Below are 122,415 nucleotides of genomic sequence, written 5' to 3' on the forward strand. Positions count from 1 at the left end.
GTTATTTATAAGCTTTAAAACCAATTGTCTCAAATGGAACATTAAGCCTATGTTTCTTCACAGTAGATTTTCTCCCTACGTTTACTTGTTTGAACTCTTATAGAAAAGCTGGGTTAGAGTCCTCGCCTTGACTGCACAGCTCAGTGTCCTCCAGTATGCCACCTGAATTCTCTGGACCCCTGTCTTGTCCGTTGAATGAGGGCTGGACCACGTGATCACCAAGATCTTTCTAACAGTCAGCTCTTACAATCTCTCTACTTTCTGGATGCAGTCTCTGAGCCTAGCTCGCTTATTCACTTTCCTAAATATAATGCCCTCAATTTGGGGCAAATATATGTATATTTTTATTACTGGTAATATACCACTCACCTCTAATGTGAGCTGACTGCTGTAGGTAATCATTTATTGCATTTCCTGTATACCAGGAAATATACTAAGTGCTCCATTTGGATGATCACAACAGCTCTATAGGGTGGATTTTAAAGTTCCCGTTTTATAGGGGGGAGGAAGGTTTTGACTTATCCAAGGTCAAACTAGAGAGTGGTGGAGTGAGAATTCCAGCACTTGTGTGTTTTGACAACAAAGCCCTTATATGTTAATGGAACATTAACGAAACTATGTATTTTCTATTTCTGCTTTAGGCTTAAAGATCATGGACATTGTCTTTTCAACCAGTTTTTTTCTTTTTATAAGGTATTGTTAGCTTCTGTCTGTGATTTTACAATCTGCTCACTTTCTGCCCGCTTTACCAACCACGGGGAGAAGGAGACTGGGAAGGAGGTTACTCTTTTTGTGCTAAACGCCTCTTTCGAAGTCTACGTTTGCAACGAAGAGCAATAAAGCGAACGGAACCCCTGGCTTTGTGCCTCTGCGGCGAACCGTCCATCTCCTTCCGTGTCCTGAGAATTCGCCTTCTTCCGCTGAACTACGTTTCCCAGCGGCCAGCGCAGCCGAGAGCGCGGGCTCGACCCGCCCTTCCTTCCTCCTCGCCTATCACCCGGTCGCAGCGTGATGATGCAAACTCGTCGGGCGCTGACAAGTGACGACCTTCTGGCTCACGACTGCAGCGGCTTTAGCAGCGTCAATAGACGCAACAGCGGCGACTGCAGGGGCGACGACAACGGCTGGGCGGGCGCTGTGCGCAAAGGGGAGGGGTAGGCGGGCGGCGCCGGCGGCTTCAACTGCGGCAGCTACGGCTAGGGCGACGGAAGAAGAATCCCCAGCAGCCGGCGGTTGAGTTAGGCCTAAGCAGCGCCCGGAGCCGCTCGCACTGTCCTCTGCGGGGGAACCTCCACAGAGACGGTGACATACACAGAGGCGGGGGTCCGCGGGAGCCTGCCGGACCGGAGCCAGCTCCTCGGCCTCTGTCGCCGCCACCCCCTTCCCTGCCGCCAGCGCGCGTTCTCTCTCCGCTCCTGCTCGCAGCCCCGCGATTCCCGGTGTGCCTGTGCCCCGCTGTGTGGGCAGCGCGTGCGTACTTCTGGGCTGGGGCCGGGCGGGGGGGGGCTCTAAGGCAGTCTCTGCCTCTCCCGCCCCGGAGGGGGAAGCCGCGGAGGCTCACGCCATGGCCTCGGGAGCTGGAGGCATAGGAGGGGGCGGTGGCGGCAAGATCCGGACTCGGCGTTGCCACCAGGGGCCAATTAAACCTTACCAGCAGGGGCGACAACAGCACCAGGTACGGGACCCCGGCGCCGTGGGGGCCTAGCGGGTCGGGAACTGGGCGGGAGTGGACGGGCGGCGAGGGGCCCCGGCGCCCCACGTGGAGCGGACGGGAGGGCCTGAGCGGAGGCCCGAGCGAGGCGGCGGGAGCTCTGGCCGCTGGGGCGGCGACGGGAAGTGGGCTGAGACGGGCCAATCCTGCGGCGCACACGTGTGGTTCGGCCGCCTCTCCCCAGCCCTCTCCGCCTGGGGCTTTCCCCCGACCGGCGCAGGGCGGGAACAGAAATCCTAGGCCACGCTGGGCCTAGAATTCTTCCGTTTTTTGGCGGGGATTGGGGGTTTGGGGGTATTACTCACGTCCTCTCGAGGGAGAAGGAAAAAGGTGTGACTGGAGGCCCCTACGCCTGCTGTTTGCTGGTCTCCCGCGTCTTAGCGTGTGTGAGGAGGGGGCTGCCCGGAGGAATCTGCCTCCGGGGCACCCGGGGGTTGTCGGGGCCGCTGTTAGGGCGGAAAGTGGAATAACTTACAACGCGATTAATTAATTCTCCATCTCCCGGTGTCCCTCCCCGATCTGAGAGCAGTGGCTTCGATTTTGTTTTGTTTGTTTGTTTGTTTGTTTCTTAACCGGCTTATAGTTAGTGGCACTGGGGCATTTTGAAAGTCCCTCTCCACACTTACGTCTCTTTTCCGTCGCGAGACTCTTTCCTCCCCACTTTTGTCCAATCCCCCCCCGCCACCCCACCCCCCCGCCTTTTATTTTGGAAGCTGGAATTGGCCATTCTGCACAGCTGACCGGGACTCCAGTTCTGATCTCACGCACAAACTATTTTAATGTTACGGGGCGTATTCTAGAAGTTTAGGTGCTTTTGACACTCCAGGAATGTTGGTGGTCTTATAATCTAAGCACCCTGTGCATTCGTGGGTGTTTGAAATTATGAAAAGGAGTTTATCCTAATTGTAACTAAGACATTTGATTCTGAGACAACTCCGTTTTTAAAATTTTACTTGTTATGGGGATTGAGTAGGAATATGTTAATATTCTAATAAACGTCACTTACAACACTTTTCAGGGATACTAAGGTAGAAGTAAGTGTGGGTCTTAAACCTATAAAAAACACAAAGGTATAGCAAAAGGGTCTGATAACTTGTCGCTTACTGTTAAGGGTAGACTTCCTAGATTGCCTTATTCTGGATGATGAATATTGAACACTTCAACATGTTTGGTGCTGGTGTTAAATTGTATTATTAAAAACAATTTTAAAAGATTTCAGAGAAATTTCTTAATAGTAAAAATTGTGGTTTATAATATTAGGTAGCTTTCTACTTACGGTTACAGGTCTTGGCCTTACTTTTACCTCCCACCGGTTTTCCCCCAGATATACACCAAAAGAGCTTGTTTTTCAGATTCCTTTGTGAGGAGCAGGGGTACTTGCAGGCAGATTTAAGATTAGAATTCAGGTCACAAGCCTGGCCATTTAACCTAATCCTTTGGTTGAGTGGAAGTTAAACACACATGCTTTCTGTTTTTCCTAAGAATAAATGTCTTTGAGTGCTTTCGTAGATCTCCTCAAAAGAAAGTTACTACATAAAGAAATTTGTAAATACAGATCACTGGATGGTCTGGACAGAGTTTAGAAAGGAGCTCATATATTCTGAGTGGCAAAAGCCAAAAATCACACCTTATTTTTATTTTTTTTAATTTTTTTTTTATTTTTGCGGTACGCGGGCCTCTCACTGTTGTGGCCTCTCCCGTTGCGGAGCACAGGCTCCGGACGCGCAGGCCCAGCGGCCATGGCTTACGGGCCCAGCCGCTCTGCGGCATGTGGGGTCCTCCCGGACCGGGGCACGAACCCGTGTCCCCTGCATCGGCAGGCGGACTCCCAACCACTGTACCACCAGGGAAGCCCCACACCTTATTTTAAAATGTACTTAGATAAAAATCTAATTTGGGTGAGATGATGCCTTAACAACGTAACACCTATGATCCAAATGGTCTTAGAGCTGGTATGATTTCAGACTGTGTGGTTTTGTTTTAAAGCCTGATAGTTTATCATTTCCCCCTATCTAAAGTACTTTCAGCTTTTTGCCCCACCCATTTAATTGAAAAAGAAAGTACATTTTTAGCTTTTGAATTGGATCAAAGGTGTTTGGGGGTTTCTTGATCAACACTGCAGGTATTAATATTGGCAGATACTACCAAAGAAAAGTATCCAGGAATATACAAAATAATACTTTAAGGATTTTTTTTAAAAAATCTTAAAATAAGGACTTTCTTTAATCCTTACTGGAACTTTTGTGCACTTGTAGACTACCTGGTTGCTGTCAACTATCCTAGGCTGTCACCTCTCTGTTTTGCAGCAACTGCTGAGTCATCATGAATAGCAAGGAGCTTCATGACATGGCATGTTTTGTACTAATGTATTTTGATTAAATGTCCAGTGGTTTCTGGGCAAAAATGAAGTTTTTGGGTTGTGTAGTAGAGGCTTGAAAGAAGAATGAGCGATCTGGCACTGTTAGTTAATGGATGTTTGCCATTGCTTGTCAGGCCAACTGACTTGTGCAGTCACGCAGTACCTGCGACTTTCGCATGTGTTCAACTGACTTGTAATTTCCTGTTTTGACTTATTCTGGTTTAGCTCTGCTGAGGTATATCTAAAGTTCACATTTTTTTTCCTATTAACTTCTGATCTTTAAAATGGCATCTTGCTTCAAGTTGTGGAGACAAAAATCCATTGTCTTATTCAACTAACTGAAGGGTAGTAACTTAAGAATTGTAGAAGCAAAAATGAAGAACAGCACCAAATGATTAAGTTGATCATTTTCACTTGCCTTCTTTCCTACCCGCTAACTCTTAGCCCAGATGCATTTAGGAAATGGTATCATTTTTCTAGTGGGAGTGAACAGGTCAGTAAAGAGAATGTGCTTAGTTCTTGTCACCTGTTCAGTCTCCTTTCCCCTTTCCTTTTTGTGCAGATTGTCAGGCCCAGAAAGTCAGCTCTGGAGAGGTCAAGCTGCTTTTCTTAATAGCCACCACAAAAAACTTGAGCCCATGGGCAAACCAGAACATTGCCTCTGGAAGAATCTACTGCCACCTCCTGGTGAGAAGGGAACTACTTATTTTTGCCCTTTTTTGGGGGGTGTCCTTCAGAGGTTTTGTCTTCTGGTTTGGAGCTAAGGGAATCCACTCATTTTATCTTCCTAGATGCAGTTTGTCTTACAAGTCAGTTTCTGCATTTAGCTATTTTTTTAAAAAGGGGGGAGGAAACCCCTTTATCTATTCAGTAGCTTAAATCAGGAGTCTGCAAACGTTTTCTGTAAAGGACCATAGCGTAAATATTTTAGGTTTTGTTGCTGCAGGTTCTTTGTTTTGTTTTTATAACCCTTTAAAAAATGTAAAAATCATTCTTAGCTTGCCGCCTGTATGAAAACAGGCTGAGGGCTGAATTTGGCCCACAGACCGTGGTTTGCCTAATCTTGGTTTATATGATAGTGTAGCTTTTTTTGTTGTTTTGGTAGCTTCTGTATGATACTTTGTCCCAAATAACTATGTCCTGCTTGGATTCTGATGGCAAAAGAGTGTTCTCAGTTTTGAAAAGGAGGGATATTTAATGGCTGAATAATTAACTCATTCCAGAAGTCGCTGAGTAGTTTTGACTTTTATCTTTATTTGCTTTATCCTAGATGTTTAATTAATACTGTTAGTGAAAATAGAAATGGAAATAGTTGATAGGAAAAAGATGTGCTGTAATACAGTCAGAGCCTCTGAATTTGAATCCCTATTCTGCCAGAACTTGGACAAGTTCTCTCAGCTTAATTTACTCATCTGTAAAGTGGAAATTGTTGGGAGGGGTTAAATGAGATAATATAAGGAAAGCTCTTAGAACAGAGCCTGGCATATAGAGTAAGGACTCATTTGAAATTGTTGTGATTAAGTAGAACCTTTTTTTTTTTTTTTTTTTTTTTTTTTTGCGGTACGCGGGCCTCTCACTGTTGTGGCCTCTCCCGTTGCGGAGCACAGGCTCCGGACGCGCAGGCTCAGCGGCCATGGCTCACGGGCCCAGCTGCTCCGCGGCATGTGGGATCTTCCCGGACCAGGGCACGAACCCGCGTCCCCTGCATCAGCAGGCGGACTCTCAACCACTGCGCCACCAGGGAAGCCCAGAACCTTTTGATTTAAATGTTTTATTGTCTCTGAATTTTGCTGCCTCTTAGTAGAGGTATTTTTCTTTTATGTACCAAAGTTCAATCTTTTATAGGATTGTACTATATTTAAAAACTTGTTTTCTTCTTTTCCTTTAAACTACCTTAAGCTACATAAAAATACATTATTTTTAACATGTTCCTCATAGAAATGCCAGTCATTTAAGTGTATAGGAAAATAAATCCAAGTGTTAAATTACTTAATGCATAGTAGGTTTTTTTGTTTGTGATGAGAGGCCCTTGTGTGTGATAGTTTATCAATTTACTCACCAGTTTTTCAGATAATGACAAAAGAGCCCAGGTGTCTCCATTTCCTGGAAAGTCCTTTGATGAGGCAATTACCTATTACTTAAGTAGAATGGTCTGATGTCACTAATTAAAACCATTTCATTAGGCACAGAATATTATTGGAAAGATGTGATGACCTTGTATTTTCAAAAATGTTTTATTTGTAGCTACTTGGCTAATGGTCATGGTTGTTTTATATATATATACACACACACGTATTTCTCTTTTAGATACCTGTTTTTGGTTTTTTTTAAGATCTTTACTGGACTATAATTGCTTTACAATGTTGTGTTAGTTTCTGCTGTATAACAGGGTGAATCAGCTATATGTATACATATATCCCCATATCCCCTCCCTCTCGCATCTCCCTCCTACCCTCCCTATCCCACCCCTCTAGGTGGTCACAAAGCACTGAACTGATTTCCCTGTGCTATGTGGCTGCTTCCCACTAGCTGTCTATTTTACGTTTGGTAGTGTATATATGTCCATGCCACTCTCTCACTTCGTTGCAGCTTACCCTTCCCCCTCCCTGTGTCCTCAAGTCCATTCTCTACGTCTGCGTCTTTATTCCTGTCCTGCCCCTAGGTTCATCAGAACCTTTTTTTTTTTTTTTTTTTTTTTAGATTCCATGTATATATGTTAGCATACGGTATTTGTTTTTCTCTTTCTGACTTACTTCACTCTGTAAGACAGACTCTAGGTCCATCCACCTCACTACAAATAACTCAATTTCATTTCTTTTTATGGCTTAGTAATATTCCATTGTATATATGTGCCACATCTTCTTTATCCATTCATCTGTCGATGGACAATTAGGTTGCTTCCATGTCCTGGCTATTGTAAATAGTGCTGCAGTGAACATTGTGGTACATGTCTCTTTTTGAATTATGGTTTTCTCAGGGTATGTGCCCAGTAGTGGGATTGCAGGGTCATATGGTAGCTCTACTTTTAGTTTTTTAAGGTACCTCCATACTGTTCTCCACAGTGGCTGTATCAATTTACATTCCCACCAACAGTGCAAGAGGATTCCCTTTTCTCCACACCCTCTCTAGCATTTATTGTTTGTAGATTTTTTGATGATGGACATTCTGACTGGTGTGAGGTGATACCTCATTGTAGTTTTGATTTGCATTTCTCTAATGATTAGTGATGTTGAGCATCTTTTCATGTGTTTGTTTACAATCTATATCTTCTTTGGAGAAATGTCTGTTTAGGTCTTCTGCCCATTTTTGGATTGGGTTGTTTGTTTTTTTGATATTGAGCTGCATGAGCTGCTTGTATATTTTGGAGATGAGTCCTTTGTCAGTTGCTTCATTTGCAAATATTTTCTCCCATTCTGAGGGCTGTCTTCATCTTGTTTATGGTTTCCTTTGCTGTGCAAAAGCTTTTAAGTTTCATTAGGTCCCATTTGTTGATTTTTGTTTTTATTTCCATTTCTCTAAGAGGTGGGTCAAAAAGGATCTTGCTGTGATTTATGTCATAGAATGTTCTGCCTATGTTTTCCTTTAACAGTTTTATAGTGTCTGGCCTTACATTTAGGTCTTTAATCCATTTTCAGTTTATTTTTGTGTATGGTGTTAGGAAATGTTCTAATCTCATACTTTTACATGTCCCTGTCCAGTTTTCCCAGCACCACTTATTGAAGAGGCTGTTTTTTCTCCATTGTGTACTCTTGTCTCCTTTATCAAAGATAAGGTGACCATATGTGCATCGGTTTATCTCTGGGCTTTCTATCCTGTTCCATCGATCTATATTTCTGTTTTTGTGCCAGTACAAGACTATCTTGATTACTGTAGCTTTGTAGTATAGTCTGAAGTCTGGGAGCCTGATTCCTCCAGCTCCGTTCTTCTTTCTCAAGATTGCTTTGGCTATTCGGGGTCTTTTGTGTTTCCATACAAATTTTGAAATTTTTTGTTCTAGTTCTGTGAAAAATAGCAGTGGTAATTTGATAGGGATTGCATTGAATCTGTAGTTTGCTTTGGGTAGTATAGTCATTTTCACAATGTTGATTCTTCCAATCCAGTAACATGGTATATCTCTCCATCTGTTTGTATCATCTTTAATTTCTTTCATCAGTGTCTTATAATTTTCTGCATATAGGTTTTTATCTCCCTAGGTAGGTTTATTCCTAGGTATTTTATTCTTTTTGTTGCAGTGGTAAATGGGAGTGTTTCCTTTTCAGATTTTTCAACATTAGTGTATAGGAATGCAAGAGATTCTGTGCATTAATTTTTTAAAATTAATTTATTTATATTTTTGGCTGTGTTAGGTCTTCGTTGCTGCACGCGGGATTTCTCTAGTTGCGGTGAGTGGATGCTACTTTTCATTGTGGTGCGCGGGCTTCTCATTGCGGTGGCTTCTCTTGTTGGAGAGCATGGGCTCTAGAGCACAGGCTCAGTAGTTGTGACACAGAGGCTTAGTTGGTCTGCAGCATGTGGGATCTTCCCGGACCGTGGCTTGAACCCGTGTCCCCTGCATTGGCAGGCAGGTTCTTAACCACTCTGCCACCAGGGAAGCCCCTGTGCTTTAATTTTGTATCCTGCCACTCTACCGTATTCATTGATTAACTCTAGTAGTTTACTGGTAGCATCTTTAGGATTCTCTATGTATAGTGTCATGTCATCTGCAAACAGTGACAGTTTTACTTCTTTTCCGATTTGGATTTCTTTTATTTCTTTTTCGTCTCTGATTGCTGTGGCTAAAACTTACAAAACTATGTTGAATAAGAGTGGTGAGAGTGGGCAACCTTGTCTTGTTCCTGATCTTAGAGGAAATGATTTCAGTGTTTCACCCTTGAGAACAATGTTGGCTGTGGGTTTGTCATATATGGCCTTCATTATGTTGACGTAGGTTCCCTCTGCCTACTTTCTGGAGAGTTTTTATCATAAATGGGTGTTGAATTTTGTCAAAAGCTTTTTCTGCATTTATTGAGATGATCATATGGTTTTTATCCTTCAGTTTGTTAATATGGTGTATCACATTGATTGACTTGTGTATACTCAAGAATCCTTGGATTCCTGGGATAAACCCCACTTGATCATGGTGTATGATCCTTTTAATGCGCTGCTGGATTCTGTTTGCTAGTATTTTGTTGATGATTTTTGCATCTGTGTTCATCAGAGATATTGGCCTGTAGTTTTCTTTCTTTGTGACATTTGTCTGGTTTTGGTATCAGGGTGATGGTGGCCTCGTAGAATGAGTTTGGGAGTGTTCCTCCCTCTGCTATATTATGGAAGAGTTTGAGAAGGATAGGTCTTAGCTCTTCTCTAAATGTTTGATAGAATTTGCCTGTGAAGCCATCTGGTCCTGGGCTGTTGTTTGTTGGAAGATTTTTAATCACAGTTCCAATTTCAGTGCTTGTGATTGGTTTGTTTATATTTTCTATTTCTGGTTCAGTTTCGGAAGGTTGTGCTTTTCTAAGAATTCCAGGTTGTCCATATTATTGGCAGATGTAGTTGCTTGTAGTAATCTCTCTTGATCCTTTGTATTTCTGCAGTGTCAGTTTTTACTTCCCCTTTTTCATTTCTAATTTTATTGATTTGAGTCTTCTCCCTTTTTTTCTTGATGAGTCTGGCTAATGGTTTATCAATTTTGTTTATCTTCTCAAAGAACCAGCTTTTGGTTTTATTCATCTTTGCTATTGTTTCCTTCATTTCTTTTTCAGTTATTTCTGATCTGATCTTTATGATTTCTTTCCTTCTGCTAACTTTGGGGTGTTTTTGTTCTTCTTTCTCTAATTGCTTTAGGTTAGGTTGTTTGAGATTTTTCTTGTTTCTTGAGGTAGGATTGTATTGCTATAAACTTCCCTCTTAGAACTGCTTTTGCTGCTTCCCGTAGGTTTTGGGTCATCATGTTTTCCTTGTCATTTGCTTCCTAGGTATTTTTTGATTTCCTCTTTGATCTCTTCAGTGATCTCTTGGTTATTTAATAATGTATTGTTTAGCCTCCATGTGTTTGTGTTTTTTACGTTTTTTTCCTTTTATTGATAACTAGTCTCATAGCATTGTGGTCAGAAGAGAAACTTGATACAATTTCAGTTTTCTTAAATTTACCAAGGCTTGCTTTGTGACCCAAGATATGATCTATCCTGGAGAATGTTCCATGAGCACTTGAGAAGAAAGTGTATTCTGTTATTTTTAGATGGAATGTCCTATAAATATCAATTAAGTCCATCTTGGTTAATGTATCATTTAAAGCCTGTGTTTTCTTATTTTCATTTTGGTTGATCTATCCATTGGTGAAAGTGGGGTGTTAAAGTCCCCTACTGTTATTGTGTTACTGTCGATTTCCCCTTTTATGGCTGTTAGCATTTGCCTTATGTATTGAAGTGCTCCTATGTTGGGTACATAAATATTTGCAGTTGTTATACCTTCTTCTTGGATTGATCCCTTGATCATTATGTCATATCCTTCTTTGTGTTTTGTAATGGTCTTTATTTTAAAGTCTATTTTGTCTGATATGAGAATTGCTACTCCAGCTTTCTTTTGATTTCCATTTGCATGGAATATCTTTTTCCATCCCCTCACTTTCAGTCTCTATGTGTCCCTAGATTTGAAGTGGGTCTCTTGTAGACAGCATATGTATGGGTCTTGTTTTTGTATCCATTCAGCCAGTCTGTGTCTTTGGTTGGAGCATTTAATCCATTTACATTTAAGGTAATTATCAATATGTATGTTCCTATTACCATTTGCTTAATGTTTTGGGTTTGTTTTTTAAGTCTTTTCCTTCTCTTGTGATTCCTGCCTAGAGAGGTTCCTTTAGCATTTGTTGTAGAGCTGGTTTGGTGGTGGTGAATTCTCTTAACTTTTGCTAATCTGTAAAGGTTTTAATTTCTCCATCAAATCTGAATGAGATCCTTGCTGGGTAGAGTAATCTTGGTTGTAGGTTCTTCCCTTTCATCACTTTAAATATGTCCTGCCACTCCCTTCTGGCTTGCAGAGTTTCTGCTGAAAGATCAGCTGTTCACCTTATGGGGATTCCCTTGTATGTTATTTGTTGCTTTTCCCTTGCTGCTCTTAATATTTTTTCTTTGTATTTAATTTTTGATAGTTTGATTAATATGTGTCTTGGCATGCTTCTTCTTGGATTTATCCTGTATGGGACTCTGCACTTCCTGGACTTGATTGACTATTTCCTTTCCCATGTTAGGGAAGTTTTCAATTATAATCTCTTCAAATATTTTCTCAGACCCTTTCTTTTCTTCTTCTGGGATCCCTGTAGTTTGAATGTTGGTTCGTTTAGTGTTGTCCCAGAGGCTTCTGAGACTGTCCTCAATTTTTTTCATTTTTTTTTTTATTCTGCACTGCGGTAGTTATTTCTGCTCTTTTATCTTCCAGGTCACTTATCTGTTCTTCTGCCTCAGTTATTCTGCTATTGGTTCCTTCTAGAGAATTTTTAATTTGATTTATTGCGTTGTTCATCTCTCTTTGCTCTTTAGTTCTTCTAGACCCTTGTTAAGTGTGTCTTGTATTTTCTCCATTCTGTTTCCAATATTTTGGATCATCTTTACTGTCATTACTCTGAATTTTTTTTGGGTAGTTGCCTATTTTGTGTTCATTTATTTGGTCTTGTAGGTTTTTACCTTGCTCCTTAGTCTGTAATACATTTTTTAGTCGTTCCTTTCTTTTTTTTTGGGGGGGGGGGGTTGCTGTATTCCTGTCCTGCTGGTTGTTTGGCCTGAGACATCTAGCGCTTGAGTTTGCAGGCAGTTGGATAGAGCCAGTTCTTGATGCTGAGATGAGGACTTCCGGGAGACCTCACTCCGATTGATATTCCCTGGTGTCTGAGGTTCTCTGTTAGTCCAGTGGTTTGGACTCAGAGCTCCCACCACAGGAGCTCAGCCCTAACCTCCGGCCTGGGAACCAGGATCCTGCAAGCTTTGTGGCATGGTAAAAAAAAAAAAAAAGGACAAAAGAAAGAGAAAAGGAGCAGTACAGTATCAAAGAATAAAAAAGAAAATAAAATTAGAAAGATAAAAAATATATTAGGAAAAATAAAACTGTAGTTGAAACAACTGCAACAAAGTAAAATAAAACTACAACAGATAAAAGAAAAACAAGAGGGGGGGCGGACAAGCCAAAAGGAGAGAACAATGACAAGGTATAAAGAATAAAATAAAATTAGAAAAATAAAAGATTTATTAGGGAAAATAAAAATATAAAAGAATTGGAACAATGAATCAACAAGGTAAAACAGAATCTCAATCTAAAAGAGGAAAAAAGAAAATAAAAAAGCCTTGGCTATGGGAGTCAAAAAAAGCTTGGTGAAGTTTAGGTGTGGGTGGAACTGAGTCAGGAGCGAGGTTTAGCGTTGGGTGGGGCCTAGGCAGGGTGACTGTTCAAGCGTGGGGCGGGGCCTCTGCTCAGGACCTGCTTGGAAGGGGTGAGGCAGCACCTCCAAAGGAGGGCCTGCAGAGTGTGGAGTTCCTGGGGCCCTGGTTATGGGTGTGTGGGAGGGGTGTAAGCCCAGTGCGTTGGAAGGGGTCTCAGAGGGGATCTCTGAGGGTGGAGATGGGGCCCTGGGTGGGGGGGCAGGGGTGGGGCTTGGGCTCTGCGCAGCAGGAGTGGGGCTCCGAGGGCAGAGGATTAGGCCCGGGAGACCAGCAGGCGTCCTGGTGCCCAAGCGGACAGGGAGAGCACGCCCCGTTCCCTTCCGTTCCTTTGTGCCCCTCCCCCACCGTCTCCCCCAGTGTCTCTCCCGTAGCCTCTGGACCCCTAGCCGGGGTGGGTCCCGCTGCTGTAGGACCCCCTCCCTTCCCCTAGCCACACCTCAGGGGTGTCGGTCCCAGAGGTCCGGCCTTTACTTTTGCTCCCCCTTCCCTCCCTCCCACTCCCTCAGGACCCATGCAGCTGGAGGGGCCCTTGGGGCCCTCAGCAGGCTCCCGGGGACCCACGTGGGCAGGGGAAACCTGGCCGTGCTCCCTTTTGATCCTCTGCCCCCCAGTGGTTCCCCAGTTTCCCCCTTCGGGCGTGGGATCCCTTCCCCTCCCCCAGCCGCCCCTTAGGGGCACCAGTCCCGTCCCGCCTCCACTTCTCCTCCCCCTTCACTCCCCCCACGTCCCCCGTCCTACCTAGTTGCTGGGGGTTCTTCCCGTGTCTGTGGTCCCCCACTGGTGCCTGGTAGGTGCCCTAGTGGTGAGGAGACGCAAATTCAGCGTCCTCCTAGTCCGCCATCTTAACTCCGCCCTCTCTGTAATATATTTTGAAAGGATTTCTTCTGTGTTGCTAAGCCCAGTTGAAAGTCTTGCCACCAGATACAATTTACTCTGTTTACTATTGGAAAAAGGATGGTAGAATGCCTCTTCTGTCTAAAGATATTTCAGTTTCCCTGCCCCTTTGCTTGTGACTTAAAGAATAAACTTTTACACCCAGTTTTCAAACAGATTGTGAAAGGAAAGTGACAATATCTTGTAGAAAACTTTTAGTGGATTAAATTGCTTTAGGCTTTTATTGTGTCTCCTATTGCTAGTTTGAAAGGTCTTTTAGGGACTCCTTTTCTTGTCCTTGTTGTTTGATTACTGTTAATTATCTATTAATACCACCTGTATAATGTAGATCTCTAAAAATAAGAGACTAAGCCAGGTCATGTTTCTCCTTCCTGAATTAGTGTTAGAGTCTTAAAGGACGTTGAAAATTGTGGCCAGTTGTAATTTAAAATTTTCTTAGCTACAATTACTATTATGCTCATTTAAAAAAAATTAATTAAGTTTATTTTTGGCTGCATTGGGTCTTTGTTGCAGCGAGCACGGGCTACTCTTCATTTCAGTGGCTTCTCTTTGTTGCAGAGCGCGGGCTCAGTACTTGTGCCGGCAGAGAGATATGGGAGAGCAAGGTGTATGGGTTTGGTACTACTGGGTGGAGAGGAATTATGGCCTCATTGATTAGTCGGAGGTCCTGGACCAGGCGATAATCCCCAGAGGCCTTGCGGACAGGCAGGATGGGGGTGTTGCAGGGAGAGTCAGTGGGGATAAGGAGTCCCTGGTTTAGGAGTCTGGTGATAATAGGTTGTAGGCCCCTAAGGTGAGTCTCAGAGATGGGAAATTGGGGCCTTGATGGAAATTTGGAGGGGTCCTTTAGGCGGATGAGGACGGGGGAATGGTGTGTTGCTATTATGGGCTTAGAAGTATCCCAGACTTGGGGATTGATTGGGTTCGGTGTGATTGGAAGAGGGGGATAGGAGGGGGAGGGTTCTAGAGACAGGCCGAGAAGAGGAAGCAGGAGTTGGGAGGAGGGGACCTTAGGGTCAAGTCTGACCAGCTGTAGGGAGGCCCCTAAGTGGAAAAGGACATCTCAGCCTAGCAAGGGAACTGGGCAGGTTGGTATGACTAAGGAATGAGTAAAAGGGAGGCCTTCGATATGACATGGGAGTGGACCGGTCTGGAGTGCGAAGGATGGTTTGCCATCAGTACCCATGACCGAGATCTGGGAAGGAGAAACTGGCCCGGAATAAGTAGGCAGGACCGAATAGGCAGCCCCCGTGTCCACCAGAAATGAGACGGACTTACCCGCTACCTGTAGCGTTACCCTGGGCTCGGCGAGGGTGATGGGGGTCTGCGAGTCCGGGCGCCGTCAGTCGTCAGCCAATCCCAGCAGTTCGAGTGGTCATGCCGTGGGGTCGGCCTGCCCCCCGCGTGGAGACGCCGAGGGAGGGCCAGTCGTAGGGCAGTCGCTCTTCCAGTGGCCCGTTAGCCCGCAGCTGGGACAGGGCTTAGTAGGAGGTCGGGGATCGGGACATTGGCGAGCCCAGTGGCCTTCTTTTCCGCATTTGAAGCAGGCCCCCGGCGGGGTTGCCTTTTGCGGACCCCGTGGATGCTGTGATCCATGGGAGATGGCCGGCCTTAGGGCGGCTACAAGAGCTTGGGTTTGGAGGGCCACCTTCTGGTGCATCCGAGCCTGTCGGCTGGCTTCTGCCAAATCCTCACGGCCATTGTAGACTTTAAAGGCCATCTTTAACAGATCTCGAATAGGGGTTTGAGGGCCGTCTTCTGCCCGTTTTAATTTCTTTCAGATGTCCGGGGCTGATTGGGTGATAAAATGGGTGGCTAGGACCGCTGCCCCTGCTGGGGTGTCGGGATCCAGCCGGGTGTAGAGAGTCAAGGCCTCTGTAAGGCGATTGAGAAAGATAGCTGGATTTTCGTTAGGTTCTTGGGTTATCTTTTAGTTTTTCAAAATTGACTACCTTATGAGCGGCAGCCTGCATGCCAGCCAGGAGGCATTGGATCATGAGGTCGCGTTTACGACGGCCATTTTGGCCATCCTGATAAGTCCAGCCTGGATCGGTGCCAGGTACGGCAGTCGCTCCGACAGGCATGGAGTTGTCGGTAAGGTGAACCTGATCTGCATGGCTTCGGGCAGCAGTTTGAATTCTTTCCCTCTCGTTAGGGGTCAGAGTAGAAGATAGGATCACAAAGATATCGTGCCAGGTTAGATCGTAAGCTTGAGAGAGGTAGCGAAATTCTTTGATGTAGCGGGAAGAGTCGGCAGAAAAGGAGCGTAATCGCTTTTCTATTTGAGAGAGATCTTGGAGGGGAAAGGGAACATGAACTCTAACTACTCCTTCCGCTCCTGCCACCTCCCTCAGAGGGCAGAGGAGATTTGGATCTTGGAAGTCGTGAGAGCGTGTATGTGCACTAATTGGAGAGACAAGGGGCGTGGGAGGAGAAACCGTTGAGGGAGGCGGGGAGCGGTTGGATGGACTGTTGAGGGAGGCGGGGAGCGGTTGGATGGACTGTTGAGGGAGGCGGGGGAGCGGTTGGATGGGCCGGAGCATTTGGAGCGGAGCTCTGGAGCCGGGGAGGGGGGGGGGGGGGCGGGGAGGAGAGGCGAGAGGTTCGGGTGGGTCCGCTAGTGGAGAGGCGTCATCGTGGAGAGGCGTCATCGTCAAAGGAAATGAGGGGCTTGGATGTAGGAGATGTCTGGCAAGAAGGATCTGGGAAGTGGAGCAATCGACGCGGGGGGGGGGGCGGGAGCGTAAATACCAGAAGGCCTGAACGTAGGGGACCTCGGGCCATTTGCCCGTCCTGCGGCAGTAATTATCTAGATCACGGAGGATGTTAAAATCGAAAGTCCCTTCAGGAGGCCATTTTGGATTGATTGTCTAGAGGATATTGTGGCCAGGCCACAGTGGAATAGAAAATAAGCCGTCGGCGACGGAGATCTTGGGAGAAACCGAGGGCTGTAAAATTGGCTAGGAGACACCCCAGGGGCGTCTTAGAATCTGGTTTCGATTGTGAGGTTCCCATGACCCCCAGTCTGTCCCTGAGTGAATGGAGAGGGAGAGGCGTCCCTGGTCTCAGTCTCCAATTCACGGCAGGTCGGAGGGCGGTCAGGCAATTGGGACGTCTCCACAGTTGCCCGAGGCCCGGAGAGAGGACGGAGGAGTCCCTGACGCGGCCGCGATTAGGGACAGGGAGTCCGGTGGGTAGGGACTCTGGGGTTCGGAGGGAACAAGGGAGCGGGACTTACTCCGTTTTCTGCCGGATCGGGTGGATGAGTAGAGGTTCCCTGGTTGTCTCCTGGGGGAGGGGAGGAGCGGCCCGCGCCGTAACCCGCGGGGCTTGGTACCCCTCCCGGGTTTCGGCACCAAATGTAAGGTTGGATCTTAACAAACGGCACCGCGAAACAGAGGAAAGCTTCAAGTGAGCTTTATTAGGGGGCGCTCCCGGGCGAGGTTCACTGGTCCGAGAGAAAGGGGCCAGAGAAGTCGCACCCGGGCGAGGGTTGGGCAAGATTTTATAGGGGAAGAAGGGAAAGGGGTGTGGTGAATCTGGGAGGGCGCAGGGTATTCCTTATTTGGTGGTCTCTTCGGGTATCGTGGCGATATCTGGTGCCGGTTACATCAGTCTTGGGACCGTTAGTCCCGCCCCTCGAAAGGCGGGAAGGCTGGGCTGGGTGGAAGGTCCCCAGGTCAGTTCCTGGAACTGGGTTGTCCGGAAAGTCTCCAGGTCAGTTTCTGGACCTGGGTGGTCCGGAGAGTTTCCGTCTGATGCAACCTGTGAATCTGATTGCGTTCCCCTGCCTCGGGCCAGTTGGCCTTACAATATATAGGATTTTTTTTCCATTACAAATGAGTTGAGTTAGGATTGTAGAAGAGCCTTGTCCCACCTCAGCCTCTTTCATTAACCCTTGAACTCAGGTTAAATGAAATTTGAAAAGCTAATATATTCACAGTACCTTACAAATTGGATGTGCTTGATATATGTATAGTATTGAATTGAATTTACTTCTGGCCCCCAAATTGAGTATTTATTCTAGATCTCAGTGACATTTTGATAGTGTTGTTGTTGTGAGGTTTTTTGTTTTTGTTTTGTTTTTGCCATGTTTGCCAAATGAAGAACGCTTAGTTCTTGAGGAGAAAAAAAATCCAATCATTTTAACCAGTCCAGGTTTAAAGATTGACTCCTGTAATCCTTGACTTTAACTTCATGACTTAGGATCATCTGGTGTAGACTTTGCTTTGGCTACGAGGAGTATTTTAAAGATTTTAATGCCCTGTTTGTTTTGTTGCTTTTTCTAATAAGCCCTTCATTAATTTTTCTTTCTTTGACTACTTTTCTGCTTCTCTTCATTTAGTTGGCTTTGTTTTATTTATCATTCCAGAGGATGGTTCAGTTTTCCCATGCTCTTGACTAACTTCACAAGTTGTTTTTTGGAGGAAGGACTATTAGTGTGGCAACAAAAATAATATTTGTTTAAGCTGAAGCTATTATACCAAGCAAATGTATTATTTATTTTTTTGAATTCTAGGATTATTGATGTCCTTTTTTGAAACTTGCCACAGCATATTCGTATGTGGGAATAAAAAGCTGGTTGACTAGTGCAGCTGTAGAAAATTAAAATCATGCGCCAGCTAATCTGTGCACTGTACAGACCTGTTGCCTACCTTCACAGAGCTGATCCTCCAGGGGAGGTGATAGACTGTGATTACCATCCCATATGACAGATTGCCTGTAGGAAGTACAGGGTGCTGTTGGTGCATGTAAGTGAGTGACTGTCCTAGACTTGGAGGATCAGAGAAGATTTTCTGTAGGAAAACTTAAACATCAAGTTATAATGATGGCAGTTATGCTTACCACTGAAGCCTGTGGAAGTGGAGAGAAAGCTATTCTGGTAAAGTAGGACTTGAGTATTCACTCCTTAGTAGACCTTTACTCAGTGTACCTCTTTCCCCCTCAAGGTTGGTTGGTTTGTTTGCTTGTTTATTTTTAATATCACAGAACATTCTTTCTTCAAGTCCATATAGGAAGCTGATTTTCCCCATTCCTGTAAAGACCTGAAGTATATTATCTCAATAACTCCTGAAAAGGTAGACCTTCTTTGGTGATTGTAAAAGGAACCTTTTCTTCCATAAGAAAACTATTTTTCCCCTTTTCTAACTTCCTTCACTTTTTCTCAGTTTTCCATTAGTGGCTGAAGTACTTCGAAACTCATAAAAATTGTCCGCCAGGGAAGTACTTCTCCAAATCTATATGATAGACAGGGTCCCTTACATCTTCAGTCTACCCTATTCTGTGCATAATCAGGAGATTTCTTTTCCCTAACAGTTTTTTAAACTTCTAACATCTGGTAGTTGGTTATTTACTATAAATAATCATGTTAAGTCTTTAACTGGAAATAAAAGATTCAAAGGTAGCCTTTTATGTTTTACTTCTGTTTACTTCTATATTTGATTTTCAGAATTCATATTATAAAGTAGGTATTTATGAAAGTTGGTATAATGGTATGACATCTTTGATGAGATAATCTTGGAAACAGTTTATTTTGTAGTTAAGTTTATACTCAGGGTTATGTTTATCATGGCCTTAATTGGGAAACTTGTCAGAGTTTTTAGATGATTTTAGTACAGTGTTTCTCAAACTTTATAATTTGCGTAAGAATCGCCATAAGAGCTTGTTAAAACAAATTTACATTTCTAACATGCCCTTAGGTGACACCAAACCAAGGCTGCTGGTCTGAAGATTCCAATTTGAGAACCACTTTTTTAGGCTTTTTTATAGTCACTAGATGAGCCACAGAACAAAAGGTTACATGTACATTCTCACACGTACACGTACGTGCACACACACATGATTAAAGGGGAATTTTGAAGGATCGAAATAGTTATTTCAGGTCTATCAGATTTTGCATTTATTAACAACGTTATGAGAAGCTTGGATGGCATGTGCCAAGGACATTCCTACATTTGTCTTTGCACCTTTTGCTTCCTCAGCCTATAATACTTCTCTGCTAGAAACGTATATGGCTCATTTCTCACTTTTTCAGGTCTTTGCATATATAAAATGACTATCCCCATTTTGCTTCCCTGCTTTATTGTTGCCCATAGCACTGAATCACCATATCATGTGTTACATGTTATACGTATTTGTCTCCCTAACTTAGAATCTAAGCTCCAAGAGGGCAGGAACCTGTTCCCTGTTTTTTATCCCTAGTGTTCTTGCCTGACATGTAGTATGTGATCAACAAGTATAGATTAAATGAAGAAAAGCAATGTTTGCCTTTTACCTCTGTGATCTAGATAAGATTTTAAAATATTCATCAGGGTAAGCCTCTTTCCTGGTCCGTTTATGTACTGTTTTACAGAGAAAACAGTTGGATATAACTTTTGGATAGTAAGTGCTTCCCCGAGTGTGGTATATGTGTTCCATTGTTGCTAAAGAAGATGAATCTAACTGATACGTGGACTGACTTTTTATTTTTCATGTTAATTAGAAAACAAATTTAACAAGTACACTAAGGACCCAACAGGAAACAGTTCTCCAGATGGTTCAGCTGAAATATCTTTAAGAAAGAGTCTACTCAAAGATATGGTGGTGATTAAAGGAATACATGCGGGATAGCAGGATACCCAGAGACTAGCAACAGTGGGAAGCTGCTACCATCCCTAGGACTGGATGGATAAAGGGAAGAAATTGTGTAACTGGAGTGGAGGAAGGGCTACCTGGCTGGAGCTGTAGTTTTGGAGAAGGGGCGCTTGAGCAGAGGGAGCACAGGAAGAAAGACTTCTCTTTCCTTCCATCCTCTAATATCTAATATCCTCCAGAATCTCTCATGAGCCAATCCAGAAGCCAGTTTGTTGAGACAGCCAGTCAGGAATGGTGTCAGGGCAGCGCAAGTGAAGACCAGTACAGCATCAGATTTGTGATTTGGTAGATTTTATTGTGTAGGAAAAACTGTTTATTAAGAGAAATAAAATAAATAGAAAACCATTAAATAACAGTACAGGTAAAAATCATGGCTAAAGTTTGGGAAACACTGGGGAAATAGTTATTAATCCTCATTGTATTCAGCACAGTCCACAATAAGATTTGTTTTCCTGATTCATTAAATAGCATTTTAATATTATGATATATTTTAATTATTGTCTGACTAGTACTCCACATGTATGTTTTCCAGATAACTGAATATTAAGATTTAAGTATACATAATTTTATTCTCCTCTTGTAGAGGGATTTCTTCCCTGAAATGTATTGTGATTTCCTGAAATGTATCTAATGTCCTAATCTCTTTAATTAGATTGGTGGTTCTCAAACTGTAGCATACATCAGATTCATTTGGGAAGGTTTGTGAAAACAGGTGGGCCCTATCTCCTGAATTTAGTAGGGCTGGGATTGGGCCTTAGGTAATGCAGATATAAATGGTGAGGGGACCACATCTTGGGAACCACTAGTACTAGGGTATACTGAGCTTAATTTAACTTTTCTTGATGACTTAGGGTCATTTACCCTATAGAGGCATATTGAAGTAAGGGGATATTTCCTTTTAATTACGGTTCCAGGTCAGTTTTAGCATCTGTATTTGATTTTGTTGTCAAGTGCATCATGCTGACATTCATTGTGCCACTAGTAATTCCTCTCTCTCACTGTAATTTTTTTTTAATTTGTTTATTTTATTTATTTATTTTGGGCTGCATTGGGTCTTCGTTGCTGCGTGCGGGCTTTCTCTAGTTGAGGCAAGCGGGGGCTACCCTTCGCTGTGGCGTGGGGACTTCTCATTGTGGTGGCTTCTCGTTGCGGAGCACAGGCTCCAGGTGCACGGGCTTCAGTAGTTGTGGCCCATGGGCTCAGTACTTGTGGTGCACGGGCCCAGCCGCTCCACGGCATGTGGGATCTTCCCAGACCAGGGCTCGAACCCGTGTCCCCTGCACTGGCAGGCGGATTCTTACCCACTGTGCCACCAGGGAAGCCCTCTCACTGTAATTTTGTACTGAGCTGCTCTGGGCTGAGACTAAATAAATTGGTTACATTTTAGTTGAGAAAAGAGGAGGTCTCCAAGCAAAATTCATGAGTTTCAACGAAGGAGCTTTTTTTTTTTTTTTTTAATCCATTTTGCCTGTTCAATTTTTTTTTTTTATTTTTATTTATTTTTTTTTTTTTGCGGTACGCGGGCCTCCCACCGTTGTGGCCTCTCCCGTTGCGGAGCACAGGCTCCCGACTCGCAGGCCCAGCGGCCATGGCTCACGGGCCCAGCCGCTCCGCGGCACGTGGGATCCTCCCGGACTAGGGCACGAACCCGTGTCCCCTGCATCGGCAGGCGGTCTCTCAACCACTGCGCCACCAGGGAAGCCCCCTGCCTGTTCAATTTTTACTGATTATTCTCCACAATACCTAATGCTGCCACATAAGTGACCTTTGGTTAAGTACGGTGCTAATTTTAAGTTGTTCTGTACTTGCCTCCTTCAGTGAGTAGAGATCACAGGAATCTCTGATACTTTTAGTAGCTAAACACCTTAGAGGAAGTCTACAAAAGATTTATTTTACACTAAATTCTTGCTATAGTGCCTTAACGTCACTTTGTATCAAGTGTGTCTTTTTTTTTTCTTATTTAAACTGTGTTATGTATTGAAAGCACTTTCAAGTCTTTTGGAACATGGGGAGGGGGTAAATAAATATTTAAATATAAATAATTAACAAAATAATAAACATGAATGTTTTTATAAATATTAAATCTTGGAATAGGTATAGAATCTTTCTTTCCAAAGAAACTAATACTGTGTAACATTGGCATAGAAAAGGGGAACAGTGTGGGCTTCCCTGGTGGCGCAGTGGTTGAGAGTCTGCCTGCCGATGCAGGGGACACAGGTTCGTGCCCTGGTCCGGCGGGGATCCCGCATGCAGCGGAGCGGCTGGGCCCGTGGGCCGTGGTCACTGGGCCTGCGCGTCCGGAGCCTGTGCTCTGCAACGGGAGAGGCCACAACAGTGAGAGGCCCGCGTACAGCCGGAAAAAAAAAAGGGGGGGGAACAGTGAATTTGTGTTTTTCAGTAGTGAGTATTCTAGGGCTGCTGGCTTCATGTGTTGTTAGAGATCTTACACACTGTAGATCTGTTCAAAGTTTCTGTTTGGAGGAAATGTAATTACTTTTTTCCCAGTTGTTACCTACAGCTTTTCAGATAATCAGGAAAATACTATTCAAGTGCTTATATCAGAGGTGTCTTCCATCTTTCCTATTGACAGAATTTTCAAGGCCTCTTTGTCTTGGGTTTGCTTTCAAGGTTTATGTGTTCTGCCTTAACTTTACTGTTTTTTTTTTTGTACCTGGTGATTCATTCTTTCCCTTCCGTGACTTTCTCTCTGAAATCCTATTCTGTGAAGGGAATTGTTGCCTAAAACTGATTACCTCACCCCAGCTTGTTTCTGCTAATTTTTTTTCTCATTAGTAATAAAATTATCAGTGTATGTTTCTGTTAATATTTAGTAAATTGTGAAGTGCTTTCACATTACTTCATTTGATCTTCCTTATAATTCCTATCAGGTAATAATAGGAGAGAGTGTTATTCTTATTTTACATAGAGTAAATCGTAGTACAGCCTACCAACCCCGAAGTCGATGCTTTTACTCTATCCTAGATATACCACAGCAGTTGTATTTGTACCTGGGCAAGTTACTTAACTTCACTGTCTCTCTTCATCTGTAAAGTGGCACAGTTAAAACCAATTTCATAAAATTATTGTGAGGATTAAATTGAATAATATGTTTAAACTGCTGAGAACAGTGTCTGTTCTATGATGAATGTTAATAATGCTGGTAGTTTTTATACCACATCTTTTTCTCTCTTTAAAAGTTACTGTAATAAAATTCTTGGTTTTCAGGCAACATTTGATATAACAAAATTTTACCATCAAAAAAAAATCTTAGATTATTTCTTGAGTTTATGTTGGATTAGTTGTCTTATTGCCTTTTAAAAAAATTCTAATTTTTATTTGTCTAAATTTTTGTTCTTAAAGAATGTGCAATAAAATATTTGAGGAAGCTGTTGAAGGTATTTATTGCTTCTTTTAATATGCTGGGATCAAGATGGATGCCTTTTGTCTGGGATTATAACATTTTAGTGCATATCTTACTACTAAATCTAAAATTTATATTGCTTAGTTGAAGACCTGTGGGAGCTTTTTAAAGATTAGAATAATATGGCCATTTGGGACAATTATTGGCTCATGGACATATGCATATGAAAGAAAGAAAAAGTAGGAATTTCATAAAGTATAGAATTTGTAAAATACATTACGTCAACATTAACTCACGTAACTGAATTTTAGGAAACTTTGTTGGAAACAGTTGTGTTTTGCTTGGTTTGGCTTTCTGTAAATAGGTACTTATTTAAAAGATAAATTTCTAAAACTGCCTTACATGTTTTCCCGCCAACAGGGCATTCTCAGCAGGGTTACAGAATCCGTTAAGAATATTGTGCCAGGATGGCTACAAAGATACTTCCACAAGAGTGAAGATGTATGTAGCTGCTCAGCAGACACAAGAGAGATGGCACAGTGGCCGGAAAATAGGGAAGATGACCGTATAATATATGCTGATGAGGAGAACCCTAACATGCATGATGGGAAAATCACTCCTGAGCCAACAGTCAGTAATACAGAAGGTAAATAGAATGTGGATATTTTGTTGTGAATGATAGGTTTTCATGCCTTAATTTAAAATATGTTACCTGGCTATGGTAAATCTAATTGTGTAGTACAGAAACGATGTTGGAGGAGGGTGATGATCACTTTCAAATTAGAAATCTTTTTTATTTATCATCTTTGTTGTTTATTAAGGGAGGCTGAAATACTGTATCAGTTGAGAGTGCAAGCTCTGCTGTTAGACTTTGGGTTTGAATTTTCATACCACCAATTGTTAGTCATGTGGCTTTGGTCAAGATAATCTTTGTTCTCCTCTGTACCCTCAGAAATGGTTTTGAAAAAAGTAAAGGTGAAGCCCTTTGAGTAGGTCGTGGCACTGAAGGAGCAGCATGGCAGTGCTTCCCACAGCACACGGACTTGGGTATGGTGTCACTGCAGTTGTCTCCAGTCCTCTGCAGCTAGCGCAGCTGGGCCACTTCATTAATCTTACCACTGAGTGACCCTGCATTTTAAATGCTTTTTTGGATCCATTTACGGCGTTTTTGTGGGGTTTACAAGTATTAAATAGCTTCAGCGTAACCCATGAATGTGACATATTTGGGAATATTACTCTCTCATTTCACTTTATTTTTTACAGCTTTAGTGAGATGTACTTCACATAACAATAGGACTCACCCATTTAAATTGTATAGTTCAGTGGTTTTTAGTATATACAGAGTTGTTCAGTCACCACAGTCAATTTTAGAACATTTTAATCACCATCCTTCCCTCCCCATCACCTCAAAATCCTATACCCATTAGTAGTCACTCCCCATCCCTACCCCTCCAGCCCTAGGCAACCAGCAATCTGTATACTGGACATTTCATATAAATGGAATCATAAAATATGTGGTCTTTTGTAACTGGCTTCTTTCACTTAGCATAATGTCTTCAGGGTTCATCCATGTCATAGCATGTATCAGAACTTCCTTTTTATTGCCAGGTAATAGCTCGTGGAATGGAGAAACTATATTTTATTTATCCATTCATCCGTTGATGGACATTTGTGTTGTTTCTACTTTTTGGGTATTATGAACAGTGCCAGTTTGAGTTGAATTGAAAGAGGTCTTCACATATTCTGGATATAAGCCCTTACCTGTATATGATTTGCAAGTATTTTCTCCTATTCTGGCTTCTTGATGGTGCCCTTTGAAGCACAAAATTTTAAATTTTGATGAAGTCCACTTTATCCCTCAAGTATATGTTTCTTTCAGTTTATATATTTTTTCTTTCACTACATGTTTTACTTATAATTATAAAAAAATTTTTGAACTCTGAAATCTTGTCTTGCCTAAATAATTGATGTGGATGTGCCTATTAATTTTGGTATACTTAGTAACTTATTTTCCTGCCTGGTTTGCTTATAAGGGAGAACTAGTGAGGGTGAAATGGGCTGAAAGAGTGATTCTTGTTTGGGAGAAATGGCAAACCTAAGTTTTCTTAGCGATATTCAGTTTGGCTTAGTCTTCAAATCCTTGCTTATTTTCATTAGAGTAACTTAGGGAGTTTTAATATCTGTGCTCTTCAAGATTTCTTTCTAATATATTACCACCAACCATCTTGAGGTTTTATTTGTTAGATCTCTAAGGTGACTGCTTCTATATTGTTCTCTTTTCTGGACATCAAATGGGACCACAGCTTCCTTCTTTCTTTTGACTGGAGACTTTTAGTGTGCAGCAGCGTGTATCTACAGTGACTGAAACCTTCTTTTGCACCCTAATGAGTATGCTTGTGGGGATTAACTAACTTGAAGAATTTAATTCAGGTGTGAGATTAATGGCGTTTCTCATTTTACATCTGTAAAGTTCTTTTCTGTTTGTATTTTCATTGAAATTATGGAATTAATTCAGTGGTCTGCCAAGGTTAATTCCAACTTGGATTTTATTCATTATATTATTAGGTTTGTAAGGTAGCTTTTCTGTTACGTGTATATTACACACACCTTTGTGAATAACTTCTAAATTTAAATTATTGTGGAAATTTGCAGACTACAAAAGTAAGGAGGGTAGTACAATGAACCTCCATGTACCTGTTACCCAGCTTCAAAGACAACCAGCTTATGGCTGACTTTGTTTTCTTTATTCCCACATCTATTCACCTACCTTCTCAGTCTAACTCCCCTGATTATTTAGAAGCAAATTGTGAACAACTTTCTGATATTAACTTCAAAAACTTGATGGCATTTTCCCTCTGTCTTGTCTAAGAGCTGACTCCTGCTCCTATCTTAAAATCTGTAAGTTCCAGGCAGTTCTCTTCACACAGTCTGCCTCCATCTTTCTCAAAGTATCTATTCAATAGTTGCAGTCACATAATGTGTGACTACAGTACTGTTGATAACTCCCCAGTATGATGACTATAGATCTTACTAGATGTAGCAAATCAGTTTATGTTTACTCTGTGAAACATTGCTCTTAAATTTGACAATGCATTCTCAAAACAACTTAGAGGGCTTCCCTGGTGGCGCAGTGGTTCAGAGTCTGCCTGCTGATTCAGGGGACACAGGTTCGTGTCCCGGTCCGGGAAGATCCCACATGCTGCGGAGCGGCTGGGCCCATGAGCCATGGCCGCTGAGCCTGTGCGTCCGGAGCCTGTGCTCCGCAACGGGAGAGGCCACAACAGTGAGAGGCCCGCGTACCGCAAAAAAAAAACCCAAAAAAACCCCCCAGAAAAACAACTTAAGATATACTTGTTCTTAAAGTAGTGTAAAATTATCAAAAGCTTAAAATAATTTAGATGTAACAGTCCTGAGGGTTGTTTACTAAATAGTAATTTTACCACTGTAACTTTTGTATTAATAGTAACTGAAGCTGGAGAGTATAGGACATTCTTCAAATAGCACAGTGCAGTATGACAGTTATAGAATCTGTGGCCCCTCTCAGATCTGTTGTCTGCAGCTGTCTGCTTATATGTACCTCTTTGTATTGACTGTCTTAATGATGGTGAGCCATTAGGTGTCTAGATTTCTTCTGCTAGGGTAATGAAATGGATCAGTGAGGAGAACCTCAAATAATGTACCTGTTAGATTTTTATTGATTCAGTAAGAGTTCAGGCCTCTTGAGAGCCCCACGATGGCATATCTAATATGCTAGTCAGCAGTAGATTGAAGTTGTAGACCGCATTGGCTGATTGATACTATGTGATCATAGGTGTACTCTTAGAAACTGGGCATTTATGGCTGATGTGAATCTGTAGATGATGTGGCCTTATTTAGTCTTATTATCCCAAAATGCGTCCTTCATTGGGCCTGATTTGGAGGTTAAGGAAGCTCTGTAAGTATAAAAAACTGGCATTGCTATTAGCAGCATACTTTCCAGTAGAAGTATATCATACTAGATTTCTTTTTTCTCTATAGCTTCTGTATATACTAGATTACTAAATGTCTGCCAATATCTAGAAAGTTGTCCTATCACTTTTATCCTATAGGATAAACTGCTGTAGGGATGAGAGAATGGGTAAGTGAAAAGCACTTTTAGGATATAACATACTACAAAATTAGAATACTTAATACTCTAAGAAACAATTCAGCCTGTATGTATATGAATCCTGACTGCAGAGAAATTGAAATATGATAATCTTTAGATGCCAATAGGTTTAAATGCCAATACCAGTAGATTTCGAAGCTCCAGCCAGTTTCTGTCTTAACTTGAGCAAGCTTGATAAGAAATTATTACATATACATTAAATTCTAATTCCCCATTCCCCCTCCCCGCAAGCCCCTGGCAAACACCATTGTAGTTTCTCTGTGACTTTGACTACGTACCTCATATGAGTAGAATCATACAGTAATCTTTTGTGACTGACTTATTTCACTTAGCAGAATGTCTTCAAAGCTCATTCACATTATTGTAGCATATATCAGAATTTATTTCCTTTTTAAGGCTGAAGAATATTCACTGTATGTATTTACCACATTTATTTATTCATCTGTTGATGGACACTTAACGTTACTTCCACCTTTGGCTCTTGTGAATAATGCTGTTAGGAACATGGTTGTACACATCTCTCTGAGACTCTGCTTTCAGTTCTTTTGGATATATACCCAGAATTGGAATTGCTGGGTCATACGGTAATTCTATTTTTAATTTTTTGAGGAACCACCATACTGTTTTCCACAGTGGCCGCATCCATTTTACATTTCCTCTCAACAGTGCACAAGGTTTCTAGCTTCTCCACATCCATGCCAACATTACTTTCTTTTTTTCTGATAGTAGCTGTCCTTATGAGTGTGAAGTGGTATCTCATTGTGGTTTTGATTTGCATTTTTCTGATGATTAGTGATGCTGAGCATCTTTTCATATGCTTTTGGTTGTTTGTATATCATCTTTGGAGAAATGTCTGTTCAAGTCCTTTGCCCAGTTTTTAATCAGGTTATTTGATTTGTTGTTGTTGTTGTTGTTGAGTTGTAGGAGTTCTTTGTGTGTTCTAGATATTAACCCCTTATCATATATATGATTTTCAAACATTTTCTACCATTCTGTAAGTTGCCTTTTTACTCTTGATTGTGTCTTAGTGCACAAAAGTTTTTAAGTTTTATATAGTCCCACATGTCTTTTTTCTTTTGTTGCCTGTCATATCTAAGAAATCACTGCCAAGACTAATGTCTTGAAGCTTTTCTCTGTTTTTTTTCCTATCAGTTTTATAGTTTTGGGTCTTACGTTAGGTCTTTAAAACAGTTTGGGTTTATTTTTGTATATAGTGTAAGATAAGGGTCCAGTTTCCTTCTTTTGCCTGTGGGTATCCAGTTTTCCCAAAATTATTTGTGGAAGAGACTGTCCTTTCCCCATTCATTGGCTGGTCTTGGCACTGTATCAAGGATCATTTGACCATGTATGCAAGGGTTTATTTCTGGGTTCTCTATTCTTTTCCGTTGGTCTACCTGTCTGTCTGTATGCCAGCAGCATACTTTTGATTACTGTTTTGTAATAAGTTTTTGAAATCAGGAAGTGTGAGATCTCCAGTGTTCTTCTTCTTCAAGATTATCTTGGTTATAAGTGGTCCCTTGAGATTCCATAGGAACTTTAGAATGGATTTTTCTATTTTGTCCAAAAAAAGTCTTTGGTTTTTTTTAAAGGAATTGCATTGAATCTGCAGATCACTTTGGGTAGTATTTACATTTTAACAACATTAGGTCTTCCAACCTAAGAACATGGGATGTCTTTCCATTTATTTACATCTTCTTAAATTTCTTTCAGCGATGTTTTATAGTTTTCATCATGCAAATCTTTCACTTCCTTCCTTAGTTAATTCCTAAGTGTTTTATTCTTTTTGAAGCTATTAATAATGGAGTCATTTTCTTTATTTACTTTTTAGATCGTTCATTGTTAGTGTATAGAAACAAAACTGATTTTTGTATGTTGATTTTGTATTCTACTTTGCCGAATTTGTTTATTCTAGCACTTTTTTTTTGGTGGAATATTTAGGGATTTCTGCATATAAGATATATCATTTGAAAACATAATTTTACTTCTTCCCTTCCAATTTGGATGAATTTAGTTTCTTTTTCTTGCCTTATTACTCTAGCTAGAGTTTCCAATCCTGTGTTAAATAGAAGTGGGGAACGCAGGCATTCTTATCTTATTCCTGGTCTTGGAGGAAAATCAGTCCTTCACCATTAGGTATGATGTTAGCTGTTAGTTTTTCATATATATGGCTTTTGTTATGTTGATGTTTCCTTCTAGTCTTATTTGAGTGTTTTTGTCTGCACTTTTTTTTTTTAATATAATAGCACTTGGAAACTAAATAATCCAGAATTGTTTTGCATTGCTTAAGCTGGTAAATATTTTTGAAGACAAACTTTTAGAAAGATAGTATTGATACATAGAAGAAGATTACAGAGTAATTTCCAGTAGCAAATACAGTCAAGCACCACAGTAAAGAATAGCAGACTCTTCTTACTCATTGGGGACAGTTAATGTAGGGATGCAAGGAATCATTAATCATTAGGGAATTATTAATATAGTGTAGCATGTTAATAGGTGAAATGAGGTTGTGAATTGTTTCTTTCAGGTAGATACTAAATAGGCATTTGTTAAAACTTAAAAATCTATTGTTCTTTATTTCTACTTGTAATATGGAAACCACTGCTTAATATGTCAGTCATCCACAGACCAGAAATCATGTGTCATAGTGAAACAATAGAAGCATTTTTTAAAATGTGATTTTTCAAGTGATTTTTGACTAAATTATTTTGTAGAATATGGGTGGAGATTCTGGGTTCTGTTGTCTTCCTCTGAGAAGTATTGATTCTTGTTTCAGCAAGCAGTTGTTACTGAATGATCATTGTGAACTCTTACATAGTTTTATGTTTTATTAATGTCCATCTGTGGAAAATCTAAGGTGTGTGTTAAGTCCCCTAAAGTGACAGGATTTAGCCTCCAAACTCTGTCTCCTCTGTGGCTTTTTAGATGGGTTTACAGCAGGTCTTGTTCTAGGACATGGCCCTTAGTCTCAAGGGAAAGCTCTTCTGGTATCTCAGCTGAATGCCAGGGTTATTTAAGGAGGTGTTTATGGGACCTCTAAATTCTGGCAGTCTTGGAACTTCACTGTCCTCAGCACTGCTTTTTTCCCCTAGCACTGATCAACCTTCTAGTAGCTGTTTTCTCAATTTCATAGCAGCTGCTGTTTGGTAAGCCTTAGGTGGTCTTGCTCTGTGTATGTATAGCCCGTCCACGCTCTGGACACTCCTGTGTAGACTTCTGGAGGCCCCTTTCTGTGTAGTTTTCTACTGTTCAATGCCCTTAATTCTGATTTCTGCCTACTGTATTTTGCTTTGACTCCACCTCTCTCTGCCAGGTCTGGAAATGTTCCTAGACAGCTGGGTAGTGATAGGGCTCACTGTGAGTTTTCCTTGTCCGTTTTCTGTTGTCTGAAAATTACTACCTCATGTATATTGTCCACTTTTATAGTTATTTACAGTAAGAAGGGCTAGTCTAGGGCCCCACTTATTCCAGCCTAACTGGAAGAGAGTCTTTTGGAAACTTGACAAATGATTCTAAAGTTCTTAAAAATACACCAGAAAATGAATAGAGAAATCCTGAAAAAGAGTAAGGGAAATGTGATGTAAGTCAGAGTAACTTTTACAAGCATTAAATGTGTTATAAAGGTATAGGATTTAAAACATGGTACTGGTATAGATATATATCGTTGGGGAAGGCCTCTTAGAATTTACTATGTGGTAGTGGTGGCTTCTCAATCAGTGAGGAAAAGATGGCTTACTTAAGAAGATTATTTTATTTTATTTTATTTTATTTTATTTTATTTTATTTGCGGTATGTGGGCCTCTCACTGTTGTGGCCTCTCCCATTGCGGAGCACAGGCTCCGGACGCGCAGGCTCAGCGGCCATGGCTCACAGGCCCAGCCTCTCCGCGGCATGTGGGATCTTCCCGGACCGGGGCACGAACCCGTGTCCCCTGCATCGGCAGGCGGACTCTCAACCACTGTGCCACCAGGGAAGCCCAAGAAGATTATTTTAGAATATAAACAGACTAACCATTTGGAAAACAATGAAGCTAAATCATTCCCTCACTACTTCATCATAACTGATTCCATATGGAGTCAAGATTAAACCTTATATTGAAATAAAAGCAATACTGCCAAAAAGAAGAGAGTAAAATTTTTTATTTCTCAGTCTTGGAATGGTAGAAGTCCCTGTTAAAATACGTATTATTTTCTATATTACAAAGGACACCATCAAAAAAATAATGGTTTCAACCAACAGTGAAAAAAATTAGTTGTGATATTTCAGATCATGTCACACTAATCTTACTGATCAAAAAGAAACTAGATTGGACTAATTTTATTAGCAAGATAAACTATATCAATGAGCAGTTACCAGAAGAAATATAAATGACCAATGAATAGGGAAGGGTGCTCAATATGTCATTTAAATAAATGCAGATAGTAATGATGCCACTGGACACAGTAGACTGACAGAAATCAGAAAAGGTTATTATTATCCAGTATTGGAGAGCATGGGGGAAATATACATTGTCATTTACTATTTATGCAGTATAGCTTAACAGAAAACCTTTGGATCCACAGTATCTCTCATAAGCAAAAGTGAGCATGTACTCTGATCCAGTATGACAGGGCAGTTCCACAAATTATTGTTTATCCATTGATTCTCAGGGTACCTTGCACTACTTAGGCTGCTTTATGGGCCCAATTTCAGACTTAGAGTCAGATTTTTTGTGGGTCACTTAGGCATATTTCTTAAATAATTTCTCCTCATGTTTCTCTTACATATTTAAAGAACCATGGATTTATCCAAAAAGAATACAAAGTCTGCAAGTATAAGTGCTTGTATGTTTGATAGAATATTGAGAAACAATTACATAAATAATTATGCTAAATCAGTCTGATAAAATAGAATGTGGTCTTCACATGGAATGTGCTCTGTATATGGAGACAAAATTATATGATAAATGAAAAAAACAAGTCACAGAACATAATGCATAAGCATGATTATGTGATTAGGGAAAATGTGTGTATGCATATAGAATGTCTGAGAGGATGTACAAATTTTTTTGAGATATAATTGATTTACAGTATTATATGTTTCAGATGTACAACATAGTGATTCACAGTTTTTAAAGGTTATTCTCCCTTTATTGTTATTGTAAAATATTGCTTGTATTCCCTGTGCTGTACAATAAATATGTCCTTGTAGCTTATACATTTTATATGTAGTAGTTTGTATCTCTTACTATCCCTACCCCCATCTGGTGCCCACCCACTTCTCTCTCTCTCCACTGGTAACTATTAGTTTGTTCTCTGTATTTGTGAGTCTGTTTCTTTTTTGTAATATTCATTAGTTCTGTTTTTTAGATTCCTCATGTAAGTGATATCATACACTGTTTGCCATTTGCTGACTTATTTCACTAAGCATAATACTTTCTAATACTCTCCATGTCCATCCATGTTGATGCAAAATGGCAAAATTTCATTCTTTTTTATTGACTGAATAGTATTCCATTAGAGGATATACAAATTTAATAGGGGTTGTTTCTGGAGGGATGGACTTACCTTTTTGTTTTATGACTTTTTTTTTTTTTTTTTAGCAGGAAGTTGAATGATATATTTATTTTAAAGAAGTGAAATGTTTTCAAATGTAGTTCATATAAACAAAAGAAAGTGCTAAGTAATAGAAAATTAGTATTACAGTTAATTTTTTGGATAACAGTTCTTATGTATTAATAGATATGTATATGGCTTATAACTGGGAAAAAATTATTTTTTTTTGAAAAAAACTTTTAGACTGATTTGCCAATTTATTACACTGGTAACTTAAACATGAAGAAATGGATTTCCTCATCCTTCTATACCCTGTGATTAACAGCTAAGACTTGGGAGAAAAAGACACCTAGATTGAAATCTCACCTCAGTGCATCTTTAGCTGTATACCAAGCTTATCAAGATACTTACATTCTCTGTGACTCATCTATAAACAACTGACCACAGCTAACTGACAGGATTTTGTGAGAGTCAAAGAAGTAAAGCAGATAGCACAATGTTTAGCACATAGTATGTATTCAATAACTGAAAGCTATTATTGTGATTCCATATGTACATGGGCCCCTCAACCCCAACTTTAAATTATTTTCGGACTTTAAATTCCTGAAAATGGGATTGCTAACTATATTATGAATAGAGAAAGTGGCTGGGAACTTGGTAGCTGTAGTAATGATGTTCTTGCAAATACTGCAGATAAAAGTTAATTTGGAAGGGAGCAGGGGAAAGATGCAAATCCTAGTTTTATATTATTTCTGGGTAAAACCTGTGTGAATGTGCCCACTTAAGCTCAAGGCAAGGATCTCTGAGTAGTTTTGCTTAGCTAAGTTTGTTGAAGCCAAAGGACTTTATGCTAAACAGCCTGCCCTGACCCAGAGAGCAAACTAAAGCTATGATTTCTTATTCCTCATTGGCATAGCATTAGTGAGGGGCCCACAGTGCAGGCTTTGGTGGAGATTAACTGGAAGAGCCTGTCGTCTGCCAGTAAAATATTCCCTTAGGCAAGTCTCCTAGGAGGGGCAGTTTCTACTCTATCAGACTGGTTTCTCCTTCTGTTTTCAAGACTGGGCTACTCTTGAAGTGGAAGGGGGTTGAGAGTGAGTATTCAAATTAAAGTTGCGGCTATAAGGGTTAGACTCTGTAGCCTATGAGTTCTGCTAACGTGAGGGTCATGCCTCATTCATTTTTGTGCCCCTGATGCCTCAACAGGGTTCTGCATTCAATATAATTATGAATATATGAATCCTCATAATTTTTCTTTACCTAATTGTCGCGTGTAGGAACACTACGCCAGTTTTTAAAACAAGTACACCTTTTTAGGTAGTTGCTTTGGAAATGTATGACCTGTGGTGTGAGTAATAAGGCATACCAAATGCCAAGCACTGGAGCTAAGCATTTTACCTTACTACTGAGTGAAGTCAATTTTGGAAACTGAGGCTTTGACATTAAAGAATACAACTAAGATGGCACAGCTCATAGGTGACAGGGTTTAAAACTTGAACCCAAGGCTGCCTGACTTTTAATCACAAGAGAAAAGGCCTCGTATTAATTCGGCAAAACTCGGTGAGCCGCCGCCCTTCAACTTGCAGTTCTCGGCAGGTTCCACCCGGAATTTAAGGCCTGGTTTACCAAGAAGAACCTCACCCTAAAGAGAACTGGACGGGAAAAGGTAAAACGTGGCCCCTGCGCAGGCTCAAACGTCCCTTCCTAACTCTTCCTTCCCCGCTCCTCGGGACGTCACGGCGGCAACTTTCTAGAGTCGTTGCCGACTCTAGAACGCTCCCGCCCACTGTGAAGTCAAACGGGTGGAAGCTGTACCCCTCTGTGACGTGGACAACCTTCTCTTCCTAGGGCCTTTCCAACTTGGAAGCCAACACCATGCGCCTCGGCTTCTCGGGGATTCAAGCAGGAGTTTGCCAGATGTCAATATGGCCGCTCTATGACTTTCTTATATAGCTTCTTCGCTTTTATTTTTCCATGAGCAGATTTTATTGTTTTTTCTCTTTCTTATTGAGCATGTTTTATAATACCAATTCAAGGGAAATCAAGAACCTTGTACTTTTAGAAGTGTATTTGATAATGAAGTATATTTTGACACTAGGTTAGGTAAATTTCAGTTAGTTGAAACTTTGGCTAAAGAATATCTTAAATTGGGCTTATGGGAGGCTTCAGTGTTTTTAATTGAAGCTATATTATACAGTATATTTTCTTGAAACAAACACTGTTTTGTTTTGACAGTGTATTGCTTTTTCTAAGTTGAGTATTCATAATATTAATGCTTTTCTTTTAAGAACCCTCAACAACTAGTACTGCTTCAAATTATCCAGATGTATTAACAAGGCCTTCTCTTCATCGGAGCCATCTGAGTCTCTCCATGTTGGAATCTCCTGCGTTACACTGTCAGCCCTCCACATCTTCGGCATTCCCAATTGGCAGTTCTGGATTTTCCCTCGTAAAGGAAATTAAAGATTCTACCTCTCAGCATGATGATGATAACATCTCAACCACCAGTGGTTTTTCTTCAAGAGCTTCTGATAAAGGTATTCTTTGCATTTGGTAGTATATAATTTTGGTAGTAAAAATAAATTTCATGGGATAATTTTTTCTAATTTGGTTGTCATTTTCAATTTATAAAAATATAGGCCTTGTAATCAGTGGCATTACTATGCATTGCATATTTTTGTTTCAGATATAGCTGTTTCAAAGAACACTTCAGTGCCACCTCTGTGGTCCCCAGAGGCTGAACGTTCTCATTCACTCTCACAGCACACCACCACCAGCTCAAAAAAACCAGCATTCAACTTGTCTGTCTTTGGAACACTTTCTCCTGTGAGTACTAATTTGATTTGATTTAACCACATTAGTTTTGAGTGTTTATTGCTTATAATTTATCATTATGTTTTTGTGCAGTCACTTGGGAATTCTTCAGTTCTTAAAACAAGTCAGCTTGGAGATTCTCCTTTTTACCCTGGAAAAACGACATATGGTGGGGCAGCAGCTGCTGTAAGACAGTCTAAACTACAAAACACACCCTATCAGGTTGGTTTGAAAAGGAGGAGGATTTGTAACCCCCTTTTTTTTTTTTTTTTTTGTTAATAATCAATAAGTAACTTGGCACTCAAATAGAGTTTTGGTTTAGTTATTCTTTAGTGAAATGATAGAACTCTGGATTACATTCTTTTCATTTAGGGGCTATATTAATATTATTTGAGACCTAAGGGAACATTTTATACATTATTTGTGATTTATTTATTCATTCATTCACTCATTCATTTGTTCATTGATTTATTTATGGCTGTGTTGGGTTTTTGTTGCTGCACGCGGGCTTTCTCTAGTTGTGGTATGTGGGCGTATCCTGTTGCGGAACACGGGTTCTAGGTGCACGGGCTTCAGTAGTTGCAGCACGCGGGCTCAGTAATTGTGGCATGTGGGCCCTAGAGTGCGTGGGTTTCTGTAGTTGTGGAATGCAGGCTCAGTAGTTGTGGCTTGCGGGCTCTAGAGCGCAGACTCAGTAGTTGTGGCACACGGGCCTAGGTGCTCTGTGGCATGTGGGATCTTCCCCAGCCAGGGATCGAACCTGTGTCTGCCGCCTTGGCAGGTGGATTCTTTTTTTTTAATTTATGTATTTTTTGGCTGTGTTTGGTCTTTGTTGCTGAGCGTGGGCTTTCTCTAGTTGCGGCGAGTGGGGGCTACTCTTCGTTGCGGTGCGCGGGCTTCCCACTGCGGTGGCTTCTCTTGTTGCGGAGCGTGGGCTCTAGGCACGCGGGCTCAGTAGTTGTGACTCGCAGGCTCTAGAGTGCAGGCTCTGTAGTTGTGGCGCATGGGCTTAGATGCTCCGTGGCATGTGGGATCTTCCCAGACCAGGGCTCAAACCTGTGTTGCCTGCATTAGCAGGCAGATCCTTAACCACTGCACCACCAGGGAAGTCCGTGTGTGTGTGTGTTTTAGGAAGTATGATGATTAATTCCTTTTTTAAAAAATTGAGGTATAATTTACACGTAGTAAAATTTACCCTTTCCACGGTATTTGAATTTTAACTAAACACATACAGTTGAGTAACCACTTCTGCAATCAAAATACTGAATAAACATTTCCATCACCCCAGAATATTACCTTGTGTATCTCTGTAGTCAGCCCTTCTTCCTACTTCTACCTCTTGGCAACCACTGATCTGTTTTCTTTCCCTGTAGTTTTGTTTTTTCCCAGGATGTCATAAATTTAATCACATACTGTGTAGTTTTCTGAATGTGGCTTATTCTGCTTAGCATAATGTATTTAAGATCAGTCGCTGTATTTGTATATATCAATAGTTAGTTCCTTTTTATTGCTGAGTTATTGTTTATCTGCTCACCAGTGAAAGGATGCTTGGGTTGTTTCTAATTTTTGTCCATTGTGAATAAAGCTGCTATAAACATTAATTTTCATTTCTCTTGGGTAAATACCTAGAAGTTGGACTGCTGAGTCAGATGGTAAATATACATTAATTTTATAATAAACCATGAAAGTGTTTTCCAAAGTGGCTGCTACCACTTTGCATTCTCACCAGTATTATAAGTGTGTTCTGGTCAACACTTGTTATCATCAGTGTTTTGTTTATTTCAGGCATTCTAATAGGCATGTAGTGATAACTCCAACTCACTGTGGTTTTGCATTTCCCTAATGACTAATGATGTTGGGCATCTTTTCATGTGCTTATTTACCATCAATATATCTTAGGTGAAGTACCTGTTCAAATCTTACTGCCCATTAAATAAAAATCTAAAAACATTTTTCACTGAGTTATAATTAATTTAGAATATTAGGTTTAGATGTGCAACATAGTGATTTGATATTTTTATGCATTATGAAACAACTGCATTAAGACCAGTTACCATCCATCACCATGCAAAGTTGTTAAAATATTAATTACTGACTATATTCCCTGTGTGTACATTACATCCCTGTGACTTATTTATTGTATAGCTGAAGTGTACACCGATTAATCCCCTTCACCTATTTTGTCTGTCCCTTTTGCCCATTTAAAAAAATTTTTTTTTCTTACTAGTGAGTTTTGAGAGTTCATTATTCAAGATGTAAGTCCTTTATTAGATATATGTTTTGCAAATATTTTCTCCCATTCTCTGGCTTGTCTGAACAATACCTTGTCAAGAGAAGTTTTTACTTTTGATGACATTCAGCATATTGTTTTTTCTTCCTTTTATGGTTCATGCTTTTGGTATCATATCTAAGAAATTTTTGCCTAACCCAAGGTCACAGAGACTTTCTTCTGTTTTCTTTTAGAAGCTTTATAGTTTTAGGTTTTAATTTAGATCTGTGATTCATTTTGAGGTAAAATGTTTGTGTGTGGTATGAGGTGTGGATCAAGATTCATTTTTTTAACATACGGGTTTTCATTTTTTCTAGTCCTGTTTGTTGATAAGACTGTACTTTCTCCATTGAATTGCCTTTGCACCTTTTATGAAAATCAATTGACCATATAGGTGGCTCTATTTCTGGACTTTCTGTTCTTTTCTATTGATGTGTGTGTGTGTGCACGAGTGCATATATATATATATATATATATATATAATCTTTTGTCAACACTATCCTTTTGTCTTGATTCTTATATATTCTTATATTCTTATCTTTATATTAAGTTTTGAAATCAAGTAATCTGAGTTTTCCAAACCCCCCTTTCCCCGCCCAAGATTGTTTTGGCTTTCCTAGTTCCTTTACTTTTTCATAATTTTAGAATTACCTTATCAGTTTCCACAAATCTGCTGGGATTCTGATTGTGATTACATTGAATCTAAAGATCAATTTGAGGAGAATATACATCTTAACAAAATTGAGTCTTCCAGTCAGTGAACACAGTATGTCTCTCCATTATATAGGTCTTTTTATTTCTTTCATCAGTGTTTTGTAGTATTCATCACGCAGACCTTACACATATTTTGTTGGATGTATACCTAAGTATTTTATGTTATTTGGTATTAGTCAACAATAAATAGCCCGAATAGTCTATTCAGTAAATTGAATTCATAGTTAAAGTACTTTCCACCAAAGAAAACTTCAAGCCCAGATAGCTTCCCTGGCAAATTCTACCAGACATTTAAGAAAAAAGTAATACCAATTTTATACAAACATTTCCATACAATAGGAAGGCATACTTCCCAACACATTTATGAGGCCAACATTACCCTGATATTAAACCAGACAAAGACATTACAAGAACTCTGCAAACCAGTATTTCTCATGAATTACCTACACAAGCCTTTTCAACAGATATTTGCAAATTGCACCCAGTATATATAAAAAGGATACTACATTATGATCAAGTGGGGTTTATCCTGGGAATGCAAGGTTGGCTCAACATTTGAAAATTAATGTGATCTATCATGGAAACAAACTAAAGAATAAAAACTGAATGAACATCTCCACAGATACATAAAACACATTTGACAAAATCAAACATCCATTCATGATAAAAATTTTCAGTGACCTAGGAATAGATGGGAACCTACTCAACCTGATAAATTTTATCTACGGAAAATCTTCGGCTAGCATCGTACTCATGGTGAAAGCTTAGTATTTTCTTCCTAAGATCAGGAAGAGAACAAGGATGTCTGCTGTCACCGCTACTGATCAGTGTTGTGTTGCAAGGCCTAGCCAAAGCAAGAATACAGAAATACAAGGCACCCTGATTAGAAAGGAAGAAGTAAAAATGACTCCTATTCATAGACAGCGTGCTTATCTACATAGAAAACCTTAAGAAACGCCAAAAAAAAGTTGTCAGAACTTACAAATGAGTTTAGCAAGGTCACAGAATAAAGGTCAACATACAAAATCAGCTGTATTTACATACATATATTAACAGAACAATTGGAAATTGATTAATTTTTTAAAAACATCAATTTAAGGTAAATTGCATCATTCTGTGCTTTGTCCCAAGAGTTACTTGATCATAAAAGTCCAGTTTCATGTGTATGTTGTCATGGTGCTTACATAACAGGTTTTGACCTTTTAAAGATGGAGGTGTAATAATACTTTAAGCCTGTAGGCTTTTGGTAGGCTTTTGGAGAGGGAGATCCATTTGAAGATGACAGTCCATGATATAGAAGTGACACAAAAGCCAGTATATATGAAGATTGTGTCTTGTCCTTAAGAGTAGTTTCTTTCCTAAGTAGAGGATGCTTCTATATGTAATTGACAGTAATTATGAGTCTTATTTCTGAGGGTGTTGTTCATTAAGGGCAATATTTTGTTACTTAAGGTGTTAACTGGATGTTGGAGTTACACAGGGAGTTTTTTCTAGAGCTTAAACTGGATCATATTACTCTTTTTCACAAAATTTTTACAGTTAAAATAGTTCAGCGTGTATTAGAAGATAAGATGAAGCATGCCTGTGATTCATGGAATAGTCCAAGTCAGAGTATATTTCTGCTACTTCCTCCTCTGTTTCTTGTGTCACATCCTGTACTTTTTAATGCTGAGTCCTGACATACCCTTAGAATCCTTGTCAGCATGAGCTTCCAGCTGTTCATCATTGATATTTGGGGTTAAATCTATTTCCTGTTCCTTTCCTAGGGTGTTAGAGCTGGGAGGTATATTAAAGATTCTCTAATTCAGTTCCATTTTATTGATTTGTGAATCGAGGCCCTGAGAGGCCAGTGACCAGCAGAATCCAATGACAGACTGTCATGTTTTTCCCGAGGATTTTAACGTTGCCTCATGTTTGCCAAAGCCTCTGGCCTGAACAGCAGTCCTAAACAGTGCACCAAGTTCTTAATAAAACTAACGTAGAATATTGCAGCTACTCTGAAAATAAAATGAATATTGGTATCAGAGAAACTTATTTAAAGTAGTTATTATGATTCAAGTTTTCAGATATTATGAGCTATTTATAGAAACTGAGTTATATTTTGATTGTGAGCATATATATTTTTTTATATTAAGCATTTCCAGACTACATTTGTGGTAGTCACTTGGCTATTGGAATGTTATAATGCGTTCATGACAAAAGGAAGTGTTTCTATTAGAATTTGTAAACACTGCATGTGTGTTAAAGGGTACATGTTTATTCTTTATAAGGATTTTTCCTTAACTCCAATTTTAAGAACATTTACAAGTCATTTATTAAGAAATAGCCTGAGTATTTAAAATTTTTCTTATATTAAAATTTGAGAAATAAGTCAGTTTAAAATTTTTAATTTCCATTTCAGTAAAAGTTTACAGCCTTGTTTAGCTATCTTGGATGTTACTATAGTTAGAAGTTATTTAATACCAAAAATAATTAATACTAATGCAGTTCTCATTAGTGTTCTTTGATTTAAATATCAGGGATAAATTGATCCAGGTGATACTATAACTTTTTACCAGTTGTCTCATTTTTCACATTTGACATAGCTGACAGGTCTTTAGAGTAGTGTGTGCTATCTTATCATTTTTATCTGATTGTAAAAGTAATTTCTCAGGGCTTCCCTGGTGGCGCAGTGGTTGAGAGTCCGCCTGCCGATGCAGGGGACACGGGTTCGTGCCCCGGTCTGGGAGGATCCCACATGCCGCGGAGCGGCTTGGCCCATGAGCCATGGCCATTGAGCCTGCGTGTCCGGAGCCTGTGCTCCGCAACGGGAGAGGCCACAACAGTGAGAGGCCCACATACCGCAAAAAAAAAAAAAAAAAAAAAAAAAAAAAAAAAAAAGTAATTTCTCAGAGAATTGAATTTTCAATAAAGGCATAAAGAAAAAACGTTGAACATGAGCTTAATGATACCACCCAGAGATAAGTTGCTGTTAACAGTTAATCCTATTTCACTTCTCACATTCATTCTATTTTGTAAATATTTTCATTTCCTGAAACGTGTGCTTTAGAGTTTACGGTTCCAACAAATAACTCAAGGTTTACATTATAGGCACCAGTCAGAAGACAGATGAAAGCTAAGCAACTGAACGCACAATCCTGTGGTGTGACTAGTTCAACAGCTCGGAGGATATTGCAGTCTTTAGAGAAGATGTCAAGCCCTCTAGTGGTAAATTTTTTAAATCACAAATTCAGAATTGTAACAGAATTTGAGTTTAGTGAAAAATCTTAACTTTGTTATTTCAACATTAACAGGATGCAAAAAGAATTCCATCTGTTTTTACTTCTCCTCTGAATTCCGTAAGTTGACTTTTAAATCTTTTTAGGAGATAATATTTTTATATATTGGTGATGAGAGTCATATTTTTTCAAAGTTTCCCATCTATTCTAATAGTGTTTTATTTTTTCAGCCTCTTGATAGGAGTGGGATAGATACCACCACAGATTTTCAGACCAGAAGGGAAAAGGTAAGACTTCTTTAGCGTTTATTTAAGGTATTGGCAGTTTTGTTGTATTTATTTATTTATTTTTTTGCGGTACGCGGGCCTCTCACTGCTGTGGCCTCTCCCATTGCGGAGCACAGGCTCCAGACGCGCAGGCTCAGCGGCCATGGCTCACGGGCCTAGCCGCTCCGCAGCATGTGGGATCTTCCCGGACCGGGGCACGAACCCGTGTCCCCTGCATCGGCAGGCAGACTCTCAACCACTGCGCCACTAGGGAAGCCCTGTATTTATTTTTAAGTTGGCAAATATACAAATTGACTTTAATTGATAGTCATTAGGGAACATGTTTGAAAAAATAGATTTTTTTTACTTGGACATTGTAACCTCTTGTGAGGGCCTTACCACATGCTGTATATGTAGTAGATGCTCAGTGAATATTTCTTGGTTATTTGGCATTTCCATCTTCAGTATCCTGGCAGTCTTTTTTTTTTAACTTTATTTATTTTTAAAAATTTTGGGGGGGTATAGGTGATTTACAATGTTTCGTTAGTTTCAGGTGTATAGCAAAGTGAATCAGTTATACATATGTCCACTCATTTTTTAGATTCTTTTCCCATATAGGCCATTACACAGTATAGAGTAGAGTTCCCTTTGCTATACAGTAGGTTCTTATTAGTTATCTATTTTATATATTCCTGTCAGTCTTTATACCTTTTGATAAATGAAAATAAGAGTGAACGGAGTTTGACGTTTTTATTAATTAGAAGTTCAGTGAACTAAAGCCCTCATTGAACATAGTTATCTTTGTAAATTTTCCTCATAAACATTATGTCAAATTTGTTATGTGTGATGGGATTTCTAGTTGGCATATCTTCCATCAGTCAGCCAATGTACTGTTCCAAGATAGCAGAGCTAATAAAAAATATAATATAGATTATACATTGATAACCTTTTTTAGTGTATTCTATTTGGTTAAAATTAGCTTTGGAGGTTACTGTGGGGGAAAAAAAATGCTTGATAGTTAGAGTTAAAGAGGTATCTTTTTTGTCAGTTATATTTGTGGCTAGTTAAATATCCTTCAGGGGAAGCAGATTCCCAGATCATTACTTGTGAAAGCATTTATTATGACACCAAGTTCCCCCAGCAGTAATTGATTAAAATTATCATAAATCTCTGAATTAATTGTGGTAACTATATTCAAGATATTGGTAAATTATAATTATTGTTATGAAATTCTGAAAGCTTAATTGAGTTTTTTCTTGGGATAGCTCCTTAGTACCCAGACATTTGTAATAAGGCAAGAGAGAATTCATTATTGGCTGCTGTGATGGGATTAATTTAAGCCATTAGCTGCTTTTCTCAGACTCACTTATATCAGATTGCTTAAAAAGATGTAAAATTAAAAAATTGTGCCATAAGAGAAGTTCTCATCAATAAAAATTTTATTAATGGTTGAGTATAGTATCAATAAAATTTTGGTAACAGGTGCTAGGAAGTATAAAGACCAGAATACAGTATTGTAGTTCAGGTTTTACGGTTATAATCAGAACAGTCTACAAAATAGACTTGTTCATTGAATTATAGGATCAGCACATTTGTGATGAGGATTTAGGGAAGAGATAGTAACTATACAGAGGCTTTGCCCTGGAAACCAATGTTGTTCACAGCTGCTGCTGGGTGAAAGGACTGTATTCATAGTATTACAGTCTTTGGACAGAGTAGAAGCTCTTGGCTTTATAGTCGTCTTATACCAACAGGATTTTTACTGTGTTTCAGTGTACCAAAAGAATGTTGACAAAACACTTGTGTACTTAGATAATGAAGCCAGTTCATCTTAAGATTTGGAATTCTTCACAGTGCTTTACTAATTAGACTTAAATTGTATGACTTTTGATTTGGTTTTTAAATAAAAATAGAAGAAAATTTACTTGGAGAGAGATTTGCTCATTTTTTAGCAATTAAGATATTTTCATAGCTAGTTAAAAAATACAGCTGAAGAGAATGTAGATAGTAATTTGGGGAAAATGTGGCAAAAATCAGTTTTATGTTTGAATAAACATGTATGTATGTTTATCAGTTTTATATATGAATCAGTTCATATGTTTGAAGTTCATCCTGTAAAAGCTTAGATTATTCAAAATGCTCTGCAATAGTTTCCATTTTATGTGTGTCACATGTGTGTGAAAAGGCATTAAGTCTAGAATAAAATAGTCTGTGAAACTGTTTTGAAATTATATGTGTATATGTAGGTATATGTCTAAATAAATAAGTACATACATAAATTAATAATATAAATACACACACCCTTGGTTCTTTACTTTCAGTTTTTCCTCCTAGTATTTGTTTGCACCCACTGGGTATTTCTCTAGGAAGTACTCATAGTCTCTGGGTTACATTCGCTATTGTCAAGTAATTTTTAGATATACATCGCTGATACATGAAAATAAAAGTTTGTCTTTTGATTTCTGCCTGTCTGTAAGGTGGACTCTCAACACCCCCCTGTTCAGAGACTCATGACCCCAAAGCCAGTTTCCATAGCAGCAAATCGAACTGTTTATTTTAAACCATCTCTGACCCCATCTGGTGAATTAAGGAAGACTAATCAAAGAATAGATAAAAAGCACAGTGTGAGTATGTGTTTATTTTCACTAGTCTTTGAATATTGATTTAAATGAATAAGAATAAGTAACGTAAAGTACCAGTAACCTACTATTGCAGTCTAGCAACTAGATAATGCATAAAGTTTGTGAATTAGTGATGATTACGAATTGGTATAGCTTTAAATGATTGGCACCTTGGTCAAATCCTAAATTAGTGTTTACTAGTAAACACTAGTATATATTCATTGTTTAGATTAAATAATTTTGCCACACTAGCTTTATTTGTGTGTTTTGTTTATGTTATTGAACTATTTGAAAATAAATTTGAGACACCATGCCTGTTCACCCCAAACTACTTTGGTATAGATCTCCTATGTCGTCATGTCTAAGCAAATTACTGTCAGTTCCTTCCTAATATTATCTAATAGCTAGTTGATATTCATATGTTATTTATAGCTGTTTGGGGTGTTTTTGTTTCTGTTTTTGTTTTGCCATACCATGCATCTTGTGGGATCTTACTTCCCCAACCAGAGATTGAACCCAGGGCCCAGGTAGTGAAAGCACAGAGTCCTAATCACTGGGCTGCAAGGGAATTAATTCCCTATGGCTACTTTTTTGAGCCAGAATCCAAACAGGTTTCACATATTACTTTTGGTTTTGTCTTTCTAGACCTCAAATCTTCATGCTCACCACATTGTTTTTGTTTTTAAATAACTTCCTTATTGAGATATAATTCACATACCTTGCCATTCACCTGTTTATTTAAAGTTTACAGTTCAGTGGTTTTCGTATATTCACAATTGTTCATCTACCACTACAGTCAATTTTAGAACATTTTCATCACCGTCCCCTCCCCCTCACCTAAGTCGCACATCCGTTAGTAGTCACTTTCCACCTCTACCCCTCAAGCCCTAGGCAACCACTAATCTGTCTCTATAGGTTTGCTTATCTGGACATTTCATATAAATGAAATCTTAAAATAAGTGGTCCTTGGTGTTTGGCTTATTTCACTTACGTTTTTGAGGTTCACATCATATATTAGACCTTCAGTACTTTTTTTTTAATTTTTTTTTTTTGCGGTACGTGGGCCTCTCACTGTTGTGGCCTCTCCCGTTGCAGAGCACAGGCTCCAGACGTGCAGGCTCAGCGGCCATGGCTCACAGCCCGGCCACTCCGTGGCACGTGGGATCTTCCCGGACCGGGCACGAACCCACGTCCCCTGCATCGGCAGGCGGACTCTCAACCACTGTGCCACCAGGGAAGCCCAGAACTTCAGTCCTTTTTATGGCTGAATAATATTTAATTGTTTGGATATACCATGTTTATCCATTCATCAGCTGAGGGACATTTGGGTTGTTCTCACTTTTTAACTGTAATGAATAAATACTGCTGTGAGCTTTTGTGTGCAAGTTTTTTTGTGGACATAGGTATTCATTTCTCTTGGGTCTTAGAGCTTGGAGTAGAATTGTTAGGCACATTGGTATTTGAAAAGGCCAGGTCAGTTGTCTTATATGATGTGTCTTGTATCCTGGGTTTGTCTGTTTTCCTGTGTCATTTAACTAAAGTGTATTTTTTTGTATTTACATAATATCTTCCTATTTGTGCCTTTGTTTATGTTTAATTTCATTCAATCTTCATAACTCAATTTCTTGAAAATTTTCAAACTAAAGTTGAAAGAATAGTACAGTATTTACCCATTTCCTTTAACTTGACTCACCAGTCTTTAACATTTTGTCATATTTGCTTTATCAAACTTTAAAAAAATGATTTGAGCATAATTTTGGACTTGCAAGAAAAATCTTAAGGACTCCACATTTTACTACATTTCCTTCATGTTTTTCTGTGTTTTCTACAAACAAGGAATTCCCTCACATAACTGCAGAACAATTACCCAAACCAGAAAGAAACTTGACATTGGTACAGTACTATTATTTACAGATTTTATTTAGATGCCAGTTGTCCCAAAAGAAAGAAAATGCAAGATCATGTCTTGCACTTAGTTGTCATATCTCTTTATCTCCTTTAGTCTACAACAGGTTTTTAGGGTTTTTTTATTTGTTTGTTTTTTGGTATTTCATAACATTGATAGTTCTGAAGAGTAAAGTAAGCTGCGTGTTCGACGTCTCCTCATGATTAGACTCCGGTGTGGTACTTTTGGTAGTAATACCACAGAATAGAGTCTGAACTCTTCTCAATGTGTCGTATTAGGAGGCATGCTCTACCAGCTTGTCCCACTCCTGACACTGTGATAACTAGTTAAGGTGGCATCAGTGGGATTTCTTCATTGTGAAGTTACTGTTTTACCTTTCGTAATTAATAAGATAACTTTGAGAGGATAAATATCTTTTTCACCCACCAGTGTTAGCATTATTTTTTTTATTTTTATTTTTTTTGCGGTACGCGGGTCTCTCACTGTTGTGGCCTCTCCCATTGCCAAGCACAGGCTCCGGACGCACAGACTCAGCGGCCATGGCTCACGGGCCTAGCCGCTCCGCGGCATGTGGGATCTTCCCAGACCAGGGCACGAACCCGTGTCCCCTGCATCGGCAGGCGGACTCTCAACCACTGCGCCACCAGGGAAGCCCTGTTAGCATTATTGATGATATTTGCCTGAATCTGTTATTTGTAGATGCCAAATGGTGGCTTTCTAATTACACTATTTCTTCTACCTTTATGAAGTTGGTTTTCTACTGTAGGAAGTTTACTTTTCTCTTTTTTTGTGTGTATTTCTCTATTTAAGTCAGTGTGAATTCTTATATTTCATAAGATTATAATCTTTTACTAGCATTATTTATTTTGATGCTCATATTGTCCCATATTTGGTCTTTGAACTGGCTCCTGTGTGTCCTTTTAATATTTCCCCTTCATTTTTCAAGCACTTAGTTTCTTTTTGATACTATAAAACAACCCAGGCTCATCTTGTGAGTTTTCAGCCCCAGCCCTGTAATCAGCCATTTCTCCAAGGAACCCTGATTCCTTTAGATGGAGGAATTCTTAAGTTGCAGAGAATCATTTCAAAAGGAATATCCTTGTAAATTTGATTGCACATTTAATAGGCCATAATGAGAGATAAGTAAAAGTATTTTTGTGGTGGTAAGTGTATTAAATTTGTCCACTGCTGTTTTGTTGAAAGGACAGTTGTGTTTAGTGATAGTTTATGTGTATAATCACACTGTATGTAGCTCTTGGTCATCATTTTGGAGACAGGGTATAGGTTGCAGATTTTAGGATTCACTAACTAAAAAAAATCATTAAATTCCTGATTCCAAATATTAAAATTCACAGATAGAAGGGTGGTGCTAAGAAATTAAATAAGCAAGCATGTAAATACGTTGTGTTTATTCTTTCCTAGACTGGATATGAAAAAAATATGACACCAGGACAAAATAGAGAACAACGAGAAAGGTAATGTCATCCTTATAGTGAAGCTTCTTTATACTCATTTGTAAGGTCTGTATTTGATTTGTATCTGCCTTTTTGAAGATTAAGAAGGTTAAAAAAATAGAAATCACACACACACACACACACACACACACACAAATCTGTCAGCTTTTAAAATCACATTCAGCTGAACATTTATTTTCTCAGTTGTTAGCAGTTCTAATTTTTCGGTGTTCAATTAGTTAACAAGTTATGGACCAGAGTAATACATCATTGGTGTTAATTTTCTTTTTCTTTGCCTAGCGGCTTTTCTTACCCAGATTTCAGTGTGTCTGCAGCCAATGGTTTGTCTTCTGGAGTAGGTGGTGGAGGTGGGAAGATGAGGCGAGAGAGGACGCGCTTTGTGGCATCTGAACATCAAGAGGAGGAGGTAGGGTTGTACTCTTAACGTGTGTTCTGAAGCATCGTAATACCTTGAAGTTTATTATTAAAAGCTTTGGTGTGGTGGTGAGGGGGAGACCTGGAGGTCCCCTGGAGGGGTGGGGTTTGGGGAGACCCAGCACAAGAATAATCTGCCATTGAAACAGTTCCTTAAAAGTGTGTGTGTGTGTGTTAAGCTGTCAGGCTTTTTTTTTTTTTTTTTTTTTTTTTTAAATAATTTTTGGCTGCGTTGGGTCTTCGTTGCTGCGCAGGCTTTCTCTAGTCGCGGTGAGCAAGGGCTCCTCTTCATTGCAGTGCACTGGCTTCTCATTGTGGTGGCTTCTCTTGTTGCGGAACATGGACTCTAGGCGTGCGGGCTTCGGTAGTTGTGGCATGCGGGCTCAGTAGTTGTGGCTCTCAGGCTCTAGAGTGCAGGCAGGCTCAGTAGTTGTGGCACACGGGCTTAGTTGCTCCATGGCACGTGGGATCTTGGTTTCCCCGACCAGGGATCAGACTGGCATCCCCTGCATTGCAAGCTGGATTCTTAACCACTGGGCCACCAGGGAAGTCCAGAGAAATGTTTCCACCTGTGTAACCCAAACCCCTGTCAAGCTGTCACACATTTCCATCACTCCAGAAAGTTCACTCATGCACCTTACCTGTCAATGCCCATTGCCTCCTGCCCCAGGGACAGTCACTGTTCTCATTTGTTCCATCATATATATATATGGTTTTGCTGGTTCTAGAACTTCATATTGATACAGTTAGTCAGTATGTATTCTTTTGTTCCTGACTCTTGTGAATAAAGCTGCTGTGAACATTCTTGAACCTTTTTGTAGACATAAGTTATTTCTCTTAGGGTAAATACTTAGAAGTGGAGTTATGAGGTTATATGATTTGTTTAACTTTTTAAGTAACTGACAAACTGTTTTCCCCAAAGTGATTGTAACATTTTACACTCCCACCAGCAGCGTGGGGCTTTTCTTACTCAATCAACTACTCTTTATCAGTAGTTGACTGTCATCCTTTAAATTTTAGCCATTCCGCTTTGTGTCTGATGGTGTCTCATTGTAATTTTAATTTGCCTTTCTCTCTTGCTTAATAATGTGTTCTTCTTTATTGGCCATAATATCTTCCTTTGTGAAGTGTCAGATCTTTTGCTCTTTTAAAAATTGGATTGCCTTACTATCATCGAGTTGTAGGAACTCTATAAATTCTAGACCCAAGTACTTTGTCAGATACGTGTCTTACAAATATTTTCTCCCAGTTTGACTTGCCTAATCCTTTTCTTAACAGTATCCTTTGATAAGCAGATGTTCTAACTTTATGAAGTCTGAACTTACCCATTTTTTCCCATTATTTTTACTGTTCTTTGTGTCCTAAGAAACCTATCCCCAGGCTGCCAAAAAAGTCTCCTATGTTTTCTTCTAGGAGATTTATAGTACTGCTTTTATGTTTTTCCTACTTTCCTTTTTGATTCCTTATGTGATCCGTGGATTATTAAGAAGTGGATTTAGTCCTGATTTTAATGTTTTGAAATGTATTGAGACTTGTTTTGTAGCCCAGCACATGGTCTGCTTGATGAGTCTTGACGAATGTGTATTCTGCGGTTGTTGGGTATAGTATTCTCTAGATATCAGTTAGATAAGATGACGGATAGTATTTCTAAGATCTTTGTTCTTGCTGAATTTTGGAGGGAGTGGGGTGGGGAGATGTCTGTTTTCTGTATTGTTGAGATATGAGTTAAAATTGTCAACTTTTATTTGGTGAATTTATCTTTTTCCCATTTATAATGTCAATTTTTGCTTACTTATTTTGAGGCCCTCATTGGTGCATACACACCTTATATCTATTGTGGCTTCTCAGTGATTTGCCCCTTTTAATATTACTAAATGTCCTTTAAAAAAATCTTTGGAAATATTCTCTGTCTTGAAACCTGCTGTAGCCGGTGTTTAATGTAGCCAGCCACTTTATTACTGGAATTAGCCTTCTTATGCTTACTAACTGCAAGTTATATCTTTTTCCAGCCATTTACTTTCAATCTGTGCCTTTTCGTTTAACGTAAGTCTCTTATAGACAGCGTATAATTGAGTCTTGTCCTTTTATCTATTTTCTGCCTTTTAATTGGAATGTTCACTTGTATTATTGGTATGGTTGGATTAAGATCTACCTTTTTTAAAATTTTCTATTTTTCCCACTTGTTTTTTGTTTCTCTCTTGTTCCTTTTGAAAGCTGTCTTCTTTTAGGTTAAGTGGAAAAATTAAGAGGAAAAATGGATGTTTACCTCACATATTCTCCACTTCTTCCAGAAATCTGAATTTCCATTTGGTATCATTTCCCTTCACCCCGAAGAACCTATAGAGCAGGTTTTATGGCGACAGATTGTTAGTTATGTTTTCTCCAAGTGCCTTTATTACACACCTGTAGTTTACAGAGATTTGGTTTGCCAGAGATTTAGACAGTTTATATGCAGACTTGGGACTCCCCTTCTGTGGCTCTTCATTCCTGCATCTCCCCTTATTTTCTACCTACTGTGATCACCCTCATGTGTCCTTTGAATGCCTCAATCAACAGATTTGCAGTTTTCTTTCTGAATTTCAACTATCCGACTGGCATCAACTCAAAGAGAGCAGGAAGCTCACTCAGACAAGCCTGTCTTCTAAGTATCTTCTTCCCTCCAGTATCTGCTTGCTTTTGGTTGCTTTGAAGTGTTTTCAGATGGATGTTTTTAATATATTGTCCAGAGTCTGTAATTCTTATCTGTCAGAGCATTGGTCAGACACAAGCTCCTCCGCCATTAGCAGAAGTGGAACTCTTTTTGTTTGTTCTAATCTGGGTCATTTGAGACTAGGGGTGGTCTTTGCTATATTGAGTTAAAAACCAAGGCAGTTCACCAGACTTACCAGTGCTGACATTTATTAAATGCTTGTTTTACATGCCAAGACCAAAAGTGACTTTCTTTCGTATTAATACCACAACTGTGGTATGTTGATTTTTTTTCTCATTTTCACCAGTTAGGAAATTGGTACCGAGGACAGTTAGGTTCACAAAGTCGCATGGCTGACTGGTGGCACAGCTGGGATTCATATCTTGTTTAGTTTTTTTTTTTAATTCAAGAGCTCACATTGTTAACACTGCATACTGCTACCGTATCCCTGTTTATTCTAAACTTACCTGTAACTATTGATACATCAGTTCTACCTGAAAATAAATAGAGACAGAAGTATGACACAAAAGATGAAATATACCATTGTAAAACATGTTGTGTTTTAGGAACTGGAAGTCCCAGTATTACCGAAAATCTCTCTACCCATCACCAGTTCTTCACTGCCTACCTTCAGTTTTAGTTCTTCTGTGATCACAACTTCCTCTCCATCACCCACTAGTCCTTCACAATCATTAACAAACCAGGTAAAAAACCATTGTACCAATAGAGGTGATTTTTGTTTTTTCTCATTCTTTATTTTTAAAAAAGCTAATCTGTTTAAAGCAGTGATTAATTTTCACTATGGAAATTAACAACTCAGTAAGATGAGAAAAATGGAAATAGTGTTTTGCTTCTTTTTTTTTAATGTACATCATGATGGGAGTATTCTTCAACTCTTATGAATGCATTAGAGGAAGAGTTGAGTATTAGTTTGTTTCCAAACAATGTTTCCAGTTAAAATACTTTTTTTTTCATTGAGAGTGGATTTATGTTTTTGTTTCTCAAGTAGTATTAACATTTTTAATCTGCTCCTGAAATTTTTATGCTTTTTTCCCTGACTTCTACATCTTCTGAACATATTCTTATAGATGTCATTTCTCCCCTTTAGATGAGTATCTCCCTCTAAGGTAATGTATATTCCTCTTCTAAGAGGAAGCAAGATCTTATAGCAGTTAACTGTTTAGTAGTTTTCAGAAGTTAAAAAGTGATTTTTAAATTCAGAAGGGGAAAAAATTGCTTTTGGCTTCTTTGTAATAATTAATTTTGCTTAAGGTCTATTTTATTGTCAAATTCTTTTCTAAAAAACTATTTTTGTATCGTTTCTTTAATAATTTGGAAAACCTAGGTACAAATGACCTCTCCAAACAGCACTGGCAGTCCCTTGTTTAGATTTTCATCTCCAATTGTAAAATCTACTGAGGCAGATGTACTACCTCCGTCATCTGTAAGTAGCAAGCAAGGAATATTTCATATTTATTGATTTCAAAGGCATACTGTATTTTTAAAATCAAATCTAAGATGCCATTGGCAGTAAGAAATACCACTTTTCTTACCAAAAAAATTCCAGTGTACAGAAAACTTTCAATGAACATCTATATATTTTTCACTATATATACATATATATATATTATGCATATGCATTTTCTTATGTACCATTTGCAAGTTAGGATGCAGACATCTTGGTACCCTTAATACCTTTCCGTGTATCCCCTAAGAAAAAGGATATTCCTTTGTATACCCACAATACAGTTATCCTATCCAAGAAATGTAACATGATATAATAGTAATAGTGTTCATGTTCAGATCTACCCATCAGCCCCAGACTGTCCTTTAATTGCTGTTTGTTTCTCTTGGTCCTGGATCCACTTACGATTAGGACTAATCTAAGTCATATTGAATTTAGTTAACATGTCTCTTGAATTGACTTTAATCTAGAAAAGTTGGAAGTTTTTATGTCCCACAGTATGTATTTTTTTCTTCATAATTAAGAATAAATATTTTGAGTAAGAATAATACATAAGTTTAATGTTCAAATTGTCCTACCTGTATTTGGCATGTGTATCATTTTAACATTGTTACTTTCTGTTTTTCACTGTGTCCTTGTTTTCTGTCACAACTAGATGTTCCAGGTCATTTTGTAACTTCCCTGCCACATGCCTGAAGTGCACTTGTTGGCCATAAAGTCTCATACTTTTTATTAGGAAATGGCATTTAGAAGTCCAGAACTGGGCATTAGGAACACATTATTTTTACGTATTGCTTTGAATGAAAAAATGCTTCAGAAATTTAAAATGCTGTTGTTAAACTGTGACACACCATTCATTATAAGAAGCACACCAATTTTAGAGATTTAAAATAGGAGAAACTGTGAATCTTAGAATATGTGAAATTCAGTATATTTTTTTGACTTGGCATAAAATAGAGCTTTATATTTGATAATCATTTGAAGCTAAATGGACACTGAAAAGACACCTTCTCTTTCTACAGATTGGATTTACATTTAGTGTGCCCGTGGCAAAGACAGCAGAACGCTGTGGCCCTAGTAGTACCTCAGAGCCACTTACAAGGAGTTCAGGTAAGGAACCATTTCCATAATATTTCACATAAAAATACATTAGATTGATATTTTAAATTATCTTTTACCTTTGGCAGTTCTTGTAAATGGTTTCATTTGAATACAGTTAGCTCTCTAAATGTGAATGGTTACAGTTTGGATGTGAAAGGGATGGTCACAATAACAAATTTATCCACTGTCTTTATTTAGTCAAAATAAAGTGATATTTTATTATAAATGAAATCTTCCCTTTCTTTTTAACATCTTTATGGAGCATAATTGCTTTACAATGGTGTGTTAGTTTCTGCTTTATAACAAAGTGAATCAGCTATATGCATACATATATCCCCATATCCCCTCCCTCTTGCGTCTCCCTCCCACCCTCCCTACCCCACCCCTCTAGGTGGTCACAAAGCACTGAGCTGATCTCCCTGTGCTATGCAGCTGCTTCTCACTAGCTATCTATTTTACATTTGGTAGTGTATATATATCCATGCCACTCTCTCAGTTTGTCCCAGCTTCCCCTTCCCCGAGTCCTCAAGTCCATTCTCTCGTCTGCGTCTTTTTTCTTTATTCCAGTCCTGCCCCTAGGTTCTTCAGAACCCTCTTTTTTTTTTTTTTTTTTTTTTTGTTTTAGATTCCATATATATGTGTTAGCATATGATATTTGTTTTTCTCTTTCTGACTTACTTCACTCTGTGTGACAGACTCTATGTCCATCCACCTCACTACAAATAACTCAATTTCATTTATTTTTATGGCTGAGTAATATTCCATTGTATATGTCGATGGACACTTAGGTTGCTTCCATGTCCTGGCTATTGTAAATAGTGCTGCAGTGAACATTGTGGTACATGACTCTGTTTGAATTACAGTTTTCTCAGGGGATATGCCCAGTAGTGGGGTTGCGGGGTCATATGGTTGTTCTATTTTTAGTTTTTTAAGGAACCTCCATACTGTTCTCCATAGTGGCTGGAGATTTACATTCCCACCAACAGTTCAAGAGGGTTCTCTTTTCTCCACACCCTCTCCAACATTTATTGTTTGTAGGTTTTTTGATGATGGCCATTCTGACTGGTGTGAGGTGATACCTCATTGTAGTTTTGATTTGCATTTCTGTAATGATCAGTAATGTTGAGCATCCTTTCATGTGTTTGTTGACAATCTGTATATCTTTGGAGAAGTGTCTATTTAGATCTCCACCCATTTTTTTTTTTTTGATAATGAGCTGCTTGTATATTTTGGAGATTATTCCTTTGTCAGTTGCTTCGTTTACAAATATTTTCTCCCATTCTGAGGGTTGTCTTTTCGTCTTTTTTTATGGTTGCCTTTGCTGTGCAAAAGCTTTTAAGTTTCATTAGGTCCCATTTGTTTATTTTTGTTTTTATTTCGTTTCTCTAGGAGGTGGGTCAAAAAACATCTTGCTGTGATTTATTAGAGTGTTCTGCCTATAGTTTGATAGTGTCTGGCCTTACATTTAAGTCTTTAATCCATTTTGAGTTTATTTTTGTGTATGGTGTTAGGGAGTGTTCTAATTTCATTCTTTTACATGTAGCTGTCCAGTTTTCCCAGCACCACTTACTGAAGAGGCTGTCTTTTCTCCATTGTATATCCTTGCCTCCTTTATCAAAGATAAGGTGACCATATGTGCGTGGGTTTATCTCTGGGCTTTCTATCCTGTTCCACTGATCTATATTTCTGTTTTTGTGCCAGTACCAGACTGTCTTGATTACTGTAGCTTTGTAGTAATAGTCTGAAGTCTGGGAGCCTGATTCCTCCAGCTCCGTTTTTCTTTCTCAAGATTGCTTTGGCTATTTCGGGTCTTTTGTGTTTCCATACAAATTGTAAAATTTTTTTGTTCTAGTTCTGTGGAAAATGCCATTGGTAGTTTGGTAGGGATTGCATTGAATCTGTAGATTGCTTTGGGTGGTATATATCGTATTCTTGGATTCTTCCAATCCAAGAATACAGTATATCTCTCCATCTATTTGTATCATGTTTAATTTCTTTCATCAGTGTCTTATAATTTTCTGCATACAGGTCTTTTGTCTCCTTAGGTAGGTTTATTCGTAGGTATTTTATTCTTTTTGTTGCAGTGGTAAATGGGAGTGTTTCCTTAATTTCTCTTTCAGATTTTTCATCATTAGTGTAGAGGAATGCAAGAGATTTCTGTGCATTAATTTTGTATCCTGCTACTTCACCAGATTCGTTGATTAGCTCTAGTAGTTTTCTGGTAGCATTTTTAGGATTCTCTGTGTGTAGTATCATGTCATCTGCAAACAGTGACAATTTTACGTCTTCTTTTCTGATTTGGATTCCTTTTATTTCTTTTTCTTGTCTGGTTGCTGTGGCTAAAACTTCCAAAACTATGTTGAATAGTAATGGTGAGAGTGGGCAACCTTGTCTTGTTCCTGATCTTAGTGGAAATGGTTTCAGTTTCTCACCATTGAGAACGATGTTGGCTGTGGGTTTGTCATATATGGCCTTTATTATGTTGAGGTAGGTTCCCTCTGTGCCCATTTTCTGGAGAATTTTTATCATAAATGGGTGTTGAATTTTGTCAAAAGCTTTTTCTGCATCTATTGAGATGATCATATGGTTTTTATCCTGCAGTCTGTTAATATGATGTATCACATTCATTGATTTGCATATATTGAAGAATCCTTGCATTCCTGGGATAAACCCCACTTTATCATGGTGTGTGATCTTTTTAGTATGCTGTTCGATTCTGTTTGCTAGTATTTTGTTGAGGATTTTTGCATCTATGTTCATCAGTGATATTGGCCTGTAGTTTTCTTTTTTTGTAACATCTTTGTCTGGTTTTGGTATCAGGGTGATCGTGGCCTTGTAGAATGAGTTTGGGAGTGTTCCTCCCTCTGCTATATTTTGGAAGAGTTTGAGAAGGATAGGTGTTAGCCCTAATCTAAATGTTTGATAGAATTTGCCTGTGAATCCATCTGGTCCTGGGCTTTTGTTTGTTCGAAGATTTTTAATCACAGTTCCAATTTCAGTGCTTGTGATTGGTCTGTTTATATTTTCTATTTCTTCCTGGTTCGGTTTCAGAAGTTTGTGCTTTTATAAGAATTCCAGGTTGTCCATTTTATTGGCATATAGTTGCTTGTAGTAATCTCTCTTGATCCTTTGTATTTCTGCAGTGTCAGTTGTTACTTCTCCTTTTTCATTTCTAATTCTGCTGATTTGAGTCTTCTCCCTTTTTTTCTTGATGAGTCTGGCTAATGGTTTATCAATTTTGTTTATCTTCTCAAAGAACCAGCTTTTAGTTTTATTCATCTTTGCTATTGTTTCCTTCATTTCTTTTTCATTTATTTCTGATCTGATCTTTATGATTTCTTTCCTTCTGTTAACTTTGGTGGGGTTTTTTGTTCTTTCTCTAATTGCTTTAGGTGTAAGGTTAGGTTGTTGGAGATTTTTCTTGTTTCTTGAGGTAAGATTGTATTGCTATAAACTTCTCTCTTAGAACTGGTTTTGCTGCATCCCATAGGATTTGGGCTGTCACGTTTTCATTGTCATTTGCTTCTAATTTCCTCTTTGATTTCTTCAGTGATCCCTTGGTTATTTAGTAGCATATTGTTTAACCTCCATGTGTTTGTATTTTTTACAGTTTTTTTCCTGTAATTGATATCTAGTCGTATAACATTGTTGTCGGAAAAGATACTGGATATAATTTCAATTTTCTTAAATTTACCAAAGCTTGATTTGTGACCCAAGATATGATCTGTCCTGGAGAATGTTCCATGAACACTTGAGAAGAAAGTGCATTCTGTTGTTCTTGATGGAGTGTCCTATAAATACCAATTAAATCCATCTTGGTTAATGTATCTTTTAAAGCTTGTGTTGCCTTATTTATTTTTGTTTTGGTTTATCTATCCATTGGTGAAAGTGGGGTGTTAAAGTCCCCTACTGTTATTGTGTTACTGTCGATTTCCCCTTTTATGGCTGTTAGCATTTGCCTTATGTATTGAGGTGCTCCTGTGTTGGGCGCATAAATATTTACAATTGTTATATATTCTTGGATTGATCCCTTGATCATTATGTAGTATCCTTCTTTGTGTCTTGTAATAGTCTTTATTTTAAAGTCTATTTTGTCTGATATGAGAATTGCTACTCCAGCTTTCCTTTGATTTCCATTTGCATAGAACATCTTTTTCCATCCCCTCACTTTCAGTCTGTATGTGTCCCTAGGTCTGAAGTGGGTCTCTTGTAGACAGCATATATATGGGTCTTGTTTTTGTATCCATTCAGCCAGTCTGTGTCTTTTGGTTGGAGCATTTAATCCATTTACATTTAAGGTAGTTATCGATATGTATGTTCCTGTTACCATTTTCTTAATTGTTTTGGTTTTGTTATAGTAGGTCTTTTCCTTCTCTTGTATTTCCTGCCTAGAGAAGTTCCTTTAGCATTTGCTGTAAAGCTGCTTTGGTGGTGCTGAATTCTCTTAGCTTTTGCTTGTCTGTAAAGGTTTTAATTTCTCTGTCGAATCTGAATGAGATTCTTGCTGGGTAGAGTAACCTTGTTTGTAGGTTTTTCACTTTCATCACTATAAATATGTCCTGCCACTCCCTTCTGGCTTGCAGAGTTTCTGCTGAAAGGTCAGCTAGTTAACCTTATGGGGATTCCCTTGTATGTTATTTGTTACTTTTCCCTTACTGCTGTTAATACTTTTTCTTTGTATTTAATTTTTGATAGTTTGATTAATATGTGTCTTGGCGTGTGTCTCCTTAGATTTATCCTGTATGGGACTCTGTGCTTCCTGGACTTGATTGAAAACTTTCCTAACATGGGAAAGGATATAGTCAACTATAATCTCCTCAAATATTTTCTCAGTACCTTTCTTTTTCTCTTCTTCTTCTGAGACCCCTATAATTCAAATGTTGGTGTGTTTAATGTTTTCCCAGAGATCTCTGAGACTCTCCTCAATTCTTTTCATTCTTTTTTCTTTATTCTGCTCTGTGGTAGTTATTTCCACTATTTTATCTTCCAGGTCACTTATCCATTCTTCTGCCTCAGTTATTCTGCTATTGATTCCTTCTAGAGAATTTTTAATTTCATTTATTGTGTTGTTCATCATTGTTTGTTTGCTCTTTAGTTCTTCTAGGTCCTTGTTAAACGTTTCTTGTATTTTCTCCATTCTATTTCCAAGATTTTGGATCATCTTTACTATCATTATTCTGAATTCTTTTTCAGGTATACTGCCTATTTCCTCTTCATTTGATTGGTCTGGTGGGTTTTTACCTTGCTCCTTCATCTGCTGTGTATTTCTCTGTCTTCTCATTTTACTTAACTTACTGCGTTTGGGGTCTTCTTTTCGCAGGCTGCAGGTTCGTAGTTCCTGTTGTTTTTGGTGTCTGCCCCCAGTGGCTGAGGTTGTTTCAGTGGGTTGTTTAGGCTTCCTGGTGGAGGGGACTGGTACCTGTGTTCTGGTGGATGAGGCTGGATCTTGTCTTTCTGGTGGGCAGGACTGTGTCTGGTGCTGTGTTTTGGGGTGTCTGTGAACTTAGTATGACTTTAGGAAGTCTCTCTGCTGCTCATGGTTGGGGTTGTGTTCCTGTCTTGCTAGTTGTTTGGCATGGGCTCTCCAGCACTGGAGCTTGCTGGTCGTTGAGTGGAGCTGGGTCTTAGTGTTGAGACGGAGATTTCTGGGGGAGCTCTCGCCGATTGATATTACGTGGAGCCGGGAGGTCTCTGGTGGACCAGTGTCCTGAACTCGGCTCTCCCACCTCAGAGGCTCAGGCCTGACACCCGGCTGGAGTACCGGGACCCTGTTGGCCACACGGCCAGGTATGTGGGACGTTTCTTGCCTTTTGGGAGGTCTGAGGTCTTCTGCCAGCGTTCAGTAGGTGTTCTGTAGGAGTTGTTCCACATGTAGATGTATTTTTGATGTATTTGTGGGGAAGATGGTGATCTTCATGTCTTACTCCTTCGCCGTCTTGAAGGTCGCCCACTGTGTTTACTTTTGATTACAACAGTTAATGTTATTCTTCTCTTTGTATCATATTTGATGTATTATTTCAGGAATATCCTGATGGTTATAAACTTGTCCTCAGTTGGGGGAACCAAGCAACAGGGAGCTGTGCTGACGTTTGTTCCTGTCACTGGAACTACTCCTATTGCTGCAGCTTCACTACTAGGCCTCCACTCACCAGATCCAGGCAGCCTTCCAGGAGCCTTGACTGCTGGTTACTGATCCCAGGGCTGCCCACCAGGTCTCACAGAGGTGTCTGGTATTAACCTGTCTACCAGTGCTCTCGGTACCAGACTCTCCTCTGTGCTAAGCAGACATCGTCATCTGAGCAACAGGAGAGCTCCCTCAGCGGGTCTCTCGCTGTGGAAGCTCTATAAATGAAATGTTACAAGAAGTTCAAGCGTGGTCTACATTGTAATTACAGTGGATTCCATCTGTAGATTTACTCTTGAGTTCATAAGCATTTTTATGCGTAAGGGTTATGCTGGCCTCTGCAGATAGTGATATATAATTTCTAAACTCAAAAAAATGGGCATAATTGAGGGAAAGAAATGAATATTCAGATAATTAAACCATAGGCTTTTGCTGTGGTGGTGGTGGTTTTGTTTCAAGTATTGGGTGTTTGGGAAATGAAGAATAATCTGGGCTGAGTTACTCAGGTCAAGAATTCTGAGTAAGGGCATTTCTCACCCAACAAACAGCCAAATGCAAGAGAACAAGAGGAAAAGCATGGCATACTTTGAAAATCGCAAATAATTTGTCATGAGATTGAGAGGTAGCTTTAAATTCTAAAAATTCTGTGAATGCTATGCTCAATAATTGGATTTTAATCTGAATGTGGTAGGAAAACATGGGTTGGTTTTTATAGGGGGTGAGATGGTGCCTTGGAGTAACAGCAGTGTGTTGAGTGGGCATGTGAGTGGGAGTGGGGTGTCATATGCTGAGACACCAGTTAAGGGGCTGTTGCCTTATTCAGAAGTGTTTCGTTGACTATCTGCTGAGTTTGGGAATTTTTAAAAACTAGATCCTCCCTCAAAAGATAGATTTAGGGCTTCCCTGGTGGCGCAGTGGTTTAGAGTCCGCCTGCTGATGCAGGGGACACGGGTTCGTGCCCTGGTCTGGGAAGATCCCACATGCCGCGGAGCGGCTGGGCCCGTGAGCCATGGCCGCTGAGCCTGCGTGTCCGGAGCCTGTGCTCCGCAATGGGAGAGGCCACAACAGCGAGAGGCCCGTGTACCACAAAAAAAAAAAAAAAAAAGATAGATTTAAAAAACTATCAAAGAGCCAGGACCTATAAGCTAAGAAAGTCTTTGTCTTTGGATGATCTGGAAGACAAGAGCATAGGTTACGAGAGTGGCACAAAATAAGAATTTGGTATGTTTTCAATCCTAATTTTTGTTAAATAAAATAGCCCTGTTTAAGAGAAAGTAATAAGCATATTTCAGGTGTACTTAACACATGTTTTTTTTTTTCTTTAATGTTACTGTGAATTCAAGAAGAATAAACTGATTCAAATTTCATTTTCATGCCTGGTTATGAGGGAAAGGCATTAAAGTCCTTCAGTTTTTATTAATGCTTTACTGATGGTAACTGAATGAGTAATAGTTTGTTAAAACAACCTTTTGTGTTTCATTACATCTGGGAAGATTATCCAGATTTTTCAAGAGTTTATTATGAGTGGCATATATAGAATTGTTCTTACATTGAGACCTCTGTTTCTCACCACTTCTTCTTTCTTTTTTTAATTTTTTTTTTTATTTTTGCGGTACGCGGGCCTCTCACTGTTGTGGCCTCTCCCGTTGCAGAGCACAGGCTCCGGACGCGCAGGCTCAGCAGCCATGGCTCACGGGCCCAGCTGCTCCGCAGCATGTGGGAACTTCCCGGACTGGGGCACGAACCCATGTCCCCTGCATCGGCAGGCGGACTCTCAACCACTGCACCACCAGCGAAGCCCTCTCACTCACCACTCTGTCATTAAAAAACTGATGAAAATGTGGAAGTCATGGTTACGCTGTGATAGGAGCTAATTTTCCCATTATCTTCATTTTCCATCTCTTTGAGTACACTTTAGGAAATCCTTAAAATTTACCTTAAGTTACTAAAAGCAATTCAATTTTGATTATAAAGGAAGATAGAATGTGATAAAGTAATAAAAGCATTTTTCTTTGTTTTGACACAGTTGTAAGAGATAGGTATGGTGTTTTGTTTTTTGCACATTTTTATTATTCAGGTGAAATTGACATAAGATAAAGTTAATCATTTACAGGGAGCAATTCATTGGTGTTTAGTACAATCACAGTGTTGATTGTGTTTAGTACAGTCACCACCTCTAACTAGTACCAAACATTTTTATCACTTCCAAAAGGAAACCTGTACCCATTAACCAGTTTTTCCCCATTTCCCCTCCTCCCCAACTGCTGACAGCTACTAATCTGTGTTCTGTTTCTATGTATTTACCTATCCTGGAACCATACAATGTAACTTTTTGTATCTGGCTTCTTTCACGTACTGTTTTCAAGGTTCATCTGTCTTGTAGTATGTATCGTTACTTCATACCTTTTGTGGCTGAATGATACTCCACCATATGGATATACCATAATTTATCTGTTTATTTGTTGATAGACATTTGAGTTGTTTCCACTTTTTGGCTGTTGTGAATAGTGTTGCTATGAATATGCATGTACTTGTATTTGTTTGAATACTGGTTTCAGTGCTTTGGAGTGTATACCTGGGAATGGAGTTGATGGATCAAATGATAGTCCTATATTTAACTTCTTGAGGAACTACAAAACTTTTTCTCAGCAGCCGGCCCATTTTACATTCCCACCAGCAGGATTCAAATTTCTCCATGTTCTCACCATGTTTATTATTTTCCATTTTTTGATGATAGCCATCGTAGTGGGTATGAAGTGATGCTTCATTGTGGGGTTTTTTGTTGTTGTTGTTTTGTTTTGTTTTGTTTTTTGCAGTACACGGGCCTGTCACTGATGTGGCCTCTCCCGTTGCGGAGCACAGGCTCTGGACGCACAGGCTCAGTGGCCATGGCTTACGGGCCCAGCCGCTCCGCAGCATGCGGGATCCTCCCAGACCGGGGCACGAACCCGCGTCCCCTGCATCGGCAGGCGGACTCTCAACCACTACGCCACCAGGGAAGCCCTTCATTGTGGTTTTGATTTGCATTTATTTCCCTGAAGACTTATGGTTTTTAGTATCTTTTTTTTTGGAACAGAGGAAGGTTTATTGCAGGGACAAGCAAGGAGAACAGGTGGCTTATGCTTAAAAAACCTGAACTCCTGTTTAGCATCTTCTCATGTGCTTTTTGGCCCTTTACATATCTTCTTGGGAGAAATGTCTGGTCAGGTCCTTTGCCCATTTTTAAATTGGTTTGTCTTGTTGCTGAGTTGTAGCGTTTTTATATAGTCTGGATACTAGATCTTTATCAGATGTGTGATTTGCAAATATTTTTTCCCATTCAGTCAGTTGTCACTTTCTTAATAATGTCCTTAGATGCACAAAGATTTCTAATTTTGGTCAAGTTCAGTTTTTTATTTACTTGTTCTTTTGGTGTCATATCTAAGAATTCATTGTCAAATCCATGGTCATGAAGATACACCTCCTAGGTTTTCTTTTAAGAGTTTTATGGTTTCAGTTCTTATGTTTTAGGTCATTGATCCATTTTTTTGTTAAATTAATTAATTCATTTTTGTCTGCGTTGGGTCTTCGTTGCTGTGCACGAGCTTTCTCTAGTCGTGGCAAGTGGGGGCTTCTCTTTGTTGCAGTGCGCGGGCTTCTCATTGCGGTGGCTTCTCTTGTTGCAGAGCACGGGCTCTAGGTTCACGGGCTTCAGTAGTTGTGGCTCGTGGGCTGTAGAGTGCAGGCTCAGTAGTAGTGGCGCACAGGCTTAGTTGCTCCGCGGCATGTGGGATCTTCCCAGAACAGGGCTTGAACCCGTGTCCCCCGCGTTGGCAGGTGGATTCTTAACCACTGCGCCACCAGAGAAGTCCCCATTGATCCATTTTGAATTAATTTTTGTTTATGGTGTGAGGTAAGGGTAGGTTGGGTTTTTGAACTCCTTTACCCACTGCTTTAAAATTGGCAAGCACTTTAGAAGAAAAACCTGATTATTTATATTTTACTATAGAAAATTTCAAACATTCTCAGAAGTGGAAGAGTAGACTGAGTCCCCATACACACTTTACTGAGCTTCAGCATTTGCTATTTTGTGACCAATCTTGTTTCTCTCTCCCTCCTTCCTTCCTTCTCCCCTCACACACACAAACACACCTATCGGGTAATTTTGAAACAATCCCAAACATATTTCATCTGTAAACAGAAATATAATGACAAAACGATTATTGTACTCACAATATAGATCTCTTATTTTAAGTATAAGGATATGTTCGTTTTAGCAAGTTTGGGAACTATGAAAAGTAAAAACATCACTCTTTCGATGTAAACAGTCAAAATTTTCTGGACTTTCTAACCTACTCTTTCCCATAACTGTGCTTCTGAGAATGATTTTTTGTGGCTGCATAGCATTCCATCATGTCAGCGTTCTGTAATTTATGTAGTTAGCTCCTTTTATTAAGTATCATCCAGGTTTTCAATATAATAACTGAAAGATATTTTCAATCATAGGATGAATGTCTAGAAATGAAATATCTGGCTTAATTAAACATTAAATTTTTTTAACATCTTTATTGGAGTATAATTGCTTTACAATGTTGTGTTAGTTTCTGCTGTATAACAAAGTGAATCAGCTATACATATACATATATCCCCATATCCACTCCCTCTTGCGTCTCCCTCCCACCCTCCCTATCCCACCCCTCTAGGTGGTCACAGAGCACTGACCTGACCTCCCTGTGCTATGCGGCTGCTTCCCACTAGCTATCTATTTTACATTTGGTAGTGTATGTCCATGCCACTCTCTCACTTCATCCCAGCTTACCCTTCCCCCTCCCTGTGTCCTCAAGTCCATTCTCTACGTCTGTGTCTTTATTCCTGTCCTGCCCCTAGGTTCTTCAGAACCATTTTTTCTTTTAGATTCCATATATATGTGTTAGCATACAGTATTTGTTTTTCTCTTTCTGACTTACTCAGATATTGGATAACAATTATAGATTATATATAGTTTATATAATTTTTTGTCCTTCTGGAGGAGAGAGATATACAGTATGGGAAATAGTATTTTTTGCTTCCTTGTAATGGCAAGGTAACCCTGTACTTTAAGTCATTTGTTCATTATCTTTGAATTACAGTGACTTTTTTGGTGGGTATTTTTTTTTAAGATATTGATTCAAATTGACTTTGAGAGATTTTTCATACATGTAACTTGCTTTTTCTTAGCATAATATCTCTTACAATTAAAAAAAATTACAGCTCAAGATATCACTGCAGTGAACAGTCCAAGCTGTAAGAAGAAACCAGATGAAGATTGCAAGGGCCCTTTCAAACCTGCAAAAACCCTGAAAGAAGGAAGTGTCCTAGATGTTCTGAAGAACCCTGGTAAGATAATGGCTGCCCTTGAGATAATCTAAAATCTTAATTGCAAAATCATGATCTCATCTTAATATCACTTGTTAATACTTTGTTGTACTTCAGGCTTTTAAAAAATGATGTCTAGTTTGATAGGAGATTGGCTTTTGAATGTAGATGTAGTCAGATGTAACTTTTTAGGTGCAAGAACTTAGAAACTATTTCTTTAGAATTTAAGGACTCTGCGCTAAAATGAAATCTCTAAGGGGCAAGTATAGAAGGAGAAAATGTGAATTGCCTGTTAATTAGAGATGGGCCAATAATTGGAAAAAAGTAAATAAACCTGATGATATACCTGGACATGTCTCTCTCTGAGAGCATTGAACTGCCTTGTTCTTCTCAGATTATTCCCCAGTTGTGGGATATATATAACAAAGCCAAGTGGAAAGAAAACATATGCTGACTGTAACACACACACACACACACACACGATAGTACTCACTTCAAATAAAATAAGATATGAATGTTAGTGGGTAAGAATTTGAAAATAATGAATAGAAGTCCTCAAATAGGAATAGGTTTTCAGTTTGAAAATCAAAGAGGATAGTATAATTCCAACTGGGATGTATACTATAAGAATATAAAAGTGTTTATAAGATAATCTAGTAGCTCAGAAAGAATTTAGATTTATCCAGCACATGTGTTCATGTATAACTGAATATGAGTTTCAATAATAAGGTTGGATGCTCCAGCAAGATTTAGAGGGATTAGGTTCTTTTGGTGTCGCTCCCATTTTATAGATGAGTAGACTGCCTACTGGAGTCTCAATATAGACGGTTTTATGCAGTTATGGGCAGGACTCCAGAATGCCTGTGTCAGGGTGAACTGAGTGGTAGTCAGTCAGCATCAAATGCATATAGGTTATCTTCATAGAAGTTACACTTTGCATTCATAATGCCCACTCCTCCCCTCTTTTAAACTTTTTTTAAAGAGCAAAAATTTGGAGAAGTTACATGTTCTCTTGAGGGAAATCCGGAAAATCCAAAAAAGGGGGAGGAAAAGAAAACTTGTAACACCTTGAAGTGGTTACGTTAAAATTTTGCCAACCTTAGTGACTCAGGTTAATCATTAACAAAATAGTACATTTTCCTCCTTTGGGAGTAACTGAAGTACGTGGGATTGATTTATCTTTAGGCAAAAAATAGCTCTAGGCTGGATTATTTCTTGGTACCACTAGAAAACCTCTTTAACAACCTTCTGTATCATCTTTCCCTCTGATTTTCTTTTCCCTTGATGCTAAAGGCTAGAGAAACGGGTGTTTTTTTGGTGTATGTAAAATAAAAGTTAATTGGTCCAGAGTAAAGGATTGAAAGGTCATTTCTACAAATAAAGTGTAGTTTGAGTGAATCAAGTCAATGTTATCAGTTTTGGTAGCACAAAGACTTTTCCTCATGGTTTTTTCCCTTATTTCCAAAGACTTTTCCTTATTTCATGGTTCTATATGCATACCTTAATTAAGTCTCAAATTAGGTATTGGTTGAATAAACAGTAAACAGATTCCTAGAGGAAGATGATATACTATAAACCAAACATCTTTTGTAGACTTTTAACTAGGTCTGTCACTTATTAATTATGGGATTAGTACTAGAAATATAGCTTAGGTGAAAAACTACTCTTAAGTAGTCCGTCTTGGATTGTAATAACTTTGTAATTAAGGTAAAAATGTTTTCTCCCAGGAATAATATTTTTATTATTAACAGCTATTATTCTATAATTATTATTGTCTATATTAATATTATTAATATTTATTAATGATTAATAAATAATAGGCTTTCTAATCAAAACATTGACTAATCTTTTCCTTCCCACTCCCCTCTTCCCCGCATTGTAGGTTTCACATCACCAAAGGCAGACTCTCTTGCTGCTCAACCTACCACCACAAGCCTGGTAGTTTATTCAAGACCAGCAATAAGTAGCTTTTCTTCTAGTGGAATTGGGTTTGGGGAAAGTTTAAAAGCTGGGTCATCATGGCAGTGTGATACCTGTCTACTCCAGAACAAAGTTACAGACAACAAATGTGTAGCCTGTCAAGCAGCAAAATTGCCACCAAAAGATACTGCTAAACAGACTGGAACTGGGACACCAAGTAAAAGTGGCAAACCAACTGTTTCTGCACCAGAGACAGGCTTTGGAGACAAATTTAAACCAGCAGTAGGAACTTGGGATTGCGATACCTGTTTAGTGCAAAATAAACCTGAAGCGATAAAATGTGTAGCTTGTGAAACACCGAAACCGGGAACTGGTGTTAAGCGAGTCCTTACGTTGCCAGTGGCTTCAGAAAGCGCTGTTACTGTGGCTGCTTCCTCCTCCAGCTGCACTGTGACCACTGGTGCCTTAGGATTTACAGATAAATTCAAAAGGCCCGTGGGATCTTGGGAGTGTCCAGTGTGCTGTGTTTCTAATAATGCAGAAGACAATAAATGTGTGTCCTGTATGTCTCAGAAACCAGGTACGTTTATGGCTGTTTGGAATAATTTTGTTCATTTCTTTAATAGAACATTTTAATTTATTCTCTGTAAAACAGCTAAGAATAACCTCAATATTTTAGATGTTTCAAGATGAGCATTTCCTCATATGTCTTAATTTTTCTGAACTGTCTTGAAATTAAAATGACTTGCTTGGGACTGGAACTGCATGTTCTCTTAGGAGAGTCTGTGTGTTTAAATCAGTCCAGCACCTGCTTTGACCTCTTTTTTTTTTTTTTTTTTTTGCGGTATGTGGGCCTCTCACTGTTGTGGCCTCTCCCGTTGCGGAGCACAGGCTCCGGACGCGCAGGCTCCGGACGCGCAGGCCCAACGGCCATGGCTCGTGGGCCCAGCCGCTCCGCGGCATGTGGGATCTTCCCAGACCGGGGCACGAACCCGTGTCCCCTGCATCAGCAGGCGGACTCTCAACCACTGCGCCACCAGGGAAGCCCGACCTCTTTTTTTGTGTGTAATTTTATCAGAAGCTTCTGGCTCTCCATGATCATTTTCAAAGTTGGCTAATATAGATGCAAAGGTCTTAGAATGGGGCAATCTTTCTCAAACCTTTACACAGAATAAAATACTCCTTTGTCTCTTTTCTTCTAAGTAGAAGTGAGGATGGCTAGTGGTCATTTACACAGCTGGTTTCACTGCGTTATGAGAAGGCTGTGGCTGAATGTTAATGGTGATACCTGTACCTCTATGTGCTATCTGCCAGAGATATTGCAATGATCATAAATTACTGAATCATTAATGAAAAGTTCTATTAGGTAACCAGAAAAATGAAGTTAGAGTTGAGTTTTTCCTGTTTCTGTTCAATTTTGAGAGTTACTGAAGATTTACATTGATCTTTAATTCATTTGGAATTAATACATTTGACTCTGCTGTGTTTGTAATGCTATTATATAATTATTTGGTACAGATATATGGTAACATGGATACTAAATAAAACATGTTATGAGTATCCTGGGAATTATACTTCCTATTTTTATTGCATTATCATGGATGTGTGATTTTGTGTCTGCAATGGAAAGCTCTTGAGTTAATAGCCCACATCCCTGTCTTAACACCAGGGGTGAGCCATACTTCTGATTCCTGCTAGACATCTCTACAAGAATAAGGTTTCAGAATCTTTATTCTGAAATATTTTTCTCTTTCCGTCTGGCATTCTTCCTCTTCCCCTTAACAAAAAAAAGAAAGAAAGCTCTTGATATGTGTAGGAAACCAAAATTTATTCTGAGTTGATGGGTCAAACTTATATTTTTGATAAATCACCTGGTGGCTTTTTGGAGGATAGATTTGAAGGCAGCAAAATTTGGAAACCAGAGGACAGGTTAGGAAGTTGATCAATAATATAGGTAGAGATAGTAGTGATATGTACTAATAAAAGCAAATGGGGTGTAGAATAATGTATGGTTGAAGATATGTTGATTTCAAGCTGCTGAAGTTGACAGATGTGTGTGAGGCCTTTGGATATACTGATAATGGACCCTTTGGACTGGGGATACAGATTGGGGAGTCATTAGCCCGTAGTTTTCAAGTAAGTCATGGGGGTAGCGGTGATAGAAGGTGAGTGAGCAGAGCAGATAGAGAAGACAGCCTGGAACTGAACTCTGCCAGCTTAAGAGAGTGGCAGGACTAGAACTTTGGAGCAGTGAATCTGTTAAATGAATAACCAGACAGGAAAAACAAAAACCACGTGGTACTAGTTGCTTTTTAGGAGGATGGATTTCAAGGGAGCGAAACCAGAGGTCTCAATAACAAGGCTATTAAGCAAGAGATGAGGGGACTTGAACCAGAAGAGCAGTAGAAGGAGGGTCAGAGAAGGAGAATGAAATAGATTGGAGAGATATATAAGGGAAGAGTTGTCATCTCACCATTTTATTGGCAAGATGGAAGAGAACATACCATCAGTAAAACACAGATCAGGTAACTGGGAAAAGTGACAACAGCTGGAGGACATTTAGAGAAGTGGGGTTACCAGAATGAATGGCTCCACTCTCAACACTGTATTTCTTCATGCAGCTGTGCCTTGCTGAGCCATCCTTCCTGTGCCGCCGCATCTGCCCACAAAATTGCTAGTTCTGCTTAAAAATGTAAATACCACCCCTGTGAATCCTTCTCCTATCCCATAGTAATTTCTTCTCTGTACTCTTGTTTAGATCATTTGTCACTCTCCGTCTTAGTGATGGTGCTGCTATGCATTTATGTTCGTTTTGCTTTCCCCCCTTTTAGACCAGAAACACCTTTAGAAGTTAAGCAACGTTTTATTCATCTTGATATCCCCAGAACCTAAGAACGTTATGGTGCTTAATAAATGTCTATTAAATGGCTACCTTATAACAGAAATTCCATGAACATAGTAGGTAGTGTTGAGTTGAATTGCAAAGTGGATAAAAGAGCACTTCTATGCAAAAATAGTCATTTCAAAGTCAGAGATCTGTGCTTTGAAATCTTGAAATTAATATTGCCTGAGCTGTGTGTTTTATGAATCAGGCTGTTGCCTACAATTTAGAACTTATGTTTTATAATCTGTGATGTTTAACAAAGTTTGACAGATTATTAAGGAAAATTTAGTCTTTTAGGCTCTGATATGTGAGCATGATTCTTAAAAACCATGGCTGTTCAAACTGGGGCTTAAAAGGGGGCTCATCACTGAGCAAGGTGAGTGTGAGTTGCTCTTTTGTAAGATTAAAAGAAATCTGAGATGTCTGTACTGTTTTTAACAATGTGATGTTTAGATTTCTGGCATTTTCTCTTAATAGGAAACACATAAAAATTGTACATTTAGACTTAGTGGTGTCATTGAGATCTTGACATAATGTAAATCCAAATTTTCCTGTATTTCCCCATTATTTTTTAGGAAGTTCAGTACCTGCTTCAAGTAGCAGCACTGTGTCTGTCTCTCTGTTGTCTGGAGGCTGCCTAGGATTGGACAAGTTCAAGAAACCTGAGGGAAGCTGGGACTGTGAAGTGTGCCTAGTGGAGAATAAAGCAGATTCTACCAAATGCGTAGCATGTGACAGTGCAAAGCCAGGCACAAAGTCTGAGTTTACAGGTAAGGTGTTGGTAAAGTGCCTCCTTAGATTACCACTTTAAAGTGAAATATTTACAAACAGCTTTGGTTTTAAAACTATTCATTCTCTGTTGAAAATTCATGTTAAATGAGCTATTATCCTGGACTTGTAGCTCATATCTGTCTCTGAATTACTATGCAGTTGAATTGTTTGCTAGTCTGCAGTGAAGATAAGTACATTTTCTATTTTATTTGTTTTCATTTGAGAAGGAAAATGGTTGCAGCCCACTGAATTAATTAACATGGCTGAGGGGATACAACTGGTTTGAAAAACGCTGCATTTGGGTTTTAGAAGATCACTAAAGCTCCTTCTGTGGCTGCCACCTTATGGTCCCTTTCCCATTTTCCCCACCTGTAGTACAGTAACCACCATACCTTTAAACCTTCCTTTTGAGGCAGAAGTACCTTTGAGATCCTTTGAGTCAGAGGTGATAACTAGTTAATTATTGTCTTTGGCACCTTTATTTTTAGCTTTCTGTCTAATATCACTTAAGGTATTTCAGAGACCATGTGGATAGCCATTTGCTTTTGAGGTGTTTTTTTTTTTTTTGGGGGGGGGTACGTTGGGTCTTCGTTGCTGCACGTGAGCTTTCTCTAGTTGCGGTGAGCGGGGGCTACTCTTCGTTGTGGTGCGCGGGCTTCTCACTGCGGTGGCTTCTCTTGTTGCGGAGCACGGGCTCTAGGCACGCGGGCTTCAGTAGTTGTGGCTCGTGGGCTCAGTAGTTGCAGCACGCGGGCTCTAGAGCGCAGGCTCAGTAGTTGTGGTGCTCAGGCTTAGTGGCTCCTCAGCACGTGGGATCTTCCCAGACCAGGTATCAAACCCCTATCCCCTTCACTGGCAGGTGGATTCTTAACTACTGCGCCACCAGGGAAGTCCTGCTTTTGAGATTCTGATACAATTTTTCAAATAAGTTTCTTATGGAAAGAAAGTGGGGTGGGTAATCATTAAGGGGGGAGATCTGAAGACAAGCGCTTTTTACAAGCCCTTGGCTGCCACTTGTTTTTATTTACATGTGGGTAAACAGAGTAATGGATGAATACCTTGGCACCGTTTAATGATTTTTGTGTTGAGCCAGTCATTCAAGTGCTTCATTTCTAGTTTATTCCACTACAGAGAAGAATTCTGAAACCAAGACTTTGATCTTGTCAGTATAGTATTTTTATTTTTTAAAATATTGCTTCCAGGGCTTCCCTGGTGGCACAGTGGTTGAGAGTCCGCCTGCCGATGCAGGGGACATGGGTTCGTGCCCCGGTTCGGGAAGATCCCACATGCCGCGGAGCGGCTGGGCCCGTGAGCCATGGCCGCTGAGCCTGTGCGTCCGGAGCCTGTGCTCCGCAACCGGAGAGGCCACAACAGTGAGAGGCCCGCGTACCGCAAAAAAAAAAAGAAATATGTACATATATATATATTGCTTCCACTCATATAATTCTGGTTCTTTGGTGCTAAAAATTTTAATTCTTAAGTAAATAACACGTGTACTCACAAGATTTAAAAAGCAAATTATGACAGGGTTCACAGCGAAAAGTCTCTCTCTTGTCCCTATTGGCTCATTTTCCATCCTTCCTGCTCCACCAATGGTAATAGCTATCTGTGGTTAGTTTCTTGTAACTCTTTCAGTGTTTCTTTATGCACATCACAAGCAAATATACTTCTATTCTCTATATTCTTACTTCTCTCTCCCTTGTTAGAAAAGGTTGTATACCACACCGCCTTTTTGCACCCTTGACATTACCACAGATTAGCTTGGACTTCGTTCTTCATTTACAGCTGCCTGGATTGCCTGTGGCATTCTGCATATCTTTGAGTTTATCATTCAAATAAAGACTCGGCTGTAGACTTGCTGGGTCAAAGGGTACGTGTGTCTGTAATTTGGGGTAAATATTGGCAAGTTGCCTTCCACAAATTTTGTGCTCATTTACACATCCACCTGCCATGTCTGGAGAGTCTGTTACTCCTAGTCTCATCACCAGCACTGTTTTATCACACTTGTTTGACCTCTGTCAGTGTGATAGATGAAATGTGGCACATCAGTGTAGTTGTGAGTATCGAGATGCTGGATATGGGCAACTTGGTTCATGTTTACTGCCATTGTTAAACTAATACTCTTCGAAGTAGGCCTTTTCAGAGTTGTCCCATGTCCCTTTACTTTTCCAGGTTGACATTCTGTTTGAGAGAGTAGTATTAATTCATTGTCTTTGTGGTGTTTCTTACATTTTTGAAGGCTTCAGCCCATCTTCCTCATCTTCGAACCCAGCAACCTCATCCTTCAAATTTGGTATCCCATCATCCTCTTCTGGGCCTTCTCAGACTTCAACAAACACTGGAAATTTTAAATTTGGAGATCAAGGAGGTTTCAAAATAGGTGTGTCATTAGATTCTGGGTCTGTAACCCCTTTGAGTGAAGGCTTTAAATTTTCTAAACCAATAGGAGATTTTAAATTTGGAGTTTCATCTGATTCTAAACCTGAAGAAGTTAAAAAAGATAGTAAAAATGATAATAATTTTAAGTTTGGACTTGCTTCTGGTTTAAGCAATCCACCTTCTTTAGCTCCATTTCAGTTTGGGGTGTCTAGTCTTGGGCAGCAAGAAAAGAAAGAAGAACCGCCTAAATCTTCATCTGCAGGCTTTAGCTTTGGTTCCGGTGCCATTAACCCTCCCCCTGCTGCTACTGACACCACAGTGACCTCTGCAAGCAAGAGCAGCTTCAGTTTTGGAACCATAGACACCAAGAGTGTCTCAGTGGCTCCTTTCACATGTCAGACGTCAGAAGCAAAAAAAGAAGAAACCCCTGCCTCCAAAGGAGGGTTCACTTTTGGCAGCGTGGACCCTGCCCCCCTGCCATCTGCCTCGTTGTTTGTTTTGGGAAGGACAGAAGAGAAACAGCAAGAGCCTGTCACGTCTACATCTCTAGTGTTTGGGAAAAAAGCTGACAGTGAAGAGCCAAAGTGTCCCCCAGTGTTTTCCTTTGGGAACTCAGAGCAAACCAAAGACGAGGGTTCTTCCAAGTCGACCTTTAGTTTCAGTATAGCAAAACCATCTGAGAAGGAATCTGAACAGCCAACGAAGGCCACTTTTGCTTTTGGAGCTCAAACCAGTACTACAGCTGGTAAGTATTAAACATTGTTTTTGTTTTTGTTTTTTACAAGGTGTCAACAAATGTAGCAAGTCAAGAAATGGTTTATACTGGAAATAGTTGAAAGAGTACCAGGAATAGAACTCTCTGGGAAGGAGCCGAGGATTCAGCTCCTTCAGAACCCCCCACCTCGCGTGATTCTCATGAAGTTATCTGCATATCTAATTTTGAGAAACACAGCTCTAATGGAAAGCCTACAATATTTGCACATTTGTCCGTGACTTTCTCCCTTCTGTTTGGGCTTTTGTAATCAGAATTGACATATACTGTTCAGGAAAATAAGCATTTTTTTCTTAAGCTCACTAAATATTTTTTAACTAATAAAATCTTTACGTACAGGCCTTCATTTACAAATAGAGATAACCAGTCTTCATCTGGCATTTAAGGAATATAAACAACAAATATGATAAATCCCTGAGAAATAGAGGTGATTATGAAAACTAAGATCTGGAAGAAAAAAATGAAATAGCATTTTTAAAAGTTAAAGAAACATGGTTTGTGAAATAAAACCATTGTGTGGACTGAGGAGTGGGGCGGGGGGAACAGCTGATAATTGGATTAGTGAACTGGGATTTCCCAGAACACAATGCAGAAGAACATGAACACTTTTGAATAATAAATTAGAAACACAAGAAAATGAAAAATTAACCTGAAAAAAAATGTATGGAATTCAGCACATAGGTGTGAGCAGTTTTTGTCTATAAAATTCTACTTAAATTTTAAAACACCCTTCAAAGGAAACAAAAACTAAATTATACATTATTATTTAGAAAGGAATAAAAATGAGATAGGGTCTAATCGAATTTAATCCTGGTATCGCTATACTGTTTCCATTGAAATATACATTTTTAACGTCCTATTAAACCACCTGAAAGTGAGCTAACATGCTCCATTTTCTGTAAATTGTACCAGTGCCCATACCACAATGTGACCAGCCCTGTCTAGTAAGTAGTGTTGGAACTGAGATATTATTGGAACAAGTTTTAAAAAAAAAAGTCTTCTACTGAAGGTAGCTGGATTCAGGGTCACCATGTAAAAAATCATTCTCTTTTCTCCAAATCAAGAATAAATAGTTGGACAGCATTTCCCATTTGTATTTACTAACATTTCCAATTTATATTTTATAATAGCAGCAGAACCTGCAACATGCTAAAGAATTAAGAGAACATAAAAGGCGTGTTTTATACTTGTTCCTGAGTGAGAATATCCTTTACTCTCCACCTCACTCCCAATATAATTTCAGTTCTTAGAGGAATTTTTGTGGAGCTCGACAAGCTAAAATAATTCTAAAATTCACGTGGAAGGGAAAATGTATAAGAAATTTTGGGGAGAAGGGCACACATACAGTCAGGTAGGTTTGCCCTACTGATATCAAACAATACTACAAAGCTACAATATTTAAAATAGTCTAGTAACAGTAACTGTAGAGGTTTGGAAGTTTAATACGTTGTAAAGGTAGAGTTACAAATTAGCAAAAGGGTACACCAGTCAATAAAGGCGCCAGAGAAAACTGGCCATTGTTCAGATAAATTGAAGTTACAATCCTGCTAACATAAATTGCGAAATCAAATTTATAAAAGTGTAGCTCTCTCCCGTTGTCTGAATTTGTTATCCAGAGTATCCAGTTAGATTTGGATTTAAGGAATATTTTTTATTTTTATTAATCTGAATGCCAAAGGTTTTGCTATGTTAGACAAAATTCATAAGCCATAAAAGAAAAGATGGATATATTTGACTACATCAAAATTTAACATAACAGATGTCCATTCGATGAATGAATCTATATTAAAAACTTAATGATTCTGTTTTCTAATGGACTCGTAATTAGACTTCAGGCTAGGAAAAAATGCTTTCTGGTATTACTTGTTCTTAAAGTTTTTGTTTATTTCTTAATTTCTGTCTTATAGATCAAGGTACAGCAAAGCCAGTTTTTAGTTTCTTGAACAACAGTTCCTCTAATTCAAGTACACCAGCCACTTCAGCTGGTGGTGGCATATTTGGTAGTTCCACCTCGTCCTCCAGTGCGCCTGCGGCTGCCTTTGTGTTTGGACAGGCCAGCGGTCCTGTGAGCAGCTCTGCCTTTGGGAACTCTGCCGAATCCAGTACATCTCAGTCTTTGCTGTTTTCTCGAGAGAGCAAACCAGCAACCACGTCGAGCACGGGCACAGCTGTCGCCCCATTTGTCTTTGGTCCGGGTGCCAGCAGCAGTGACACTGCCGCCTCTGGTTTCAGCTTTGGAGCTCCCACCACATCGAGCTCTGCAGGTACATTTAAAAAAGAAGAGACATGTTAGTTTGAATGGCTTTCATTGTAAGCAGATGAACTCTTAGCAAATAATACCACAAAAGAGCATGGCCGCTTTTAGGTCATCTCTACCCAGGGTGTTGTAGTTATTCACTATGTGGAATGATGTGCATTTTGTGTATAGTGTAAGTCACTCTTGGAAGCAATATTTCTAATCTCATTAGGAGTATAATCTTTAGTTTTTTCAAGTGTTTTTTGTCTTTTTGGGGGGGGTTGTTTTTTTTTTCTTTGCAATGTTAATTTGTAAATAGCCAGACACTGAAGATTATTTTAATAGACATTAGTCCTCATTTTGCAATGGATACATAATCACAACATTAGCTGATTTCTGCAGTGTGTCACACTTCTGATGGCAGATCAGTTGTCTTCTTAGATTTATCTCTTTAAAGACCTAAAAATTTTTGGCTGTTAAGATAGGAGTCTTGTTAATAGAAGTTTTTGTTTATTTGGACTTTATATGGTTTTACTAAATAATGGTAGAGAGAATTGTATTCTTAATCAGTATTCAAAACTTGTCTTGATAAGATCTGTTCAGCAAGGTAAGAGTCTGGAAAGAAGCTTGACATTTGCTTTTCAGTTTATAGAGATTTCTTGAGGATTATCTCATTTTAACCATCATGGTAATTTCAGTATTTCTGTGGGCCTCTAGGATCCTCCTTTGTATTTGGCACTGGACCTTCAGCACCATCTGCCAGTCCAGCGTTCGGTGCTAACCAGACCCCAACATTTGGACAAAGTCAAGGTGCCAGCCAGCCTAACCCCCCAGGCTTTGGATCTATATCATCTTCAGCAGCATTATTTTCTGCTGGTTCTCAGCCTGCGCCACCTACTTTTGGGACAGTGTCAAGCAGTAGCCAGCCTCCCGTGTTTGGACAGCAGCCTAGTCAGTCTGCATTTGGCTCTGGAACAGCTCCTAATTCCAGTAAGTATGTAGTAGTGATGTCCTTTGTTTCCATACTTGGGTTCTGTATGTCTTAAATATAATTTTTTTCTTTGAACTTTGAAACCATGCGTGTCTTTTTTTTTTTTTGTCTCTTGTACTTGGCAGAACAGAGATGTGTATGTTTAGATTTACCTATAAACAGCATTCCCAACTTTCACACAGTTAAGCACTTCTTTTTGGCTGCATTGGGTTTTCGTTGCCGTGCGTGGGCTTTCTCTAGTTGCGGTGAGCGAGGGCCACTTCGTTGTGGTGCTCGGGCTTCTCATTGTGGTGGCTTCTTCTGTTGCAGAGCACAGGCTCTAGGTGCGTGGGCTTCAGTAGTTGCAGCACGTGAGCTCAGTAGTTGCGGGACGTGGACCCTAGAGCACGTGGGCTTCAGTAGTTGTGACACATGGGCTTAGCTGCTCCATGGCCTGTGGGATCTTCCTGGACCAGGGCTCAAACCTGTGTCCCCTGCATTGGCAGGCGGATTCTTAACCATTGCGCCACCAGGGAAGTCCCCCTCAATTTACTTTTAAACACACCTGTTGAGATTTTACTTCCACTTGTATTACTTTTTCATTTCCAAGTGGTCCTCTTTGTTCTGTGGATGTTTCCTTTTTTATATCCTTCTGCTTTTGTTTTAGAAGTGTTATGTATTGATCTCTTGAAGATACTAATGATGCAGGGTTCTTTTTCCCCCCTTAAAGCTTTTGCTTAGTCAGTTTTCTCCAACTTGCTTTTCTTTATTATTGTTTTGGTCTTAGTGTTTCTTATGAAGTACTTTCCTCGTGTGTTTGGTGCTTCCTGCCTCTCTACTTGTAGTGTTTGGGGGTTTTGTTTTAACTGTAGTAAGCATGTTTAATGTGGGATCTGTCTACTCTTTCAACAACTTAAGTGTGCAATGCAGTGTTGTTAACTCTGGGCACAGTGTTGTGGAGCAGAGTTCTAGAACGTACGCGTCTTGCACGACTGACACTTTATACCCTTTGAATGGTGGCTCCTCATTTCTTCCTACTCCCAAGCCCTCCTCTGCAGCCACCATTCTTTTAGCTTCTGTGAATTTGGTTATTTTAGATTCCTCATAGAAGTGAAGTCATGTAGTACTTGTTCTTCTGTGATTGGCTTATTTCACTTATGTCCTCCAGATGCGTGCATGTTTTCCCATATTGCAAGATTAATATTCCATTTTATGTATATATGTCATTTCCTTTATCTGCGCATCTGCCTATGGATATTTAGGTTGTTTCTACATCTTGGTCATTGTGAATAATGCTGCAACGAATGAGAGAGTCCAGCTATCTTTTTGAGAGCCTAGTTTCAAGTCTTTTGGGTAAATACCTAGAATGGGATTGCTAGATCATATGGTGGTTCTATCTTTAACTTTTTTAGGAACTTCCATACTGTTTTCCATGGTGGCTGCAGCGGTTTACATTTCTACCAACAGTTCACAAGGGCTCCCTTTTCTCCACGTCCTTGCCAACACTTGTTATTGCTTATCTTTTTGATAATAGCCATTCTAAGAGGTGTGAGCTGACCTCTCCTAGTGGTTTTGATTTGCATCCCCCGCCCCGATGATTAGTGAGGTTGAGCATCTGTTTATACTTACCCGTGTGTTGTCTCCGGAGAAATGTCTATTCAGGTTCTTTGCCCGTTTTTTTTTTTTTTTTTTTTGTGGTACGAGGACCTCTCACTGTTGTGGCCTCTCCCATTGCGGATGCGCAGGCTCAGCGGCCATGGCTCACGGGCCCAGCCTCTCCGCGGCATGTGGGATCCTCCCGGACCGGGGCACGAACCCGTGTCCCCTGCATCGGCAGGCAGACTCTCAACCACCGCGCCACCAGGGAAGACCCCTTTGCCCGTTTTTTAATTGGGTTATTTGAGGGGTTTTTTGGTTTGGTTTTGGTTTTGGTTTGTTGGTGGGGGGAGGTTTGCTCTTGAGTTGTAGGAGTTCGTATGTATTTTGGATATCAGCCCTTTATCAAATATATGGTTTGCAAATATTTTCTTCCATTCTACTTATAACTTTATGAGTGCAGGACACCTAAATACCACTCGATAATTCATTGTATGTGGTTAGGGCTTGCAGATCTTGAATATCGTTGTAGGTTTATCTAACTGGCTTGTCCTCTTGGGAAGAACTGGATGCTAGTACAGTATCTTTAGAGCTTTCCTTTCAGACTGCCAGACTCCCCAGAGAAGATTCCTCCAGTCTCCTTCCTGAAGGGTATATATACTCCTGATTGCCAGTGTTTTGGGAGCTGCGTCAGGGCGGAAGGCTGCAGCTCTCAATATTCATTGTATCAACCTACTCTGAATCCTTCTGTTTTCAATATGGTATTCTTGCCTTTATGTGTGATGTCCCCTGGTCCAGCGGCCTCTCCAGAGACTAAAGTTCTATTTTTCTGCTGGGTAGAGGGGATTTATTATCCTGTTTGGTGTTGGTGAGGGATGGCTAGGTACCTGCTTCTTAAACAGATCCTCTACCATTCTGCTGGGTTTTTTTTTCCCAGTCACACCTTCATTCTCACTTCCAGAAGTACCTGGAACCTAAACCTTTTGGGTATGTTTAGTATGAATGGAAAGCCTCTGTGCTTTCCCTTGCTGCTAGTTTAGTACTTGGCTCCAGTTAGCCTTCCAGCTTCAAAATTTTGTTGTGTTGTCTCCTCTCTCCATTTGTTGTAAAATTCCCTTTACTGTAATTTTAACATAATTTTGAAGAAGATAGAGGTAAGTATGTTTGTTGATTCCACGGTCTTAGCGAAAAGTCCACCCTGCCCTTTTTTCCTTGGTCATGGGTGAGTTAGGTCACTTGTTTGAGGGTGTCAGGTATATATTGTGTGAGTGGAGAAAATACTTAATTTTCTTTAAGTGACCATAAGAGCTTTAACCCTTTACAGGTTTTTGTATGTAAAGGTCAGAGTCATTACTAGAAGAACCATGATTTTTACCTTAATAAAGTTTTTCTGTTTCATCTATTGCAGGTTCTGTTTTCCAGTTTGGCAGCAGTGCTGCTACAAATTTCAACTTCACAAACAATAATCCATCAGGAGTGTTCACGTTCGGTGCAAATGCCAGCACACCTGCAGCCTCAGCCCAGCCCTCTGGCTCGGGGGGCTTTCAGTTTAGCCAGCCTCCAGCGGCGTTTACTGTGGGGTAAGAGAGCTTTTTGTTGAAATGGAGAATTTAACATAATGAGGGTGTGTGATTGTGTGTGTGTGTGTGTAGAATCACCAAGGTGCAGTATAGTTGAGGTGTCTGTCTGTCTGTCTGTCTGTCTCGGGTATGAGGTGTAGCAGAAAGTAGTGTCCCCCACCCCATCACCAGTCACATTTAGTGTTATGGTTGTGAACTTTCATCTGAGCATCATGTCACATTACAGAGTTTTTGTTTTTCACAGGTCAAATGGGAAAAACTCCTTCTCTTCTTCTGGAACTTCAGTTTCTGGTCGCAAGATAAAGACTGCTGTTAGACGCAGGAAATAAAGGTCTTGATGCTGTTGTAAACACTGTTTTAACAACAGCTGGTGCCCTACTTTCAGATTCTGGATTGTACTATGTGCTGGGTTATCTGACATCAGATCTTTAATTTTGGAATTTTCCTCCTTTTTTCTTTACAGAAGCCCCAACTTCACTTCTCCCACCCCCTTTTAAAAAAATAATAGCTAGACTGGTGACTGATTCTTCAGCAAAAATGTTTTATGATCCAGCAAATTATTCACTGGTTTGACATAGGCTGGCTGAACCCAGGAATCAAGCCCGCTCGAGAGAATGGCTTTGTATACAACCTCTTTGTCTGCATCACCATGTGCGTTGATATGCGTTTTATGGAACGCACTGAAATTGTAATTATATCTGAGGAATTCTGTATAGATTAGAGGATGTTGAAATGAATGATTTCTATGCTGAGTTTGTGCTGGTGTATGTGTGAAGTGAGTGAGTTGGGTGTATTGTGCACTAAAATTTTCTGATAGAGGAAAAGCCTGATTAAAGAATGGTCCATGCTAAGGACTTGTTAGATCTAGTTCGTTCTCCATTTAATAGTTATATGCTATTTCTATATTGGCATTCTTCTGACTATCACCTGTCTTGCCTTTTTCATTATTTTATTATAAAACTTGTGTAAATACAGTTTTGTTTCTGTACTTTTTTGGCATAACATAAATCTGTGAACTTGAAATTTTAATTTTGTGTTAGAAAGTTTTTTTTGTTGTTTAGTCTTGTCTCAGATTTTATTATGTAAATCCCATTATTCAAAGTTGCCTAAATCCATTTGGAAATCTTAAAAAAAAAAAAAAATTGGGGATTCTTAAAGTGAGTTTATTGGCTTTTCTGATCCAGTTTTTGTTTGGACCAAAAACCAGTATTGTACAAAGTATTAAGCATATATTTTTATATTTACTGAAATGGACTGTGGTGACTTTGGATAATAAGGAAAAGTTTAATATTAAAGCCATGTTTATTACAGTATAATTAACATGTTAAACCATGGGATAAATGCCATCAATAAAAAGTTATGAAATACGTTTTGTTCTAGTGTTAAATCCTAGTGAAGGTATGAGTGTTAGTGGAAGGGAACCTTTTTATGAAGGTTAACAATGGTCAGAAGAAAAATTCTGAAGAATACATTGAAGTGATTTGGACAACTCCTAAGTGAAGGGGAAGTGTCTGAAGGTAACCCTGCTTTGTGTCTGGTGCTAGGAATTGCACCTACTTTGCATATAAATTGACATACCTTTTTAAAAGTTGAAAATAAACACACGCAGCCATTTCTGTTTGTATCTTCCTTGATAGGTGACTAGACAATGTTTTATTGATAGAGTTCTTGGAGATGGATGCCCAAAATAGCCCACAAAAACTTCAGTGGTCATTTTGTGGAATTTCTTTTGGATTATTTTATCGATTTTTTTTAAACTAGATTTCTTTCTTATGGTCCATAAAAGTGCTCTTGGGACAGAGTTTGATAATTGTGTTCTTCAGTTTGTACATATGATTATTCTGTGGTGACTTTTATTTTGCTGAACTTGTGGTTAAATTCAGTACTTTAAAATGTTTAAGAGCTTTTCTGTGTTTCCAGTGACATGGTTTCTCTTACTGAAAATGTCTTAGGCCATCATCAAATGCTGGTTTCGGAGTAGGAATTTTGTATTTATAATTCTCACCTTATTAAATAATATACATTTGACATGAACCTCTTTGGGGGCAGATGATGGTGAATGCTAAAAGAAGTAAACTGGAAACCTGTGGGGTGTTGATGCTGAGAAGTTAATGCCTAACTAAACTGCATGTTCCTTCACTCTTAGCCATTCTTTAGGTCGATATGGATGGGAATATTAGGCTTTCTATTCTGGGAAAGATTTTTCATTAAAAATGTGCTGGAAATATTTCATTTTATTTAGCGCTTTTTTTTTTAAAGCAAGTAACTGAAAACCAAACTTAGGGTGGCTTATCTTATAAATGAAATCTCCTGGCCCCCAGAACTGAGATCTCTAGGGCTAGAGTATTTGGGACTTAGGTAGGACTTGTCTTTTCATCTCAACTGCTTTAACTCTCAGGCTGCACACGGCAGCTATAGAAAACATTCGTGGTAGCAACTCCAGCCTCAAATCAGTCCCTTCTTAAGCCCAGCAGAGGTATCTCTTCGTCAGACTGGTGCAGGCTGTAGACCCACTCCCTGTGGCTGTAATAGCAGCCTTGGGTTCCGTGCTCTATACACAAATGAAAGAAGTCAAGCACTGTTTGTGGAAGAAGGGGAGATGTTATGGAAAGAAAACAATAAAAGCCCACTTCTCGTGCTGGATCAATGAGGAATTGTTTTTAACTGAAAATAATCTCTGAAGGTAAGAAAGGCATATGCAGAAAGATGGAATAATCAGGTATGTTTATATAATTTGATTTACAACAGGGTCCGTTGTTCTCACTGAATGTACATCAACATGCTTGGTGAGGTGGGCCAAATGTATATCCTGGGACGTGCTCACCAGATTGATGCATCACCGGGGCCAGGTAGGGCCCAAAATCGTTATGTGAGCACCTGGAAGACTTCTGATGCATGAGGTCCAGGCATGCCACTCTCAAGTGGTAGGTTGGCTTTTTAGTAATTTACAGTTTGGGGCATTAAGAAGTACAATTCAGACAACTGAAATAAGTCTTTAGCTATTTGTTACAAATTTCTCTTGGAATTATTCATGGAATTAGGGTTTTATTACTTGAAATAAATGGACTAATTTTAGCAATTTGTAACTGGCCATAAACTTCCTGGTTTAGCCTGGGGAAGAACTTACGTTTTTCTTTAATTGTATCAGTATGTCATGTGCTGGGCCTGTTTGGAAACTGACAAATTTGGTACAGTAACATTGAGAAAAATGGGTGTGTTGGGTCTAGCTACACACACCAGCTACATATACCATGTCAGAGCTTTCATTTCCTTGTAATATAGGGCAACTTTTATAAGCTTACCTCAGACATCCGCTGTGGTTTCCAGAATGTGTAGTAGTTCATGGCTGAGGTCCTAACAGCACATTGTCTACAGGATTCAGACCACGCCACAGTTTAACTACATTTACGTTTATCCTTTATTATCTTTGTGTTTCTCGAGGAACCTGTTGTGTGTCCTTCCTTGTTTTGTTTGTAAAGGGCTGAATAGGGAATGCTTACAAGACCAGACTAGGATCAAATTGCCCAGCTCAGTCTTCTACTAGCTACGAGACTGACTTCTGGTTCCTCATGTGTAACGTGGGTCCTTAGCATCTTGCACTGCGGTTGGAATGGTTAACAACTTTAAGGAACGGACAGGATTAGTTTAACATTAAAAGCTTAGTCATCTACAGCTAACTTCTGAGTGACTTGCTAAAAGAATATATCTCAAAGTGGATGATTTTTTTTTGATAGACCTCTATTTCTGAAAGCATTCATCTCCTGAAGGCAGAGAATGCTAGAGCAGCTGTATTTGGAAGCAAGAGATTCTGGAGCAAACCTCAAAGAAACAGGCAAAACACAAAAGCATTGGCGACCAGGTATTTATTGAGACAAAGAATACAAATTGGTGGCAAATTATTAAAAATAGAATGTTGAATTTTCATTTATAGGCAGGCCATCAGATACTGTTTGTGGATCAAGCCATACTCTAATGAACTGCAAAGAAATACGCACACAGCTTGAGATGAGGAACTTGACCCAGGGAAGCACGTATTGCAAAGATTTTGGCCTTTGGTATGGGCTGGGGGTGGGGGTGGGAAATGGCAAGTAACTGAAGTATTTGCCTGATTTTAGGAATACTGCTATTATTTGGGAATATTCTTTAAAAGGAACAACAGCCTGTTTTCACAGGGATAAGTATAGAATAAAAAAAGTTAATACATTCCCATCAAAAAGCCCTTTTATTCCCAAGTAGTTTTTCAACTCCTGTCTTCCTTTTGCTGGAAATATTTATGCCTAAGTGAAACGCCCAAACAAGTCACTTAAGGGAAAAAATCCTTCTTTTAGAGTTAGAACAATTTTTACTGTCATTTGAAACATTAAAGACTTTTATAAACTTAAGACAAAGCCCTCAAATAATAATGTTTTTTCAATCCTAAATATTTGGGAGAAACTAGGTGACTGTTTAGGGAGAAAGAAGTAACTTCTGAAGCAGTGCCACACAGGTGCTGGCTTCCTCTCTAGCCACAGACTCCCTAAAAGCACAGCTTGCTTGCCGCCGCTCCCACTCACCTAGCTCAGCCCAGCGTGCATTTAGTATGTCAGACTTTTCTCAAGGTGCAGGAGCCACTCAGGCTGCACATTTCATAACAGAGTTTCTAGGTGCCTAAATTAACCGCATGACCTGTGGTTTTATATACAGTATGTTCACTGAAATAGTATTCTCAGCATGACTCCTAATTTCTGTTCCCTTATTATTGTAAAAGTGATGAAGAATATTAATACTATGAAGACAACTTTCTTTTTGCCTTTTTAGGCTGTAGAGCTTCAGTATGAGAATTCTGTCTTGACACAGAAAATTCAGCATTTCTGTAAATGAAATATAATAAAGTATACTGAAAATAGGGAGGCCCCAGCCCCAAGAGAAAAACACGTGGCTCCCTCTTCCCCATTTTGTCATTTTTTCCCCCCAACTTGGGAATCAAAAATCTCCCTAAGTGCTGAATTCATAAACAGACTTGGATTTTGTTGTAAAGGCAAAGTAACACTTTATACTTGATAGGGCTACATAGTGTAACTTGAATCCTGAGAAATGCATCTACATAGATATTGAAGTATAAAACAAACTGGACTATGTATTTCCTTTTGTTTTACTGTATAAAAATAGCCTAAGTGGTGAACCATCGAGGAAATTACACATTAAAGGTGTATTCCAGAGCTACATGTCGGAAGGGTACATTTCAACTCCAATTCCCAATCGGGCAAAGGGGGTGTATACACTGATCCTAATGTATACACTACTAATTGGTAAGTTTATGTAATATTTCCTAATAACTTCTCCTCTAATTTAAGAAGTTAGTGGATGGTTTTGGTTTGTTTACTGTGAAGGGCCATAACACTTTCTCTTCCCAGAAACAGGTGAACGATCTGTTTAGTATTTTGACACATTTAACTAATAGGCTTTCTGTGATGGATTTACTATAAAGTTATTTTGAAAAACATTGTTTATGAAAACCATAAACCATGGCTCATGGTTTTCATGAAATTATAAACCATGGTTCATGGTTTATGAAATTTTACAATAAGAAAAGGCATTAAGGACACTGTTAAGGTTTCTATAAACAAATTGAAAATATTCACGTTTTAAATGTCAAAAAAAAAAAAAACCACTTTAAAAACTGATATAGTAATAGCAAATGTATTTGCTGTTAAGACCAAAATAAAGCCTAGATTGATCCTGTAAGCACCCTAGTTATGAACTGTTCAACACAGTTTAGTGTTTTGGGGGAAAATAACAGATGCAGAAAATGCCTAAGAAACAGAACTTTTAGTTCAGATATACCTCAGCACAGCTAACTGGGCCATCTAACAAAAGCACATACACACACTTAAAACTCTACAACTGTGCAATCGAAGAATAAATTAAAATGGCAATACACAAAGTGTTACTTAACATTTCCCTCAAAAACATCATCCCTGGCAGGCCCCAAATGAGCTGTTGGCCCACAGAACCAAAGAACTTGGAATAATGTCTGGAAATGCTACTCTTCCTTGTTACAGAGAACAGTGCCTAACGGGAAAACTGGTAAGTATTTCACAGGCTACTAGTATTTAATCATGAAATGCTAAGATTATTTAATTCCTTGATGCTTCAAAAGTTATGGAACAATATAATATAATAAAAGGAAACTAGTATGTGAATATCCTGTATATAAAGAGAAGTTATATTCAGAACACTGAAAAGCACTAATACTTTCTTCATGCTGTGCACATACTGGGAATATTGTTTTACAGTAAATATGCAACAATTTGATAGGACTGCTTTCCCCCACATATTTATGGTTTGATTTAGGGCACTGAAGACACTTGCACATGAGTTTCAATTTAAATTTACAGTGAAAACTTACCCCTCCCCCCAACCCCATTAAAAGCAATCACTAACTTACCTTTTTCTTTAAAAAAAAAAAAAATCAAGGATAAGACAGCAATATGACTTAATACTTTTTCATCATCATGCAAAATCTGCCCACAAATACATGTTTAGGCATTAAGAATAGTTATAAAGTTACATCATTCCTGCAGTAAACTGCAGTACAGATTTTAAAATTTCAAGTCAGGGAACTGCTAGGCCGGCCTCACTTTCCCCTCTCTCTTGCAGCTAACTCACCAGCTCCTGGGATGGGCGCTAAGTGGCTCATCAAATGTGTGTCCCCACTCCCTCCCCCTAAAAAGCAAAGACAAAAGTTTCCTCAAGAAGTGTTAACTAAAAGATGAGTGTGTTCACAAAACACAACTGGACATTTTCCATCATTTTGGGATAAACCAAAATAAGTTTTTAAAGTTTCATTTGGAGATTTCAAAGCTGAAAATGCTTTCAGCAAGTTCTAATACCTTAGACCTTAAGTATATACTGTCCGTTGTTGATTATGACACCACTTGCCTTCGGCTCAATCTAAAAATTTTAACACTTGAACTTACTTAACAGGTTTTTCTTCTGGAAAAGTTCTTTCTTTGACATTCAAGTAAAATCAATACTTTCAGCATAGTCACCTGCATCGCACTGGAGCGACTGCTTTAATTTCTAAATCATCAGTTAATGTAACCCAGGGATACTGATGGCCTTGATATATAATTTAGTCTTGTCATTATTCCAGAGAGTATGGAATTCAGGGCTTTTTGGGGCATCATCTGACCCCATTTCTTTTTACCACAATGGTTCCTGCTACAATGTCATAGGCTGTTCGATTATGCTGAAAAAACAGCAGTGTGATGAAAGCAGGGAAAAAAGAAGCAATAGAAAAATTCTTGATCAAAGCTCGTACAGTGGACCTAAAAAATTAAAGCAAAAAAAAAAACCAAAAAACAGATTAAGTCGTATACCAACTACATATAGATTAATTGTATTCTATCAAGTTCAAGATGTATTTAAAACATATTCAAAGTATAATTAACAGTTTTAACCTTTGCCACTTGAAAGTAATTCAGTTATCAAAGTATGATCAAACCACCTGGGCTAGTTCTAAAGCCTTCATAACATAAAAGTTAGACTTTAGAACTTACACATGAAAAGCAATGGTATGTCTTAGAATGTGAGCTAAAAGTTTACAGTATTTTCTAGTATTTTGACAGAAGACTAGAAATAACTATTCCCTTTACTTACCCTTTCTATAGTCACTCACTACTTTTAGTACCTCTATACTTTTAGTGTGTTTTCACTATCTTCTAAACTGAGTACACTTACGCAGTCCCATTTTCTACCTTCTATGAAGAGCACCAGCATTTCAAATTACTGTATTTGTTTATCAGATCTTTCTTTGTGGGCTTCTGTGATTAAGGAAAGCTTTCAACAGTAGCTCAGAATGGAGAATTGTCCTACTAACATTAGATTTCTGCCTTTCAGTGCACTGAACGGTTATAGGATAACACAGCAGCTGAGTGTGGGCTCTGAATCCAGACTGCTTGGTTTCAGATACATTTTCTACCAACTACTAGTTGTATTACACATCTGTAATAAGAGGGTAATAGTACCTATAGTACCTAACTTAAATTAGTTAATACATATGCAATGTTTTTAAAACAGTGGCTGGTTTATGAGGTGCTCAATAAATATTAGCCATTATTGACTCATTAAAAGTAATAGCCAGGGTTATTAAAATCACAAAAATGTAAGGAAATTTTGAAGATGTGAGCAAATTCAAGGCTTTTTCTAGAGTCTCTTGTTTAAACAACCCAACTCTGAATCATCCTGGCAGCAATTCCAGCCAGTATCCTGTTTTGCTCAACTGATTACCACCTACTCACCTCCACAACTTCCATTATCACTATCTGTACCTTCCCCCAGAGCCAGATGCCAACAGCTAGCCATGAGTACTGGAAGTATTACAAGCTCTATCACTTAGGAGCAGGATGCACGCATGTATAGCTGTCAAAATTCTTATTGCCTATTCAAGATGGGATAATGACAGGTATTACCAAATGGAAGCTTCAAGGCAGAGCAGTAACTAAACTCCAATATCCACAGATCTAGAGAATAATAAAGGTAGGCCTGGAGCACTGACAGAGAGAGCAGCCACGCCCAAATCCTCCTCTCATTATTGTGACCTACAGTTCATAAAATGCTTACCTTTGAAGATGTATACTGAAGAGGAGTCTATAATCATTGAAAACATTCAAACTTTGTTTTAAACTTAATAAATTAAGCCTATTATATGCCATGAAGAACCAACATCCTAAAAATACTTCTATCAAATGATATAACTTATGAAAATAATTTTTAAGTACAGTAATCAATACAATTCATAAGTACATAATACATTAGGCTAAAAAAAAGAACTTACGTTGTAATGCTAACATTTGAGGAAGGAATCACTAAAACCCGACTTGGCGCAATAAGCACCGACGTATCGCATGTCACAACTCGAAGCCCTAGCAGGAACTTCCCTGGGGTGGCTCCACCTGCTCCCCAAATGCAAATTATCTAAGGAAAGAAGGATAATTTTATAATAATTTACTGGCTCAACTATACCAATTTTAAAGGTAAATTTTCCTGCCATATGATTCATGTTTAAAATTTTTCAAGTTGGAAGAATTTCATAGAATACTTAAGGGTTAACCTTTTAATGCATTTCTGCAGGTCTCTTAACATCTTCAATACCACAAGATATCTACTGTAATATTTCTCTATGACCCATTATATTTTTTAGCAAGTTGCTTCTATGGAAAGACGCATTTCAAGTTCCACAACCAACTTAAAATATATTTTTGGACAACAAGACTGATATGTATTACAAAGAAACTGAAAAATGTCTCCATTCCAAAAGTTTTAACTTGGAAAGTATTATGTTAAAGGTAATTTAGAAAAAAATAAAGACATTTGACAAATACATGATTAAAAACAAAAATCTCCACTACTTTTTTGTCTTGGGCTGATAATCTAAAATTAGATTGTTAAATATTAATATTTGCTGAAGTCAGTAGCTTACCTCATAGAAACAAACTAATAATCTGTATATAAGCGCCACAACCATCATTTTCTGCAAGTCTTCCATTGATGTGTCTTCATCTATTTCTTCTATTATATAATGCATAGCAAACTTAGAGATATCCCTACAAAAAACAGTTTTCAGTTACAAAGAATTAGTTACCAGAGCAGTTGCATTGATTTTTTTTTTCATTAGTGTAAATCAAAAACTTTAATTGAAATTCTAAACTAATCTTTAGGTTTCCAACTGTCTAGTTTCACAAAATATTCATTAGCTTATTCAACAAATAAGCAGCACTACCCTGAGCAGGCGCTGTACTAGCCCCGGGGATAAAATGGCAAGTGAATTCAACATGGTCTCTGCTTTCACAGAGCTGCTAACCCAGCAGGTAAAGCAGAATAAATAATAATGAAGTGGGAAAAGGGCTATAATAGAGAACCATTGGGTACTTGGAGACACGTACCAGGCACACTTAACTTAGTGGAGGCTTCCCAAAAATGACATTTAAGGTGAGATCTGAAGGATGAGAGAAGTTGGCCAGACTAAGAAGGGAGAAATTTCAGAGAGAGGGACTAACAAGAGAGAGAGCCTTTAAGCAAGAGTATGATGGAAGCTGTAGGCAGTTCAATGTGGCTCAAATAACTAAGTGTGAGAGGTGAGTGATTAAGAAATAAGGGTATCTGTTAAAATATATGAGGACATTAATAAGACTTACCCTGATGTCAATGAGAAACTATTGAAGGATTTTAAGGCAGGGGAGTGGCAGAATCAGAATTTATGATCTCTTTGGTTTTCTATCAGAGACTGAATTGAGATAAAACAGGAGACAGTAAACTGAGATACCAGTTAGAAGACTTGTGTTATAATCCAAGCAGATGATGGCAGTGACTGGACTAGGGAGAAGCAATGATGAAAAATGAAAAATGAAAAATTCTGACAGTGAAAAGGAAATGGTATGGGCTGAAGGTTATTCAAGAGACTGAACAGAGTTAGCTGGTACTTGATTGGATGTGTAGGGCGTAAGGGAGGGAGGGACAGGGAAGAATTATAGTTAACATTCAGGCTCCTGGCAGGGGCCCTGAAATTTAATTACCAGGGTCTGAACTTGACTGTCACTTACCGCCTTTGTAAATTCTGGGCTTAACTTTTTGTAAGCCCAAATTTCAATCTCTATAAAATGGAGATATTAACCTCTAATTTACAGTGGTGGCAAGATTAAGAATCCATACAAAGCCTAGCACACGGAAAGTGCTTAGCACGTGATAACTGCTATTATGATTGTTAATCTGAAAGGAAGATTATTCACATAAATAGCTCACTTTGCAGTTCACTTGGAACTTGCCTGACAATATACGCAACCCCATTTGGAAATGCCATCTAGCTGATTATTAATAGTTCATCTACCAAAACCTCTTTATGCCTTTGTGTTTAGATACTCCACTCTGAAAACGATTGTAAGAGAAAAATTTGCAACTGGCCTAAGAAAATAGTGAATAAAAAATCAAACCAGGGTTGGAGGTTCCTTTCACCTACTTTTGATAAGTGAAATTCCCCACATCTTGCAGAATTAAGTGTTTTTCTCCTTTTGTAGTTATTTCTTAAAACCAACAAGAAAGCAAATCCAACAAAGCTCCTATAAAGAAATCATGTACACTGCCACACAGATTATCCATATAGTCACTTGCAGGCATGAAAAAAAAATTAAAGCAAGATCTCTAGACAGTGGACATTAAAACCCTTCTGCAAATGGCCTTAACTTACTTTATTCCGCTGAGGTGCATAATGCTTAAGACAATGGTTGCTTTTATAAAGAAGAGAATAAAGAAGTCCACCATCTCTGCCATGAATCTGTGGGCCAAGGATGGAATAACATACTCTCTACCTGTAAATTAAAAAAAAAAAAAAAGAAAAAAGTTAGGAAAACTAATCGTTGTACATAGGCCTTGGAACCCAAGCTAGGTAATGAATGTAAAGTCAAGGTACAACTTGCTGATAAAAAAAATTTTATAACTGCAACAATTATTGGTATTGACTTCAATAGGCATGTTAATAAAACAGCAACGCTACTTCACTATTTACTGAGCAGTTTAAAGCTTGTTTTCACCCCCTTAATGTTTAGAAATGATTTCACAGGTAAATTTCATTATTTCAAGTACTCAATACATTTCACTAGGGATTCAAATGAGACTCCAGGTGATTACAAGCCTATGACACAAAATTAAACTTTTTAAGCAAAATATCAAGTGTAGACGGTACGAAGTAAATCCCTGTGCCCCTCATCTTACCCCTTATTTAGTTTGTCTTGCTTTTTTCTATGTAACAAATCCAGGGATTATCAAGCTGCCATCCTAAATTTTGAATCAAATTCAGGCAACTAGGTCTTGTCCCATATTATCTGTGGCTGGATAAAGTAAACAAAAAGTCTAAATAATACACTAAAAAGTGTAAGTGATTCAGAATATTCTAATTCCCATACAGAAGTAAATATACAACACACAAGATGAAGCCAAGGCCCAAAGGTTCATAATTCCATTTGCATTAATGAAAATCTTTAATATCCGTCAGTTCCACTGTCCCTAATTCATAAAACAGTTATCATATTAACTATAGATAATATAGTTAATACATCCATGTCTGGATTCTTTCCAGCATCATCAGTCAAAACTTCCCCTACCCCCAAGCCGGGTTTGCCGTCTGAGAGTGAATTAAGCTTCGGATCTCACTCCACACCGTGGAGACGAAGGCTAAGAGGACGCTTTGAGGAGCAAAGGCTTCTGTGCACGTGGAAACCACCAGACCGGGGAGCCAGGGAACCGATTCGGAGCGCTAGGTCTAAGGGGAGGCGCACGCGGGGCCGCGCTGTACACCCTGCGAGCTGACAGACGCGCAGAAGCCACGGCGAGCGCGGCAGCGGTGACACCGGAGAGGGGCCCGCCGGCCCCGCCCCCAGGTCGCTCCCCGAAGAGCCTCTCACCTGCCTGCCGCCCGGTCTCGCTCGGGGCTCGCGAGGCGGCGACGGGTCCTACCCTCGTCGCGGGGGCTGCCCGGGCCGGCGGCTGCACGTGAGGCGCGCGGGCTCCCGGGCCGGCGACCGGAGCCGAGGCGGTGAGGCCGGCGGAGGCCGGCGGCTCGGGCCCGGCGGCCGCGGCGCTCAAGAAGTAGAAGGGGTTGTAATAGCCCAGCTGCAGGGGCGGCGGCCCGGCGGCCGGGGCAGCAGTGGCGCCGGCGCCCGCGAGGTAGCTAGGCGCGGGCGGCTGCGGGCTGCAGTAGGCGGGGAAGGCGGCCAGGCCGCTGTGCCAGGTGAGGTAGCCGCAGTAGGACTGCCACAGCCACTCGTGCACCTGCCGGGAGTACTCGCGGGCGCTCAGCCGCGCCGGCTTCTCCCGCGACGTCGCCGCCTCGGGCGCCTCGCAGCCTGCCGGCGCCTGCAGGCCCGCGCCGGGGCCGGAGCCCGAGCCGGAGCCCGCCTCCCTGCCATTCTCGGGCTCGCACGGCGGCTCCGACTCCTCGGCGACGGCCGCGGGGGGAGCGAGGCCCGGGGCTGGGGGCCGGCCCGGAGCCTGGGGTTCGGCCTGCGGCCCGTCCCGGGGCCGTGGGGAGGCGGCGGGAAGGCCTCTTCGGGAAGGAACGGGCTCGTGGTCCCCTCCGCCGTCGTCCTGCCCGGGAGGGCGGCCTCGGGCTTTCTCCGGCCCCTCCGCCATCATTCGCCTCAGCAGCACACTCGGCGGCCCTGTCACTGCGCCGTCTCACTCTCCCACTGGCCCCTCCCCAACGGCCCGGTAGCCACCGCTGTAGCCGCAGGCGTCAACAATTCGCCACCGGAAGCGGAAACCCACCCCCTCGTCGGCGTCGCCGGCGCGGGGCGGAGCAAGGAGGCGGGGCAAGGAGGCGGGGCGTGAGAGTGGGCCTTGGTGCTCAGAGCCTTGGGAGGCAGGACTCTTCCTCGGCCGGGGGTCGTGGGCTTATCATCGCTTGAGGGGCCCAGACTATCATCACCCGTCCCCCAGACACACACCTCTTGTGGTTTTAATGAAGTTGGAGGCCCGAGGCTTCTCCAGATAATCTCACGGGATGTGGACTCAGGCTGCTCCGGGAGAAATAGCTGATGGAGGAAGAGGATTTCAGAGAGAAGTCCCAGGGCTCGGCGCCGCCTTTTCTGTTTGGGGCCGTGACAGTTTTGGTCTCTAGGCACAGGGCTTGTTACTTGTTTCCGCCTGCGTTCATTCCAGTTAACTGGTCCTGTACTCAAGGTGATATAAGGCATATCCCCTTAGAGGATAAGAAATTAATAGCCAAACCACACTGGGATCTATCAAGAGAGTATGGCTCAGCGGCAGACATCTTGATTGTAAGAGAAAAGAGGAGTTATGTTGATTTAAGAGCTAGACTCTGTCCTTATCCTGGAGCTGACCTGTGTCCATAATATCTTACTCTCCACTGCTGCAGACACAAACCTACTTCAGCAAAACTGTGCCTTTCCTCAGACCCGTTGTCTCAACCTTTGGTGCCTGCCTTTTATTTTCTGTTAAGGCAAGGCCCCCCGTTCATATCCCAGGGCTTTGGAGCCTCCTCTGAGTATCGAAGCCCAGGGACGATTTCCCCTTCCTCTGAACTATATATGGCACCTTACATAAGTATAGTTTAATACACCTTCCTATGTCCTTAAGTTGGTTAAGTGATAGGAATATATCTTTGTATCCCCAGACCCATATAGGAGATCTACAGGGGCCAGGTATTGTGGGTTATACTTGTTAACAATGATTCCCATAATCACTCTTGACTTTGCTCTGGGAGATGAAAGTAAAAGGCTTAACTTTTGCCCTGAAGGAGCTAATGATTTGGTTAAAGGGAAAGACTTTCATGAAACACTCGAAGGCCTATTTAAGACAATACCAATATGAGTCCAAAATAAGGGAAAGATAATGGTGGCCTATTGCTAGAAAGGTTACCCTTACAGATGTGATTTTACAAATCAACTCTGGGACTTCCCTGGTGGCGCAGCAGTTAAGAGTTTGCCTGTCAATGCAGGGGACATGGGTTGGATCCCTGGTCCGGGAAGATCCCGTATGCCGCGGAGCAATGAAGCCCACGAGCTGAAACTGCTGAGCCCACGTGCTGCAACTACTGAACCCGGCACTTCTAGAGGCACAACACAACACAAGAGGCACTTCCACAACAAGAGAAGCCACCGCAATGAGAAGCTGGCGCACCGCAATGAAGAGTAGCCCCTGCTCACCGCAACTAGAGAAAGCCCGCACGCAGCAACGAACACCCAACACAGCCAAAAATTAAAAAAATCAGCTGTGAAAAAGTTGTAACATTTAAACATGCATTCCAAGTTTGGGTAGGGGAGGAAGGAGAAGCAGGAACAAATAAATGAAGACAGCATGGAATGAGTGTAAAATATTGTGGTTATTGGAGACACTGGTCTTTGTTTTCATACCACTGATTAGGTAGCACCTGGCATAGTGCCACTCACATAGCAGACATTTATATTAATCAGTACTCTTTGCTGCAGTTATCAGAAATCCAATTGTAACTGATTTAAGAGAGAAAAAGTAAATGAATTTATTGACTTGCATGGAAAGTTCAGGAGTAGTTTAGGTTTCAAGGATATCTAGTTACAGATAATCATAACAGCTTCAGGAATCACCTGTTTTTCTCTTTCTTTGACTTTGCTTTTGAGAAAGTAAGAGTGTTTCTGTTTCGGTGATAAACCTAATTCTAACTGGCTTAAGCAAAAATAAAATTATTGCCTTTTGTAATCAACAAATTCAGAGGTTCTACATAATATAAGAAGGTTCAACAGTACATCTAATAGGCATTCCAAAAGAGAGAAAAAGAAATAATGGCCAATAATTTTCTAGAATTGAAGGAAGATGACTCTTTACATTGAAGAAGCACATCAAGTTTTAGGAAAATAACATAAACATATAACACATATATGATGAATATAAGCAAAGAGAAAAATAATGATCTTAAATAGCAGCAGTTAAAACATAACCTAAATAGAAAGAAATGACATTTAGACTGGAAGCCATATTGTCAAAAGTGAAAATATGCCAAAGATAGTGGAACATATATAGTACAGAGTATGTAACTATATATATATAGTTATATATATATATATGTAACCTGGACAACCTAGTAAATCATCACTCAAGAATGAGGATGTGATGTAATGCACCACTGCTAATCCAAACAACACCCTGATCAACCCTAGTCCCTTCCCATCATACTCAGCCAAGGACTGAAGTCTCAGGGATAGAAAAAGGGAAGTATTCATGAGTCAAAAATATAAATGGATTCTGGAAAGAGGGCAGTACATGAATCTTGAATCTCCATGAATCACCACATCAAAACAGACTGTATAGTGAAAACAAAAATGCATGGGGCAACATTTACAACTAAACTAGGTAACAGATAACTCCACAAACCCCAAAATACAAGTGTGGGATCAAACCACAAATGCAAAATTGCATAGTGTTAATGCCGGAAAAAATCAGATATAAACTGTGAAGATATTAAGAAAATTATATAAGACATGAAAGAAAAATCAGAATAGGGACTTCCCTGTGGTCCAGTGGTTAAGACTCCATGCTCCCAATGCAGGGTGCACGGGTTCCATCCCTGGTCAGGGAACTAAGGTCCTGCATGATGCGGCCAAAAAAAAAAAAAAAAATCAAAATTAAAAAAACCCCAGAAATAAAGCAACAACTTGGTAAAGAATTAGAAGAGAAAAAGTGGTTTCAGAAAATACTGAACTAGAAGGAACACAGGAGTAAATACAGATGGTGCCCAAGAGAACTAGAATTTGAAAATGAGATTTTAAATAAATATAGAAACAGAAATGATTTTAGAGAAAAGATAAATATTGAAGATAGGTAAAGAAGATCCAGTGTATGGATTAAGAGTTCTTGATAAAGAAAACCAAAGCTAGCTAACAGAATATGATGCATAATTCAAGAGAACTTTTCCTTAAGTAAAATACATATATTCTATTTATATATATTCATATATACATTTATATATATATTTGAAACCTCACACTGAAAGAGTATACTGTGCGCCGGAAAGCACTGAGCATGAACAAGATGTATTCTAGTCAGCAAAATTACTAGACTTTACATTTTGAAAAATGGTCATTTAGGCCAAAAAAAATTTATGAGAGAAAATTGGATTACCATAAGACTTCGACATTAACACTTTATGTGAGGAGAAAATGGTGAAACATCTAAAATATTCAAAGAAAGAAAATGAGAACCAAGTACCCTGTATCCAGCAAAACTGACTTTAAAGTATAAAAGCCTATTGGTTATCAAAATGAAAGAACTCAGAATGTTACTTGAGTCCTTTCCGAGGGGTGAAGCTCGGCAACCAAAATTACTGACAGTGACAGAAAGACAGTTAGTGAAACTTTCAATATTACTTGTAGAACCAAGACTAAATGAGGCTTTGTTTCAGTCAGGGTCCAGTCAAGAGATAGAAACTTCACAATAATTTGAACAGAGGACATTCACTATGAAGAATATTAATGGAATTGGAATAAAGGGAGGCTGACTAGCAAAAGGCAAAGAGAATTCTTACCATATAGGAACAGTAGATACAGGGAACAGCCACCACTCCTGAACTGAAATAGAATGGCGAAGAAACACCCTTAGAATGGCCAAGAAGCACCCTTGCCCCCATGCCCCATCCACCTCCTTGTTGGAGAGGGCATGACTGTGGCTCCCTACTGTGGCCTCAGTGCGCCCCTTTAGAAATCCTCTCTGGAGTTCTTGGAGAACTAGCCACAGCAAGGTGCCTTTATCAGAATTCACCGCAGAGTGCCCATAGAAGCCACTTACAGGAAGGTGCTATACCAGCAGCACATCACTCCATGAAGCCATCTAAAAAACGGTGTACTGGGGCTTCCCTGGTGGCGCAGTGGTTGAGAGTCCGCCCGCCGATGCAGGGGACACGGGTTCGTGCCCCAGTCCGGGAAGATCCCACATGCCGCGGAGCGGCTGGGCCCGTGAGCCATGGCCGCTGAGCCTGCGCGTCCGGGGCCTGTGCTCCGCAATGGGAGAGGCCACAACAGTGGGAGGCCCGCGTACCGCAAAAACAAAAACAAAACGGTGAACTGGGGGAAGCTGCCCTGGGAAGCTGCCGCTTGTTGTTGGCTACTGGGCACCGCTGAAAGGAACCACACACTCTGCAGGAGCCGAAGGAGATAAGTACAGGAGAATCAGAGAGAGAAGCCTCTTCCTCCTCCAGTGCCTCCCAGCCCCTGCTCCGGCCCCGCCCCCTCCTTGCAACAGTACCTTCTGCTAACAAAGTCTAACATTAAACCAGCTGATATGGGAGAAGTATTTACAGAGTTCAGCTCCATTATTGCACAGCAAGCAAAGATTTGGAGCTGAGAGCCACAAAAAGTATAATCTGAGATGGATTTGTATTCTGAAATATTGGTACAAAATTACTGTAAAACTGGAAAGGAGTTTGGGAGGAGCATCGGCAAAAATTTAACTTTTCAGTATATTGATGGTGGCAATATTAGTATTTTGAGAATGTATGTGTAATATGGGGTAAAATGAGTAATTATCATTAGTATGAACTATCTATCTAGTTTCCTGCATCTTTTCAGTAGCAGTGCTCATTCTTACCATTTGGAGTGTGGTTTTGAAATACCAAGTCCCACTTGAAGAAACAAAGGCTACTTGGAGAAATGGGTGATTCTAGATCTGGGGCAGGAAATGTATAGAATGAGCATAAAATATCTTGACATACTGAAGAGCAGAGGAACTATTAAAGACTTCTAGGGTCATGTCCAAAGGACCCAGGAGCCACTTGAAGAGGCTCCGCATTGGCCAAAGATGGGACAACTTGAGTTTCAATAAGGGAAATAATTAGAATGGACTGAAACCCATTAAATAAATTTAAATACATAAATTCATGATAATAATGTAGTCTTACCAAAGGGATTAAACCTGAATCTGATCAACTGCCAATTTACAGGAAATAGAGGACAAAGACACATTGAAAACACCATGAGTGTGCAGTCTGCAAAATCCAGACTGTGGGGAGCCCTGCAATCAGACAGCTGAGTTCAACAGATAAATTGTAAGAAAAAGAAGGGGGAGAACCATTAGATTAAAGGAGACTTAAAAGACATCAAATTATCCTAAATGATACATTAGAACAGTTAGACTAATATTTTCAGGACACTAAAATCTGTAACAAGGATGCCCACTGTCACCACTTCTATTCAACATAGTATTGGAAGTCCTAGCCACAGCAATCAGGAAAAGAAATAAAAGGCATCCACATTGGAAGGGAAGAGGTAAATTTGTCATTATATGCAGATGACAGGATACGATATATAGAAAACCCTAAGACGCCACACAGAAACTACTGGAACTGATAAACGAATTCAGCAAGGTAGGAGTATACAAGGTTAACATACAGAAATCGGTTGCATTTCTTTACATTAACAATGAAATATCAGAAAGGGAATGTAAAAAACCAATCCCTTTTAAAATCGCATCAAAAAATAAAATACTTAGGAGTAAACCTGACCAAGGAGGTGAAAGACTTATATGCTGAGAACTATAAAATATTAATAAAGGAAATTGAAGATGACTCAAAGAAATGGAAAGATATCCTGTGCTCTTGTATTGGAAGAATTAATATTGTTGAAATGGCCATACTACCCAAAGCAATCTACAGATTTAGTGTGATTCCTACCAAATTACCTATGACATTTTTCATAGATCTAGAAAAAATAATCCTAAAACTTATATGGAACCATAAAAGACCCAGATTCGCCAAAGCAATCCTGAGGAAAAAGAAAAAAGCAGGAGGCATAACCCTCCCAGACTTCAGACAATATTACAAAGCTTACAGTAACCAAAACAGCATGGTGTTGGCACAAAAACAGACATATGGATAAATGGAACAGAATAGAGAGCCCCCAAACAAACACACACACCTGTAGTCAATTACTTTGACAAAGGAGGCAAGAATACACAAAGGAGAAGAGATAGTCTCTTCAGCAAGTGGTGTTGGAAAAGTTGGACAGCCGCATGTAAATCAATGACATTAGAACACACCCTCCTCCCACCGTACACAAAAATAAACTCGAAATGGCTTAAAGACTTAAATATCAGACACGACACCAGAAAACTCCTAGAAGAGAGCATAGGCAAAACATTCTCTGACATAGATCGTACCAATGTTTTCTTAGGTCAGTCTCCCAAGGCAATAGAAATAGAAACAAAAATTTTAAAATGGGACCTAATCAAACTTACAAGCTTTTGCACAGCAAAGGAAACCGCAAATTAAATGAAAAGACAACCTACAGGCTGGGGGAAAATATTTGCAAATGATGCGACTGACAAGGGCTTAATTTCCAAAATATTAAAAGAGTTCATATAACTCACTATCAAAAAACAAACAACCCAATAAAAAAATGGGCAGAAAACCTAAATAGACATTTTCCCAAAGAAGACATACAGATGGCCAACAGGCACATGAAAAGATGCTTAACGTCACTAATTATTAGATAAATGCAAATCAAAACTACAAGGAGGTACCATCTCACACGGGTCAGAATGGCCATTATTAAAAAGTCTACATATATGAAATTCTGGACAGGGTGCAGAGAAAAGGAAACCCTCCTATACTGTTGGTGGGAATGTAAATGGGTGCAGCCACTATAGAAAACAGTATGGAGGTTCCTCAAAAGGCTAAAAATAGAGTTACCATATGACCCAGAAATTCCACTCCTGGGCATATATCTGGACAAAGCTATAATTCAAAAAGAAACATGCACCCAAATGTTCATAGCAGCACTGTTCACAATAGTCAAGACATGGAAACAACCTAAATGTCCATTGACAGATGAGTGGACGAAGATGTGGTACATATACACAATGGAATACTACTCCCCCTTGTAGTTGCCAAGGGGAAGGGTGTGTAGGGGAGGGAAGGACCGGGAGTTTGGGACGAGCAGATGCAAACTATTATGTATGTAGGATGGATAAACAACAGTGTCTGACTGTATAGCAAAGGGAACTGTATTCAATATCCTGTGATAAACCATAATGGAAAAGAATACAAAAAAGAATATATATATGTCTAACTGAATCATTTTGCTGTACAGTAGAAATTAACACATTATAAATCAACTATACTTCAATAAAGTATTTTTAAAAAGACATCAAATTAAAGAGTAAGACTAAATTATAGTGTCTAGAGGTACACGTAAAGACATTTTTTAAAGTGGTGACTATCAAAGTCAAGATAGTGATTACTTTTGGGGGAGGCAGGGGGTTTGTCATTGGAATGGAGAACACAGGCTTCTGGTGTGACTGACGAAACTCTTGATTTGGGAAGCGAATACAAGTATGTTCACCTTGTAATAAACCATCTGTTTATTAACCAAGATGTTAATGAAACATTTTAACCAAGCTGTTAATGAAAGTGACAAAAATGGAGAATTTTCCACTCAAACACCTAAACTCTAAAGGGGATACTTTAGTAAGAGGGAAATGGAACTCAAAAGCAAGGAATGAGATGCAAAAAGAAATGACTTTGAGTAAATTAGATCCTGAAAGAATATAATTCCTGCGTTAAATGAATTTGAGAAAGAGAGTCTGGAAAAGCATAGTGATTTGACCACATTCACTCATTTTCTTTCCAAAACACCCACTGAAGTGAAACAAAGGTATAGTTATAAACCGACAAGGTGGCTGCAGTTTTGCAAGACAGTAGGTCATTGATTTGAGGAGAGGCTCAGAACTTGGAGGTATAAGGTACCTTGGGAAGTGGAAAGTGCTTACAGGAAGCTGATGAGTAAAAATCTGTATGCTGAATAGTGACCCCTTATCCCCCATTTTTTTCCCATTCCTCTTTTGGAAATTCCATCAGCCAAAGCCATGCCTCCTAAACTAGATACTGGAGTATTATTCTTTTGAGAAACTGAATGGTCCCAGAGAAAGCCTTCTATATGTTGCCATTTGGAGGCCAAGAGCAAAAAGTTTGGTTTAGCAGCTTATCACTCTCACCTGAAACCTATTAGTATATAAAAATAAGTGTAGAAAGAAGTCCCCCAAACAAAAGTGAAATCTATAAATACGAATTGCGGAGAATAATATTGATGAGTATTTGACAATTAAAAAAATAGTTGGATAGGTATACAGAAAACCAAACAAATTTTTAGAAGAAAGGCAATCATTAATATCGGGAAAAGCAAGCCTTTCTGTTACCCAAAAAGGGGTCCATATGGCATTGTTCTGAGTTCCCATCTTAACTCAAAAGGAAACTATCACAATGTCCAGAGCCCCTGATAGCCTGAAAATGAAGGAGGAGGGTGTCCTCAAATTCCTTGCAGCGGGAACCTACCTTGGTGGCATCAACCTTGACTTCCAAATGGAATACAGCATCTGTTATCGAATCGGGTTCCTTTTGCGGGATGTGCAGCAAGCCGAAACGCTGAGACACTGCAGTTTGCAGCCAAGAGAGGGGTTATTCACAGGGCAACCAAGTGAGGATACGAGGATACGGGAGGACAAATCTCAAATCCACCTCCCTGAAGGGGAAGCAGGGCGGTCTGAGGTGTGGGGAGAGTGGGGAAAGGTGATTGGAAAAAGGTGCGGTAATCGTCGTTCTGCGCAGGCGTAATAAGCTGCAGGCCTCCCCACGATCCAATGAGGAGGCACTCAGCGCAATCTGAGGGTGGAGTCTTCAGCCCTCTGATGTCAAAGGTCACCGAGTGGGCACTCGTGCACGCCCTGTTGGAGGGTGGGTGGTCCTAACCAGTTTTAATCAGCTCAGATGGAACCAGACACAGCTGACTCCAAGTTAGGCTACCTGCCGCTTGGAGGACATGCAATTAAAATAGTGAAGGCAGATAAAATGTATTTAACTCATTAAATACATTACCTATGGTTTCCTATCTGCAAAAAGTGATGGCACCTACATCATAAACCTGAAGAGAACCTGGGAGAAGCTTCTCCTGGCAGCTTTTGCTGTTGTTGCCATTGAAAACCTGGCTGGTGTCAGTGTCACGTGAAATACTCCAGGAATACCGGCCAGTGAGCTGTGCTGAAGTTTGCTGCTGCCACTGGAGCCACTCCTCTTCCTGGCTGCTTCACTCCTGGGACCTTCACTGGCCAGATGTGAGTGGCTTTCTGACTTCTGGTGGTTTCTGATCCCAGGGTTGACCCCCAGCCTCTCACAGAGGCGTCTTATGCTAACCTGCCTACCACTGCTCTGTATAACAGACACTCCTCTGTGCTGTGTGGACACGGCCGCACCACGCACCAGCAGGAGAAGCCACTCAGCTGGTCTGATGTAGTGGATGCTGCTTCAGGAAGTTCTGCACATGTACGGCACCATGTCCTGTGACCACCCCTGGGAGGTCAGGCCTGATCACTACTTCTACAGAGATCCCAAGGAGAGTGAAAAGGAAGACCAGGCTGCTGCTGAAAAGGCTGGGGCCCAGGGGGAATTTCAGGGGGAATGGACCCCTCCAGATCCTGAGTTCACTGCTACTCAACCTGAGGTCACAGACTGGCCTGAAGGAGCACAGGTGCCCCCGTGACTGGAGCGCTCAGCTGGCCACCAAAGACTGGTCTGCAGCTCCCACCACTCAGACCACTGAATGGGAAGGAGCAACCACTGAGGGGTCTTAAGCTGTTCTACAGGCCAGCTTAAGACTATTTCTTAAATAGGAAAGGGAAATAAGGGTGAGGGAAAATAAACAGTTAAATAACAGAAAAGCAAAAAAAAAAAAAAGGCCCAGGAAAGGAAACATTCATCATAATTACTACTTGGCTTATCATTGAATAATATTTACAGAGTCATAATAATATCAATACTATTATTTTAACCAAAATTTGTGATGGATTTACTATGAGAGAACAGAGGAAGAGAGAGAATAGAGGAAGTGGGGGAAGAGATAAGTCGGCTAAATGCTGATCTCCTTATTAATAGAAGTCAATAGTTGACATCTAAAACTGATATATAAAAAAATCAAAGTAAACATATTCTTTAGAAATACGGAAGCAATGAGGTACCACATCACACCAATCAGAATGGCCATCATTAAAAAAAATCTATAAATAACAAATGCTGTACAGGGTGTAGAAAAGGGGACCCTCCTACATTGTTGATGGGAATGTAAGTTGGTGCAGCCACTATGGAAAACAGTATGGATGTTCCTCAGAAAACTAAAAATAGAATTACCATATGATCCAGCAATCCCACTCCTGGGCATATACCCAGACAAAACTATAATTCGAAAAGATACATGCATCCTTAGGTTCATGGCAGCACTACTCACAATAGCTAAGACAATGGAAACAACCTAAATGTCCATCAACAGATGAATGGATAAAGAAGATGTGATATATATATACAATGGAATATTACTCAGCCATAAAAAAGAACAAAATAATGCCATTTGCAGCAACATGGTTGGACCTAGAGATTATGGTACTAAATGAAGGAAGTTAGAAAGAGGACAAATACCATATGTTATCACTTATAAGTGGAATCTAAAATATGCCACAAATGAACCTGTCTACAAAACAGAAGCAGAATCATGGACATAGAGAACAGACTGGTGGTTGCCAAGAGGGAGGGGATTGGAGGAGGGATGGAGTGGGAGGTTGGGGTGAGCAGATGTAAGCTTTTATATGTAGAATGGATAAATGACAAGGTCTAACTGTATAGCACAGAGAACTATATTCAATATCCTACAATAAACCATAATGGAAAAGAATATAAAAAAGGAATGTATATGTATGTATAACTGAATCACTTTTCTGTACAGTAGTGATTAACACAACACTGTAAATCAACTATACTGCAATAAAAAATTTTCAAAAACATAAATACAGAAGCAAACATCCGATGAAATAGCTAAAAGAATGGAAGGTACATAGGGTCACCTTTGTGGGAACTAAATGAAGGCTCCCCTTCTCCAAGACACATAAACCTGTAAGAACGTTATTTTAATATCTTGATTTTGTAAAAGCAAAACCAAAAACACTATCGGACTTCCCTTGTGGTCCAGTGGTTAAGACTCCACGGGGGCTGGGGGTTCGATCCCTGGTTGGGGAAGTTCTGCATGCCACGCAATGCGGCCAAAAAGGAAAAACAAAAAAAAAACCAAACAGACAGACAAAAAATCATTGCCATTTGCAAGAAGATAATGTCTGTGCTGTAAATACACCTGCAAGGGTTACGCAGTGCACTCCCTCCACAGCAACAAGCCTGCTTCCAGGGAGCAGAATGGGGTCTGCAGTGGGGAAAGGTGGGTCAGAGTATTTCCAGTTTTCTTCTACAGTTTGATTTTTTTAAACTATGTATATCTATTACTCTGATGGCAAAGAAAGAAAAAAGGGAAGGGAGGGGCTGGCTTCAGGTATGGCTAAATAGAGAGGATTCAAGTAATGTCATCAGGATCTGGATTCTCTCAGCAACACAAGCATTCCTGTTAGGATCAAAAGATTGCTTCAGCCTTTACTTTCTCTCTGTGTTCCTAGTCTTGAGAAGGAGTGAGCTTTCTAGGGGTGAAAAGTTGTGGGTCAATAAATGGAGCCTGGACCAGTTAAGTGGCAGGGAAGTCGCTGAAAGAACAAGACAACAACAGCGGGAAAGAACATTAACAGAGTCAAATAGGAAGAGAAGATTCAAAAAAAGGAAAACGTTTAAAATATAGCAGAAAAGTCGAGGAAAAGGAAGATGGAGAAAAGACCACGACATTGTCGAGGACATTGCTGACTTTGAGAGGATAGTTCCATGGTGCAGTGGCAGCCCAGTCATTTTGTTACAGTGGTTTTCAAAGTCTGGTTCCTGGACCAGCAAACAATAGCAACACCACCTGGGAACTTGTTAGAAATGCAAACTCTTGGGTCCCACATCAGACCTTCTGAATCAGAGACTCTGGGCCCGGGCCCCACCAAGCTGTGTTTTAATAAGACCTCCAGTTGCACGCTAAAGTTTGTTGGTGGTGTGAATTGGTAAAATCTCGATATAGGACAATTTAACAATATTGGTCATAATTAGAGATGCATATACCCTCTAACTCAGGATTTTCACTTATAGCAATGTACCCTACAGTTATTTGCATGCAGACAAAATGACATATACAAGGTTATAGCATTATTGATTGGAAACTAACTGTCCATCAATGGGGACTGGTAAAATCTACAGTGATGCAGCTATTCTATACAATGCTATGTAGCTATAATAAAAATGAGGAAACTCTTCATGCACTGATGTCCCCCAGATAAATTATACCCATATCTCCAGATTAAGTTGCAAAAACAAGGTGCAAAATAGCATGTGTGGTGTGCTGTCATTTGTGTAAAATAAGAAAGGAACAAAATTATATATATATATATATATATATATATATATATATATATTGCAATGACTTTATGTATGTTGACAAAACCTCTGGAAGGACAAATAGGAAATAATATGGTTATCTACTAAGGGGGATGGAAACTAGGTTATAAGGAAAAGGGTGAGAGGGTGCTTGAACTGTGGGATTTTATCACTTAATCAAAAAACATTTATTTTGAAATTCTCCAATGAATTCATCTCTGTATTACTCTAAAGCAGGTTATCATCAATTTTATTTTTTTGGCCGAGCCTCATAGAGTGTGGTGGGGTCTTAGTCCCCCCACCAGGGATTGAACCTGGCCCAGGCAGTGAAAGCACCGAGTCCTAACCACTGGACCGCCAGGGAATTCCCATCATCAATTTTAGTGTAGACGCTACAACACTGCCTACAATGGCCTCCCGGCCTCCAGGGTTCTCTAGTCTTGACCTGCTCCAATTCATTTCCTACACAGTTATAGGCAATGTTGTATCTGCCTCTAAATCCAGATAATCAGTCAAGAGAAAGACAGAGTCTTTGATACCTTACCGGAGTCCAGGAAATCCTCTTCCCGAGGTGATCAATGCTGGAAAAGATGAATCCCCATCCAAGGTGACCAGGTCTCCGTATAGATCATGCATGTGGAAACCTCAACAATATAACTGCAATAGAAGGCAGCACAGAGTTATACACATAAAGTATCAAGGCGGCCATTTTATTTCTTCTTCTGTAATTGTTATTAAATATTTTGAATTTCAGATCCAAACTAGAAAATTCTACTTTAAACACATTTGATATTTTTAGTTAATATGTAACAAGATCACAGAAAATAGGCTTTATATCTTTACCTAACCCTTCTTACTCTGACATCTGAGGTTTGGGAGCAGAGGGAGAGGAGAACAGCTAGTGTTTGGTTGTGTAGTGACAGCTTGTGTGTGTGCATGTGTGTGTGTGTGTGTGTGAAGAACATTTAACGTGAGATCTACCCTCTGAACATCGTAAGTTTACGATACAATATTGTTAACTATAAGCCCGATGTTGTACAGCAAATCTCTAGAACTCTAGTCTTGCACAACTGTCTGTTCTACCTGCAAGAAGTGTGGATCCAGAGGGCTTTATATAGGAGGTGATTTTGAGCTGAGTTGAGGTCATAAAGTTATTTATTATAAGGACATTGTAGGGACGGTTACTCCAGGGAGAGGGAGGAACAAGACTAAAATCGTGCAGAGAGCTAAGCTGATACTATGGTCTGGAGTAAAGGTAAATCTGGAAAAGTAGGTATGGGCTGGATTATGAAGGGCTTTTATTCCTTAGGAGGGAGTTTGGACTTTATCCTGTAGACAACAGAAGCTGTTGAAGACTTTTTTTTTTTTTTTTTTTTTTTTGCGGTACGCGGGCCTCTCACTGTTGTGGTCTCTCCCGTTGCGGAGCACAGGCTCCGGACGCGCAGGCTCAGCGGCCATGGCTCACGGGCCCAGCCGCTCCGCGGCATGTGGGATCTTCCCAGACCGGGGCACAAACCCATGTCCCCTGCATCGGCAGGCGGACTCTCAACCACTGCGCCACCAGGGAAGCCCTGAAGACTTTTTTTTTACAGTGAAATATGCAGGTCTTTATTATACAGTGCAGTGAGTTTGGGCAACTGTGTACACCAAAGTAATTACCACCCCAGTCAAAGTACAAAGCATGTCAACCCAGAATAGTCTCCTGGGTCCAGTGGTGTGCAGGAGATAGCTCCCACACAGGCAATTCCAGACATCTCATCCCCATATCCTGCTGTTATGTTAAAGAGGGCCATGATGGGAAATCAGCAAATACTACAAACCAGAGATTCCCCCGTCCCCCTGCCCCCGAGAGCCAGTTTTCCAGCAAACTGCTGCTCGTGCCCCTTCTCAGTCAATCCTCCACGCCCAGAGAGGCAAGTCAACATAGGTTTACTTTTGCTTGTTCTTGAACTTCACGCAAATGGAATTACATCTTGTGTCTTGTTTTCTTCCATCAACATGATGTCTGTGAGATTCATCAGTGTTGTGATTTATTAGTAATTTGTTCCCTTTCTGTTGCTAAGCACCATTCCAATGTACAAATAAACTGTATTTTTTCTAATTTCTTGTTGAAGGACATTCATTTGTTTCCAATTTGGAACTATTAATTTTTATTTATTTTTTTCACCTTTATGGAGGAGTAATTGACAAATAAAATTTTTATACTTAAAGTGTATAACTTGATGATTTGATGTACATATGCATTATGAAATGATTACCAAATTCAAGTCAATTAACAGCCATCAGCTCACATAGTTAACTCTTTTTCATGTGTGTGCTGAGTACACGTACAGTCTACTCTCAGCAAATTTCAAGTGCACAATTCCACATTATTAACTATAGTTACCATGCTGTACATTAGATCCTCAGAATGTATTTATCTTATAACTGAAAGTTTGTACCCAATTTTTAAAAAGCTCCTGTAGGGCTTCCCTGGTGGTGCAGTGGTTGAGAGTCCACCTGCCGATGCAGGGGACACGGGTTTGTGCCCCGGTCCAGGAAGATCCCACATGCCGCGGAGTGGCTGGGCCCGTGAGCCATGGCTGCTGAGCCTGCGCATCCGGAGCCTGTGCTCCGCAACGGGAGAGGCCACAAGAGTAAGAGGCCCGCCTACCGCAAAAAACAAACAAACAAAAAAAGCTCCTGTAGACATTCTTGTGCAAGTATTTTCATGATCATATGTTTTCATTTATCTTGGGCAAATATCCAGAAGTGGAATTTATGGGTCATAGAACAGGTTTATTTTTAACTTTGTAAGAAAGTGCCAGAAAATTTTCCAAAGGGGTAGTAGTGCACAAGCAATGTATGAAAGTTCTGGTGGCTCCAGATACTTGCCAGCATTTGATGTCACAATGTCTTTTTACATTTAACCATTCCAATGTGTATGAAGTAATATCACTTCATGGGATTTTGATCTGCATTTCCCTGAAGACTAATTATATCACACATATTTTTGTGGGCTTGTTAGCTATTCCTTTATCTTCTTTGATATTGTGTCTGATAGAATTTTGCAGAGTATTTGATAGAATTCATCAGCAAAATGATCCGGGCTTGGAGCGGTCTTTGGGGAAGGTTTTTGATAATGAATTAATATCTTTAGTAGATATTCAAGTTTTCTAATTCATTTTATTAGTTTTGGTAAGTTGTGTTTTTCAAGGAATTTGTCAATTTTTTTTCTAAGTTGTTTAATTTATTAGCCTAATGCTTTACTTTTCATAATATTCCCTTATTATCCTTTTTTTAATTTTTGAATTTTATTTACTTTTTTATACAGTAGCTTCTTATTAGTCATCAATTTTATACACATCAGTGTATACAAGTCAATCCCAATCGCCCAATTCATCACACCACCATCCCCACCCCCCCACGGCTTTCCCCCCTTGGTGTCCACACGTTTATTCTCTACATCTGTGTCTCAACTTCTGCCCTGCAAACCGGTTCATCTGTACCATTTTTCTGGGTTCCATATAAATGTGTTAATATACGATATTTGTTTTTCTCTTTCTGACTTACTTCACTCTGTATGACAGTCTCTAGATCCATCCACATCTCAACAAATGACCCAATTTCATTCCTTTTTATGGCTGAGTAATATTCCATTGTATATATGTACCACAACTTCTTTATCCATTCATCTGTCTATGGGCATTTAGGTTGCTTCCATGACCTGGCTATTGTAAATAGTGCTGCAATGAACATTGGGGTACATGTGTTTTTTTGAATTATGGTTTTCTCTGGGTATATGCCCAGTAGTGGGATTGCTGGATCATATGGTAATTCTATTTTTAGTTTTTTAAGGAACCTCCATACTGTTCTCCATAGTGGCTGTATCAATTTACATTCCCACCAACAGTACAAGAGGGTTCCCTTTTCTCCACACCCTCTCCAGCATTTGTTGTTTGTAGATTTTCTGATGATGCCCATTCTAACCGGTGTGAGGTGATACCTCATTGTAGTTTTGATTTGCATTTCTCTAATAATTAGTGATGTTGAGCAGCTTTTCATTTGCTTCTTGGCCATCTATATGTCTTCTTTGGAGAAATGTCTATTTAGGTCTTCTACCCATTTTTGGATTGGGTTGTTTGTTTCTTTAATATTGAGCTGCATGAGCTGTTTATATATTTTGGAGATTAATCCTTTGTCAGTTGCTTCATTAGCAAATATTTTCTCCCATTCTGAGGGTTGTCTTTTCGTCTTGTTTATGGTTTCCTTTGCTGTGCAAAAGCTTTTAAGTTTTATCAGGTCCCATTTGTTTATTTTTGTTTTTATTTCCATTACTCTAGGAGGTGGATCAAAAAAGATCTTCCTGTGATTTATGTCAGAGTGTTCTTCCTATGTTTTCCTCTAAGAGTTTTATAGTGTCTGGTCTTACATTTAGGTCTCTAATCCATTTTGAGTTTATTTTTGTGTATGGTGTTAGGGAGTGTTCTAATTTCATTCTTTTACATGTAGCTGTCCAGTTTTCCCAGCACCACTTATTGAAGAGACTGTCTTTTCTCCATTGTATATCCTTGACTCCTCTATCATAGATTAGTTGACCATAGGTGTGTGGGTTTATCTCTGGGCTTTCTATCTTGTTCCATTGATCTATGTTTCTGTTTTTGTGCCAGTACCATATTGTCTTGATTACTGTAGCTTTGTAGTATAGTCTGAAGTCAGGGAGCCGGATTCCTCCAGCTCCGTTTTTTTTCCCTCAAGACTGCTTTGGCTATTCGGGGTCTTTTGTGTCTCCATACAAATTTTAAGATTTTTGTTCTAGTTCCATAAAAACTGCCATTGGTAATTTGATAGGGATTGCATTGAATCTGTAGATTGCTTTGGGTAGTATAGTCATTTTCACAATATTGATTCTTCCAATCCAAGAACATGGAATAGCTCTCCATCTGTTGGTATCATCTTTAATTTCTTCCATCAGTGTCTTATACTTTTCTGCATACAGGTCTTTTGTCTCCCTAGGTATTCTATTCTTTTTGTTGCAGTGGTACATGGGAGTGTTTCCTTAATTTCTCTTTCAGATTTTTCATCATTAGTTTATAGGAAGGCAAGAGATTTCCGTGCATTAATTTTGTATCCTGCTACTTTACCAAATTCATTGATTAGCTCTAGTAGTTTTCTGGTGGCATTTTTAGGATTCTCTATGTATAGTATCTTGTCATCTGCAAACAGTGACAGTTTTACTTCTTCTTTTCCAATTTGTATTCCTTTGATTTCTTTTTCTTCTCTGATTGCTGTGGCTAGGACTTCCAAAACTATGTTGAATAATAGTGGTGAAAGTGGACATCCCTGTGTTGTTCCTGATCTTAGACGAAATGCTTTCAGTTTTTCACCATTGAGAATGATGTTTGCTGTGGGTTTGTCGTATATGGCCTTTATTATGTTGAGGTAGGTTCCCTCTATGCCCACTTTCTGGAGAGTTTTTATCATAAATGGGTGTTGAATTTTGTCAAAAGCTTTTTCTGCATCTAGTGAGATGATCATATGTTTTTATTCTTCAATTTGTTAATATGGTGTATCACATTGATTGATTTGTGTATATTGAAGAATCCTTGCATCCCTGGGATAAATCCCACTTGATCATGGTGTATGATCCTTTTAATGTGTTGTTGGATTCTGTTTGCTAGTATTTTGTTGAGGATTTTTGCATCTATATTCATCAGTGATATTGGTGTGTAATTTTCTTTTTTTGTAGTATCTTTGTCTGGTTTTGGTATCAGGGTGATGGTGGCCTCATAGAATGAGTTTGGGAGTGTTTCTGCCTCTGCAATTTTTTGGAAGAGTTTGAGAAGGATGGGTGTTAGCTCTTCTCTAAATGTTTGGTGAAGCCATCTGGTCCTGGACTTTTGTCTGTTGGAAGATTTTTAATCACAGTTTCAATTTCATTACTTGTGATTGGTCTGTTCATATTTTCTATTTCTTCCTGGTTCAGTCTTGGAAGGTTATACCTTTCTAAGAATTTGTCCATTTCTTCCAGGTTGTCCATTTTATTGGCATAGAGTTGCTTGTAGTAGTCTCTTAGGATGCTTTGTATTTCTGCAGTGTCTGTTGTAAATTCTCCTTTTTCATTTCTAATTTTATTGATTTGAGTCCTCTCCCCCTTTTTCTTGATGAGTCTGGCTAATGGTTTACCAATTTTGTTTATCTTCTCAAAGAACCAGCTTTTAGTTTTATTGATCCTTGCTATTGTTGTCTTCATTTCTATTTCATTTATTTCTGCTCTGATCTTGATGATTTCTTTCCTTCTGCTAACTTTGGGTTTTGTTCTTCTTAGCTCCTTTAGGTGTAAGGTTAGGTTGTTTGAGATTTTTCTTGTTTCTTGAGGTAGGCTTGTATAGCTATAAACTTCCCTCTTAGAACTGCTTTTGTTGCATCCCATAGGTTTTGGATCGTCGTGTTTTCATTGTCATTTATCTCTAGGTATTTTTTGATTTCCTCTTTGATTTCTTCAGTGATCTCTTGGTTATTTCATAACGTATTGTTTAGCCTCCATGTGTTTGTATTTTTTATGTTTTTTTCCCTGTAATTCATTTCTAATCTCATAGTGTTGTGGTCAGAAAAGATGCTTGATATGATGTCAATTTTCTTAAATTTACTGAGGCTTGATTTGTGACCCTAGATGTGATCTCTCCTGGAGAATGTTCTTGAGAAGACAGTGTAATCTGCTGTTTCTGGATGAAATGTCCTATAAACATCAATTAAATCTATCTGGTCTATTGTGTCATTTAAAGCTTCTGTTTCCTTATTTATTTTCATTTTGGATGATCTCTCCATTGGTGTAAGTGAGGTGTTAAAGTCCCCCACTATTATTGTGTTACTGTTGATTTCCTCTTTTATAGCTGTTAGCAGTCGCCTTATGTATTGAGGTGCTCCTAGGTTGGGTGCATATATATTTATAATTGTCACATCTTCTTCTTGGATTGATCCTTTGATCATTATGTAGTGTCCTTCTTTGTCTCTTCTAACATTCTTTATTTTAATGTCTATTTTATCTGATATGAGTATTGCTACTCCAGCTTTCTTTTGATTTCTATTTGCTTGGAATATTTTTCCATCCCCTCACTTTCAGTCTGTATGTGTCCCTAGGTCTGAAGTGGGTCTCTTGTAGACAGCATATATATTAGTCTTGTTTTTGTATCCATTCAGCAACCCTGTGTCTTTTGGTTGGAGCATTTAATCCATTCACGTTTAAGGTAACTATCGATATGTATGTTCCTATGACCATTTTCTTAACTGTTTTGGATTTGTTTTTGTAGGTCCTTTTCTTCTCTTGTGTTTCCCACTTAGAGAAGTTCCTTTAGCATTTTTTGTAGAGCTGGTTTGGTGGTGCTGAATTCTCCTAGCTTTTGCTTGTCTGTAAAGCTTTTGATTTCTCCATTGAATCTGAATGAGATCCTTTCCGGGTAGAGTAATCTTGGTTGTAGGTTCTTCCCTTTCATCACTTTAAGTATATCATGCCACTCCCTTCTGGCTTGTAGAGTTTCTGCTGAGAAATCAGCTGTTAACCTTATGCGAGTTCCCTTGTATGGTATTTGTCGTTCTTCCCTTGATGCTTTCAATAATTTTTCTTTGTCTTTAATTTTTGCCAATTTGGTTACTATGTGTCTTGGCATTGTTTCTCCTTGGGTTTATCCTGTATGGGACTCGCTGTTCTTCCTGGACTTGGGTGGCGATTTCCTTTCCCATGTTAGGGAAGTTTTCGACTATAATCTCTTCAAATATTTTCTGTGGTCCTTTCTCTCTCTTTTCTCCTTCTGGGACCCCTATAATGCGAATGTTGTTGCATTTAATGTTGTCCCAGAGGTCTCTTAGGCTGTCTTCATTTCTTTTCATTCTTTTTTCTTTATTCTGTTCCACAGCAGTGAATTCCACCATTCTGTCTTCCAGGTCACTTATCCGTTCTTCTGCCTCAGTTATTCTGCTCTTGATTCCTTCTAGTGTAGTTTTCATTTCAGTTATTGTATTGTTCATCTCTGTTTGTTTGTTCTTGAATTCTTCTAGGTCTTTGTTAAACATTTCTTGCATTTTCTCGATCTTTGCCTCCATTTTTTCCCCAAGGTCCTGGATCATCTTCACTATCATTATTCTGAATTCTTTTTCTGGAAGGTTGCCTATCTCCACTTCATTTAGTTGTTTTTCTCGGGTTTTATCTTGTTCCTTCATCTGGTACATAGCCCTCTGCCTTTTCATGTTGTCTTTCTGTGAATGTGGTTTTTGTTCCACAGGCTGCAGGATTGTAGTTCTTGCTTCTGCTGTCTGCCCTCTGGTGGATGAGGCTATCTAAGAGGCTTGTGCAACTTTCCTGATGGGAGGGACTGGTGGTGGGTAGAGCTGACTGTTGCTCTGGTGTGCAGAGCTCAGTAAAACTTTAATCCACTTGACTGTTGATGGGTGGGGCTGGGTTTCCTCCCTGTTGGTTGTTTGGCCTGAGGCAATTCAACACTGGAGCCTACCTGGGCTCTTTGGTTGGGCCCATGACAGACTGTGGGAGGGCTCACGCCAAGGAGCATCCCCAGAACCTCCGCTGCCAGTGTCCTCGTCCCCACGGTGAGCCACAGCCACCCCCTGCCTCTGCAGGTGACCCTCCAACACTAGCAGGTAGGTCTGGCTCAGTCTCCCCTGGGGTTACTGCTCCTTCCCCTGGGTCCCGATGCGCACACTACTTTGTGTGTGCCCTCCAAGAGTGGAGTCTCTGTTTCCCCCAGTCCTGTGGAAGTCCTGCAATCAAATCCCACTAGCCTTCAAAGTCTGATTCTCTAGTAATTCCTCCTCCCATTGCTGGACCCCCGGTTTGGGAAGCCTGACATGGGACTTAGAACCTTCACTCCAGTGGGTGGACTTCTGTGGTATAAGTGTTCTCCTGTTTGTGAGTCACCCACCCAGCAGTTATGGGATTTGATTTTACTGTGATTGCGCCCCTCGTACCGTCTCATTGTGGCTTTTCCTTTGCCTTTGGATGTGGGGTACCCTTTCTGGTGAGCTCCAGTGTCCACCTGTCGATGATTGTCCAGCAGCTAGCCGTGACTCTGGCGTTCTCACAAGAGGGAGTGAGAGCACGTCCTTCTACTCCGCCATCTTGGTTCTGTGTGAGCTGTTGAAGACTTTTAATTAGGAAGATAAACCTGGTCATATTTGTGTTTTATAAATATCTCTCTGGTAGTCGTGTGGAAGATGGGGTGGAGAGGTGCCAAATTGGAGACTGGGACTCCAGTTGGGAGGCCATAGTCTAGATAAGATGAAGAGAACCTTGAACCAAGTCACTAGTGATGGGGCTGTAAAGGAAGGGGGGCATTGGAGTGAAATTAAGGAAGCCCAATTTGCTAAATTTGATGACTGAATGGATCTGGGGAGATAGAGAGAGAAGCATCACATAGTTTCTGACTTGGATGCCTGAGTGAATGGACTGTGATGCCCTTCATGGAAATGAGAGATGGCAGAAGGAAGTGCAAGGTGGCGGAAGGGAGGAGCAGTAAGGTGCCTGTGAGATAGCCAAGGGGTACTGGCTGTTGAATATTGTGTCTGTAAAGATACAGATTGAGGAGTCATAACCATTTACAGGTGGTCCTTGGAGTGACGACTAGATGGAAAACTCTATGAAATGAAAAGAAAACCAAGGACAAAGACCAGGGAAATATTGAAGAAGAAGACAAAAAGACTGAGAAGAATAGCTAGTGAGGTGGAAAGGAAACTAGGATTGAATGCCAGGAAAGATTTTCCATAAAAAAGGACTCTACCTGGTGTCAAAACCATAAATAAATTAAGGAGGGTGAAAACTGTGTGGGCATTTTTATTGGCCATCCTACCTCATTTTCCCTCTTTTGATAAGAGCACCCCAACTTCCTCTTACTGAATAACCCTTCTCTCAACATGTGCAGCTGTGGTAGAACTTTCAGGGCATTCTGCTCTGTCATTCTAAGCCATGGGATTGGTGTGTGACCCAAGCTCATCAAATTGGATGTGCTGACCTGGGACTTGGAAACTTGAACCAAGTGATCCAGGAGAGATCCCTGATAAGACGGTTGATTAGCTCTTCCTACCTACACATTTTTCTTTAATTTCAGAGACTGTGATATCCTTCCAGTAAGTTCCTCTGACGTGTAAGTTAGCAAGTGCTGGTTTATGATCCTTCTAACTAAAGAACCTTAATAGGATTCAGCCATTAAGAGGTCACTGATGGCTTTACCTGAGTAGTTTCTTGAGGTGAAGGGTGAAAGCCTGATTGAAGAGGGAATGGAAGGTGAGGAAGTAGACATAGTAATTGTATACTAAACTTCTGGGAGTTTATTTTGGAAGAGAGGTGTTAGGGAAATAGCTAATAATTTTAAGCCATGTTTGAAGCTGCGTTTTGCTAAGATAACTGAAAAGAGAGTTCCTAAAAATCAGGCAGCTATGAATCTGTGGTTTTAGTGTTGATTTCTCTAATTTTTAGTGATATTTAACTTATCAACATATTTCAACTCTTCTTATTAGTAATATTGGCAAACCCACACCTGATGGCAAATTGCTTTTTAAAGTGTACTTTAGAATAAACGTTTGTCTGATCTGATACATTGATAGAAAACAATTTGAAAAAAAAGTATAACCACTGCCATAGGTTTCATCTGAAAAGATGTCCAATGCACCAAATACAAGATTAAATTTTAAGATAATTTGATTTCTAACTTTTAGAAATACACATAAAATAAGGCATCTTTTCCACCTCTAGTCAAACTTGGAGTGAGTCGCTATGTTTTTCTGCCCGCCAGTGGTTGTCAAAGAGCATTAAGAAATTTATCATCTGTTTTAAAATATTGTATATTATAAGAATACATTTTCTTCAAAACAGACTTTTTTATTTTAGGAATTCAAAGTGACATATAAATGTGTCAGCATTCACTAGAGGCACATGCTATTCTTGAAAATGGGCGGACTCATAAAGCAACATCAATCTCAGCGTAAACTGACTTCAGACAACCAGTAGGTGGAGGAATTTCCAAAGCTAAGAACCACCGCACTCCCCAAACCCGCCTTCAGAATCTGAGAATCTTAAAAGTCATCCATCCAGTCTTCTCCGTTTTATCCTAACAGAAGCCAAGGACTATTGACTAGCTTCACGTTATGTATGTTGACTAGCTTTGAGTTACATATACATATACATATAGAGCCCAGGAAATTCCAGTAAAAGGAAAGACTATTTTAGGTTAGGATTAGATCTTACTTGTGAAATATGAGCATTGGGGGTGAGATGAAAGCTTTTTAGGTAGGTATAGCATGAGATAAAAAGCTGAAAATAAGTAGGGTGTATGAAGAAAATGACTATGACATAAGGGAGGAAAGAGGCCAGAAAGAGAGAGCCCTGGTGAGATGTTGGAAAGTGTCAGGATTTGCAGAAAGGTCAAGGAAGGAGGCTGAGTTTGGCTTTGGTCCAGTCAGCAATGGAAAACTGTTAAGAAGGACAAAGAACAAATATTTTAAGCTATCGAGTGTTGGTACATCATAATGAATGTGAAAAGGATTGATTTGCCTCTGTCGGCTGCTCCTTTATTTAACAATACCGGAAGCAACCAATCCAGGGGAAAAAGCCACGGAACCTTTTGAGCACCCAGGTCAATTTAGTCCTCATCTTCCTAACTCAGATTCTCCCCTTGGAATTTCCTCCTTGACCTTGGCACATCCTACCACGCTTCTTCCTGAGCTCCTTCCAAGACCCCATTATTATTTATTTACATGATTTTTTCTTATCATTATGATAACGCAGGGTCCCCTGCCAGGCCAGTCTGGAGTTGTAACATGTAGGACATTAACTGAAACTTCAAATCAACTTCATCCAGTGCCCACTCTGTTCTTGGTCCCCCTCACTCTTGCAGTCAAAAGAATGAAAAATTCCACAATTCTGCTGGTTTCTTCTCCATTTTCTCTTATCATAGAGTTTTGTTGACCTGTATACTCTTTTCTAAATTTAATACCCTGGCTCAATTTATTCTCACTAGCTAACCATGATAACGTACCTGCTTTTTATACACTAGCCTGCCCCACTCCCACCCCATCAGTTCCGTGCCTAAATAGGCCATATCATGTTTTAGCCTATTGGGCTGGAAACATTAATAAGACTGATGGTACCCAGTGTTGATGAGGTATGGAGAAACAGGTTCACTCACAGTTTGTGGAAGTGTAAGTCTGCACAACTTTTTAAAAGGACAATTTGGCAGCATCCATCAACATTAAAAAATATCAGACTTGTGACTCTTTAATCCCCCTTTTAGGAATCTACCTTATAGACATAAGAGCACTAGGGTAAAAAGATGCAAGTCAAGCATATTTCCTGTAGGATTATTTATAAGAGTAAAACAATAAAAAGAAATGAGCTAGTCATCAAAAATTAAAAGATTAGAAAGTAGAATGATAGTATAACTTGTCAACAAATCCAATAACTAGTTCTTTGAAGAAAAAACAATACATAAAATTCTGGCAATGTTAATTAAGAAAAAAGAAGAAATTATAGCTATAGGACATTAAGAATGGGAAAGAACATATAATTTATAATACTGAAACAATTAAAAAAATAAACAGAATATGATGTTCAATTTCATTCCAACAAATTTGAAAACCCAGAAGAAATGGATTATTTCCTAGGAAAGATAGATTGCCAAAATTAACTCAAGAAGACAATATCCAGTAAGAGAACCTCAGTCTTACAACCTCAAGGAATTGAATTCTACTAATAACCTGAATGAACTTGGAAGAGGACCCCAAGCCTTAGATGAACACTAGATGAGAACAGACTGACTGGCATCTTGATTTGATTTCGGTCTGTGAGACCCTGACCAGAGCACTCAAATACATCATGCTCAGACTTCAGACTGCATAAACTAGAGATAGTAATGGCCATTAAGTTTGTAGTAATGTGTTATGCAGCAATAAAAACTAAAACATACAGTTTTTCTGAGAGTTATATTTTCAGTGTTAATTACATCCTTCATTATAAAATAAACTTTATTGTTCTGTTTAATATATTTACTTTGAATTTTATTGTATTATATGTATTATTAGTATTGTGACTCCTGCTTTCTTGTTTGCATTTAGTTAACATCCCTTTGCCTATCCTTTTAGCTGTAATATTTTGAGATGCTTTGTTTTAGATCTGACTTTTAAAAACAGTGTAATTGTTGAATCAAGTTTTTCTATTCTCATGATATAATTTATCACATTTATACCTATTTTTATACTATCTTTGGTCTATTTTTTCTCTTGCTCTATCTTTACTATTTCATTCTTCCTTTTATTTTCTGTACTTTGTATATAATTATTTTTTTTGCTGCTCTGAGATGGCATTTATTGTCTCCTTATATAATTATTTTTTGTGTTTCTCTTTTCTAGTGTTTTAGAAAGTATGCATTTATCTTTAAAATAATTTTTTAAATTTAAAATAATTAAATAATTAAATTTTAAAAAATTAAAAAATTTTTTAAGAAATTGAAAAGAAAACGTAAGTTTCTCTAAAGAATTCTTCAAACTATAATTTTGCTCAAAGCAGGGACCATGACTCTTGCCCCTTGTATCCTTAGTACCAATTACATAGAAGTACTTAAAAAATGTTTAATTTGCTGAATTGAAATCACTAGGTTCTAAACACTTCTGCTGTTAGATTTTACCACTCTTTCTGTGAAATAAACATTTAAAAATATCATTTGATTTTGCCATTCAGACTATGTTTTTCAAGTTGATTATAAAACATTTTCTTCATGTATACTCTTTTGAAATGAAAATCTATATCTGAATCAGATAAAATAAATTGATGAAAAGGTAATTCTCTTCTTTTGAATATATTTTTTAAATTATTGGATGTTTAGTAATCAGTAAGAATTATGAGAAATTTAATAACCAAATGCTCATGTTTACTCTGACAAATTCAAACAATAAGAAGAATCGAAAGTGGAAAGATTCTTTCCTCCAACCCCATACTCTGAATATAGCCTTTGTTGCCATTTTAGTGTGTATCTTTCTATATTTTTCTCTATGCTATAATGATGATGATATTAATAGTAACTAAAGCTTCTATGACCTGTACTGTGTGCTATGAGTATATTTATTTACTCCCTAAAACAACCCAACAGCTAAGTACTATTATTATCATAGCTATATTAAAGGTGAACAAACCAAAGTGTAAAGAAGTTAACTGATTTTTTTCCTCCCAAATCATACAGCCAGTAAGTGATAAAACTAGGATCCATGCTCTCAACCACTAAACTATACTAAACTGTCTCTCATCAAATATATATTTACATCTTTATATACAAATATAGTTCTTTTAATTACATACACTTTAATAAAAATGTTCTTACAATGTTTTTCTGATACATGCTCATTTTACTTAATGTACTCTGCACATCTTTCAAACTCTTTAAAAGTATTTCTAATGACTGAATCGGGGTTTCTGGATAGCATATTAGTTTTGGTAGACTAGCCTTCTCTGATAACTAAATCCAAATATGTAACAGTTTAATCACAAGGTACTTTTATTTCCCATGTAACTACCTAAAGCAGGTCAGGTCAGTGAGTGGCTGTCTTCCATATTGTAACTCAGGGACCCAGGCTCCTTCTAACTTGTTATTCTTGCATAACAAGAGCATATTGTCATCTGCATGATTGAGGCTGGTTGCCACATCCAGGATCTGGCTGGTGGAAGGGAAAGGGAACATGAGAAAATATGCTCTCTTAAAAGACTAAGTCCTGAAGTGGGATTTACGTTACTTAATACTTACATTCCCTCAAGGAGCATCTAGTCACATGGCCAACAGACTGCAGTGGAGACTGGGAAATGCAGCCTAGTAAGGAAAGAAGAATAGATCTTGGTGGACAACTAGTGACTCTGCCACAGGCAGTTTTGTTGTATATTTGTTTAATCATATTTGAAAAACATTTTAACACACTGATCTCATTTTAAAAGAATTACATGTCTTTAAAGGTGTCACAGGCATTTGTCAAATGGGCACATCTCTGGTTTGTGGCTGATCCAGAATGAAAACCATATCTTCTGATTCCCCACCAAAGTTCTTTCTGATTAATGCAAGACTTATTTTACTTTTTTGAAGAGTTAATGAAGTGTGAACTTTTTTCCCCTGGAGATAAATTCTATTGGAAATATGTCTGTCTGGTAGATGAAGAGAGACTTATTTCTGTAAACTAGAGTATGGAATTAATTTAACTTGAGAAAATAGTTGTCTAGCCAGTTGGTAGAAACAGCCTGCAGAATGTAGATGATATTGTTGGTGTAATTATTTTAGATGCTAACAAAGGAGAGAACATTTTGATAACTCTCTAGAGAACCAGATTTTAGTTGTTAATGATGGGACATCACTCCCTCAATTCCACATCCACTGAATGGGCTTATATTAAAATATTCTTTTTATTCAGACAATTACACATGACCTGTGAATGAGCATATAGTAAAATATTGACCACTTAATCAGGTAATTTGGATGGGTAATTTGGATACCTTAGCTTTTCAAATACTATTTTTTTCAATAGGCATATACAATTAATGTCTTTTTGCCTAAGTTAGTTAGATAAATATAAAAATGTTTTGATTTGCCATTACAGTCAGAGCTAAAGAAGTGAGATTCATAATGGTGGAGGAAACTCCTGTTTTTTTTTTATCCAACTTTTCTCTATCCCTGGATATGGAGAATATATACAACTTACAACTCCTTTAAATATCCTATTGCCATAAACTTGTATCATTTTCCTGAAAACACATACGACACATGGTTCTTGTACAATATTTCTCTGGACCTCTAAACAACTTTTAGTAATGCTACAGGATGATGTCTTTAAATATACATAAAGGATCACAGATTTTATCATGTTTGATTGCAGAAGACAATTACTCCCCCGGAACTGACTGTCTGCATCTTCCTAACTCTGATATTTTCTCTATAGCTTTTAAGCTGAAGAGGAATACCTGAAGCACGGGGTGTCATAGTATCAGCTGCACGCAG

General features: G+C 39.4%; 2 protein-coding genes, 1 long non-coding RNA gene and 1 pseudogene across 6 annotated transcripts; 3 read left to right on the forward strand and 1 right to left on the reverse strand.

Moving 5' to 3' along the window:
* Positions 1-1,564: 1,564 nt before the first annotated feature.
* Positions 1,565-80,891, forward strand: NUP153 (nucleoporin 153; the record flags this gene model as incomplete). Of its 3 annotated transcripts, none has more annotated exons than XM_079713367.1 (22): positions 1,565-1,675; positions 23,787-24,012; positions 35,333-35,581; positions 35,731-35,870; positions 35,952-36,080; positions 41,932-42,048; positions 42,135-42,179; positions 42,290-42,346; positions 44,803-44,949; positions 48,275-48,327; positions 48,607-48,733; positions 51,997-52,134; positions 52,776-52,874; positions 53,918-54,005; positions 65,350-65,475; positions 67,337-67,954; positions 70,834-71,044; positions 73,276-74,153; positions 76,088-76,444; positions 77,134-77,406; positions 80,391-80,562; positions 80,807-80,891. In XM_079713367.1, the coding sequence occupies 22 exons, from the start codon at positions 1,565-1,567 to the stop codon at positions 80,889-80,891; spliced, it is 4,446 nt and encodes a 1,481-aa protein (XP_079569493.1). The 3 variants fall into 3 exon arrangements, with proteins under 3 accessions (XP_079569493.1, XP_079569494.1, XP_079569495.1); XM_079713368.1 differs by having other exon boundaries at positions 70,834-71,028; positions 73,269-74,153; XM_079713369.1 differs by lacking the exon at positions 65,350-65,475 and having other exon boundaries at positions 70,834-71,028; positions 73,269-74,153.
* A 3,456-nt stretch (positions 80,892-84,347) lies between these two features.
* Positions 84,348-89,888, forward strand: LOC307059240. Its single transcript, XR_013811114.1, has 4 exons — positions 84,348-84,421; positions 85,711-85,850; positions 86,527-86,628; positions 89,747-89,888. It is a non-coding gene; the product is annotated as an uncharacterized lncRNA (long non-coding RNA).
* FAM8A1 (family with sequence similarity 8 member A1) lies at positions 87,642-93,726 on the reverse strand (the record flags this gene model as incomplete). Its single annotated transcript, XM_079713056.1, has 5 exons — positions 87,642-87,872; positions 89,381-89,520; positions 90,026-90,149; positions 91,787-91,907; positions 93,000-93,726. The coding sequence occupies 5 exons, from the start codon at positions 93,724-93,726 to the stop codon at positions 87,728-87,730; spliced, it is 1,257 nt and encodes a 418-aa protein (XP_079569182.1). The 3' UTR covers positions 87,642-87,727.
* An 8,611-nt stretch (positions 93,727-102,337) lies between these two features.
* Positions 102,338-103,701, forward strand: LOC307059730 (small ribosomal subunit protein uS2B-like; annotated as a pseudogene). The gene is made up of 2 exons: positions 102,338-102,465; positions 102,974-103,701. The product of its transcript is annotated as a small ribosomal subunit protein uS2B-like (transcript).
* The last annotated feature ends 18,714 nt before the right edge of the window (positions 103,702-122,415 follow it).

The sequence above is a fragment of the Hyperoodon ampullatus genome, assembly GCF_949752795.1.
Source record: "Hyperoodon ampullatus genome assembly, chromosome: 10".
In the NCBI taxonomy this organism is placed as follows: Eukaryota; Metazoa; Chordata; class Mammalia; order Artiodactyla; family Ziphiidae; genus Hyperoodon; species Hyperoodon ampullatus.